This window comes from Stomoxys calcitrans, chromosome 1, assembly GCF_963082655.1.
Source record: "Stomoxys calcitrans chromosome 1, idStoCalc2.1, whole genome shotgun sequence".
NCBI lineage: Eukaryota > Metazoa > Arthropoda > Insecta > Diptera > Muscidae > Stomoxys > Stomoxys calcitrans.
In genome coordinates this window covers 287,879-396,093 of record NC_081552.1, presented here as the reverse complement: position 1 = coordinate 396,093, position 108,215 = coordinate 287,879, and the positions used below count along the sequence as shown (strand labels likewise).

At 38.2% G+C, this 108,215-nt stretch overlaps 1 protein-coding gene across 4 annotated transcripts; it reads left to right on the top strand.

Moving 5' to 3' along the window:
• Positions 1 to 27,680: 27,680 nt before the first annotated feature.
• Positions 27,681 to 106,204, top strand: LOC106096205 (transcription factor Sox-1). 4 transcript variants are annotated; one of them, XM_059361333.1, is made up of 7 exons: positions 27,681 to 27,734; positions 55,450 to 56,237; positions 56,333 to 56,496; positions 101,261 to 101,327; positions 101,391 to 101,518; positions 102,275 to 102,369; positions 104,954 to 106,204. In XM_059361333.1, exons 2-7 carry the CDS (start codon positions 55,534 to 55,536, stop codon positions 105,587 to 105,589), a joined length of 1,794 nt encoding a protein of 597 aa, XP_059217316.1. In that variant the 5' UTR covers positions 27,681 to 27,734; positions 55,450 to 55,533; the 3' UTR covers positions 105,590 to 106,204. The 4 variants fall into 4 exon arrangements, with proteins under 4 accessions (XP_059217316.1, XP_013119300.1, XP_059217317.1 ...); XM_013263846.2 differs by lacking the exon at positions 27,681 to 27,734 and adding an exon at positions 31,667 to 32,351; XM_059361334.1 differs by lacking the exon at positions 27,681 to 27,734 and adding an exon at positions 34,970 to 34,987.
• Positions 106,205 to 108,215: the final 2,011 nt, after the last annotated feature.

The following is a 108,215-nucleotide window of genomic DNA, read 5'->3' as shown; positions in this document are numbered from 1 at the left end:
TCACACATATACCGACTATAGCAATATGTAGCTCAAATGTGGTTTTTGGAAGTAGAGTATGAATCTCATATCCACTTCGGGCTATAGGGATTGACTACTACAATCCGCCGCCAAAATCAAGAGAATAAAGTAGATCTAACATCCAAACTTTAATGGTCGGACCCTCCCCTTACCATATTTTCAAAAACGGCAGATTTGGGAGATGGATGGGGCGATTTACGAGAAATTTAGTTTGTTTATAATAACTCAAAAACAGAAATTTGATATACCTATTTAAGGTGGGCGGCTGGTCCACCTCCAAAGCCCGTCAAATGGAAATTTAAACCAATAATGACAATATTAGACTCAAATGAAAGGTATTTGAGACTAGAGACTGTTTTTGGATGTCCACCTCACCCCCAAAAACACCCCCATTCCCGACATATTTACCCACCATAGCAATATAAGGCTCAACTGAAATGTATTCGAAAGAAGAGCACCAATATGATATCCACATTGGGGCGCAGCGGAGCGAGCTCTGTCCAGCTAGTAATCTCATAAAAGCTAAAAATATCACGGATGTTGACACACTTTAGCCGCTCTTGATATAAAGGGTGATTTTTTTGAGGTTAGGATTTTCATGCATTAGTATTTGACAGATCATGTGGGATTTCAGACATGGTGTCAAAGAGAAAGATGCTCAGTATGCTTTGACATTTCATCATGAATAGACTTACTAACGAGCAACGCTTGCAAATCATTGAATTTTATTACCAAAATCAGTGTTCGGTTCGAAATGTGTTCAAATTTTGACAAATTTTGTTCAGCGATGAGGCTCATTTCTGGTTGAATGGCTACGTAAATAAGCAAAATTGCCGCATTTGGAGTGAAGAGCAACCAGAAGCCGTTCAAGAACTGTCCATGCATCCCGAAAAATGCACTGTTTGGTGTGGTTTGTACGCTGGTGGAATCATTGGACCGTATTTTTTCAAAGATGCTGTTGGACGCAACGTTACGGTGAATGAACACATTTCGAACCGAACACTGATTTTGGTAATAAAATTCAATGATTTGATTATATGGGAGATATATATTTATCTGAACCGATTATGATAAAATTAACAAAAAACAAGTAAGAAGGCGTTAAGTTCGGCCGGGCCGAACTTTGGATACCCACCACCTCGGGTATATATGTGAACCACATTTCGTCAAAATCCAGTGAAAAATGCATACCTTATGCCACATAGCAGCTCTATAGATATCATCCGATTTAGACCAAATGCTTATAAGTACATATCATTGTTCAACCGAGAGATCGGTCTATATGGCAGCTATATCCAAATCTGGACCGATCTGAGCGAAATTGAAGACAAATATCGAAGGGCCCAACACAAGTCATTGTCCCAAATTTCGGCGACATCGGACAATAAATGCCGTTTTTATGGGCCCAAAACCTTAAATCGAGAGATCGGTCTATATGGCAGCTATATCCAAATCTGAACCGATCAGGGCCAAATAGAAGAAAGATGTCGAAGGGCTTAAGGCAAATCACTGTCTCAAATTTCAGCAAAATCGGATAATAAATGTGGCTTTTATGGGCCTAAGACCATAAATCGGAGGATCGGTCTATATGACAGCTATATCCAAATTTGGACCGATCTGGACCAAATTGGCTAAGGATGTCGAAGGGCTCAACGCAACTCACTGTCCCAAATTTCAGCAAAATCGGATAATAAATGTGGCTTTTATGGGCCTAAGACCATAAATCGGAGGATCGGTCTATATGGGAGCTATATCAAGATATAGTCCGATATAGCCCATCTTCGAACTTAACCTGCTTATGGACAAAAAAGAATCTGTGCAAAATTTCAGCTCAATATCTCAATTTTTAAAGACTGTAGCGTGATTTCAACAGACAGACGGACGGACATGTCTAGATCGTCTTAGATTTTTACGCTGATCAAGAATATATATACTTTATAGGGTCGGAAATGGATATTTTGATGTGTTGCAAACGGAATGACAAAATGAATATACCCCCATCCTTCGGTGGTGGGTATAAAAAAAATGCTAGTGGGAGCTATATCCAGAACTGAATCGAGTTTAATAGGCTTCGTCTCTCGGCCAAAACAAATGCCTGTGCCTGTGTACACGCATTAACATGGAACGGAAGACGGTCGGTTTCACAGACGGGCAAACAGACGGATAGGCAAACAGACGGACATAGCTATCAAATCAAATCAGAAAGTAGTTCTGAGTCTATCCCTATACTTGTGAATGGGTTTATCTCCCTTCCTTCTGGGTGTTACAAACAAATGGACTAAGTTACAATATATAATAGTGATAAAGTCATCGGTTAATATGATTTTCTTAAATATTTTGTCGGATGTACTGTTTTATTTAAATAAAATTGTAAAATAATAACAAAATATATATAAAAGAGTCGGGATAAAGTGAACTGATAATTGCAAGGTTTACTTTACACAGGATGGGGAAATTAGGATTTTTACATCGATTTTTGTACAACATTTATTTGTGTTATGTGTTTGTTTGTTCATATAGTTTTCTCAAAAGTAATATGCCGAAATGTGAGTAAAATTTAGATTTTTTCTTAATCGTTTCTCTTTTTAGGATTACTCTACCCCGACTGCACTGTACCCTGAAAATAATTTTACCATTGTGGGCGTTGTGGGTTCAATTCCCACCTGAAGATTTGGTCTGTCGTTACCACTACTGGTGTTCATCGCAATGGAATATAAATTGTCTGAATGAGTTTGACTATTTTCTGCCCAATGCATTTCAGAGGCCAGTTTAAGAGAAACGAAACGTATCACTTAAAGATTTTTGCTATACTTTGCAGCCACTTTTCCCTTACAATGCAAGACAAACTTTTTTTATTGTTCCACTACCAATCTTAAATGATTCGACATCGAAGACCTTTAGTGCGATTTCACGAAATACGGAACGCCGCTCTTCGTACATGGGTTGACACTTAAACCGCAACAGTTTTGATTTCGTTGAGAAGCGTGAAACAGGATGCCATTAAAGGGTTGTACGTGCCGACGTGAGAACATTAGAATGAACGTTTCAATTCTTTTAATGTTCAGCATTTAACCCCTTCCCTCCCCACCCCTTTGGCAATTGACATTTGTTTCAAATTGACGTCACACAATTGATTTTTATCGCTATGCCCCCTTTCCACCCCACTGGCCACAGGGGCGTTTGCAAAAAATAAAAAACTTATTTCTACTTGCGTATCGCCCCTTTTCTCGTGCATGCAGAAGAAAGGAAGAAGGCGTGCTTCGACAAACATTTTTTTTTTAATTATTTTAAAATGCTTATAATTGAAAACTACAGCAGCCTAATGACAAGGCATACAAAAGCCTCACAGGGGGGTGAGTGTTTTTTTTCTTACTTCTTCGCCAAATGGGATCCACCTCATCCGCCGACCTTTATGCACAAAACTATGCCATTGCGGTGCGACAATTGTCTGAGACCATTAACAATTAATTGTTGCAAATTCCAATTTCGATTTCATTACCACATTCGAATGCGGTGCCCAAGGGGTTATATGCAGCTGCTGTGAATCCTGGCTAAACAGGATCTATGTAATAAAGTCACATATCTGGGTAGTCTCCCTGAATTCACACACATATGTCTCGTTGTGAAACATTTGCATTTTTTATGCGATACTCCACGAAGGCGTGACACAATTAGTAATCAATGCAGGATGCCTTGCATTTGTATTGCATTGAAACAGAGACAGGCATGTACATAGATAGGAATTGATGTTTGTACTCGTAGCATGAACATTACTAAGGAGTAGGTGTAGCGAATCTGATAATTCTTCACTTCACCGGTGTTCAATGCTGCAAAACGCAATTGTAACAGGAAATGCAAATCATTGTCTTGGAGTTACTCGACTGAAAAAAAAGGTGGTCATTCGTTTTAATGGACAAGGACCACCAACCAGATGGTGGTCCTCCCACCTTGGTGGGGTCAGAGTCTTGGAGAATGCCAATTGGGGGCAGTAGCGTGTATTGTGAGAACACACTACGCGTGACGAATGGTGATTTATCGACCAGCACTTATACAGTGAAACACAGGTCAATTTCTATCGATGATTTGATCAATAACTCAACCATTCAAGTTCGCCAAAGTTGTCAATGAAGGTGGCAGAGGAAGCTGCAGAAGAACAATTTGAATACCTATATTGTGAATTTTTTTTGCAGCTGCTGCCGATTAAAAACATAAAATATTTTCAAATATGATACTGTTAGTTTTATCAGCAGTTATAGCCTCAGCACGGAACTCCTGACTTCATTTCCTTTTTCGAGGTTACTTTCTCTTTCGAGACGAGCTCAATGATCGGAGATGCAAATGGAAAACGAAAGCCAAAGATAGCAAAACACCCAACCACTATGGTCTTTGTTTAGAAGAGTTTTCCACCATATTAGGTGTGATGGCTTCAAGGGCCGTGCGCTGGTGATACCACAGGAACAGAAGAAGGAAGATGCCTTCTAGTTCTTACCGTTGAACCATTCGGTAAATCATACAGGTTCTCAAAGAAATGAGAACCTAAAATGAAACTCATTCTGACTGCTAGTGCGGGACACACACACAGAAGGTGTTCTATAGTCTCCTCTTCTTCGATGTCCTCACAGCTTCTACAAAAGTCGTTGCTGGCAACCTTCAGTCCGTCAGCATATTTTCCCAATACACAGTGACCTGTCATGATGGACACAATGAGACGTCTGTTCTAGCCATTGACAGCAAGCGGCAGACCTTTTCAAGTCTAGATTAGGTCACATAGTTTGGAATGCACACAGCCCCCTCTTTTTGACCATCTATCATTCGTTGTCCTTCGGGCCTGGTCCTGAAAACTCAGCTTACATGTCGGCATACCCACAGATTCCAGAACCCCTGAAATGTGTAAGGTAGTTCCTGGTCTCACAAGCTCGTCCTCTTCACAATTCCCTGGGTTATCTCTGTGGCCCGGCACCCAGAACAGGTGAATTTTGAACTATGTATATAGCCATCTCGCTGAGAGATCTCCGACAGTCGCGGTCGGTTTTTGTATTAAAAAATACGTTCTACAGGAAATTAAAGGCTGTCTGGCTGTTTGAGAAGATATTTTTGCCAATCGTCGTATTGACATTATATCTTAGCCATTCCATTGCAAGGATCTCCTTTTCGATATGACCAGTTATAGATCTTTAGAGTATATAGTATATGTATATGTAACTTCTGTTACCAGGGATATCTGTAACTTCTGTTACCAGGGATATCGTAGTTCCAATCGGTTCCAAAAAGCGGCTCAGGTAGGGTGTAGTCCACACTGCCTGGAACATCAGATATTGTATCAAGGATAGCACAGTGTCCGTAGCCATCACATGACCAATAAGAAAGCTCACTTAACTTCACGGCAGTGGTCGCTGCAATTTGTCTATCCACAATGTCCAGATGCATAAGATGTAGCATTAAATTCAGTGCATCAGATTCTGTAGTCCTCAGTGCGGCAGTGATGCACAAACAAGACATCCTTTGGATCCGGTAAAGTATTGAGCAGTAGGTGGACTTTTGAAGCGTCGTCCACCAGACCACAGCACCATATAGCATTATAGGTTTGGCAACTGCAATATATTCCCAAAGCATGACACGCTGTCTAAACCCCCATCATTTGCCAATGGCTTTCTTGCAGGTGTATAGGGTTGCCTTTCTTGCCCTTGCCAAAATGTTGGATTTGAAGTTCAATTTCCTGTCCAGCAAAACACTCAGGAATTTTGCGCTTTCTGTAAATGGAACATTCTCTCCTTCCAAGGAGTGGAAACTGTTCCACTGTAGACAACTTGTACCTCCCGCTCAAAAGAACTATTTTTGTCTTGCAAGGATTAATACCTAGAAAACTTTCGGTAGCCCACTTCGCTGTTGCACGCAGCGCGTCCTGTAGTATATCTCTTAGAGTGCTGGGAAACGTTGCCCTAACCTCAATCGCCACGTCATCAGCACTTTTATACCTTTCTCTTCCAGAGGCAATAATATATTGTTAATGGCTATATTCCAGAGATCTTTGTTTTAAAGTATGTTTCTATTAACCTCTCAAGAGTCTTCAACATAAAGGATGACAGACTAATAGAACGAAATTCTTTAAATGGTGAGGTTTTCCTGCTTTCGGATTGACAATTACCTTCGTGTCCCTCCATTCCAAAGATATATATGATATTCTGATACAAGCAGAGTATATCTGCCTAAGTAATTCTACCGGTGATACATCACCATGGCCTTGCGACTTAAAGGAGTCGAAACTTTTTATCGCTCAAAGGATTTTCGTCTCAGACACAATTTCCCCTAATAGCCTCTAACGAATGCATACCAGTGACAACATCTTCTGGCGCCACGTTGTCCGCTGTAGAATTTCCCGTAACAACGAGTAGTTCTAGTGTTTCATCACTAGACGTTGTCCATACATTCTCTGACTTCTGAACATACCCCACTGCAATAGGTCTCGAGGAAAGAATCTTTCTTGGTCTAGAGGCCTTAGATGTTCTACCCAGGATTTGTTCTGAGCCTTTCTAAGCTCGCCCTTGTATTGTCTTAGCTCAGCCTTACAGGTGTCCCAATCGTGTGGTGCTCTTGTGACTTTTGCTCGGTTGAAAAGTTTTCTGCAGTCCTTCCTTAGACCAACCAGCTCTGGGATCCACCATGGCGGTCTCTGTTTGACCACAATGTCTATATCCACCGTGGGGAGGATAGACGTGCAGAACCACACGTGCTACTACTAGTTTCGTAAGAAGGCCATACGAAACTATGATTTGATATTTTAAATGTCAAAGCTCGACGAAATTTGGACATGAATTTGGGTATTAAACAAATAGTTAAAGTGGCCAATAGTTTATCTAAAGTAGCATATCTCAGCATTTCAAAATAATGTACGAAAAACAATCTTCTAGTCGCCCCATACATATTGCCAAGCTTTACCTGCATTCCAAATTTCCAAGGTCTAGCTCAATCCGAAAAGAAAGTGCCATTTTGTACTTCTAGTACCTAAAAAGAAGTTTCGAAATAATGTTCTAGTTGTACAGTATATACTGTCAAGGCATAAATGTATCCCAATTTCAATAGCTTAAGCTCAATCCGTAAAGAATGTACTATTTTATACGTTTTAGTAACTAAATGCACGAATTTAAAAAAAAACTTTCCTTTTGACCGATATATACTTTCAATGTGAACTTGCATCCAAATTTCAGGGTTCTAGCAAAATCCTTGAAGAAGGTAAAATTTTGTTCGTTTTAGTACCAATATCAAAAAACTCTCCTTGTCATCCAATATATGCTGTGAAGGTGTAACTGTAACCCAATTTTGAGAGCTGCATCTCAATCTGTAAAAATATTACTATTTTGTACGTTTTCGTAACTAAATATACGAATTTCAAAAATAAATCTTTTAGTCGCCCGATATATACTATTAAGGAGTAACTTCAATCGAATTTTTAGAAGTGTTCCGCAATCTGTAAAGAAAGTAACAATTTTTATGTTGTAAAACATAAATGTACGTAATTAAAAAAAAAATCATCTAGTCGCCAGATATATACTATTAAGCAGTAACTGTATCCCAATTGTGAGAGCTGAAGCTCAATCTATAAAGAAGTCGCAAGTCGCCCGGCATATACTTTCAAGATGTTCCTGTATTCAAAATATCAAAGCTTTAGCTCAATCCGTAAAGAAAGTACCATTTTGTACGTTTTAGTACCTAATGTATGAAAATCTTCCAGTCACCAGATGCATACTGTCAAGCAGTAACTGAAGCTTTATTTGTAAATAAAGTTCCATTTTGTACGTTTTAGTACCTAATTGAACGAATTTCAACAAATTCGTCAAGTCGCCTGACATATGCTCTCAAGGTGTACCTTGAGACCTCTACCTCAATCCGCAAAGAAAATACAATTTTGTACGTTTGAGAACGAATTTCAAAAAATCCTTCTTGTCGTCCGATATAGTATACTGTCAATGTGTAACTGAATCCCAATCCGCAAAGAAAATACAATTTTGTACGTTTGAGAACGAATTTCAAAAAATCCTTCTTGTCGTCCGATATAGTATACTGTCAATGTGTAACTGAATCCCAATTTTATGAGCTGTACCTCAATCTGTAAAGAATATACCTTTTTGGTACTTTTTAGTACCTAAATGCCAAAAAACCAAAAACTCATTTACTCTTCCAATTTAGGATGCTTTAATGTTCCTTAGTACACATACAAAGACAAGTAGTACCGATTGCGGTACTAAACGAACTATTTCTTCGATTAACGGTTCCCACACTCAGAGAAATTTGTTGGTAAAACCAGCAAAAATGTACAGCAGAAAGTCTGCAAACAGCAAACATTTTTCAATGGATATGGAATCAATTGCTGAATTGAGGTCGGTCACAGTATAACATTACTTTTGTAATTGTTAACGTAAATAATCGAAAGAAAATTATTTTCAATGTTTTTTTTTTTTTGCTTCATTAGGGGGTGGAATAATCAATAACGGTTTGGTACTAAAACCAATAACGGTCTGGTGCTAAAACCAATAACAGATTGGTATTAACGTCAACACCAGTTCGGTAATAAGGCTAGTACCAAACGGTACTATTCATTTGATGTTGCATCCAAAACATCCGGTATTATTTTTGTTTCAAACGGTGTTGCTTTACTATCAATACCATAAGATACTGAATTGAGCACGTTTGGTATCAACTTTTCTTTGGGTATGGTCTTTGTGTTGTTGTTGTTTTTTGAGAAGGCCCTACTGCTTTCAGAAGGAAACTACACCCAGAGTAATTTGTCTGCTGATATCGGTAAACAAATTTCATTAAGTAAATATTTTAAACTTTCACATGAATCCATAAAAAATGTTTGTACTTCCAAACCGCTATTAAGGCATTTGCTATATGTTAATAAAAAATTCAATTTGGGCCGTTATTTAAAGGCATAAACATAGTACAGTAGGACCTCGATTACCCGGGAATCGATTATTCGATTATCCGGGGAAGAAAATATATATCACGATTATCCATGATTGCCTCCGTTATCCGGAAGTATTAGATTGCGTTTGAAAAATCAAAAAAAAAAAAAAGAAAAGAAAACAGCACGAAACTGGTCTATTTTGGAGCTGTTTGCCTGAAAGCTGTTTGGCATGTCATGATGAAGCAGTCATGGATGGGCATGAAGTGTCAATGGAGATACTTACTGCGTTATTGTGTGTTAACGATGATGTTACGAACGATTTACCATTGAAAATGTAGAAAGAGGGGTGCTAATAATGTTTCTAAATTATTACAATTTTCCCGTCATATAAGGTCACGTTTTGGGGTGCAGACAAAAGTGTAACTCCATTACCTGGGAAAATCGATTATCCGTAATCGACAGCCGTAATCCATCAGTAGGAAATATTTATTTGAAATTTGGAGCGGGTAGCTTAATTCGTTCCGATGATCACTAATATATGTATTTATATTAAAATAGGTCTTGACAAATTTTTCCACAAAATGACGAAATAAGTATATCGTCTTTATACCCACCACGATAGGATAGGGGGAATACTCATTTAGTCACTCCGTTTGCAACACATCGAAATGTCAATTTCCGATCATACAAAGTGTATATATTTGGGTTCGTCGTAAAATTCTAACACGATTTAATGATATCCGTGTGTTTGTACGTCCGTCTGTTGTAATCACTCTACAGCCTTCAAAAATTGAGATATTGAGCTGAAATTTGGCACAGATACGTCTTTTTGATGCACGCCGGTTAATATCTTGAACGGGCCAAATAGGACCCTATTTCCACATAGCTGCTATATAGATCGATCTGCCGATAAAGGTTCTAATGCCCATAAATGCTTTATTTCTCATCCGATTTCGCTGAAATTTGAAACAGTGAGTAGTTTTAGGCCTCCCGACATCTGACTTAAATATGGTTCAGATCAGTCTTGGCCCTATAAAAAGCGCATTTATTATCCGAATTTGTTAAAATTTGGCGCCATGACTTACGTCAGACTTTTCGACATCCGTGTCCTATATGGTTCAAATCGATTTGTATTTGGATATAGCTCCCGAAAAGACCAATACTTTGTTCAGCAAAATTGAACAGAGACTTATATTTATTAGACCACTCGAATTTGGGTGCATAAGTTGCTCAATTTTCACTGGATTGTTACGAAAGGGGGTTTACATATATACCCGAGGTAGTGGGTATCCAAAGTCCGGCTCGGTTGAACTTAATGCCTTTTTACATGTTCTATACTAACTTTGTTGTTGTATAAAGGGTGGATTATGGATTGGAACCCAACTTCAGTTGAGTTGCCAACGGCCAAAATTGTAATATAGAAATTTCCATTTGTGTTTTAAATTCCACATGATTTTGCAACTTATTTAGGAGCTGGATGCTCAAAATACTGATATTGAATGAAACTGAGAAAAATTTCAAAACTTTTACCAATTTGTATTTTATGGTTTTATCTTATTGAAACGCAACTATAATTGCCCGACCATCCATAATAGACCCCTACTATTGTCAAGAAAAAGAGGAGCTAGATTTGTGAGTGTAGCTAAATTTTGAATTTAACTAGACGAGACACATACCACGCACTAAAACCTTCATAACGCTACAGTCTTTAAAAATAGAGACATTAAGCTGAAACTTTGCACAGATCCTTTTTTTGTCCATAAGCAGGTTAAGTTCGAAGATGGGCTATATCGGACTATATCTTGACATAGCCCCCATATAGACCGATCCGCCGATTTAGGGTCTCAGGCCCATAAAAGCCACATTTATTATCCGATTTTGCTGAAATTTGGGACTGTGAGTTGTGTTAGGCCCTTCGACATCCTTCGTAAATTTGGCCCAGATTTTGTTGAAATTTGGGTCAGTGAGTTGTATTAGGCCCTCCGACATCCTTCGTAAATTTGGCTCAGATCTGCCCAGATTTGGATATAGCTGCTATATAGACCGATCTTCCGATTTAGAGTCTTAGGCCCATAAAAGCCACATTTATTGTCCGATTTCGCTGAAATTTGGGACAGTGAGTTTTGTTAGGTCCTTCGACATTCTTCGTCAATGTGGTCCAGATCGGTACAGATTTGGTTATAGCTGCCATATATACCTATTTCTCGATTTAAGATTTTGGGCCCATAAAAGGCGCATTTATTGTCCAATGTCGCAGAAATTTTGTATAGTGAGTTAAGTTAAGCCCCTTGACATAATTTGCAATATGGCACAGATCGGTCCAAATTTGGATATAGCTGCCATATATACCGATCTCTCGACTTTAGATTTTGGGTTCATAAAGACGCATTTATTCTCCGATGTCGCTGAAATTTAAGACAGTGAGTTAAGTTAGGCTCTTCGACGTCCTTCTACAATATGGCCTAGATTGGTAGATTGGTCCAGATTTGAATATAGATGCCATATAGACCGATCTCTCGATTTAAAGATTTGGGCCCATAAAGGGCGCATTTATTGTCCGATTTCACTGAAATTTGACACAGTGACTTATGTTAGGCTTTTCGACATCCGCGTCGTATATGGTTCAGATCGGTTTATTTTTAGAAATCGGAACATTTTCCGATATAACTGCTTTGGGGCATAAGGTATGTATTTTCACCGGATTTTGACGAAAGGTGGTTTACATATGTACCCGAGGTGGTGGGTATCCAAAGTTCACCCCGGCCGAACTTAACGCCTTTTTACTAGTTTGAAGCCAACATTTCAATAAAATTTTGCATTTTTCGACACTACATTTTGCATAAACATTTTTAAAGCATTTTTATTATGCTTAGCAGTCTCAACCAACATTTTCCTAAAACTTATTCTGCAGACAAATTTCAATGCAAAATTTTTAAGGAAAACGTTTAACCCATTACGCCTGGCCCTCGATTCCTCTATTTGATTTTGATGAATATATTTTTATATATTCATAATTTAAAAATTTTTTTTTTTTGACAAAACCATTTTTTTTTAATTTTTTGAGTTTTAAAATTTTTGGATAAAATCCTTATGTTTCATAACCCCCTACATCAAAAGAAAAACCGTTATGACCATTTAGCGAGACAGCAGGATTTAATTATTATGACATAAAATAGCACATGCTGTCAAAGAACTAGGATTAATGACAAAGACAACCACACTTCCAACGATTAGGATCGGCCTATAAATAGTGTGTTGGCAATCAGTACAAAATTCAGCTCTGACTTTATTGCCAAATTTCACCGTCGATGGGACAGTTCCTGCACCCAATAGCGACCACAAATTTCAAAAAATAACACAAAAGTTTTAGCAATTTTCAATTTTGAGAAAATGTGGGATGGCCACCCTACAAAATAAAATCCTGGTTACGTCCCTGATGTGACCTATATCCCAATCTGAATCGATTTCGATCAAAATCCGCACGTTTTGTTGAAGTCATAAAAGACAGCGTAGTGCAAAATGTTGACAACATTGGTCGATATGCATAATTGGAAAGGCTCCTGAAGCGAAAATTGAACGATATATACAATATATATGGAAGCTATATCTGAATTTAAACAGATTTCTTTCAAATCCTCCAGTAATGTCGAGACTAACTGCCTAGTGTCAAGTATGATGATGAACATATATGGGAGATTTATCGAAATCTTCACAGATTTTTCCCCATTTCAATAGGCTTTGTATCTAGGCCACAAAAAAGTCTGTGCCAAATTTGAAGACAATCTATGGAAAATTGCGACCCGATGGACAGACACATCTAAAATATTTGCATCACATCCTGTTTGAATACACCGAAGAAAAGCTTCCACATGAACTTGCAAAACTTACTCTTCGGCGTCAACTTTTTTGGGCCAAGAAAATAAATAAACTTATGTTGGAAAACAATGTGGAGCATCTCGACTGCAACTCAAGTCATACTTGGATTCAAGGTAGTGAGCGCTTACTAAAAAACCTTCTGTCAAAACACATTGGTGGCTATATGGCGAAAGAAAATGAAACGAGAAGGTTCCATGGAAACTTGATCCCTCTGTTAAACTTGAACAACTGTTATACCCAAGACGAAATAACGTGGATCTTCAACGCCAGAAGCAACATGATTAAGCTGAATGAATGCCGTTTCCCTCAGAACTCAAATCCTCGATGCTCAATCTTCTATTACATAAAAATTAAATTGTTGCGCTTTGTTTGTTTGTCTGTTCCGTTTAGACTCAAAAACGGCTGACGCGATTTTCATAAAATTTTCATTATTTTATTATTTTAGAACCTTCCCCACCCTCACAACACCCCAGCAGGACATATTTACCGATTGGGACAACATGGATATAAAATGAAAGGTATATCAAAGTAGAGTACAAAGTTGGCATAAAATTGGTGTCTGCGGCAACCCCCTCATCCCCCAAAACCTCTCAACAGGACATATTTACCGATTGGGACAATATGGATATCAAATGAAAGGTGTTTGGCAGTTGAGTGCACACACATCTGTTATAAGAATTTGGTCTAGGGTGTCTGCGGGGCCTCCCCACCTCAAAAACCCCCAAAATGGACATGAATGCTCAACGTCATAAAATGAGTATCAAATAAAAGGTCTTTGGGAGTTGACTACGAATCTGGTATACACATTTGGGACAGAGTCTGAGACCGGCCCACCCACTAAATACCCTTCAATAGGATGTGTCATTCGATCGGGATAATATGAGAATTAAAAAAGCTCTATGACATTACAATTCGAATCTAATGTTATAAGGATTCAAATATCTGGGTCACGTGCTACCGTTCAGCAGGACAAGTTGATCGTGACAATAAAGGACTCAAATAAATTGTCTTTGGGTGTAAGCGTCGTGGAGACCGACCCTGCCCCCCAATAAAAACAACACCAAACTGTCATGTGGGACGACCGAGAATATATTGTACTGAAATGAAAGGCGTGTCATTCTACAAAAAAAAAAAAAGAATTAAAAATAACATCTAAAGGCCGGTCAGTACGGAATGGGACAGTAATAAAAGGTTTTTGGTAGCAGAGTACACCCTCTACCCTCAAATTGGGATAGATGCAGGAGGACCTGCGGAACTTTAACAATGTGGTATTCCAAGTGGTAGCTTTGAAATATGACTTTTGAATATAGATAATTAATACAAAAATATTAACTAGTGTGGATCTGAAAGACTATCTTCACCACCTTCGCCACCTTCAAAATGCTTGACACTATGGGGCCCAAACAAAATCGTGCTCTAGCACGATGCTGATATAATTTCAGGGTCAGCACCCTAAACTACGCCTTTAAAACTGGCCATGTTTGCCTACTATGATTCCCATCGTAGGCAAATAATAGATATTTGATAATAGAAAGCGAATTAGATATCCAATTTTGAAGCCAAGTGAGACGACCTCCAAACTCCTCCTGAACCAATGGCAATTGGGGGCCAAATAAAAAAAATTTGAGAGTGAACCACGATGCTGATATTTTTCAGAGCTGAGTGGGTGGCCGCAGCACCCTACATACCCCTCAAACTGGATATATTTGTGGATTATGGCACAAAGGGGCTCAAATGTGGTTTTTGGGAGTAGATTATGAATCTGATATCCACTTTCGGGGCAAACCAAAACCAAGAGAATGAAGTAGATCTAACATCCAATCTATAATGGGACGCCAGATCTCGTGGACGGGTGGAGCGATTTAAGCGAAATTGAGTTTGTTTATAATAACTCGAAATAAGAAATGTGGTATCCTTACTTAAGATGTGATATCTAGGAGGGGCCGCCAAATTGCAATATAAACCAATAATGACAATATGGGGCTCAGATGAAAGTTATTTCAGACTACCACGAATCTGATATATGGGGGTCCACCTCACCCCCAAAAATACCTGCATACCGGACATATTTACTGACCACAGCAATATAAGGCTCAAATGAAAGTAATTGGGAGTAGAGCATCAATATGAGACTCACATCGGGGCGAAATATGTGATAGGCCGTACCAACAACCCGAAACAGAACTTATTTCCTGACCGTGACAGTATAAGGTCCAGATAAAATAAGAGAGTGAAAGAAGGCGCAACGGAGCAGGCCCAGTCCAGCTAGTGTGCAATAAAAACGAAAATGGAAATTTGAAATACTTTTTATGTCAATGCCCTGCCCTGCTTTGAGGCAATTTCAAATTCAATACTTCCATATGATTACGCTTGATGAAAATGACCTATTGTATTTTGCATTTTAAATGGTCTCATAAATGATTGGCAATACTAGCTAAGTTTATTAACATTTGAGTGCAATTCAGAGAACATTTGCCGCACGAGTTCAGCTTCTAAACGTTAAAATCTGTGACAGAAATATAATATTTGAACAGTAACGGCAATAGGCCAATGTCGTAGGAAATACCATTATGCTATTCTTATTTTATATTGAAACTTAATTTACATATCTTGCAACGAAGATAAACGGACAGAGAGGCGGACATAGCTAAATCGAATCAGACAGTGATTCTGAGTCGATCGGCATACATATCAATGGGTCTAGCTCTCCTCCCTTCTTGGTGTTACAAGCAAATGCACTAAGATCTAATACCCTGTACCACTTTTACTTTGAGGGTGTGCAGCGTAGCGTGTGTTGCATCCATTGGCATTTTTGGAACCAAAAACTCTGCTACCAGACTTATAAGGCAATATTTACTGTGTGTTTGCTGCGATTTAAGCTGTTAACAAGTCTTGATTGCGATTTCCTACTTTTTAATTGATTTCCAAGAATTTGAATCAAAATTGGAGAGGTGGAAGGATAGTGCAATTCCGAAGCGTGTGTGCAGTACAAAATAGGATGATTGTTTCATCTCGAGGTTTACGCCGTTCCAGTGATTTGCAAGTAAGCATGTTGAGTCCCATACGTGTGGGGTGTGCGTCTGTGTGAGAGCGAATGCGAGTGTTTGTAATAATATGTGCATTATTCACTTCACTTGTTATCGCATTAGCTATGGTGTCCATTTAAGAAATGCATTTCTGCTGCTTCACATCGGCTTTTGTGCTCTATGTCGATTTATTGTTTTGTTAATGGCGGCGAGTATCTCCATTCATGCTTCTCTCGTATCCTCCTGCAATTCACACTGAGCCTTTGTTTCACTTATTATACATCCGAGTCCTCTCACACACACACACACACACACACAACTCTCCTTGAGATGCATTCAGTGGTGCTCGTTCACTGCAGCTCCTTTGTCTTTGTCCCATTCAGTTCAGTTCAAGTCATTGTCTCGGAGCCCATTGTGCAGTGCTACGTGGAAAACAAAGGCCTGTATACGACTAAATGTGAAATGCATCCATTCACATGTACACATTTTTGGACAAGCAAGGTGTTACACATCCTGTACAATGAACACATTCGCCTGTTTGCCTACCTAAGCTCACCCTCGCACCATACACACATACACATACGCACATGCACAGCAAGACAAAGTCCTTGGTGCTGGACTGGCTGACAGTGTAGTGCTGCACTTAAGAACTCTAAACGGGGATTTTCGAATTATGACTTTGACACCTTTGTGCGATCTATGGTAGCATGATCGGTGTTTCCAAGGTGTCTGCTGGTGCCTATGAACGCCCATTGATGTGGAATAGTCCAAACATGAAAACACTCACATGCACAGATAGGCAGTTTCCCACAAAGGAAAACGTCTTCCATTGAGAAATGCGCTCTAACAACGAGCGCATATTAATTCTCGGTAGTCGAGTTTTGAATAGCACAGCATTACTCTAGGGCGGCGATCAATGAGTCGGAGAAATTGTTGTTGAATGAATGGATACGATACGTGGCTGTACGAAGACGAAGACTAGAAGAAAGTATGTAATCTGGCCGACTTGAATGGAATAAGACAAAAGTCAATTATCTTTGGTATGCTCTCCTCGTCGACCGTTAGCCAGTTGACATTTTCCCATCCATGTCCTTTTTTTCGGTAGAATCCGAATCATCAAATAGGACAATTCAGTGACACTCATTCAGGGCTGGGCTGGGCTGAGGCTGAGGCTGCGGCCGAATGTTCACCCCTTGAGCGACTGAGAAGCATCGTCGCCAAGCCAACTCTGGGCTGCATTATAATCTGCGATGCGCCGCTTTGCTATGGCATTCTGGCAACTCAAAAGTGTTTTTCATCCTACTTCAGGTGAGCTGAGCTAGCTGTTCATTTGCATACACTGAGGTAGTGTCACACGTGTTGTTGCTAAGTGTTGCTTCTTTCCTTTGTCATGTTGTCATATTCGTCATATTGTTTGTTACCAATTTATGATTGAACAATAACATACATCAAAATTTGGGTGAAGGGACGACTGCCAATGTGAATACTCCCCCATTATATATGAATACGAACGCATTGCTAACAGTTACACATTTACAGTCACATTAGGGTCTTTCCACGCATTGACATTGAAGATTGAATGAATGAGGAATAATGAAAACCCCATATCATGTTTTGTGTGAAACTGCGATTAAAAGGCAATCAAAGACTAGTTAGTCATGCAGAAAGTTAACTCATGGTTGGGCTTAAACTTATACCTAGGATTTAAGAAAAACGCCCATTATAAACGCATTAAGTTCGGCCATGCGAAAGTTTTGACACCCACCAATCCAGCTATGGGCTGGTCTGCATCGTTTTTGATTCAGACGCCGAGAACTCTTATACAAGACATGGTTTAAATGTCTGCGAAATTGGATAATAAATATGACTTCTATGGGCTTAAGACCCTAAATCGACAGATCAGTCTATATAGCAGCTATATCTAAATATAGTCCGATCTGGACCATATTCAAGTCGGATGCGTTCTGCACTCCGCATTTGGAACACATCGAAATATGCATTTTCGGCCCTATACAGTGCACATATTCTTGATCGTTGTAAAATTCTAAGACGATTAAACGATATCCGTGTGTCTGTCCGTCTATTGTAATCACTCTAAACCCTTTAAAAATTGAGATATTGAGCTGAAATTGTGCACAGATACGTCTTTTTGATGCACGCAGGTTACGTTCTTGAAAGGGCCAAATTTGATCATATTTGGACATAGCTGCTATATACACCGATCTGCCGATAAAGGGTCCAATGTCCATAAATGCTTGATTTTTTATCCGACATCTGACCCAAATATGGTTCAGATCGGACTGTATTTAGATATAGCTATCATGTAGACCGATATGCCGAATAATTTTCCCGATTTCGTTGAAATTTGAAGTAGTGAGTTGTCTTAGGCCTCCCTATATCCGACCGAAATATGAGTCAGATTAGACTATATTGATATAGCTGTCATATAGACCGATCGTCCAATTTACGGTCGTAATCCCATAAAAAGCAGATTTATTGTCTGAAAATGTTACTGGTATATGAGTACTCGGGACCTGAATAAAATTTGATCGAGACTGGCACCCATTAAGATATAACTACGAATATAGTAGTGGAGTTATAATAAAATAGGGTGATTATTATATCCTTGTTTAATTTGGTCCCAATCGGTCCAGATTTGATTATAGGTGCCATATAGAACGATCTCTCGATTTAAAGACTTGGCCCTACAATAGCGCATTTATTTAAAGGCTTGGCCCTACTATAGCGCATTTATTATCCGATTTCGTTGAAATTTGACGCAGTGACTTATGTTAGGCTTGTTGACATCCGTGTCCTATATGGTTTAGATCGGCAAACATTGTAAGGCTGCTTCAGCAGCATTAAAGGTCCTCCTGATGGCAGGGGGATATAACGTGGTTCCTGTCCAGGAACCATGGGTGTGTGGAGGAATGGTTCTTGAACTAAGAATTCCGGGATTTAAACTACTCAAGTGTACGGGAATGGGAGCCTGTATTCTTGCAAAGAGTAGTCTAGAATAGTCTTCTACCGTCGCTAAGCACTGAAGATTCTGTAGTAGCCAGCCATGAAACAAATAAGTCTCATTACTGGCTGGCTTCCCTATAACTGACACTCGATTAAGAGATGCTGCCTTCACACCTAAAGTTGCCGCTTCTGCAGGGAAGAAGAGTCTCATTGTAGGAAATGAAGGTAATGAATATCACCAGATATGGGGAAGTTCGGATGTCAACGAAAGGGGTGAGCTGCTTATCGAATATATGATAAGTTGCAATCTGGCGATTTCCTTTATTACCAGGAACAGGCAGGAGGTACTAGATATTACCTTCGTATCGAAAGTGGAAGAATATGCGACTGGGATGTGTTGAATGACCGCAGCATCTCTGATCATCGTTATATTAGTTTCAGACTTGGAAAAAATACTGCAGAAATAATCCCTCGGCTTAACAGAAGAAAGGCGGATTGGGATAAATTTCGGCACAAATTCTGCACGCATAACCCTTTTGGACCAGAAAAGGAAGTGATATAGACATAATGGTCAAGCGGATATAGGGTATAAACGTAGTGGTCAAGCGGATCACGAAGGCCATGAATGACTCGATTGTGTCAGCTTGTCCTAGTGCCAAGCCAAGGGGCAAACAGCGACCACCATGGTGGACCCCAGAGCTGGTTGGTCTAAGGAATGACTGCAGAAAACTCTTCAACAGGGCGAAAACCACAAGAAAATATAAGGTCGAGCTGAGTAAGGCTCAGAACTAATCCTGGGTGGAATTCTGCAGCTCCGTGGAGGATACATCTGATGCCTCTAGGCTAAGGAAGATCCTGTCCTCGAGACCGTATACGATGGGGTATATTCAGAAGTCAGAGAATGTATGGGCAATGTCTAGTGAGAAACACTCGAAACTACTCGTTGATACACATTTCCCGGGAAATTCTTCAACGAACAACGTGTCGTCGGAGGTTATTAGGGATATTGTAACTGAGCCGAAAATCGTTTGGACGATAAGAAGTTTCAGTCGCCAAGCCCTGATGATGTATCACCGGTTGAACTACAAGCTGTATCCGACAGACTGTATTAGGGAGATATACTCTGCTTTTATGTGCATGTGGGATAGAGGGACACAAGCTGTATACGACAGAATGTCTTAGGGAGATATACTCTGCTTCTATGTGCATGTGGGATGGAGGGACACGGTTATTTTCCTTCCGAAAACCAGAAAACCTTACCACACGAAGGCGAAGGTTTTTCAATAATGTAAAACCGACGTCAATCATGAAGGAGTTGCAGTTTTTAGGCATCAACTATACCGTAAGAAAGTTTATTAATAACTTACTTACCAAAAGATGCATTACGCCAGGCTTGGGATCTGTGGAGCTAAAAAGATGGGTCAGCAGAAGAACACCTCACACTGCCTCCTCTACTTTGGAATATAGCCATATTATTGTCTCTGGAAGAGAAAGGTGTCAAAGTGGTCGCGTATGCTGATGACGTGGCAATTGCGGTTAGAGGAAAGATTCCCAGCACTTTAAGAGATACACTTCAGGAAGATCTAGAATTATCTCCAACATTTTTCGATTTGGGAATATCGTGTAATCTGTGATTTTAGATCGCTTTAAGTTTTTGGTTTAATTTGAAAGGTATTAGAAACGTTGTTACATAGTCTACAAAGATAGGAAGGGGTACATGGCTTGACATCAGCTTTCAAATCCCGTACAAAATTTCAACCCATTTGCCAAGGAGAGGAGAAGTAGCTCTATGTTGTATTGAACCATTCAATGCGAACATTGTTTTTAACAACATATTTTTGTCATATTTGTTTTTCATTATTCATTTTGAAGATGTAATCCCACCAAGAAATAATATCAAATTGCCTTCAATAGGCAAGCGAGTATTGAGGAACAAAAAGTAATTGTTACGACCTTAAGAATCTCTCACAAATGGTCAATAGCTTCATTGTTGGCCTGGCATTTCGGTTTGTATGCAAGATTATTGTCTGCTTTTGTCAACTGGGCATTATATGGTCTGATATGCAATCACTTTTGAGTCGTACTTGCGCACCGAGTCCTTCGGCCGAAATAGATAAACGACCGTAAGTGTCCCATATCAATTTGCGTTTCCCCTGTGTTGTCTGCGTATGTAATCGCCTTTTGCAAATCTGCCTCTCAAAGCATTGCCGAATTGCTTGTCCCTGACAAGGATTCCGCCATATGCCCACAAAGGCGGCCATAGAATAGGAGAGCATGACTGAATGGGTGTGTGCATATGTTATTATTATGATTGTTTGCTACATTTGCATTGTTCGCAAATGCTTGAGGACGACCGACCGATGCGATTTCTAAGGATTCAGGATTCAAGTGACATTCCATTGGATCTGTCAATGGAAAAGGACTCACACACATTCTAAAGTATCGTTTTTCATTTCAAAAATAGCATTCAGATAGAAAAGGGAAGAACGGCATGCAACAAAGATTTGTGAATTGTTTTGATTTTCTTCGAAATCTCTTACCTATGAATACCTCCAAGCATCCATCCATCCATCAAATCAACGTTTTTCGTCCTTGCACTTCTTATCGGTCTATCGAATCGAATATTTGCTCATATGAATATGAACTTGTGCTAAAGGTCCTCTACAACAACCTATGTAATGACGCTCTAATGTTCTGATGTGGCCGCCGTGACTACGATCAAAACAAAATGAAACAGCGAACTGCAAAGAGAAGAGGTTTTGAAATTAATCGCGCATTCATTCGATTTTCTTGTTCAAATTTGCAAATTGCCTTTTCATATTCGATCATTACGCGACACTTTCTACGTCGAATTGATGCGGCAATCCCTGATGTCACGTTAAAATCTAAAAAGGACAATTTCCTTTTGTCTTGGGGATTACTTTCGTCAATTCTTTCTTTCAAAATTCAGTTCGTGGCATGTAAGTCGTCAATGCCTTTTTGGAGTTGCGCGATGAGTTTACATCAGCAAAAGATATTTTCCTCCAATGCTTATGGACGAAAGTATGTTTGTGCGTTTGTATGTATGCTCGCTCCTACATCGATTTTTCCAGTATACCATGACAATGAAAGCGACCAGGGATTTAGAGAAGACGTTGATTATTCAAATGAGCCATCGTTTTTATCCTAGCAATGAATAGAGCGAACGGAGGTAGATGCTTTGCTCGCCCAACCCCTGCCGAAGTCATAATCAAACGTTTTGATTGATTTGGGAAAAACTTTTGCTTTTTTTGTGGCTCTTTCACGACAATGGCACTGGACGCTTTTTCAAAGGACTTTTCAATTAAAACTTAAAAATATGTATATCAATTCAAAACCCATGCATACGCAGTATGAACACAAAGGAACAAAACCATAATACCAAAGGGGGGAGGGGAGTCCGCAGTGGGGGAGTAAAACATTGTCTTTTTGCTACCATAAATCCATATCTATGTGATTTGATAAAGCCATGGAGAAAAAATCGACCATGTCGTGGGCATAGGTGAGTGATGTAACAGACAGACGGTGTCAGGTCATGCAATGTGGAAATGTGCTTTAATCGAGTGAGTGCGCTTTTCATGTCATCCGAAGAGCTTTCATTCGAACATAATATCTCAACGACTTTGTTCTATCAGTGTCACCAAGTTAGAATCCTATTCGGTTCATCTCAAAAATTAAAAACACACAAACATGTTTGCTGTAGCAGCAGAAATTCTGCTGAAAGTGGGACAACAATAATTTTTGCTAAAACAGCAAACATTTTCTGCTGTTTTCAGTGCGTAAAAACTGGCTTTGAACTAAAAATGTATGAAAACAAATTTCACACTACATCCAATCTTTAATATTTAAAGTTTTATTTCCCTTTTCCAGCAGATTTATTGTTGTTTTCTATAAACATTGTTTTGTTTGCCTATTATTAATGACGTTACTAGCACATACAAATGTTTGCTGTTCTTATTAGCAAATTTCTGTCTGTGCAATATCGAAAATACTAAATAATGTCACTTTTCCTAATGAATTTCCTAGAAAAGTTGTTTAAATACCCATTTCAATAATCAAAAGAGTCCTGTTTTGATTTTTATACCAAAAGAACTATATTTTTAAGGGTTTTTTATGCCTTTACACTAATACAAAAGCCATCGCCCTTGGACATGATTGAGTATTTGGGTATTTAAGGCAAAGAATGAGTTTTTTAAGAGTTTTTTAGTTCGCCTTTTTTCAAGGCCCCTAGACCTTAAATTAGAAGATGGGTATATAAGACAGCTATGTCCAAATGTAGGCCGATCTGGACCATTTATAACACGGATATTGAAGAGCTTAACACAACTCACTGTGCAAAATTTCAGTGAAATCGGATAATAAATGCACTTTATATGGGTTCAATCGGGAGATGGATGTATATGGCAGCTATATCCAAATATAGACGGATCTAGGTCATATCGAACAGAATCAGAAATAATCTGTCCAGTCAAAGTTTCAGCTCAATATCTTTATATTATTTTTAAAGACTGTAGCGGACGGCTAGATCGTCTTAGATTTTTACGACGACCAAGAATATACATATACATATTTTATATACATACCCAGCAAAAACTAGCATTATCAAATAACCAGAAAGGTAAGCTCATTCAAAAACTAATAACTACTTTTTAGGCATTGTTTCTAATTACTTTTACATGGCGATGTCCTAGGAAGAAAGTCCTTACGCACAAGCATACCAATAGTTCAAAAATGGGTACTTATGCCTAAGCATACAAGTTGTCAAAAAATAATGACATATTATCTTTCGTTAAACGTTGCTAAAAAGTATCTACTTAGACTCAAAAATATTCGCGTCTTTCCCACCACCCCGTTTTTAATGCACAGTTTCTTTGAAGAAGACAAATTAAACATGAATAAAAAAATTATAAATGAAATTAAAACTTTACCTTCATCGCAGCCGAGAGTTGAACCAAGAACCTTCCCTTTTTAAAGCAGCCGCTCTACGTATTCATTAGACACTATTCTCTCCTTTTAATATTAGTTAACAAAACAAACTTTAATTCTATTTCATCAAAGATGGCCATGCTTTTGTGTTTGTTTGACATATTCAATTTTTAGACACAATATTCTATTTCTTTAAAATTACGCCCACAGCATGCGGTGCTGTTAAGTGGTGTCGCTTTGCGGCAAGCAATTCGGACCCGCCAATAAAATGGAGATCATTTGCCCGCATTTTTATCTGGTATTGATAAAAATGCGTTATAATAATGATTTTTTCTATTATTACAAATAAGCGGTCATTCTTGTAATTCATCGAATGTTGTATGTCATGACATTTGTACTACCGGCAACCCAGATGGCATTCGTGTTGATAACTCGTTACATTTTAGCAGCTAGTAAACCTAAGTATAATGAGTTATCAATTATTTTACATGCCTAAAATAATGACATGTACTTACCAAGTTTTTGCCGGGTATACATGAATATAAGCTCTTCCTGTGGTGTGGTGGGTATAAAAAAGAATTTGGGAGATATCTTTGTCCCATCAAAGCTACAGGCTTATTTACGGGTTTTCTGGAACCACTCTGCATTGGTCCCTTTTATGACATTTCTTAAATTTACCGAAATTTTCTTCTTTGCACTTTTTTTTCTAAAATTGAACCAACTAATCTATGTACATTGATTCCGAAATTTTGGATCTATCGACTTAAACATGGATTTCATTCGATGTGTGGCCTGTTAAGGTGCAACTTGCAATGGTACTGACACTAACCTATGCCGAATGACGTAAGTTTTCGTTTTTCTGTTTTCTTCAAATATATTGGATTTTTTGCTGTGGCCATTTTTGTAAAAAATATTTTTAACGAGATGCGTAAAAACGTATATAAAGAAGCGAACTGTGCCCAAAAAACATTGAAAAGCAAGTAAAAGCGTGCTAGGTTCGATCGGGCCGTATCTCATATACCATCCACCATGCATCGCATATGTCAAGTTCTTTGAATGACATTTTTAAATAGAAAAACACCACCTCCAAAATTTCAGGCAAATCGAGTAATAATTGCGCCCTCCAGAGGCTCAAAAAGTCAAACGGGGAGAATCAGTTTATATATCAGGTTATACATACATATATCGATTGAGATCATACTTGAAACAGTTGTTGGAAGTCATACCAATACGACATACATATGCAAAATTTCAACCATATTAGATAAGAATTGCGCCCTTTAGAAGCCCAAGAAGTCAAATCGGGAGATCTGTTTATAAGGCGGCTATATCAGGATATGAAGTGATTTAGACAATACAGTTGTTGGAAGTCAATACAATACACTTCACGCAAAATTTCGATATTGGTACAGGGAGCCTCTTTTCGTCTTGGCGTCAATTTTACCAATTTTCGACAAATTTCGGGAGTGATTAAATGTGGAGTTATCCAATCTGTGAATCGGCAACTAACTGAACTCATATTATACACGTGCAGTTGCGTATCATTTCACAGCTGAAAAGTTGTGTCGAGATTCTTCAAAAACTGCTATTGAAATACCGAAAACAAATCAATTACGCCTCAGCTATTCTTTTTCGCGGTCTTCCACCAATTATCACTGTTATATTAGCATACATTAACGGTTTATCTGTATTATGTGGTCGGTAAACATTAGTCAGTTTTAATTCAAAAATGTGCATAATGTAGAGTGAAAAATGGATGATGTACCTATTACGGTTATTGTTGCTGAATAGTATGTGTGTGCTTTAAATGGGCAAATGGAGATCAGTTTGTACAAAGTAATAGGTTAATAGAAAGGAATTTTAATGATCTTCAAGACTTTGTATTAATTTTAAGATATTTTAGAAAATAATTCACATAATGTATGTGTTCCCAAAGAAATGTTTAGTAGTAACTTATTTGGTCTTGAGTATTTAAAATATGAAAAGGTTTGTACCTTTCTATTGCCATAATATTTAAATAGACTTTAAAGAAACAGTTAAACGCAAATTCATAAAAAAATAAAATGAAAAATTTTACATTAAACAATTAAACTGTTTATGTGAACCAATATGTTACAAATCAAGTTAAGTTCGTTTCGAAATATTTCAAAAAAAAAAAAAATAAATAAATAAACATTGACCTATTACGCCAATTATTATTCTGCTTCAGCTCCAAAATAATTTTATTTCAGTTTTAAAGTAAACGGACATAAACATTTTGCCAAATACAAAATTGTTTATTTTACATTAAACAATTAAACTGTTTATGTGAACCAATATGTTACAAATCAAGTTAGGTTCGTTTCGAAATATTTCAAAAAAAAAAATAATAAATAAATAAACATTGACCTATTACGCCAATTATGATTCTGCTTCAGCTCCAAAATAATTTTATTTCAGTTTTAAAGTGAACGGACATAAACATTTTCAATGTAAGAACAAGTGAATAGTTGAAACAATTTCAAGCACTTTTTCAATTCGAATTAATAAGAGCAAGCGGGATATGTATACAATTTTGCGATAAATTCCGTAAGTGCTAATTTTTCCGATTCAAATAATGATTTATTCTTTTTATCCAAAGACAGAATAAGAAGAAATTAAATGTAATGATTATCACTATTTCTCAGTTCATTGACATGGTCCGGTAAGCATTAAGATTTACAACATTTGCAGCAATTTCATTTGTTTTATAGCTGCGTTTTCGGAAATTTGTAAAATAGAACTGGGAAATGATTTTTAGGTATTGATGCTTTCCCAATAGATTTTCTACTAGCAATAAAAGTCAAAAGTACACCTCTTTTATCGGTTAATATGTATTAACTGAGGCAAATTATAATAATCAAGTTTTACATCTTGAAAATAGTATGGACCTAGAAACTCTAAATCAAATTGATACTGTGAGAAGCAGCAGATCTATGAAACCACTTAGTAGGGCGGTAATGGTTATAATCCCTTACGACTTACAATGTACAAATTGTAACATTTGTCTAAATCCAATGAGGATGCTCCATGGCAATATACAAATAAAGTGATAGCTGAAAATAAGAAATTTTATATATTTTTTAAGCACACCTATTGTAATATGCTTGTTAAGATTTATTTGCATTAAAAATTTAAAAAAGTTCATGCCAACGATTGCTTTTAAAAGAGTTAAAATTTTGTTAAGAGATTGTTGGTCACGACTTATTTCTTGTGATTTTGTAAAAATTGGCCCAAATAGAAAATCAAAATTTTGCACAATATTTGCTTATTTTCATTTTCTTATAGTAAAAATTTCCAACATTTTATTCCATATTTAATAATATTAATTAATTCCATATGAGTTAATATTGTCATATACGACTGTTAACCATATGTACAGATTGAAGAAAAATTAATTTGGCCAGGTAATTGTTAAACTATCCTGAAGTTCATATGATTTCACTATTTTCAACAAGAACATAAACTAAAATCGAATTAAAATGTCTTCAGCGCTATACGAAATTCATTTTTATTGAAATTTAGCTCATGTTAACTGAACCATGAGGTCACTATTTTTGAGTGCATAGAACATAAAACCGCCCTCGCTGCACATTGCACCTTAAGAAGGCACACACCGAATTTCAAGGACGTAAATATATTAACCCAAGAATCTAATTACAAAAGACGCTATACTCTACATATGCTGCATATAATTGACAACCCGGCGGACAAACGCATGAATTTTAAGACTGATACCGACCACTGCACTCAAATGTACAGAAATTTGGTACAAAGACATAAACACAAAAGAGAAAGCTTTTAGTCGAACTTGTACGCTGCAGGAAAGAAGTCAAATAGCTTTTTTTTAAATGTAATTATTCTGTCTATATAAAAATATTTTTGGTTATAATTGTTAAACGCCCTATCGTCACAATCTTGTGAAAATTTTATAACTTATGCACCCAAACTCGGCACGGACATTGAGTTGTCTAATAAATGTAAGTCACTGTTCAATTTTATAGAATAAAATATTGGTCTTTTTGGGAGCTATATCCAAATACAAACCGATCTGAACACGGATGTCGAAAAGCCTAACATAAGACACTATGTCATGGGCTTCAGATTCTTTATAGGCAGATCGATCTATATGGCAGCCATATCTAAATATAGTCCGATCTGAACCACATTAAGGTCGGATATGGGGAGGCCTAAAACAACTCACTGTTTAAAATTTTGGCGAAATCGGGCAGATCGGTCTATATGGCAGCTATATCTAAATATAGTCCGATCTGAACCACATTTGCTTCCGATGTCGGAAGGCCTTAAACTACTCACTGAATCAAATTTCAGCAAAATCGTATAAAAAATAAAGCATTTATGAGCATTGGACCTTTTATCGGTAGATCGGCAGCTTTATCCATATTTGGTCCGAATTGGCCCGTTCAAGAACGTAACCAGCGTGCATCAAAAAGACGTATCTGTGCGAAATTTCAGCCAATATCTCAGTTATTGAATGCTGTAGAGTGATTACAACAGACGGACGGACCGACACACAGACATCGTTAAATCGTCTTAGAATTTTACGACGATCCGAAATCTATATGCTTTGTAGGGTCGGAAATTGATATTTCGATGTGTTGCAAACGAAAGGACTAAATGAATATGCCCCTACCTTATGGTGGTGGATAAAAACACATGTTTTTTTTTTAAGTTAGTCGATGACCAGGAGCCAAACAAATCAGAAAATATTTATTCCTTGAAGTAAATATTTTATTTTTATTTATTTATGTTTTTATACCCACCACTATTGGATATTGGAAAACGGTTTATGAGACCGATGTAAAACGATCTCTCGATTTGACTTCTTGAGCTTCCAAAAGCCTACATTGTTGTCAGGTTTGACTTTGCTACGAAATATTCTTTATGCCCTGATATAGCCTCCATATAAACTGATGACTCGATTTGGTTTCTTAAGTCCCTGGAAGCCAAATTTAACATTAACATTTTTTACCACTTAAAGTAGTGGTCTGGCCAGACCCACGTATTGGGTTGCCCAAAAAGTAATTGTCGGTAATATAGTAGTAATATAGTCGGCGTTTTCAACGGCTTGTGACTCTGTAATTGCATTCTTTCTTCTGTCAGTTATCAGCTGTTACTTTTAGCTTGCTTTAGAAAAAAAGTGCGCGAAATTTTATTTACATTTGTTTGTTGAGAGTCAATTTTAATATGGGTACCACATGTATTGAAAGAAATTCATTTAACAAACCGAATCAACGCTTGTGATATGCACCTTAAACGCAATGAATTCGATCCGTTTTTAAAACGAATCATAACTGGAGATGAAAAATGGATTGTTTACAACAACGTTAGACGAAAACGATCATGGTCCAAGCATGGTGAACCAGCTCAAACCACTCCAAAGGCTGACATCCACCAAAAGAAGGTTATGCTGTCTGTTTGGTGGGATTGGAAGGGTGTGGTATATTTTGAGCTGCTTCCAAGGAACCAAACGATTAATTCGGATGTTTACTGTCAACAATTGGACAAATTGAATACAGCCATCAAGGAGAAGCGACCAGAATTGGTCAATCGTAAAGGTGTCATATTCCACCAGGACAACGCTAGACCGCACACATCTTTGGTCACTCGCCAAAAACTGAGTCAGCTTGGCTGGGAACTTTTGATGCATCCACCATATAGCCATGACCTTGCACCATCAGACTACCATTTATTTCGATCTTTGCAGAACTCCTTAAATGGTAAAACTTTCGGCAATGATGAGGCTATAAAATCGCACTTGGTTCAGTTTTTTGCAGATAAAGGCCAGAAGTTCTATGAGCGTGGAATACTAAATTTGCCAGGAAGATGGCAAAAGGTTATCGAACAAAATGACAATTATATATTTGATTAAAGTTCATTCTAAGTTTTATTAAAATTGCATTTACAATACTTTCTTTTAAAAAATCCGCAATTACTTTTTGGGCAACCCAATAGAAGAAAATGTTCGCCCATCCTAGGGTTAAACTTTGATCGGACTGCACCAATTGATATGAGAGAAATATCTCCTGTTCGTTAATTGAATGCTCATGGGAAATTTAGTAATAGAAGTCCTTGACTGTGAATTTGTACATACATGCATACATATACACAGCCATTAACCTGTTTTAAGTTTTTTTTTTCTGTACCAGTATGCAATTGGACCTGTGAGCATTGCTGTGCAGCTCCGTTAAATATCGTGGCTTTTATTTAGACTGGATTTTCTGATGGCTTGTTTGTAGAAAAAAGTGTTGTAATGCAAATCAGAGGTATTTGGCTATTGTTAAGACCTTTATTTCGTGTGAAAATATAGGAGATTGTTTTTCTGGTAGACGTCAACGAAATCCGAGGTTAGGTGGGTAGCCAAGGATGAGGCGTCAATGGAGCGCATTGTACCTTAGTGGCGTGTGCTCCATCTGTGATCCAATGAATGGATGGTTGGATTTGAAACAAGCGCGAGGAGTGTCTTTCAAGTTGAACGCCTTTCAAGTTCGATTGTGGCCCCTTGGGCTCCAACAATAGATAGGTTGCCGACGCACACATACATGTATGCTTACCCTTGTATGTACCTGTGTATCCCTATAATCTTTTAATCCACCTGTCCCATTCACAACCAAATATGCTCATTTTAGAGATATGCATGTAGAGGGTGCCTCCATTTGAGTCAACCATTACATAATTGGATTGCGTGTGTGTGTGTGTGTCTATGGGAGGGGGAAGAGGGGGAGTTTACATACATATGCATAAATAAAGTATTGCTGTTCCTGATAGCGGTTAGCTTAAAAATCGATATTGCAAAATCCTGTGGGTTTACACACAACGCATACACAGGCACACTCGCATACATATACAAATTAAAATGGATGTAATTGACCTGTGGCAGACTCATTCCGAAAGCAGCTCACCACTGCTCTTGGCAAACGGCTGTGAGACTTTATACGGAAAATTCTCATTGTGTTGGAGCATTAGCCGAGTTCAAATTGACAAATAGGCAACATGCGCTGTGTCGTCTTGACGAAGAGTCTGTCTGGTTGCCGCGCACACTGAGATGTCTCCCTCTTGCTGTGTCGAGCCTTTGTCGCTTTTAAACTGAGTTAGATTTTCCTGTCCCAGTGTACATATGCTCTCTGCGAAGGTATTGGTGTTGGCCTTTTGGTACAGGGGGTCGAGCGCTGAGAAGTGCAACGGCCGTATCATGTCTTTCGAATCGCAAAGCAACGCCCACCACATTTGACAGCCAGCCAATCGTGAGCAAGTGACTATATTTGTTTCGCTTGCACACGCTGTGTTCGAGGCAACGAACAGCGGCTGGGAGCACAGCCAACCTGCTGCTTGTCTCCCACCATGTAGGATGTGCACGGACAGGGGCAAGGGCTAGTCAGAAAATGCTAGACAAAGCAGAAATGTGAGCTCTGGCTGCAATGCACTACATGCACCGACTTGCTGTGTGAGGTTTTGGTGCACATGCTCATGCATTGCGGCAGCGTTGAAGCCTCGCGGCGAGCATTCCATCCATATCTGCGTGCTACTCTGCAATCTGCAGCCATGTCTTGTTTAAGTTCTCGATTTTCATGCTCACCATTAGGTTTGTTCTGGGCTACTGGTTCTTCCACAGAGATCATCGTCTCCTCTTGGAAAGTCTCATTGGCACTCCACTGCCGTTACTGCTTCTTGTGGAGCTCCATGGTTATGCTGTCGTGTTGGTGCCCGCTGTATGCTGGGGCCCGTCCACGCCAATTTGCCCACAAACCTAAGCCAACAGCCAAAGCTACGAACACGAATGCCAAACGAAATACATACACATGTGCTGCCCCCTCCACACAGAGGCAAACACACAGATACAGACTTTCGTATGCAGAGTTGTTTACAGTTTTAGTCAAGTTTGCATATTTTCTTAGTATCGTCTGAAATCGCGCGCGTTTAGACGCACTATTCACTTTGATCGCTTAATTCGAGACTGTGAAGCATAAAAAAACTTGCCCCCCGCTTGGTGTTTACCTCAGCAAACGATACACAACTCCCCAATGTCCGACGACCAGCAAATCTAATTGCATACAATTGTGAATGAAAAAATTCGGTATCGGACCAAGGCTGGCTGTGAAAGGCCAATCAATAGATCTGAATAATCACTCCTCGACAAGTAACGCGCTATCCATCCCCCCCTGGTTTCGTTCGACCTGAGTTCCGGTATAATAACTAACCGTGGCAAACGACAACCACTTAAGACTCGACAAACCGAGCCACCGACGGCATGAAATTAAGCACAAATTCAAGTGATTCCAAATCTAATCTCACACACAGCAACGATCTATGCAAAAAATACAAATCAAAAATATTTGCCCATGTCTGAATGGCATTTTTGGATACACACATACATACATATGTTGCATACATAAATACATGAATGTGTGCGTGCACAAAAGTGATATCGAATGCAAGTTTAACTTAAATCTTTCATAGATGCAATATTCGGGATAATACCAAAACGTCCTTTACATCATCGCAGAAAAACATTGATTAGCAGCTCGTCACGTAGTGGTTTCATTACCCCTCCCCCCGGCAATGTCACTCAATCCAATGTGAGTATAAATGAGCTTTGAATGTGACACTGTCACAAGCTCGATAACAGTGGCATACAATTTTGCGGATTTCAAATGGTTTTTGTTTTCAATTTTCCTAGGTCCAAAAAAACAAAGAACATCTCACCTCATTGAATCTTCTGCTCTTATTGATATCTAAGTATGAGAATTATCCTAGAGTACCATATTAGAAAGTGAGTTGGTAGCGAATTTGGTCTACCAGTGCGGGGGGTTTGGGGTCCGATTTCTAGCGTCTTTGGTACAATAACCAGACCCAAAGGATCTCTTTGATTCACACAGCAATCGCTGAGGCACCATTTATGCAATCATTTTTTTTTCGTCTTTTGAGTTCAACCAACACGCAGGGGATGTCCCTTATGTATGAAGTGCATTGCGTTATCAAGTGGAACGCTAGGTATTGGAGGGCGGAAAATGGGAGAAGTGTTTCAAATATCTAAATGCCACAGTCAGGTGGAAATACATTGGCAGGATGTCGATCCCACATTTGAACAGTTCGGACAAAAAAAGAATTCTCTCTATAGTGCATGGTACGGCCAGCTGACCAATCAATAACAAACTGGTGTGAGTTCCTAGAAAGTCTAGTATTTCTGACGAACATCCTTACATAAGAAATAAGAAGGCTTATATCTGTGGAGCACACACCATGAAAGAATCTATTGAACAGCTTCACACAACCCACATTAGGACGGTGCTCAAGGGTAACAATAGCGTTGGATACGCTACCGTCGCCAATCAACACCAGCGCCCTTCTCTGAATGCGGGCCAGAAATTCCAAGGATGATTTGAAGCTCCAGTCCTTACATGTGAGTTATATTCCATATTCGGTTTTTGCAACGCTTAAGAAAGCCCAAACACTTGGAAGCTTCTTTTGACACTTCAAATACATGGATTGACCAATGGACATCACATTGCCCCAAACATCAGGATAATCTGACTGTTCATCATCTATACCGTCGATAGATATTGACGATCGCATTGTGCCAGCGAATCTTGTGTGTGACAAAAAATAACACTGCGTCTTTCTACTCTGTCCGTTCGACCCCACTTGAAAATGGCCAGCAAGTCCTGGCAGAATGTCACATCCATAATACGCCTTCTGTCGTAGACGGAGAAAAGTCAAAGCCTTGTGGTACACCTGTGGTCAATGTACAACAACTTGTATAGAGCGGTCCTCAAGAAAGAAAAGTCATTACCGACTCCAAAAGCGTTTAGTTTTGATTTAAGTGTGCCGTGCCAAACACTATCAAATGCTTTGGAGATATTCAGTGCCACGACCTTGCTTTCACCGAACTGGTGGATAGAGCGACTCCACCGTTTTGACAACAAACCCCATTAGGTCACCCGAGGAGCAATTTTTGCGGAAACCTACTACTGCCTATCGCTGAGAAGGCCATTAGACTAAAGATACTTCAAAACATGGTTTCCATAACTTTGGAAATCGGTGAGGAAATCCCAATTGGTCGGTAATTCGCAGGATTATTCGCCTGGCCCTTCTTGGGTATCGACTGAACGTTCGCAAGCTTCCAACAAGCTGGAAAGACCCTCGCACGGTATGCAAGGTTGAAAGCGACTCTACCGCTTCGACAACAAACCTCATCAGGTCACCCGTGGAGCAATTTTTGCGGAAACCATACTGCCTATCACTGAGAAGGCCATTAGACTAAAGATACTTTAAAAAAAGATGGTGGTTAACCATGCTTTTCATTACCTTGGAAAGCGGTGAGCAAATCTCAATTGGTCGGTAATTCGCAGGATTGTTCGCCTGGCCCTTCTTGGTTATCGGCTAAACGTTCGCCAGCTTCCAATAAGCTGGGAAGACCCCCGCACGGTATGCAAGATTGAAAAGATTGCGTTATGGACGAGCAAACGTCGAAGAACACGGGCCGGGGGATTTATTCACGTCGAGATTCGCAATGTCTCTTTTGACCCCTCGCATTCGAAAATATATTTGAGGCATCGATCTCGCTACATTCTCGGTAGTTGGGGGTGGTTAAGAACTATCCGGTCGGGAAGAATTTCTCGCGAACATTTCAGCCATCAGGTTAGCCCTATCAACCGGGTCAGTGAACATTTGGTCATCTTTAACAAGAGTTGGAATAGCCTACGAGTTGCCTTTAACTCTTTTGACAAATGACCAGAAGCTCTTGCTTCCCCTTGGAGAAGCAATGACTTTGGTACGTACACGTTGTTTGTATGGAAACTTTTGCACGACTGATACACGAAGTTCTTGCCTTTTTGCGCAGCCGCTCAGTATTGGGATTTGTGTTTAAACGCCAATTCCTGAAAGCCTCCTCTTTCGATCTGACAGCATCCTGCTTGTCTGGTTAAACCAACTTTTGTCATTAGTCTTTACCGAAATCGTTTTATATGCGCCTTCAAGCGGCTCATACCATATAAAATTACCTTCTCTATCATTTCAGCTGCCGCATTCATATACTCGTCACGGAAACACAGTTTCCAATTGAAATGCTGGAAAAAATCATTGAGGTCTGCCCAACGAGTTTTTTCGTATTTTAAAATTGAACGCTTAGGGACTGGGGAGGAAGCGGTACGAAGAGCAGAATACAAAACAGTTTCTGACACGATGCAGTGATCGGTGATTGGACATACGAAACGTGAGTCGTTTCATTCACTAGTTGCGTCAAGTTATTTTGTGCGGCAAGTGTATTGGCCCTTCGACATTGAAATTCCCAGCTACAACAACTTCGCTGGTTGGAGAACCCTCCAAAATGCTCGAAATTGAATCGGAAAGTGCGTCAAAGAGTTTCCATAGAAGTCAAATAGAAATCGAAATGTAGTAGATGTGTACTGATCCTGAATTTGAGCCAAAGGAAGTTAAATTCTGGATCCTGAGTGTCCAGTTGTTGATGTCTTTGGAACACTATAAACCACAATGCCTTTGTGGGAAATTAATTATATACCCTTCGCCATGGACCGCATTTGGCAACTTGTCAAGAAGTCAAGTTCCAAGGTCGGTTTCCGTGGCAGCAACATATATCAAAACATAGACCGATATGGCCCATTTACAGACGGATATGGCTATTAATGAATGTCAAAATATCCTTTAGGGTTAGAAATTGACTTTGGGAAAAGGACGACATTGTACCTTGCTTCCTTGGATCACACTACCTTCCTTGGATCAACCTTTAATAATTATATTATAAAAGTAAAGATGACGGTACTCGTAAAACCGCGTTAAGTTCAGCCGAGCCAGATTTTATATCCTCCATCATGGATCGCATTTGGCAAGTTCTTTGAATGAATTTTTCAAAAATATAGGACATACACATACTCGTACAACTAGTCATCGACCGTGCGTGCCATGACTCCTGGAAATCATAAAAAATGCAACGTTTTAAATTTCAGCCAAAGGGTGATAATTGCACCTTCAAGCGGCTCAAGAAGTTAAATCTGAAGATAAGTTAGAGCGTATTAAACCATACTAGGGACAGTTGTTGGAGGTCAAAACAAAACACCTAATTCTGCCAAATCGGGTAAGAAGAGGCTCTAAAGGCTCAAGAAGTAAAGATCCGAGTTCGTTTTGTATGGCAGCTATATCAAGAAGACCACCGTAGCGAAGAACCTATGCCGCTGAACGCCTGGGTTCGAATCCTGGCGAGAGAATCAGAAAAACTATTTCCCCTCCTAATGTTGGCGACATTTGTGAGATACTTTGCCATGTTAAAAACTTCTCCCCAAACAGGTGTCGCCCTGCGGCACATTGTTCGTTAAGCCTAAACATGAATCGGGCAGCACTCATTGATATGTGCGAAGATTGCCCAGTTCCTTAATGGAATGTTCATGGGCAAATTTGCATAGCAAAACATGGACCACTTTGGCCCACTTAAAATCCCAATCGACCTATACTAATAGCAAATATTTATGCAAAATTTCATGCGCCTAGCTTTACTCCTTCAAAAGTTAGAGTGCTTTCGACCGACAGACAGACGGACATGGCTGGATCGACTCAAAATGTCATGACGATCAAAAATATACGAGTATATATTTTATGGGGACTTATACGAATATTTCGAGGAGTTACAAACGTAGTGATTGAATTAATATGCCCTAACCTATGGTGGAGGGTTTAAAAATGAGATTTTTCCCAAAAGACAAAATTGATGGTCATTTGTGTAGTCGTGGTCAGAGTGCAAAATTCGAAGTAAAGTCGTTCGAAATTTTGAAATTGCCAAAATCTTTCGTGTGTGAGTGATTACGCCTTCTTTGCAAGATGTGTCTCACAAAGGAATGCAATTTTCTTTTCTTGGCTGAAGAATCTGCAATATTATTGCATTCTTATATCAGCATGTAGATTGAGAATCTAGGCATAAATGCCGATGCAAATCACAAAATTGAATGCCGGCTTCAGCCAGAAGAAAAAAAAATAAGTCGAATGTTTTCAAGGCTATACAAAATATCTCGCATGCGAAAATACCTATGTGGAGGGTATAAAAATGGGATTTTTCGCAAAAGGCGAAATTGATTCGCAATTTTTAAATTGCCAAAATCTTTCGTGTGTGAGTGATTGCAAAGAAAAAAATCGTTGAACCGACGATGCGATGCAACGTTAAGTATCGTAAAACTATACCCTTCAGCAATTCCTTTCTAAATTTCGTAAAGATTTATCTATCAATGCGAACTTAATTGCAACAATATACGGACAGACAGAAGATATTTTCTCCTTCGTGGCATTGACAACAAATACACAAATACAGCTATAATACCATTTTAAGACACTGGTGATGTAAGGTGTGGAAAGGTATGCCGATAGAGAACTAGTTCAGCACTAATTACCGTTCGTATTCTGGTAAGATAAAACCTCCCAAAATTAAACACAACTTCCTGCAAAATATGGTTCTCTATTTTGCATATTAGACATATTTGTCTAATATGCCTTTGTCTAATGTACATGTGTACGGGAGAATTTATACGTGTGTAGTTTCCTCAAAATTTAAAAGTGTTTTGTATTTCATGTACCAGCATTAGCATGTATACATGCTTTTATGTCCCTAGGTGGATATATAAACCACCTTGTTTACGTTTCCATAACAATGTTGTCACACACAATTGGGGTGGAGGGAGTTTACTTGCAGAAACCCCCAATACATACAGGTGTTGCAGCTGTCAAAGGGGGAAGGTTTCTATGGTGCGCAAGCATTTCGAATCCAACGAACCAACTTTGACAGCAAAACAGGGGATGAAATGACAGAGAGTTTCCTGAAGTTCATTCGATGTGCATTTTGCCACATTTGTGTACCCTTCACCTTTGAGTGGGTCTAACTATTCAAGAGCCATTATTGTTATAATGACAGTTGCATTTCCCAGTGCTCTTTTTGACATATTCCACAATGTTTCCGAACCGCCTAGTTAGGAACTATAACAAAGTTCTTCTTTGACCCATGAACAAAAATCTGTTTTCTTATCACTAACACATCCGGAGAACATCTGAAACATTTTGTTCAAAAAAGGACGCAATTTTAAATGCAATGAAAAACATTTTTTATCCACCTCTTCAGGAGGGGGTACAATCGCAACGTCTATTGGCGTAGACCTCATTAGTTTTATATTTTGGATCCTCGTGTAATTGTTTTTCTATTTACCGCTGTTAGCGCTAAATCGCCGTGGGTTCAATACCTGTCAGATGCCTTGGTCTATAAAGGACTGCCACTATTGCCTATTCTAATCAAGCGATGCCTGTCCGTCTGACCGAACTCCCTAATGAATAAATCTGCTTTTTTATACCTTTTCCCATAGGATGGGAGCGTACTTACTTCGTCAATCCGTTTGCTACTCACCGAAACTCGATTTAGCAATGTCTGTCCGTCTGTCTGTCTGTCTGTAGAAAGCACGATATCTTCGAAGGAGTAAAGCTTCGCTACGTAATTACAATTGCAATTTTGCCCATGAACATTCCATTAAGAAACAGGAGCAAACTTCTCACATATCAATTTGTGCTGTCCGATTCAAATTTAAGTCGCAGTGCTACACCTTTTTTGGGGAGAAGTTTTCACATGGCTGCCATAACAAATGGTACGTACCTCACAAATGTCGCAAGTATTAGGAGTGGATAAGCACCACTGGCGGACATGCTAACCATAAAGCTATGCCATGCTACGTAAGCGGGCCAAATATAGCTTCCATATAAATCGATCTCCTGATTTAATATCTCGAGTCTCTTGAGAGCGTAATTACACGCAGTATTTTGGTGTGACTTCTAACAGTTATCATAAGGACGTTCCATAACTTTGAATTGCTCCTATATAAACTTAAATCCCATTTGCAAGTCATGCAAAAAACTCATCAAAGCGATCACCCACCACCCACCCCCACCCCATCCGAAATTTACGGGCTTTTACTTGATTTAAATGAAAACAAATAAGGAAAAACATAAGTCTGGCTGAGCCGACTACATAAAACCCTACGCCACCGAATCCGCCTAACACTTCTTTTAAGCAAATGCGTGTACAATTTCGCAAAGAAATTGTGGCTAGTATAGCCATAAAGATCCAATCCTGGACCGATTTTGATGCATTTTATACGCAAATGAAGACGTCAAATCTAACAGGCCATGTAAAATTTTGTATAAATCGGACCAAAACTATGACTTCTGCTGCCACAATTGGGGCACATCGAATGAAAGGTATATATGGGAGCCATATCTAATTCCGAACCGATTTTTTCCAAAATTAATAACATTCGTCCTTGTGTCAGAAAAACGGCAGGAGCCAAATTTGAAGGTAATTGTACAACACATGCGACCTGAATCTTGATTTCAAAAGTGCGTGGACAGACAGACGGACATAGGTGAATCGAATCAGAAAGCCGATGGGTTTACATGGCAATAGGTCTAGCTCCTCTCCTTGGTGTATACGAATTTTGAAAGGGTTATTTATTGTGTGGTGTGTGTGCGATTGGAGGGGGCGAGGTGTATTTATTGAAATTGTATTCAAATGGTTTCGCATACAAAGATACCTCATTCCTGGCACGAATTTCATATTCGTACAATTGTCGAAGGGCGATACGTTTGGCGAAATGTCTGCGCTAACGAGTGTGGAAACACACGAATTATCCCACAAAAACATTAGGAGGCATTTGACACAAAAGAGCGCGAAAATGAAATCATATGGCGATTTAATTTAAGCAAGACACGGCCAACGATTAACCAAACAGAGCCAAGTGGATGGGAGATGGGGCACCACCGTCATCTTTCACAGTGACACCGAGTGTTTGGCAACTTCGATGGCAGACACAGACGCAGCGTCGTGGATTTCAGATCATTTCCCAATGCAGCCCGGCTGTCTGTGTGACTCTGACGTTGAGTGTGCCTTTGGGCTGCTGACTGCAACACGAATATGCGGCTCAGCATGTGGCTAAGCCGATCATAATTCTTGTTTGTCAGTCCCAAACTGAGCTAGAGACCAGCAGCTTTTGTTGCCTTTGTGTCCAGATCTTTTCATTCAAACCAAACACATTTATACAGAAAATATTTGTTCATGTGTCAAGTGACTTGAGGCAATTTGCTCCTACTGTGGCCACAAGAATGTGCTTCTTTTCCAGCCTCATTGTCAGACCTGCTTAAAGATTAGCCTTTCAAGCTTTTTGTTCCTACATTTGAGCTGCGAGCGCTGCATTTGCATCTGAATGTAATTTAGCTGTGAAGTTATAAATTTTCACGATGATATCTATTAACGCACAGCTTTAACTGCCCCAGCGTCGCATCCTTCTCGTTCGATGTTGTATTACCAATACTCGGGCTGTTCCACATCTTGCAGCCCACGTTCGACCGGCAATGTGTGTAGATGTGTGCTGGATACGGTGTGCATTGCTGATACACATACACACATGTAGGTCGGAATGTGTGTGAAAGTGGCTCGTAAAACTTGCATTCACGACGCGATGAGCACCACATTGCTAGACAGCATGGAACCGACCATGGACGGCATGGTAGGCCAATGCGTCCATTAAAGTTCCCACAATAGGGTTTTTTTTGGAGCATTGTGAGCATAACTTCCTGCTGGTTGTTGGTTCCCTTGGCTGGACAACTTTGCAAAAAATACCACCATTTTTCTCAGTGTATCGTTAAACCATTGAAAGAGTGGCCAATATGCCCGATGCCCGACATAATTCTCCACGACAAGCCACGACAATATGAAGTGTGTGTGTGTGCCAACGCGCAGACAAGGGTGCAAGAACAATTTGTAAACCCATTTGATAACAGCAGGGCGCACTACTGTAGGCTCTGGCAGCCGCATCGCTCCTCCACGATTACTGATGTGACAGTTCTGCATAAAAAACAATGCACTTCGTACATACATAGATCTACAATGTAGCATACATCGATCGGTTCGCACACGTTCCTGTGGCCATCGTGTACACATGCGCAGTGCGGTCAGTCGGCGAGGGCATGGGGAACATGTGGCACTTAATAAGGATTAAAGCCACCTCGCATATGATGTGATAGCAGTGAGAGCTTTTATCGCCCCACTGCAGTTGCTGCTGTTGATTCTCTTGCTGTGGTTTCCTCCTTGGCTTCGTAAACAATTTAAAATGATAATTCTAAAGTTTAGATTTTGCAATGACTCCGTCTTCGCAGCGGCGCAAATCGATGGCATTGTTGCCAGCGCTGTTATCGACACTGCTGGCGACAGATTCAGTCAGTTGGGTGTGAGAAAGCCATAAAATCGCACACGTAATTTACTCTGCTGCAGTGAGAGCGAACCCCCCTCTTTTCCGAGGACACTTTGCATGCTCCACATTTTTTTTTTTTTTGTCATTCGAAATACATTTCTCATCAATATTCATTTGTTTTCTTTCTCAAGAGCTTTTTGAGTTGTCACTTGAATGCCAGAACCATTCGACCAACCTCTTCCAGAGCATCATCGGACTGCCCAAGTGTTTGCGTTCCAATCCTTTGCCGTCGTAATGGCCAAATAGTTAACCCGCAAATGTAAACTGTGTCTTAAACACTTGCCTCATTTAATCCCTCGCCCTCAAGTGTATTTAACAAGTTAGCAACGTCAACGACGTTGGGATTTAAAGGATCCCACAATGGAGTTAACTAAACGCTGCTTGTTCAACATTTGATCAAGGACCAGTGAAGTGCCTCAGCCCCCCTACTCCAGCACCCAACTCCCTTTTCCTTTGGGCAGGCCATAGACATGGGTCATCCCTTAAGGAGTGAGAGAACGAACCATGAATGGCAAATAAAGCATTGTAGACAAAGGAAGCGGACAAAGCAAACATATGTCGGCGACATGTGTACACAAGGATGTTCATTGTGTCTACACACAAATATGTGTCCAGTCATTCAATTCATTGGCATCGACATCGGCATCAGCATCGGCATCGGCGTCGGCGTCGTCACAACTACAGGGTTAGATGTGGCCAACTTACAAATGGACCAGTTCTTCCTCACCAGTCCTCCCAATGTCTTCAATTTCTGGCCTTTGTTGAGTGCTTGTGGCGGTGCGAGTGGACATTTGAATGTACCCACAAAGGCCTAGTTAAGTTAAGCCCAAATAAAAATACTATGCCCAAATTATGCCGCCACTGGGGTGCTATGAAGTCCACACTTTTGGGACGCGTTTGGCGTCATCAAACATGGCAGCATTTGAATATATAAGACGATCCCCATAATTCCGTGTTGGCTATGGCAACACGCCGCTTCTAATTACTTAATTGATTTTTATGTCTCTGCGGACGAATGGCTACTACAACAAGGGATTCGTGTACATTTTGGGAGTTACTAGTCCTTAAAGGGTTGCTTTTTGTTCGAATTCCAGTATGTCCAACCAAACTCGTTGCAAGCGAATAGTAGGAGCCTTAATAAAGCTTTCACAAAATTATCGCTCTGAAGATGTAAAATGAGCCAGCGATTCCTTGTCCATTCGTATACTTAGTTTTGATTTAAACAGTCCATGTGATTGCGTTCCATGAGCTCACACAATGCTCATTATTGCCGAACACCAGTGCTCTAATGCGGGATCTTACAAAGTAATCAAGTTATTGGGTAATACCTAGAAGGAAGAAAGAAATACTCAAGGACAAGTAAACCGGTCGATCGGCATGGCCACAATGCAGATTTAACACAATTTTCTTGTTATTTGAGAAATGTCGATTTAACCTTTGCATAGAACTAATTGTTCCATTAACGAACCAATTAGGAGGTCTTCAAAGGAGTTTAATCGAATACATTGTTTAGGACTGGAGTTGTCTACTCCTTATGTTCAATTTTCGAATTCAACTATTCGAATTTTATGATGCCATAGCCTTAATAATCGGAATCAAATAAAAGTTGTTTTGATAGCTATGAACATTTGTAGAAGCCGGAGCTTTCTATATCCCTTCGTCTGATTCGAACCATATTTGCATATTTTACTGGGCTCAGATTTCCATTTACCCCCTACCACAATGAACAAAGATTTACAATACGATATAGGTGTTGTTAAATATTATGTTTATCCAAAAAATTTGGATTTCCACATCCTAAAAAAGCCATATCGGATAAAATATTATATGGGAGTTATATCTAAACATGTGCCAATTTTGATGAAATTTTGCACACATACTGGGACGTCAAAAAGAATATCTCACGTCCAATATTGTAGAGATGTGACCAAAATTGTGGATTGTACTGCCTGCAAAGTCTCTATCAGATGAAAGATATATATGGAAGATTTAGTGCACCTCGTTCTACATTTTGTTAAGATCGGACTAAAATTGTGACTTCTACTTCTACTTGGGAGCTATATCTAAAACTGTGGCTACTACGGCCTTAAAAGTCCTAATCAGAAGAAAGATATATATGGGAGGTATATCTAACTCTGAACCGATTTTTATGAAATTTTGCACACATATGAAGATGTCAAATGAAGCACCTAATGCTAAATTTTGTAAAGATTGGGCCAAAAAAATCTATAGCCTTAAAAGTCCATAACGGAGGAAACATATATACGGGAGCTATATCTGATTCAAAATTAATAGCGTTCTTCCTTGGGCCAAACAAGAGATTTGTGCAAAATTCCATGACAATCGGTCAATAAATGCAAACTGTAACTTGATCATAAGAATACATGGACAGATCGGTATACTTAACAATGGATCCAGCTCTTTTTCTTCACAGCGTTGCAAACAAATGCACAAAGTTATAATACCCTGTACCACAGTGGTGGTGTAGGGTATAAAAACGACCTTGAGCTTGAATTAAAATAAATATTTAAATACATTAAAAGAGGTCGCATACAAATACACTGCGGGGTATTCCTTAAATATGTTCATATTTGAGAGCTCTCTTTGCATGGATCACCCTAAAAGTGTCCCGTTATTGTAAACCGACATTTCATTAAATTTGGGAGACCAGCGTGGTGTAGTGGTTAGCATATCCGCCTATGAAGCCGAAGTTCAAGCTTAGTGATAGGGCGCCTCTTTTTTATAGCCGAGTCCGAACGGCGTGCTGCAGTGCGACTCCTCTTCGGTGAGAAGTTTTTTCTTTCACAAATGTCGCCAGCATTAGGCGGATTACAACCAATAACAGCACTTTTCTCAGATGTCCTTTAATTTGTCCACTTCAATTGCCAATATCAAGCAAAAGTTTTGCCATACATTGGACAAGAAACGCTTTATATCTGCTGTGTCACATTTGAAACTGATGGAAATGACAAAAAATAAGTCTGGGACATTTTTGCTGCGATCTTATTCGATTTTGTACCTTGCCAAAAAGATATGGGCAAAAGAGTGGCAGGTAAGAAATAAGCTTTTCATTAAGGAACAGGGATGCTTCCGCCATATCAATGAGTGCAGCCCGATTTAAGTTTTAAAGGGGCTTCCTTTTTTTACCTGCGCTACCACTTCGTACAGAAGTTTTAACATGGCAGGAAAGTTCAGAAATGTGGCCAGTATTAGTAAGGGGATAACCGCCGCTGAAAATATTTCTACATTTGCAAAGAAAGTGGAAGCTGTCTTCCGAGGCCACCGCACAATGGTGGAACTTGTTTGGGAAGAGGTGACAAATATGGTAAACATTGATAATTCGGTCTGAAATTTTTAGTATGAGTTTGTGCCAGGGACAAAATTTAAAATATACAAAATGGTCTTGATCCTCAAAATTGTGTAAATGTTCGCAGTTCTACATTTCGTTTCCATCTTAAATTACTAACTATATGTGATTCCACACATTTATCTGCAAACTTTTGCAGTTGAAATCTATTAAGTTATGTTCTTCATATCCTTGCAGATATTTTGATGTAAAGTTTGTCAGTAAACACGCAAGTACAAGATACTAAAACTCTTAATGAATATTGCAAAATTTTGAAATTTATACCGGGGTTGGTTACCAAAATATTTCATTAGCGGAAACTTTGCGGAAATATTTTTAGTTTTAATCTGTAGATCTCAGTTCCTGGCAAACTATGCACCAAAATGTCGGGGTGTATAGTTTGTCAGGAAGCTCGGGGGGACAAGGTACTTAAATTCTACATACATTTTAGAAATTCTAAATTTGTGTCAACTAAGTGTAAACGATGCCACACACTCATCTGCAAACTTTTGCAGATTACATCTATTTAGGTGTTTTAGATTACGCGTGCTGTGTGGCATGTGGTACCGTCTTGTTAAAGTCACATGTCATGCAAGTCAAGCTCTTGCATTTTGGGCAAAAAAAGTTGTATATCATCTCACGGTAGCGTGAGATTCGCATATCTTTGAAGAAGTTTTGTCCAATGATGCCATCAGCCCATAAACCGCACCAAACTGTGACTTTTCTGGATATATTGGTAGCTTTTGCAATGGTTCTGGCTGATCTTCAATCCAAAATCGACAATTTTTAACAGAGAACGCACTTTGGTAACGCAAGTGCAAATTTGCGTTACCATGAAGATTCAATTAAGAAACTGGGGAAAACTTCTCACAAATCAATGAGTGCTGTCCACTTAAATGTTATGCTCAATGATAGGGGACCTCCGAGTCCGAATGGCGTGCCGCACCTCTTTGGGAAGAATTTTAATCCATGCCAAATGTCTCCAGCATTAAGATGGGATCACCACTGTTGAACCAGGATTCGAACCCAAGCATTCAGCGTCATAGGCGGACATGCTAACCACTGCGCTACGGTGGCCCCCGTTAAACCAGTGTTGCCAAAAAGATAATAGTTAAAAAATCACCCTTTAGAATTACCCAAAACCATGGAAGTTGACTTAGTGCAAATGATGCCACACATTCATCTGCAAGTTCTACAGCTGAAATGTTTTTAGTTACAATCTGTAGATCTCAGCCGACATTTCGGTGTATAGTTTGTCAGGGGCCGCGGGGTAAAGGTACTAAACTAACTTAATGTGACCTATACTATCGATTCATAAGATTTTTTAAGCTTCAATTAAAACTTCTACAAGCCATTAAAATCGCCTTAAAAAATATTTTAGAAAGGCTCCCTCTTCGTCCGCTTGTAGAGCTTTTATAACATACCCTCCACTATAGGATGGGGGTATACTTGATCGTCGTGACATTTTCAGTCGAACTAGCAATGTCCATCCGTCTGTCCGTCCGTCTGTAGCACGTCGAAAGCACGTTAAATTAGAAGGAGTAAAGCTAGCCGTTTGAAATTTCGTACAAATACTTCTTATTAGTGTGGTCGTTTGGGATTGTAAATGGGTCAAATCGGTCCATGTTTTGATATAGCTGCCATATAAACCGATCTTGGGTCCTGACGTCTTGAGCCTCTAGAGGGCACAATTCTCGTCCGAATTGACTGAAAATTTGCACGTAGTGTTGGAACAGTTGTTGGAAGTGATATCACTTCCAACAACTGTGTGAAGTATGGTTCAAATCGGTTCATAACCTGATACAGCTGCCATATAAACCGATCTTGGGTCCTGACTTCTTGAGCTTTGAAAAGGCACAATTCTTATCCGGTCCAAATCGGTTCATAACCTGGTATTGGTGCCATATAATCCAATCTTGGATCTTAACTTATTGAGCCGCTAGAGGGCGCAATTCTCATCTGATTTGGCAGAAATGTTGTACAACGGTTTCTCCCATGGCCTTCAACATACGTGTGCAAAATGATCTGAATCGATCTATTGCGCCCGAAGATGCTCCAGAAGTCAATTCAAACCAAACATGGCACAGATCATAACAAAGTAGCAGATGCAAATTTATGGGCAAATTGGTTGCAAATGGCGTTGTTATTGCGGCTACAACATTTGACGAGTTGAGTTTTATTTGGACAACATTTATACCAGTTATGATCCAAATCGGCCAGTAATCTTATATAGTTCCATTAAAAACCAATCTTCAGATATTTCTTTTGAAGCACCTGACTAGGGAATTTCCATCCAACTATACTTTAAAAATGTCTTTCCCAGAACATAACAAATGCGTGCCATGGTGGAGGGTATATAAGATTCGGTTAAGCCGAATCCCATTGTAGTCCTAACAACATTTGAAACCAAATAAAACGTTTTAAATTTTTTGAAGTTTTTGTTGAAACTTGATATTCACAAAAATATTCAAGAATATATGTATCAAACTTTAAGAAATATTCTTAAGTCAGATTTTTTAAGGCCATTGTAGAGCAGTGGTTAGCATGTTCGCAAATTTTCAGTGGTAGTTACCCCCTCCTAATGCTGGTGACATTTGTATCGCAGAAGGCTCCTTATCATTGAGCTTAAACTTGATTCGGACAGCACTCAGTTATATGTGAGAAGTTTGCCTTTGTTGCTCAATTGGAATATTCATGGACAAATTTTGCAGATTTTTTTTTTAAAAATTTATTCGATGCTTTTTGTAAATAAAAATCTAGCTGAACTTGGCTAATACCGCCGCATCTATTTTCGTATTTATGGACCTATATATATGTAGGTCCTTCCTGTTAAGAACCTTTTTTTGTTTGAAATTTACTCATATGAACTTTTGGTTAAGTGCCCATAGCTCTCACCCATGTTGACATTCTATTTGCAATTTCCAAATTTTTAACTTACTATCCGCTCTTGAACTTGGAAGGGGTCCTTAGACCCCAATTTTGGAAATCAGATGAGTGCTCTTATAGCTGATATGCGTGCGAGCATGGTATACCAGTGCAGGAGTCGCAGTCATATTTTCTAACAATTCGTCTTAGTCGCTTAACCCTAGAAGAAAGTCTGCACACTCAACATTGTTTTCATAAAAATTTCAGCAAAATCATGTTTTAATCGAATAAATGATCAACTTTTGATTCCCATCGATGATATTAAATACCCCACACTACCACTTTTAAGCATATAAATAAGGTATATATTAGACCGGTCGGATTTTGATGTTGGACACGTATCGAGTAATCTAGTGGAAAAGATCAAACTAAAATTGTAGCTACTACAGCCGTACACACAGAAAAATATACACCAAAATTTGATCTATTAAACAGGGTATTGACTCATAAAAAACTTTTCAAACACGGTGTTAATTGCTTTAATTATTTTTGACATTGAAATCCAATTTTTTTGTATCATGACAAGGGATTGGTAAAGAGGGCATACGTTGAACATATATTTAATTGTGCGAATTAAATTGTTATTTAATAGTACAAATTGTGAGTATCTGTTATGTGGATCTAGATTTCGTGGTTGTGCGCAAAATGCAAATATTGGTATTATTACGATTCACTTTAATAGGTATATAACGTATTTTGTTCATCATGCTTTTTACAGATGGTATCCACGACGACGAAGAGAGACTCATAAGGGAAATGCAATGTTCTTTCTTTTAGAAGGCGTACATGTTTTCTCCGCAATTTAGTCCAATAAAATAAAAAGTTGTTTTGTTAATTCTTCCTGTCGTGTTTTATTAATGTAAAAAACGTAAATTATTTCCTTTTATTAAATTGGTAAAAATTGTAACGACAAGTAACCTCTGGGTGGTGGAGTTCAGCTCACCAGAGGCAATCGGACTATAACTTGATATATTCTTTGTTTACCTAAAAAGAGATACTGCGTAAGGAACTCGACAGATGCGATCCATGGTGGAGGGTATATAAGATTCGGCCCGGCCGAACTTAGCACGCTGTTACTTGTTTTGCTCGATTATAATCATAAATTTCATCATTTTTATAGATCATCTTTAACATCACATACTGTTACAATGTACTGTTATATAACACTAAAAACTGTTCAAACAATAAAATTTAATGTCCCTTTGAACTATTTAATTAATTTTTGCAACGAAATCTCGATATTACTTTTTTGATTCTTATCAATGGGCGCCACCACAGTGCACCGACACCTAATGGCAATACGAGGCATACACAGATAAAAATAATTTTGAAAACCAACAACTTTAGTCGAAAAAACCACGTCAACATGTTTCAATTTCCTGCTGTGTACTGTGTGCAAGCCAACATATGACAATAATCAAAATATTATTCATACCTGTGCTGTAGCATTGTGGTAGTGATTTTTTTTACTTTGTACGGCTGTTGCTGCTTTGCTTTTTGTCGTTCGTTTACCGCCTGCTCTAGGATTTTTCTTCGTCAGAGTCTCTACTATTATTCTAAAAACAATTTTATCAATTATGTCGCCGCGGAGGTTTGAACTATTGTTTGGTAGTCTTGTACGCATCCTCTGGCCTAACGACATCACTTTGTTGACTTAATGATAAGGGACCTCCTTTTTATAGCCGAGTCCGAACGGCCTGCCGAGGAGCGACACCACTTTGTGGAGAAGTTTTCGCATGGCAAAGTATCTCACAAATGTCGCCGAAGGTTATGCCCATAACCACCCCTGAAAAAATTTTTGAACGTTCCTTCCAGGATTCGTCATAGGCGGTCATTGTAACCTCTGCGCAGTACTACACAAGTGTCTCAATAAAATTCAATTATAAAAAATTTAAAAACCACTCTAAATTTTTTCAAAACGAAATACATATTTTTGAGCCGAATTCTCTAAAATAAATTTAAAGAAAAAATAAAAAAAATGTTTGGATTTGAACCCGGGTTTGCAAAATTTCAACTATTTTGTCTGTCAAATTTCTACAAATCTACTTCAACGATTAATGCCTTAAATTCAATGCTAAAATTCGTTGAGAGTTAACGGTTTCACATAGGAATTTGGAAGTTGGTTCTGTCTTAGAGTTATTTTTTCTGTGTATGTTTACTATGGGTATTTTGCCCTGTTATAATTCCGATAACCACACTCAGATCTGGCTTCAACATTGACAATAGAATGGACGCGGAATCTTTGTTTGTTCACATCCTGCTTTTGGAGTAACCATATATCCTTATAACGGTCCTGCATTTCCAGAAAAATCTTCGGTGTACACCTAATATTGACACAAGAGCAGGGTTTACATCAGATCTCGCAAGCATACCCCCCTTATCGTTTCCAGCATAAAGCCAGATTGTGATACCCCTGAAGACAATATTAAACCTCTCGCAAAAAAAAAATCTGGGTTTTTACTCTGCAACTCACATTGAGATGGAGCTAGAGGCACGTAGGTACAACTGGGAAGTATATGATGGGTGATTAAAGGAACTGTTCTAAATTCGTACATTTTGGTAACAAAATTAGTACCATTTGGCATTCAGGTACAACTGGGAACAATATTATGGGTCGCTATGGTCTTCTTACAATTCGAACAATTTGCTACCGTTTGGTACTTTCTGTGCAGACGGAGCTAGAGATCTGATATTTGAAATATATGATGGGCTACTAAATGATTTTTTCACAATTCGAACATTTTGGTACAAAAATTGGTACTATTTGGTACTTTCTTATAAATGGAGCTGGAGGTCCGTGCAACTAAGAAATAAATGATGGATGACTAAATTATCTATTTAAAATTCGTACATTTTGGTGTCATTTTGTATTTTCAGTTCAGATAGGGCTGGAGGTCTGAAATGTGGCATGTAGTGACTGAATGATCCATTAAAATTTAGTACATTTTGCTACCAAAAAGTGCAAAATATTGGGTTGCCCTGGTTATCTACATTTTGGTTATCGAAATTTTTTGTGACTAGAAGATTATTCAAAATCGTACATAAAGGTACTCAAACGTAAAAATTTTACATTCTAACTTTTGAAAACGATGTATACTTTTTTTTGGTATACGCAGAAAAATTTGATATCGTATGATATCAATGGTGTTGACAGTGAAGCAATACCATGAATTAATACGAAAACAATACCGTATGGTATGTATACCGCTTTACATCAATTATACCGCACGGTATGGTTTTGGTATTATTTCACTGTCAACAGCGTAGGTATCATTTTTTCGTTCGATGTAATTGCATTAGTCGGACGGAGTCCTAAGTCGAATTATAACATTCAAAAGCGAATTCAGTTTGGCCAGGCCAATCCTAAACCATTGATCGAGTGTGTTGAATTTCCGACATTTTTTGTAAGCAGAATTCAAAATACAATATTTAGTGTAATGTTCATGAACAGATTTTGACAAAAATCAGTAAAGTTTCCGAACGACATTTTTTTTGTAGGGAGAATTCAAAATACAATATTTAATGAATATTTAATTTAACGAGTTCAAATCCAGGATATGGACCAAATTTGGACCTACATGCAAATGGGTAATTAAACAGCCTGTACCAAAGTTCGTGCAAATCTACAGAAAATATATTCGCGCGAACTACATTTAAATATGAACAGATTTTGACCAAATTCAGTAAACATAACGGTAAACATATACGAACAAATCGTGAAAACTTTTGAAACGATCGGTTGAAAAATTCACTTTCAATGGTCCTACAAGTGAAAATCGGGCAATGCATATATGTGTATGAGTGCTATATCAAAATCGGAATTGGTTCCTCTAAATTTCAAAAGGCTTCGTCTCTACACTGATAGAAAAAACGGCGTTGCCAAATCATTCACTAATGTTGTCATTATCATACACACACGTTGCTTGAAATATTGTTTACAAGCGTGGATGATTTTGTGAATATGCGTTGTTGCTTCATGCACCGACCGTTGTGATCATCATCCCTACAAAATTTGTATACAATAGAAACCAACCTTAAGTTCAAATGACTGCATTGACAAAGTACGTAGGCGGCTGTGGTGCAATGTTGTAAGGCGTTTGTAAACATCCAATCTAATGGATGGAACACAAGTTCGATACTCAGCAGCACACAAATATTTCCTAGCAAAAACTAGGAAAGTACATGTCATTATTTCTGGCATGTAAAATAATGGATAACTCATTATCCTCAGATTTACTAGCTGCTAAAATATAATGAGTTATCAACAGGAATACCATCTGTGTTACCAGTAGTACAAATGTCATTACATACAACATTCGATGAAGTTCAAGAATAGGCACTTATTTGTAATAGAAAAAAATCATTATTATAACCTTAGTATTGATAAAAATGCCGTTAAGCTCAATAATATGGAACCTCCATTTTATTAGCGAGTTCGAATGGCTTACCGCAAAGCCACACCACTGAGTAGCACTCCCGGCACGGGATAGCTGTGAGCACCACACAGCATGGAACAGTGAGGTCCGTCAGTGTGGTGTTCATTGCTGTCACGAGAAGCTTAGCTGCGAGCTACCGGGCGCGTCCACAGGTTGCGGATAGTGGAATGCTCCATACGGAGTAGCTGCAACGGCAGTCGCGGACAATCAGCGGTTTCGTGCGGAGAGTCTCAGTGAGAGGCCGGGCGGCACCGGCTCTTGCACCAATAATGAGTGCCTATGATGTTCGATATGACAAGGGGAGTTATTGGCGCCTTTAAATAACCCATGGCCATATTGTTCCCGCTGCGAGCTTGCTCAACTATAGAAGCTTGGCGAGGATCGCCACCTCCCCGTGAAAATGTGGCTACAACGACAACGACGACGACTTAGTAGCACTAGGAGGGACAAATTGTGGCGTTATTATTAAAAAAAAAAAAGATTTTAAGATTCGAACTTGGGACCTTTGTATTGTAAATATTCTGCTGTACGCTCTGTGCTACAAAACTACTAAAATCACTCCCATGTGTTAGAATATTGTGTCTTTAAATAGAATATGTCAAACATAAACCCAAAAGCATTACCGTCTTTGATGAAATAGAATTAAAGTTTGCTTTTGTGTTGTAAGCTAATATTGCAAGGAGAAAATAGTATATTATTCACACAATAGTAAAGTTGCGTCTGGTTTGAAAACTCAAGGTTCTTGGTTCAAACACTAGGCTGCGATGAAGGTAAAGTTTTAATTTAATTTATAATTAAAATTTTTCATATAAAATTTGTCTTCTTCAAAGAAACTGAGCATTGAGAACGTGGTGGTGGGGAAAGGCGAAAACATGTTTGAGCCTAAGTAGTTATTTTTTAGCAACGTTCAACTAAGATAATAAGTCATTATTTTTTGACAACTTGTATGCTTAGGCATAAGTACTTATTTTTGAACTATTGGTATGCTTGTGCGGAAGGACTTTCCTCCATGTAAAAGTATTTAGAAACGATGCTTAAAAATGAGCAGTTATTAGTTTATGAATGAGCTTACCTTTCTGGTTATTTGGTATTGAGAGTTTTTGCTAGGTTTTTGTAAACTTTTAAATAACTGTGCACTAGACGTTGTCAGAATGTGAACGGGTGTGGATGTGTCATTCCCAAATACTGTTGTTGGTTTATGAACATTTGTTGTTGATCTGTTAACATCTGTGTGATGACGCACTTTTGTGAACGAATGTGGTCACTTTGTCTAAGCCGTGCTTGATTTGTTCTATGGGTGTAAGCCCTAAAAATCCTCTGAGCCAAAGTGCAAAAAATCCGATAAAAAAACTATCTTTACTCTGTACATAAATCAACATGTCCAGACAGACAGAAATAGCTACATCGAATTAGCAAATGACTCCGTGTCGATCGGTTTGCTTCACAATGGGTTTACCTTTTCTCCTTTTGTATTTTAGAGACAAATTCTTAAGTTATGATACCCTGTACCACAGTTCTGGTGTAGATTATACAAATTCATAACGAAACACCATATGAAAAAATGCTCGCACGCTTATGGAGTCATGCTTACGGAGTCAAAAGGCGAGGCCAAATCGTAGAAGAATTGCTCCGTCTAGGGGTGGAGAAGTGAAATTCGGAGATCTTTTTATATGGAAGCTATGTCCAACAATTAGGTTAGGTTAGGTTGAAAAGAGGGTGTAGATATTAATCCGCCCCATGCCACTATGGACATGCATCTAAGCCAGTAATCGGCTTGTTGCCTGGCATACATATTGAAGGTCATAGCATAAGTCATCGTGCGAAATTTCAGCCAAATCGGATAAGAATTGCGACCTCCAGAGGCTCAAATAGTAAATCGGGAGGTCGGTTTTATGAGAGCTATATCAGGTTATAGGTCGGATCTGACATTACTTAAGATAACTGTTGGAGGTCACATGAGAAAACATCGTACACAACTTCAGCCAAATCGGAATATAGTTGCACTATCTAGAGGCTCAAGAAGTATAATCGGAAGATCGGTTCATATGCCAGTTATATTCAAACATGGGTCCATTTGAGTCCCAACCGACCTACATAAATTAAGAAGTATTTGTGCAGAATTTCAGAAGGGGTAAGGCTAGACTTACCCCTTCCAATGTTAGAGTGCTTTCGACAGACGGACAGGAATGGCTAGTTCGCTTAGAATGTCATGACAATCAAGAATGTATGTACTTTATGGGGTCTTGGATGAATATTTCGAGGTGTTACAAATCGTAATCGAAAAAATAAGTACACCCCCATCCTGTGAAGGAGGGCCTACGTGTAGAAGAAGTATCCATACATCAGATCGACTTAAAATATGATGAAGATCCAGAATATATACATAACAAATATATAGAGTCGATCAATACTTCGAGCTGCTACAACGAAATTACTTGATTAGTATACCCCTTGCTATGGTGACGGGCACCTTAAACTTGAGACGATAAATCGGGATATATGGGGCCATATAAAGATATAGAAGCATATATAAGAGATTTATTTTGCTACACGTTCCAAATGAAATGACAAAATTATTTCCACTTGTCCTATGACTCTGGGTGTAAAAAGACAATTGAGAAATAAATATTGAATGTAAATGTAAAGGACCGGGAGCGGGAGCGTAGTGAAAAACAAGTTCCCGGAGCGGAGCGGAAAAAGGATAATCGTACCCACTTCGGATGCCTGATTTAAGTTCTCAACAGAGGTAAAGTGGCCAAATGCGGCACATTGGACCGTGTTTTCCGTAGTCTTAAAGTCCAACGAATTGTTTCCTGGTTAGGGTGAATTTCTGTTTGCGTACAACATACAAGTTTAAATTACATAGTCCGCTCGCCAGCAATGAGCACAGCACCCAGTCTGTCTGCGTATAGTTGTGGCAATAAAATTCACTTTTACGACGGCTTAAGCAAATTGCTTTACGACGACAACACCAATGCAAACAATGTGGCTGGCTGGGGTGAGATATTCGCTAGTGCACGAACATCAACTTGCACTGGATCAATCATGGATAATAATTCGCCGTCCAGTCCGGCATATGGATAAGGGCCGATTTGTTTGGGCCATCAATGCGATGGCATCTTCTTTTGAATGGACAATTAATCATAATTAATATGAAGGCTATTGTTATTGGTTGCGAAGATAAAAGATTGATTTGTGCGCCCGTGTGCTGGGGAAGGATTTTGGGGGGGTGGGGTTTGATTCTCATGGGTTATCAACATATTTTGAAAGGTTTGACAGACACCACACTGACTTCGGAATGGGATTTGATAAATCAACGCTAGTTTGGACTGTTAAGAAACGCTCGCTTCCCTAATGTGTGCTACACGCAACGCCTCCGATTAGGCGACAAAAGACACCTGAACCGAACGAAGGCTTAGCGATTGGTGCGAGCAGAAAAGGTGTCGCTTTGTTATGTAAATGAGGCTTGGTGATAAATCAAAGCTGGTTCGTTCATAGATGCACAGACGTACAAGCGTTCAGTGTAAAGAAGAACAAAGTTTTGTTTTGAATGAGAGAATACTAGGAAGACAAATTGACTTCAATTAGGCTGAGCAGGGCGAGTGTGCGCACTGACTCCCAACTCGAAATGACGTACAGACGGACATAACTGATGTTGACTAATTCGCTTGTTTCTTTTTAGTGTTGGCGTGAAGAGAATTCGAGAATTGGGCTGTCCAGCAAGACGCTTTTTGTTTGAGGACGTTCATTTGCTTCTGCGCACAGAATGATGGAACATATTCCATCAATATCACTACCTGGGATATCAATAGCACATCCACTTTCTATTTCGTCGGGACAAACGCTTGGCAATCATTTCGGCAGCAACTCAGTAGTCAGCTCTTCTACAGGGAGCCACATAGAGCAGTTGGCAGCGGCGGTGCATCATCACCACCACAACAATCAAGCAGGACTCCAGCAGGGGAACACAAACAACGGCATATCCCTGAATTCGCTTTGTGGCTTGCAGAGTCAACACTCCAGCTCACCGTCCACATCGTTGTCTGGTCCCAGCAACACTGTGGCTAGCAGCCCTTCACTATCACAAAACAATCAACAGATCTCCCCCGCTCATAATTACATCCTGCATCACGCACACCACTCATCCCATTTGCAAAGTGCTGGATCCCTGCATCACAACAATCCGGCCTCAGTACACAGTCATTCATTGGCAGTGTCCAGCAGAAGCTTGCCCCTCCGACCGGCCGATCATATAACAGCGCACCTGCAGAATAACATTACACACAGCCACATTCCCGGAGAGTCGTCGTCGGGCGCGTCATCAGTAACATCGTCAGCGATTTCTTCGGCTAACTCCTCGGCCATGGCTGCCGCAGCTGCGGCCCACCTACACCACAGCACACAGTCGTCCCAAATGAGCAACCTGCACCAAAACATGGGTACACTCATGAACAGTGGTGGAAGTGCCAGGTAAATAGTCCATCCCTATTAATTTCAAGTGTTTTACGGACAGTAATAACCACCTCTGTCACCCCTGGCTGCCCCTTCAATTGTTCTACTTTCAGCGATGTCTTTTTCAGCCTGATGATCCAGAATACAACGAAGCGACAAAACGAAGAACACATCAAACGACCAATGAACGCGTTCATGGTGTGGTCGCGCTTACAACGCAGAAAAATAGCACAGGATAATCCAAAAATGCATAATTCGGAAATATCGAAGCGCCTAGGTAAGTCTCACTCATTTCGAATGCCCAACTATTGCTGGGAATGTATAAAACCGCGTTATCGTAAACCGCAGTGGTATCGCCGTGGCACTTAGCTTCTTGTTTGAGGTTTATCATAATCAAGGCACGCTCACTTCCGACTTCTTCGCTCGAGTTTTAATCCAACCACGGTGCGGTAGTATCGACACTGAGTGAGTGTGCCTTTCAAATCCGCATACATCGGGTGACTGGTAAGAACCGTGATTGTTTTCCATTTTTCGACATACATAGATTACTTGGCATGATCGCATGCTGTCATTGGTGAACGCTTGAGTGTCAAAGATGACGAAAACTGTCAAACAACGACATCAACACAATCGCCAGAGACAACGTTTGGGCTAATCCACCAAAGCTTCGAAAACCTTACCAAAACGAAGGGTTGTAGGCCGGCTGGCTGGCACACTGGAATCTGAAATTCACGCCTCGGCTCACGCAATCTGTTTCAAATCATCATCATCGTGCATTGCGGGCAGACTAGTGCTGAACAAAAGAGCCCGAGTTCCTAACCAGTTGCACTGATAAGTAGTTTGCTAAACTTAATCCCTGATTTATCGAAATGAGAAAATAGATGCCGCGTGTCTCCCGGCGAATCTCTTTGTCCCACCGCAATTTTGTCAATCACGACTCTTTAAAATTTAATTCAATTTCATTTCCATCCGCATAACAATAGTTTCCTCTCAAACAACTCGAATCCGCATTGTTGGTGCGTCATGTGACACGTGTCCTTCGTACTGTATTAACTATGTTATTATTTGCTTTTGGCGTCGACACTTCCTACACACCCAACCCACAGTCACATACCCGTCCCTTCTTCCGCACCCACCCCCCATCGTACCGCCGACTCTGCATGTTCGTGTCTCAATGTAACTTTTCCTTTTAGCATAACAAAAGATAACGATTCCTAGCATCTTAACAATTTTCTTCAACAAAGCGCAAACGCACCAACACACACACGCGCCATCCCATATTCATTCGGAAGAGGCCTACGTAAATGTTGAAATGTATATGTGTGCGTGTGTGTGTCTGTTTCTGTACAAAGGACTCTTGAATGCTGACATGTATGTGAATATTAGAGTGCCGTGAAAGACAATTAGCAATATTCTTATTCGACATGAGTGTAAGAAAAAAGAAAAAAAACAAGTAAAAGCGTGCTAAGTTCGGCCGGGCCGAATCTTATATACCCTCCACCATGGGTCGCATTTATCGAGTTCTTTTCCCGGCATCTCTTCTTAGGCAAAACATGTAAAAGCGTGCTAAGTTCGGCCGGGCCGAATCTTATATACCCTCCACAATGGATCGCATTTGTCGAATTCTTTTCTTAAGCAAAAAAGGATATAAGGAAATATTTGCTCTGCTATCAGAGCGATATCAAGATATGGTCTGGTTTGGACCACAATTAAATTATGTGTTGGAGACCTGTGTAAAATGTCAGCCAATTCAAATAAGAATTGCACCCTTTGGGGGCTCAAGAAGTAAAATAGAGAGATCGATTTATATGGGAGCTGTATCGGGCTATAGACCGATTCAGACCATAATAAACACGTTTGTTGATGGTCATGAGAGAATCCGTCGTACAAAATTTCAGGCAAATCGGATAATAATTGCGACCTCTAGAGGCTCAAGAAGTCAAGATCCCAGATCGGTTTATATGACAGCTATATCCGGTTATGAACCGATTTGAACCTTATTTGACACAGTTGTTGAAAGTAAGAATAAAAATCGGATAAGAATTGCGCACTCTAGAGGTTCAAGAAGTCGAGACCCAACATCGGTTTATATGGCAGCTATATCAGGTTATGAACCGATTTGAACCATACTTGACACAGTTGTTGGATATCATAACAAAATACGTCGTGCAAAATTTCATTCCAAACGGATAAGAATTGCGCACTCTAGAGGCTCAAGAAGTCAAGACCCATGATCGGTTTATATGGCAACTATATCAGGTTATGAACCGATATGGCCCATTTACAATACCAACCGACCTACACTAATAAGAAGTATTTGTGCAAAATTTTAAGCGGCTAGCTTGTTGAAAGTAAGAATAAAATACGTCATGCAAAATTTCAGCCAAACCGGATAAGAATTGCGCACTCTAGAGGCTCAAGAAGTCGAGACCCAACATCGGTTTATATGGCAGCTATATCAGGTTATGAACCGATTTGAACCATACTTGACACAGTTGTTGGATATCATAACAAATCACGTCGTGCAAAATTTCAGCCAAACCGGATAAGAATTGCGCACTCTAGAGGCTCAAGAAGTCAAGACCCAAGATCGGTTTATATGGCAGCTATATCAGGTTATGAACCGATATGGCCCATTTACAATACCAACCGACCTACACTAATAAGAAGTATTTGTGCAAAATTTCAAGCGGCTAGCTTTACTCCTTCGGAAGTTAGCGTGCTTTCGACAGACAGACGGACGGACGGACATGGCTAGATCGACATAAAATGTCGCGACGATCAAGAATATATATACTTTATGGGGTCGCAGACGAATATTTCGAGTAGTTACAAACAGAATGACGAAATTACTATACCCCCCATCCTATGGTGGAGGGTATAAAAAAACGAAGAAAATTCAATCACAGCCTATGTTGTCCAATATTTAGAAAAAATGGCAAGTAATAAGACATTTTCTACGCGATTGACTTAAGAAAAGACTCGTAAAGCTGTAATGAATATAAATTACACTCAACGAAATTTTTTGTTCAAAACAACAAAAACAACAGTTCTTATTTGATGAATAGGGGAAAACAGGCATTGCTGCTGTTTCAGCAAAACATAGTGCTGCGGATTTAGCAAACGGTCTTTTCCACTAATACAAAAAATGCTAAAATATTGGGAAAAAAATGCTGATGTCAAAAAATATGCCATTTATTTTAATTTTTCCTATTTATTTCGGCTTGAGGACATACACATAAAAAACAGATGTTGTTGTTTTCTTTTTTGAGATGATTACCATTTATTAGTGCCAATATTTAGAAAAATCACATATCCTCTTCATCTAGGCATAGAAACTGTGAATTGAAAGAAATATATTGACTGCTCCATCCAATGGCTCTTTTAGAACTATGCTATTATTTATGTCTGCATTTTAGGGTCGGTCATGTGTTTTGATTACTTTGGGCATTTTTTTCCTAAAGGGGTCAAATGAATGACCATGGCACATTATGTCGGAAAGAAGCTTTTAATGAGTGGAATATTACTGAAAGGAAATTACCGAATCAACAGATCCTTGTACACATAGACATTGTGGCCATTGGTGTAGGTTAGCGAAAACTCTCTCGTCAATTTTACTGCCCTGCTAATGCCCACACTGTCATAGTTATTGACTAATTTCTACCTATATCGATATTTTATGAAAAACGAATATGAAATGTAAACAGCCATTGTGACACATACTCGTATCTCCATTTGCCCACTGCTCATTCAAGAGCTTCCTTTAATCTAGTTGTAGCAACACTTCTTTTGGCTTACCTACATATGGATATCCCTTCTTACTCTCTAATTTGGCGAACAAATCCATTTGCTTGCCTTTTAACACCACAACAACAACAATCCATCTGTCGTGTGCAGTTATTTTAAACATGTAAATGCCGAAAAAATGGGGGGGGGGGGGGGGGGGGGTAGCATTGTGGTAGCATTAACATAAACTAGACAATAACCTCAACACCAACGTTGGTTGCGGTTGATAAATAAATTGGTTGAGGCAACAAATATGTTTACTGTGCGCATAATAAGCATTGAGAATTTAAGTAATAAAAGTAATATAATGAAAGTTCACATTTAATTCTGTTTAGGAATTTTAAAAATGAATGGTTTGATAAGGAGTTTTTGGGTGTATTGTCTAGTTTATCACATTGGCTCTATGTTGACATAAAAAAGTTACGGTAATGGCATTCTCCGGCTGTGAAGCTGCAATAAAAAAAATTGCATCGCTTGATCATGGGGTTGTGATCGGAATGTTTAGAATTGTTGGTGTAGGCACTGTTGTGATGTAGTTAGGTGAGGCCATGGTTGAATTTACATTGTAGTTACTTGGCTGATCAATGTTTTGTATAGGAATAGTCAACATGATGTTCGAGCTCACAATGTTAATATTATTGAAGTTTGCCCATCCACCAGTATGCATCGCAGAGTTTTTGGCCACCTGTCCCAGTTCCATCGATTTCTATAACAACACAGATAAAAATAATTTTGAAAAACAACAACTTTGGTCGAAAAAACAACTACGTAAGTTGTTAATTTTCCTGCAACAATTTATTTTGAATCTCAACGACCCAAAGTACAAATTTGTTGTTGAAAGGCACTCTTTGCAAGCCTCTTTGCATAACAACAACTACAAAATATCCATAAGCAAAGCAAAAAATCATCTGACCAGCAGGCGGATGCATGTGCTATGTTCGGTGGTGGTGGTTTTGTTTTCTTTGTTCGGGCTCGCGTAGCTTTGTCTTGTTCGTTTTACTGCTGCTCTGGGGTTTTTCTCTGTCACTCTCTACTATTACTCTGAAAAACAAATTTTAATAATTTTGGTATTGAACTCATGATGTCATGTTTGGTAGTATTTAGAATCGTATTTAATTGCGAAAACGCATCTATGATACAATTACCACATTAACCAAGCTCGACAACCCTGCTTATTAGCTGCACTTTTTCCAATGCATTTATTTTTGTGTAATCAGGGCTTCGCAGTCGAAATCGAAAAAATTTGCTCAACTCAGACGCAGTTCATTGCAAATAATGTGTAGCCGTTTTTGAGTATAGCTCCAATTGAAGTATGCTATGTTGTGATTTTAACACTCCGAACTTGCAAATATTAGAAATTCCTAAAATTGGGCATTTAATTCAAAATTATGACTTCCAATATGTAAAATAAATAATAACTACCGAATTCCGGTGCAGTTCAAGGTTATGAAGACTTTCAGGAGGCATACAAGCAGTATATAAATCCATTTAAGGCAATACCTGGCATACCTAAATCTGTGTTGTCAGAGGTGCAAAATACTTCTATGCAGCAAATTTCGTGAAAATCGCTTCATAGACTTGCGTGTATGGATCCATAAGTGAAATTTGTGTGGTAAATATGTATATATGACGGCTATATCCAAATCGGAACCGATTTCTCCAAAATTCAGCACGCTTAGTGGTAGATGCTATAGAAAATAATCTGCAAAACTTCGAGAATTCTTGTTATTAAAGTGAAAATCGGACGTGCATATATTTATATGAGAGTTATATCTAAATCTGAACCGACTTCTGTGTCAGAAATATGGCTGCAACTGTTTCAAATCAAGGTTGTAGGTTTTATCGAATTTTGGCCCCTTTTTACCATTTCCGCCCATAGTGTGGTGGTGGGATTTCAAAGTTTGGCCCGGCGGAATGTAATGCGTTTTTATAATTGTCAAACAGCATGGTTTCTCAAAGTCTCTGTGCTTTGGTTGAGCTTGTAACTACAGTGTGAGTGTGTTCGACTGAGGGACTCTAATACACGCCCATACAACGCAGGACTAAAACTGCCAGTTTAGCTACTGCAGATACAAATGACTGTTTCAACAAAGATATGTGAATTTTGAATGAATCCTCACTGGCACACACCAATTTGCATGGTTATTCTGTCCTTAAATATGCGACAAAATCTTTGAGAACTTACCTGCACTAATTTGCATTTGCCAGTGGAATTAAAATAATTTCATAAAAACAATTGAAAATACCCCAAATTCTTTTCGAATTTGTTAATGTCTTCCCACATGGACTGTGCATTCTCTATTTAATTTACATTTGAATATTCTCGCCATAAATGCTGCTGCTTTAACCGTCACACAGTGGGCCAAATGGCAAAAAAATTGGAAATAAGTCTACAACTTTTTATCTGTTGATTTTAGCCATACAAAATGTTCTAGACATTTGTAGAGGAGGACATAGGCTTTCAGAAAAGTGCTGTTGTTGGTCCATATCTTTAATACAGGGTGAGCTACAGGGTGTGAAAGTTGACCACTTTTGACTTCTCCAAGCTTCTGGGGGCCATAACTTTTGATCTACTCAACCGATTTACATGATTTAGGACTCTAGAGAAAGAGCTTGACAAGATCTAAAAAACTTATGCAAAAAGTACCATGCCATCGTGTACTGTTAAGGAGTTATGAATTGTTTAATTTTAAAATATGAAAATTTGGCCTTGGTTTTTTTCAGTGTTTTTTAAATAACTCCGTCAATTTTAAAGCTATAAACTTCATACTTCACACAAATTATGCCAGCATATGTGTGCATAAAATACAAAAGGAATCACGTGAATATCTTTGGCGGTTTAAAAATGGCATCGTTTTCAATATGAAAAATATTTTTTTTGTCAAAAAATTGCAAAATTTTTCAAAAAAGATACTCCCATTTCCTTTAAGTTTTCGCAAACTTTGGCCGTCAAAGCATTATCATTTCTTTCCATTTTCACAAAGTCGAGGTATTAAGAAAAGTTTTAAGTGCTAATTTGGCTAATTTCGATATCAAACAACACCGTTATCTTAAGACCAAAATGGCCAATTTTTTTACTAAACTTCAAAAGTTTCTCACTGGAAAAAAAGTTCCACGGGGATTTTTTCGCTTTTTTTGAACTTAAATGAAAGCTTAAAATGTTCCCAACATTTTAAGGTATGTCTCGCCATATCCTAGCCATAAATGAGATCGTAGCGATCAAAATACTGAAAAAAGTCAATTTTCAAGTAGTGCTATATTCATTGCTAAAAAACAAGTATTACGTCACATTTTATTGCAAAGATGTTAAATAAACTTTTATTTGGTAACACTTCTTCTACAAAACACAAAAAGAATCATGGAAATATCTCTATTCTATTCCATTTTATGGAACCGGCAATAAAAAAGTCAATTTTTCAAAAAAGTCGAATTTCCCAAATTTTGTTTTTGTTGTCCTAATTGCACATGACACACTATAGCCATATTTACGCAACATACCTTATCGTAAAGGAAATTTTCATACCTTTCCAACAATGTATAAAACATTTCTCAACTCGGATTCTATCTACTCTAAAATTCATTTACACTTCATTAAACTCTATATAAAAATGTCTATTTGTGAAATGGAACCTTATATGGGGCCTACACTAAAACATTGATAGATTTGCCCAGGGTTTACAATACAAATGTGTTAGAATAAAAAAAGGTCTCCTGCCAAAGTTTAAAAAAATTGGAATAAAAATATGTGTTTTAGAGCGAAAACACTTCGCATCGGCGTGCGTTTATATGTATATTAGCTACTCCCAAAATAAAAAAGCATTTTAGTTTTGTATTATTTGATTTTATTCTCTACCAAATAATCTAAGGTATCAAAATTTAAAAGCTCTTTAATTTGAATGGCATCGGGATCGTCCTTATCTATATCGTCACATATTTTTGGTAGCCATTTAGTTCTGATGCTGTATAGTACCGGATCAGACGATAACAATAAATATTGAAGTAAATCATAATTTTGGTTAAATTTGGTGCTCTTTCGGGTATTGAAAAGCCGGAACTGTTTAACATCTCTATTACGGGATTCCTGAGCTTCTTCTGTAAGTTCTCCTAACGGAAGTATGTTGTATTCCACAATTTCCTTGCCATGATGTAAGACTTTATGTACTGTCGGTGTTAAAGCTTTCCACGAATATAAATCAGATAAAATGTTTTTTGTGTCATTACTATAAGCTTCAAATTTGGTTGAATTTATCATCTTTTTGCTATTGATTACAGCCAAAATCACTTTGAATCGTCTTAGCAAGTGTTCATCAAGACCGGTTATTTTAGATGTCGATACGGGGTCCTCAAAAAACCGCCTTGCCGAGTTGCCATCATTTGTGCTTCCGTATCCGTAAAGAGGTTTATCTATTATAAGTCCCTTTTGTTTAAACTCCAACTGGATTCGATTCTTCTCTTCCTGCCTCATTTTGTGAAGATCTTGGTTGTTTCTAGCAGAGACATCGCGGTTTCCAGGGCTAGTCCGATATTTAAGGTCATACGATAAATGCAAACAATACTCCATGAATCGAATTCTACAGTGCAGGGGCGAAATACCGAAATTGAGCGCATTTTCGTTTACTAAATTTTCATCAGACTTGTCCTCGAATTGCCCATTCTTCTTGCCACAAATATTGCATCTCCAATTGGACATAACGCCAGTTAATGCGTTTGCCACCTTTCCATCGATCATAGTGAGTTGTAGTTGAAACGAAACTTTTATATTTCTTCCCAATTGGTTTATAACAATCATGGGTAATGCAGCAATTTCTTCCTTTATTTCGTTCACCAAAGATCGTGTTGTGTTCCGGTCTTCCTTTGTATACTCAAACCGAATTGGGCGACATAAATATTTTGACCCAGGTGTTCTATTTATCCATATATCTTGAAATGCATTTTCTTTCGATGATGAAGATTGGTCCTTGTACAATCTCATTCTCAATGGTACTAATGATGCCATGAAAATTGATGCGAAGTTGGTATCTATTTCTGTTTGTTGCTTATATTCGGAAAATCCAGATGATCCATCACAACCCCATTTGCTGATCAAAACCACTTCGGAATTATTACATGTGTTCAACTGTTCTTCAGTAAAATTAGAAATAATTCTAACAGCTGTATTTTCAACAAGATCAGCAAGTTTCACTCTTGCTTTTAATTCGTCCACGTATATATTTGATGGCACCATTTTCGTCCTGGTGTTGTACAATTTATGTTTTGAGGGTAAACAACCCCATCCTTTTTCACGAAGAGCCTTCCTCATTGTTGAGTATTTGTTTCTTGAGAGGCCTAGGTTCAAAATCAGGGCCAGTGCATCTTCCTCCGTGAATTCTGTAGTCGATTTTGGAGTTGGAATACTTTCTACCATTCTCTTTACCCTTTTCGGAGATGCTAATGGTAAAACATCGACAATTCGTCCAACATTTTTTGGTTGTGTTTTTAACAATGCTGTTTTGAACGTATCTTTTATTAAATTTGGCGGATGTGCCGCCAATAGTTCCTCTTGTTTTTTCTTTTTGGTTTTCTCCGTAACTTCGTCGTATGCTTTGCTAGGCCGGCCGGGAATCAGCGGTTTAATTTCAATAAGTAGATCCGATTTCAGCCACTTCTCATACATTTTGAAAAACTTGATTTTTGCGAATGAACATTCTGGCAACCTTCTCTCAAATGATTTGTAGAATTTTTCAAGTTTGTCTAAAGCGTCTTTATTTAGCCTTATTCCATATATGTGGTCCAAAGTGTAAACAAGTTCCTTAAATGACTCCGTGTATGATTTGGAATCATTTTTGATGTCCCATACAATTTTCGAAAGAGTGGAATACTTCAGTATGACTTCCATAACTTATAAATGTCCTTTACGCCTCTACAAAATATAATGAAGAAAATTTGGATTTTGTTCAAATATTTATGCAATATATTCACAATTAATGACCCATTTCAGGTATCAGACGCAATCGTAAAAAGGGGTCCAAAGTGCCTCTTTTTACTTACTCTTCTATAATTATTTACCTGGACTCGAATTTGGTTAAAAAAAATGACAATGAATTTTTTATGGGTAGGTTTTTTCACATTCATTGATACGGTGGATTTCCTGGGAATTCGACATAGCGAAACAGGTAACATTTGTCTGCATCAAATCTTAACACAAATATATATATATATGCAGGTATATTTCTAGGTTACTTTTTATTCAAAAATCATCAGCTTACATTAAAAATAGATGTAGGTACTATATAAACGCACGCCGATGCGAAGTGTTTTCGCTCTAAAACACATATTTTTATTCCAATTTTTTTAAACTTTGGCAGGAGACCTTTTTTTATTCTAACACATTTGTATTGTAAACCCTGGGCAAATCTATCAATGTTTTAGTGTAGGCCCCATATAAGGTTCCATTTCACAAATAGACATTTTTATATAGAGTTTAATGAAGTGTAAATGAATTTTAGAGTAGATAGAATCCGAGTTGAGAAATGTTTTATACATTGTTGGAAAGGTATGAAAATTTCCTTTACGATAAGGTATGTTGCGTAAATATGGCTATAGTGTGTCATGTGCAATTAGGACAACAAAAACAAAATTTGGGAAATTCGACTTTTTTGAAAAATTGACTTTTTTATTGCCGGTTCCATAAAATGGAATAGAATAGAGATATTTCCATGATTCTTTTTGTGTTTTGTAGAAGAAGTGTTACCAAATAAAAGTTTATTTAACATCTTTGCAATAAAATGTGACGTAATACTTGTTTTTTAGCAATGAATATAGCACTACTTGAAAATTGACTTTTTTCAGTATTTTGATCGCTACGATCTCATTTATGGCTAGGATATGGCGAGACATACCTTAAAATGTTGGGAACATTTTAAGCTTTCATTTAAGTTCAAAAAAAGCGAAAAAATCCCCGTGGAACTTTTTTTCCAGTGAGAAACTTTTGAAGTTTAGTAAAAAAATTGGCCATTTTGGTCTTAAGATAACGGTGTTGTTTGATATCGAAATTAGCCAAATTAGCACTTAAAACTTTTCTTAATACCTCGACTTTGTGAAAATGGAAAGAAATGATAATGCTTTGACGGCCAAAGTTTGCGAAAACTTAAAGGAAATGGGAGTATCTTTTTTGAAAAATTTTGCAATTTTTTGACAAAAAAAATATTTTTCATATTGAAAACGATGCCATTTTTAAACCGCCAAAGATATTCACGTGATTCCTTTTGTATTTTATGCACACATATGCTGGCATAATTTGTGTGAAGTATGAAGTTTATAGCTTTAAAATTGACGGAGTTATTTAAAAAACACTGAAAAAAACCAAGGCCAAATTTTCATATTTTAAAATTAAACAATTCATAACTCCTTAACAGTACACGATGGCATGGTACTTTTTGCATAAGTTTTTTAGATCTTGTCAAGCTCTTTCTCTAGAGTCCTAAATCATGTAAATCGGTTGAGTAGATCAAAAGTTATGGCCCCCAGAAGCTTGGAGAAGTCAAAAGTGGTCAACTTTCACACCCTGTAGCTCACCCTGTATTAAAGATATGGACCAACAACAGCACTTTTCTGAAAGCCTATGTCCTCCTCTACAAATGTCTAGAACATTTTGTATGGCTAAAATCAACAGATAAAAAGTTGTAGACTTATTTCCAATTTTTTTGCCATTTGGCCCACTGTGCGTCATTAAATTGAGATGGATTTGTTATTTAGCAGCTGTACGTGGTGGAGGTGGTGTTCTTACCCTCGAATTGACTTTCAAATAGATTTCATTATCTTACAAATGCATTAAAAGAATAACACAACCGCCAGTTAAAAGTTTGCTCTTCGTGTTGAAACTAAAATTTTGTTATTGTATTTTATACCAATACATGGGCTAACTGAAAAGTTCTATGCACGCTTAACTATTCAAAGCAACGGTGCACCGGGTAGATATCATTACACTTACACAATAAGTGTCGGTTTTATTTCATTGTTAATTGATTAGTTGATCTAATGTCGCTAAATGTGCTTAAGTATTGGATCCTATTGCTTCCAGTTAAAAAAAAAATACGTTGTCTAATACAAGCAAGACATGGAAGTTCGTAAGAGTGGCCAATCTCAACGATTAAATATTTTGTGTGTTCTTTTGTAACGTTTTTATGCACCACTACTGTGAATTCGTTTGAAACACCCAGAAGGAAGAAAGGTAGACCCAGTGATAAGTGTACGGATCGACTCAGAATCATATTCTGATTTGATTTAGCTGTGTCCGTCTGTCAGTCCATGTAAATTTGTGTACAAAGTACAGATCGCAATTTTCAGCACAAAAAATTGTTTTGCCCTACATAGATTACTTGAAAATCTTGATTTGATTAAGAAATTTTTATATCTAATTTAAAATTCAAGGATACCTTCATCATAAATTCCCGTTTTTTATGGTGAAGGAATCCTTGACTATTTGGCCAACATTTTCACAGCGTCCTAGAACCACCATAAATGACCTATTACGGATGCTGACTGAGGAGGGATTTGTACCCGTCTGCTACGCAGACGTTGTTATAATACTTCTAAGGGGTAAGGATCCGAACGAGTGTGAGGCAGCCACTGCGGCTATAAGACTTAAGGCGATGGGAGAATGGATTGAGGATGGGAGCAGGTCATACCATCGCGGTATAATCGAGGCGACGATAGGAAACCTGGAAGAAAGGGAAGAGGTTTCCGTCGGATACCTGAGATGAACCTTGAATTCGAGTGAGAGGCCCTGCTGCCACCGGCACAGTCTTGGATTGACGGAACCCTAGTATTGGCCTCTCCGACCCCAAGACCCCCCAAAACGGGCATACATGTCCAACGTCACAAAATGGGTATACAATGAAAGTTCTTTGAGAGTTGATTTCGAATCTGATACACACATTTGGGACCGACTCTGGTACCGGCCGACCCACTAAATACCCTTCAATAAGACGAGTAGTTCGATCGGGATTATATGGGAATTTAACGAAAGGTCTATGACATTAGAGTTTGAATCTTATATTGATAAAAGGATTCAAGAATCTAGGTAACGTCCTGCCGTTTAGCCGGACATGTAGATCTCGGCATTAAAGGATAAAAAAATTGTCTTTAGGGTCAAATAAAACACCTTACACAAAATTTCATAAAGATCAAACCAAAATTGTGGCTTCTATAGCCTTAAAAAGCCATATTGGATGAAAGATGTATATGGGAGCTATATCGAAATGTGAACCGATTTTAATGAAATCTTGAACACGTATTTGGATGTCAAATAAAACATCTTATACAAAATTTTTTAAAGATCGGACAAAAATTGTGGCTTAAAAGGCCATATCGAATGAAAGATATTTATGGGAGCTATATCGAAATCTGGACCGATTTTGTTCCTATTCAAACAAATAAATGCACAAAGTTATAAGACCCTGTACCACAGTGGTGGTGTAGGGTATAATAATAAATGAAGTCCGACGTGGATAGAATAGAACAGCAATAAAAGATCTTTGCTAGGAGAGCAAACTAAACTAAACTTTAAACAAATGTGATATCCCAAGTGGTAGCTTTGAAATATGATTTTGAATGTAGATAACCAACAAAAAAATAATTACAATGGATCTGAACGAGACCCGTAGCCCTGAATATCTTGATTGCCACCTTCAAAATGCTTGACATTATAGGGCTCAAACAAATTCTTGCCAGAGCACGATGCTGATATCACTGCAGGGTCCGCTCCCTAAACTCCCCTCAAACCGGGGATATGAATGATCTGATAATATTTTAATGTTCATTAAAAAATTACATTCAGTATAACGCGATGACTTTTCAGAGTTGGTAAATTCATTAGATTCAATTGTATTGGAATGAATAAGAAAAACTGGGTTCCATACTACGGAACCGTACTCTAAGATACAATGCACAAAAGAAATATACAACTTCTTAGTAACTATTGCATCTGAGAATTCTTTACTCCAGCGTTTATTAAGCCTAGGCTTTTATATGCCTTGTTAGTAATTACAGAAATATGCTCGCTGAAGTCTAGTCGGTGATCCAAAAGGATCCCAAGATCGTTTATAAATGAGACAGATTCAATTAAGCGGTCATTAAAATAATAACTTGATTGTATACTACCTGGTCTAAAAAAGGTCATAAGTTTACATTTTTTAATGTTTAGTTCCAGTAGATTATTTTTGCACCAGTCAAAAAAACTGTTAAGATCAGATTGCAGTAAACTTCGATACGTCTAGAGATTATACGACAGAAATATTTTGAAATCGTCCGCATACATAAGTACTTTAGAGTGGCGTACAGCATTCAGCAAATCATTAATGAACATAGTAAAGAAAACAGGACCAAGATTGCTCTCTTGTGGAACCCCAGAATTCACATTAATTTTATTAGACACTGCATTACCAAATTTCACCATTTGTGAGCTGCCGATAGGGTACGACTTTATCCAATTTAATAACGAAGGACCGAATCCCATGTAATGCAACTTGGTTAATAACAATCTATGATTTATCTTAACGAATGCCTTACAGAAATCAGTTTAAATACAGTCTGTTTGAAATTTCTTTCTAAATCCATCGTTCGCAGCCATAATGAGCTCTATAATATTCGTTTATGGCAAGCAATGTTTACGAAAACCATGTTCGTATTTTGATAAAATAGACGATATTTGGAATGATACTGAATCGGGAACAAGTTTCTCAAAAAATTTTGGTATAGCATTAATTGTATCCATTATAATTGGAATCGTCAGTTCTCTTACCCGACTTAAATAAAGGAACAATGTAAGACTCCTCCCACATTTCAGGAAAATACCCAGAATATAAAGAGTATGCAAAGAGGGAGTGCAATGTTTCAGTATGCATGCTTGGATTCCATATGGCCCAGGAGCCATACATACTTTTATGTCGTCTTAAGTTTTCCAACACAGTAGAAACATCAAAACTATCGACATCTATGTGAATAGATGAGAATTCAGAAATCGGGTAGGGATATCGAAAAGTATCCTCGTGCGATTTGGTGGAATAAGTAGTTTTAAAAAATGATGCAAAGATATTTGAGATTCCAATGTCACCATCATATACAACTTGTCTAAATTGCAAACTCTTTGGAAAACCAGGTTTTGGGAATAAGAGGTTTTAAAAAATGATGCAAATATATTTGAGATTCCAATATCATCATCTCGTAAAACTTGTCCTAATTGCAAACTCTTTGGGAAACCATTACATCGACGTTTATTGATAATAAAACCATAAAAGGATTTAGGATTCAACATCATATCATTCTTCATCTTTATGTACTTGCCATACAGTTGTTCATTCATAATCGTGTATTTCGACCTTGCTACTGAATAATTCGTATAATCAAAATGTGAACGTCTTCTTACAGACTTATTTTGATATAATTTCCTGCAGAAAGGAACGATAGCGGGATCTGAAGGTTTAAAGTTGGGTGATACTTATCCTCTGGACGGGTAATGGAGTCAAAAGGAAAAAGCAATGCATCACGGGGATGACTTACGAATATGAGGTCAAGGAGTCTTCCTCATAAGTTATAGACTTTATTTATTTGCGACATACCAAATCTAATTGACGGACCAATGCATCTCTCAGCACCTTACGCCTCTTTCCGCCACTGGGTAATTACAAGTTTGCCCATGAACATTCCATTAAGGAATAGGGGCAAACTTCTCATATAGCAATGAGTCCTCTCCAATTCAAGTTTAAGCTCAATGATAAAGAGTCTCCTTTTTATAGCCGAGCCCGAACGGTGTGACGCAGTGCAAAACCTCTTTGGGGGAGAAGTTTCTACATGGGTGCCATACCATTTATTCAAATGGCATAGTACCTCACAAATGTCTCCAATATTAGGAGCGCTTAAAATTTTTTTTGATGTTCTCGCTAGGATTCGAAACCAAGCGTTGAGCATCATAGGCGGACATGCCAACCTCTGCGCTATGGTGATCTCCTCCACTCCAGAACACTGTTTTTGTATGCCTGTTTAACGGAATTTTTTTTGGAGGTCCTTGACCAGCTGTATCTCGAGCAATGGAAAGTGCATGACATCATGTCAACGACAAATTTGGGCTCATATATCATCTAAATTGCTGCAAAATGTTTGATCATCCCAACGCCAAACGTTAGACAAATGTCTAAAAAACTAAGAAAACACTTTATGAGGATTTTATTTATCCAGATATGGGAGTTGTAGACTTTTGGAACCTTTTTATCGTTATTCTTCCTAAAGAACAAAAGAAAAAGTGGAAGCGTAAAGGGGTATTCATAGAAAAATGTCGGAAAAATTTTCAGATTTTTAAAAATTTAAAATTGTTAATAGGTTTATGCTTTGAAGTAAAAAACTCTTAAACTCGCAAACAAGCAGATTTATAGTCGTCGGTTTTGGTAAGCAGTACACAGTGATTGACTTTTGATAACACCGTACAGTAACCAACCTGGGGGTGGGAATTTTTAAGTCTGGATTATGGTAGAGCACCTAAGCAAGGCAAACACCCAAAAGGGTTTAGAAGACGATGGTTGTTCAGTTTTTAGGGTATATCCGAGATATATCAGAGATGGGTGGACCGGTTAATCTGAATTTTTGTTTGGACCTTAAAAGTAACCCAAAACACAGTATAGACATTTCAATTTGGGATCAAGAGCAAATTTGCCTATGAATATTCCACTAAGGAATAGTGGAATGGCTCGGTGAATCAAACGTTCAAAATTCGGTCAGAACTATGTACGAAAGTCGGCAAATTTTTCCGAAGTCTGTCCGAATTCTTTACGAAAAATGTATGGTGTGGTTGACACAATATCGGTGGAATATCTGATGTTTCTGCCGAAGTTTCATAATTCTTACAGAATTCTGAACCAAAATTATTCAGAAGGGAAATAAGAGTTGTCGTTAAGATTCTTGACCAAATTCTGAGTCTTAATGAATACGGATATATTTTCCGACTTGTCTTATCGATTTCTGACCGAATTCTGGAATACAATTTTGTAGAATTCGGATATACTATACTTATATATACTTTGCGAGTTGTCTTATCGAATTCCAAACGAGTTCTTAAAGAATTTGAATGTGTTTTCCGACGGTTCAAATTACAAAGTTGCTCTTAAACATTCAATTAAGGATCTCCTTCTTATAGCCGATCCGAACGGCGCACCTATACCTCTTTGGGAAGAAGTTTTTACATTGCATAGTACCTCACAAAAGAAATCCTAGACAGAGTTCCGAATTCCATTAGAAATGTCGGAACAACAATTCCTAACGGTTCAAACAAATAAATAAGTGAAAAAAAAAAACACAAAAACATCAGACACGGAGTTAAGACAACGTTCAGAACTCCTTCCGAAATATCGAAAGACATTTAAAAAGAAACCTATACGACAGGACGTTCAGACATCGTTGAGAATTCTTTCGGAACTGTCGAAACAACAATTCCCACCGTCAAACAGTGCAGAAATAGATCACAATTCGTTCCGAACTAACGGAAGAAAATTCAAAAGAAACCCATACGAAAAGAAATGTCGGTACAAAAATTCCCTCTGAATGTCGGAACGAACTCGGTAAGATCTTGTCGGAAGACTTCAGAATTTGTTCAGATTAATCTGGCATCAGACATTTGGTTGGCTGGGTAGGTAGAATCGACAACAGTGTTTGTGTAACCAGTTGATGTGCAGGTGCAATATGTGTTTGTATGAGTTTCACCCTTTATCGTTAAAGGATTTACCATCAGGATGGAGACAATGGCAATGACAACGAAAACGATGGCAACCCGGCCAGAGAGGCTATGGTAATAACAACAATTATAATTAATCACGAATGAATTGTTGTGCAGTTGAGCACGAACGTTAAGTATGTAAATACGTAGGTTTGTATTGCGTTCGGGAGAGTAACGCATAAAGCGCTTGAAATCACAGTGCTTCTTCTGAGATGTTGGTTGGGCCAACATACCCCATCGCCACCTCACAACTGCACAGCATCGCATCAACGGCATGCAATGGGAGAATACAACAAACCTCCTGTCATTGTACACAAGGTTGTTGTTGTTGTTATTTTGTGTCCTGTGTTCCGTGTTCTTTTTATTGTATGGTCGATAATGGCAGCGACAGTAGCAACAACAGCGACATCGACAATGGTGAATCGAAACAAGCAAAACAAAACAGAACAAAACAAAAAGAGTTGTCCTGGATGAAAGAATGACTTCGCAAAAGAAAGTCAACGACAAGCCAGCAAATTAATTAAAAATGGAAAACAAAGGCCAACTTAAAAGGTTTTACATTCGTCTCAGGCAAACAAAATGCGAACAATGGCCACCTTAAAACGTCAGACGGCGAATGCCGAGTGCCGAGTGTTCCCCAACCTCATCTGCCGACCGGGCCAGTGGCAACTCTCCAGATGAATGGCGAAGACTTTCAAAACGGCAACCAAAAATGCTTGACACAAATTAAATGTGGCCCTAATGGTGCACGAGACGCATGGATATGGATGTGTGTATGTGTGTGTGTGTGTGTTACACTCTCTATTTTGCGGTTGATAGACCACTTCAGATAAATATGATTTAATTTCCTAATCAAAAATTTGAACAAAGCGCAAGCATCAGCTTCGCCCATTCATGGGCTTTGAGATGTGCGGTGACGGTGGCGGTGGCGGTGTTACTCGTCATTTGTTACAACAACATAACGAGAATGAAGGAGTTCCAGGAAGCATACTGCCTTACGCGCCCACCACTCATCCAAACGGAATAGCATCGTCGACAATGCCTGTTTTCGAAACATTTCCAATTCACAAAAAGCTTCCACATCCACCTAACATTCAACATTGAAGAGTAACAATTGGATTTTAGAGTTTGTTATTTTTCTCGTTTCCGGTCGCTGCAAAGAAGTAAGGGTGTCTGTCAAGTACCCATCGTTCACCGTACTTATTAGGATGTCCTTCGCAGGCAACAATGCCAGGATGGAATCCCGTTCAGAAACAGCATCAGCTTCAGTACTCGTTAAAAATTGTGATTTTCGACGAGGACGAGGCTTCCAACAATGACGTGATTGGAAAATGCCCATTTCTCCTTTGGATGCTAAAGAACAACAACAACAATATGTTTTGATTATTTGTGGCAGACATTCCATATTCCGTTCCAACAAGAAAAACAAATGCCGAGGAAAAAAGGCCTTCTGTTTATTTGTGAGTCTGTTTGTCTGTCTCTCTGTAGCTGGGTCTGTGCACTTATATTTGTGCATTTGTAAACCACAAAATATACTTTTTATACACACACACATAAAAAGTAGCAATAGCAGTAACAATAACAATAACATCAGTGCTAACAAAGCCAATAGCAAATATGCTACAACAACAAACTATTATTCTCTATCATAATTGCAAAGAGGTATCGATTGTCCTCTCAAGTGAAAGCAATGGGGATGGCACTTTCAGCACAACATTTCACGTCGAAAGTGCCATTGGCAGAGAAAAAAACTTTTAAATTGGAGTAAACATTCAGCGGCGGTTAAGTTGAATATTTTTTATCAATGTGTTTCTCGGGCGCAATTTCTTTTACGAGTATCATAATTAAATTTGAAACACTTGAAATTGTTGCTATTTCAAATCAAAAGTTAACCGAACTACCAATCCATACGTGGACTTTCGATTGTTTTTATCGAAGACTTTTAAAATGGTGAACAATTTGTTCAAATTAAATTTTCGCATTGTTGGCATAATATATGACTTGCCGTCTTGCTGGCATATATTGTATTTCTTATAGTCATGACGTTTTAGGCCGATCTGTGCCGGTTGTGATTGTAGCAGTGTGAAATAGATCCATATTCATACATACATAAGTAGCCCCCTTATCGAAAGCAACGTCAGCTAGTTTTCGAGTTTTAAATTTTATTTTTGACGAGCTTTAGAACCTTCAAACCAGGAACTCTAGTTTAGGAGTTCTGGCATATTTCGTTGGAAATTATAGCGAATTAACCTTTTTCACACATTTTATTCGAGGCGTCGCACTGCGGCACGACGTTCGGACTCGGCTATAGAATAGAGATCCCTTATCATTGAGCTTAAATTTGAATCGGACAGCACTCAATGGTATGTGAGAAGCTTTTCCCTGGTCCTTAATGGAATGTTCATGAGCAAATTTGCATTTGCAAGCTTTTTGCGTGAGGGGCCGTGTTAAAAATTTCGCTAATACACTGATAGAAAAAGACATGGCAAAATCATGCACCAATGTTGTCATTATCATACACAGACGTTGTTGGAAATATTGTTAACAAGCGTGTATGTATAGTTGAACAAATCCTACCGACGAGTTTTAGTGGTTTCAAACGAAATCGCGATCTAGGAAACCAGTCAAATGCTATTACAACGCAAAAAACATATTTTCTGTCTAACTTTAAAAAACAAGAGTTTTTTGTGTTCTATATGTAATAGAAACAGATTGATTACCCTATGGTCTGCAGCCGGACAATATCCGATTGTATTATCATTATCATTGTGGAAATAGTATAGAATGTAGACGCACAACGTCCGTATTTGGTGGTGAAAATAGAGAACAGCACGTGGTGCGGAGGATACTATGTCCACAAATGATACGAAAAGGCTGGGTTCCAATCTTGAAAAGGACCACAAAATTAACGTAAACCTGATCTTTGATCTACTTTAAGCTTCCCGACATCTGACTTAAATATGGTTCAGATCGGACTACATTTGGATAAAGCTGCCATATAGACCGATCTACCGATAAAGGGTCTGAAGCCCATAAAAGCTTTATTTGTTATCCAATTTCGCTGACATTTGAAACGGTGAGTAGTTTAGGTCTCCCAACATCCGGTCTCAATATGGTTCAGATTGGACAATATTTAGATATAGCTGCCATATAGACCGATCTCCCGGTTAAAGGTCTGAAGCCCATAAAAGCTTTATTTCTAACCTAAATATGGTTCAGATTATATTAAGAAATAGCTGTCATATAAACCGATCTGCCGATAAGGGGTCTTAAGCCCATAAAAGCTTTATTTTTTAACCTATTTCGCTGAAATTTGAAACAGTGAGTTGTTTTGAACCTCTCGACATCCGACTCAAATGTGGTTCAGATCGAACTATATTTAGATACAGCTGCCATATAGACCGATCTGCCGTTTGAGGGTCTGGAACCCATAAAAGCTGCATTTATTATTCAATTTCGCTGAAATTTTAATCAGTGAGTTGTTTTAAGCCACGCGCTATCTGACCCAAATATGGTCTAAGATCGGACTGTATTTAGATATAGCTGTCATATAGACCGATATGCCGATTAAGGGTCTGAAGATTTCGTTGAAATTTGAAATAGTGAGTTCTTTTTGGCCTCCCAAATAAGAGTCAGACCAGACTATATACAATAGATATGGCTGTCATATAGACCGATCTTCCAATTTAGGGTCGTAATTCCATAAAAAGCTGATTTATTGTCTGAAAATGTTACTTGTATATGAGTATTCGGAACCTGAATAAAATATGATCAAGACCAGCCCCTATTAAAATATAACTACGGATAAAGTAGTGGAGTTATAATAAAATATGGTGATTATCATATCCTTGTTTAATTTGGTCCAGATCGGTCCAGATTTGGTTATAGGTGTCATATAGAACGATCTCTCGATTTAAAATCTTCGTCCTATAAAAAGCGCATTTATAATCCGATTTCGTTGAAATTTGACGCAGTGATTTATGTTAGGATTTTCGACATCCATAGTCCTATATGGTTAGATGACGAGTAATCCAATTTTCACAGGATTGTGACGAAAGGGGGTTTACATATATACCCGAGTTAGTGGGTATCCCCGGCTGAACTTAATGCCTTTTTACCTGTTTTTTTTTTTTTTAATTTTTGACGTCAAATAGAACACATTTTGTAAAGATCAGACCAACATGTTGGCTTTTACAGCCTTAATAGGCCATAACGGATAAAAGATATATATGGGTGCTATATCTTAGTCAGATCTGATTTTGATGAAACTTTGCATCTGTATAAAGACGTCAAACATTTCTTACTACATTTGGTAAAAATCAGTCCAAAAGTGTGGATACTTTACTCTACTTTAACATTACTTTAATTGGCTATAACAGAACGATTGTCCCATTAACTGAACTCAGAATAGCCTTCCAAGCGCCTCGATCTTCTGCGCTCCTTCTATAATCCATGATAACAAGTTTCGAGGTGTCTGCCGCCACTTGATCTTTTCATCGGACTTTTGGTCGCAAAACTGGTCCATATATTTTACGAAGGATCTTTCTCTCAAACACTCCAAGCACTACCTCGTCTGCTTTCACAAGTACCCATGCCTCAGAATAATATAACAACACGGGTACTATCGATGTATAGTTTAATGTAATTTTCGTCTATCGAGTGGTGGGCTTGTTTCTAAGCTGCCTACTTAACCCAAAGTAGCATCTGACAGTATTATTCTTGGCTTTATTTCAAAACTGGTGTCATTCGTTTCGGATACGGCGGTGTCGAAGTATATAAAGTTACTGACTATCTGAAAGTTGTGGTTTCCAACTTTTCCATTTTCTTAATCTGATCGGTTGTATAGGGCGTTTTGGGAGTTACCATCCATTTCTTTTATCTCCATTTACTGCCAGACCCATTTTCTCTGGCTCTCTTTCGATACTAAAGACTTAAAAGATATATATGGGAGCTCTATATAAATCTGAACCGATTTTGATGAAAATTTGCACACGTATTTGGGACTTTGTAAAGAGCGCATCAAAATCGTGGCTTCTGCAGCTTTAAAAGGGCATTTCGGAGCAAAGATATGTATGGGGGCGGTATATCAATCTGGACCGATCCGAAAATCGATAGCGTTCGTCCTTGGACCAAGAAAGAGACTAGTGCAACATTTTATGGCAATCGAACAACAAATTCGACTTTGATTACAAAAACACATTGACTGACAGACGGACGGACATAGCTTTACTTTTACTTTTTAAAAATAACTTCACGCAAATGTTGCAAAAGTGACTCCGGTTCAAAAGGTCTGCTCGTAAGGTCCAATTTTGCACCTCATTTTCGAGCATTTCACCCTGTATTCCACAAATAAAACTTGTTATGTTACAATCTAAAGCTTCAATCGCGTTTGGCTTGGCCCCATAGACCAACAACTTCACATAACGCCATAATAAATAATCAAGAGGCGTCAAACCACATGATCTTGGCGGCAAATTCACAGTGCCATTTCGAGAAATAAATTTGCTCACCAAATTCATCCTTCAGAACGTCCAATGTTTCACAAGCTATGTGGCATTACATATATGAACCAAGTCTAACTCAGCCAATTGGAGTTGATTCGATTTTGTTTTCTATGTTCTAGGTCGATTATGACGATCATAAAAATCTAACAATCGATGGACATTTTTCACAAACCACGTTGCTCGTTTCTGAGTTTCTCCGTGATGAAATGCCAGAGTTACTGAACAGTTTTCATTTTCACAGATGAAATTTGAACACAATTATCAATCAGTGCTGCTTAACTCATAAAAAAAATCTCCTTGGCATCATATATTTCTCGCCAAGGTCTTTTGCAGTTTCACGCCATCGGAGTCCTGAAAAACTCCTACGAATAGACTGGTGCTTGCAATAAATACCGGCAGGCTGTCAGCTTATAACTGTTTTTTTTTTTTTTATTGCAGCCTGCTCAAAAATTATAAAAAATTAACTACAAATGAGTTTGGTTTTGTTCCTTTTTGCAAACTACTTTCAATGGCGATCGCTAAAGGTTTGGAAAATCTTATATTTTTTCTCCGCATCCGAAATAGAAATCCAAATTTCCATAGCTACCACGTAAAGCGTCATAAAAACGCAAACGTAAATGCTCGCAGCTACTCTCACCCAATTTCGGCACTCGGTCAGGGGATAGCCATTTTAAATAAATGCCTAGCCAAGAGCCATTGCCGCATTATTACAATGCCAAAGTTTTACACTTGAAACGTCGTGTTTGCAACATTAACAAAAAACATTTGCAACAAAAGACTCGCAAAGGGCTCATTATTTTATTCAGTCGAATATTTAAACAAATAAAAAACTCACACATATACACACCTACTCACCCACATGCTGCCTGGCAACCACAATGAAAGTCCCAATCAACAAAACCTCAAATGGATGGATGGGAGACAAGCACGGTGCGCCACAAAAAATGGCGGTGGGAATTTCCTTTTGCGAGGCAAATAAAAAACCATCCGACATTCAGCATCAACAACTTCTGCCAAAGCTGAAAGAATGTGAAGAGTCCTTCAAAATTTTAAATCGAGTTCTGTTCAGAGCTCCTGCCACTCGACACTCAGCGTTAATGTTGCAACTGTCATTAATTATAGTCTAGCTGGGTTAAACTTTGTTTAATTTTTATTTGTATTTTTTTTTATTTGCCTTCATTAAGTTTGAAATTTGTGATTAATTAAATACGATAAGCACAAGCCGACAGTTAATTCAGGTTTATTAACAAGCCTCCAGCCACCAGATTCCTGCCCGAGTAAAAAGTATTACAGTTGGGTGATTTTAGAAGAGGCAATTTACAAATGGTTGCCTAGTTTTCGTTAAAATGTAACGGTTGTCGTTCTATTTTTGGAAAATGTGATTTATTGAGAGGAAAGTGCTGCAAAAAAACCATGTTGCACAGTTAGTTATGCGATTTGTTTTATATCACCACACTAACACAGGACATTATAATTTTAACAACGCTGAGAAGGGCTCGACCCATGGGAAATGTTAGTAGAAGACGCTATTAACTATGATCTGTTCGTCCGCCTGTTGAAAGCACGCAACCTTTCGAACGAGTAGCTAGCCACTCGAAATTTAAAACTCGATCTCGCGAATGGATTTCTCGAGCCCCTAGATACCGCAATTCTTATTTGATTTGGCTGGATTTTTGCACAATGACTTCTGTCATGAGTTGAAACATTTGTGCTAAGAACCTCGAGAGTGCAAATATTAGGCGTTTTAACATATTTTCCATTACGGCCTTGAACATCTACGTGGTGTAAAATGGTCCGGATCGGACCATGAGTAAATGTAGCTACTCTTAAGACCTATCTTCCGCCAAAGGCTTAAGCTCTTAAAAGGTTTTTCTGCGATTTCGTTGAAATGTTGATGTGTTATGAAAAGGGTTCTCCAACAAAAGGTGCTACTTTGAATCGCCCGATATGGTCCTGTAAGCATGGTAGCCATGCCTACAGGACCATATCGGGCATGGTGGCCATTTGGGTGATGTCCTTTTTCATTAACGGTATACCTTCCTCTTTATTATGATCGATCATTTATCTCAAAAATTGCAATTTTCTTTGGATAATAAAATAGCACCCCAAACTAAAACCTCGACATCTGCGATGTGGAGCATTTTGGACTAGCTTCCGATATAAATATCTCCCAGTTTTGGGCTTTGATGAAAATTCTTACAGTAATTAACATGAGAATCCTCGACATACATGCCTAGATTGGATCATATTGGACCACATTTTCATATCGCCATTGTATAGATCGATCTCTCGATTTCGCTGAATTGTGTACAACCCGCTGGTTGCATTAGACCCTTAACATTAATTATGATTATGGTTCAAATCGGACCGTATTAGGATCTTGGGTCATAGACACGGGATAAGATGGTATTTGGTGATAGTCGTACGATAAGGTACAAAGAATTACCAAATAGTACGAAAATTGTGAATATTTGGCTTGGGGCGGAATTGGAATTATTTGCGCCCAAGTTAAGGAGCGTCTCGAAAAAAATAAGGTTTGGTAAAGAAATGTTCACAATATGGTACTTCTTTCTTTACGGATTGAGCTAGAGCCTGACATTTTGGAATACAGGTACACCTCAACCGAATATATTGTGCGACTAGACAGATCCTAGTATGCTAGTATGATCCTTAAATTTTTTACTTAATTTTTTACCTTAAAATTTTTACTTTTTACTTGTTCCCAAATTCGAGCGCGAATTTGTTGGTTTTGTTCATGTACGTACTTAGTTAAATTATTAAGGTATTGTTCTCCAAATCACTTGAAATGTTGAGAGTGGCAAATTGTTGTTGTAATCTCAGTCTGATAAATATTTACAAGGGGTGCAGACAAAAGCATGCTAAGATCGATAAAATTACTAGGTTTTGCTCAATGTTTTCTTCGATTGCCATAGCATTGTATCTCCTTCTTGACACCTTGGTTTGATGTCGATTCCACTATTGTGGAAAGAAAGCGTAATATTGTATGTTATCACATGCTCATAGGTTAAAGTTCTATCAGACGACATGTATTTGACATATGACATGTCATATTTAGCATATCGGTGGCTAAATATAAAAATGACACAACTCGGATTTTCGCAACTTTACAGGAGAAAGAAAGATCTTCGAAATCGTTATAATTTCGTTATCTGCAATTGTACGAGTATCCGCCTGAATAGTATCGATCTGACATTTGTCTTGCAGAATATACAAAAGATGGAGTTAAGCCTTTCTTACTTTATATTAAGCCATCGATATGTAAAAATTGTGCACATCATCTGGCGCATATTTTTCATTTACTAGGAAAATCGGAAGTTGGAATACATATATTTAGTTGTTTTGAATTAAGCGAGCACTTGTTTCATCGGACGTACATACATGTAGACACATGTGGACAAAAAAAGTTGCACAGATATGACAAATAAATGCTGAAATTCTATTCATACTGACATACATACGAAAAATTATATGGTTACAGAACGTGACAAGTCATATGAGAAATATACAGTTGTGTTAAAAATATAGGTGTGAGCCCAACTAAAAAGCAAACATTGATTTGTACGAAAATGTTTTATTTTATTAAGATGTTTGGACGTAAGATTGATATTAAGCACTTCCCTGAATTTAGCAACAATAAATATTTCAACGAATCAATTTTTTCCCGAAAATTTGCTGTTCAAAATAATAGGAGCATTTATATATACATAACTCACAAATGTTAAAGCAAATGACACGTGAAGTGAAAATTAATTAATAAGAACTTTAATTATTTCTGTTTCTAGAGTAATCACCTATTTTGTGATTACTTAAATATGTCCTGCAATTTCTTTACAGGGAATTTTGGGTATCTCTTTAAACAGATTTTGTTTCAGACGTTTTAATGTCGTTACATAACTCTTCCTCATTCGATTCGAATCGCTTTTACATAATTTCCAATGTCTACCCATATATATTCTATGGGATTGAGGTCAGGAGACTGAGCACGACTCACGACTTTGCCTAAACCTCATTGATCTTAAACTACTCCTTTGCCTATTTACTAGTATGTTTCCGGTGTTGGCATACCAATTTCAGAAAGATATCCTATTCTGCATAAGGTAACATTATATGTTTCAAAATTCCAACATAGACGTGCATATTTATGACCTACACCATTGTGTGGGGAAAAACCACCATGCTTGACTATCTTTCTCGTATAATGTGCTTTATATAATGTGTTGGGAAGTCATCCGACAAACTGTCTAGACCCAGTTCCGCCAAACGATACTATTATACATTCCTCGGTCAACAATAGCTGTGTTTTATTTAGTATTTTAGTACTAGTGTAAATAAGTTTGTATGAAAATGACATTTATCCAGGACAACAAAGTTCTGGATAAATTACCAGTTCAGGCTTATGTAGAACATCTGTTGTCAGGATTACCATGATATGTTTTTATATCCTTCACCACCACTGTGGTACTGGATATTTTAACATAGTGCATTTGTTTGTAACACCTAGAAGGAAGAAATATACCTATTGATAAGTATACCAATCGACTCAGAATCACTTTGTGATTCGATTTAGCTATGTCCGTCTGTCCATGTTAATATGTGTTCAAAGAACAGGTCAGAATTTTCGTGCGATCGTCTTCAAATTTCATTTCGTATTCAGCCTATCGGTTCAGATTTGGATATAGCTCCCATATATACTTTCGTCCGATTTGGACTAATATTGCAATAATGTGGTCACTTATTCATCGACTCTATCGAAATTTTGCAGAAAGGATTTTCTCTTGACTCTCGATATGACTGATGAATTTCGTAGAAATCGGTTCAGCTTTAGATATTTCTCCCATATATATCATCGTCCGATTTGGACTAATATTGCAATAAAGAGCTCATTTGTTAACCAATTCTCTAAAAATTAGGCAGAAAGGATTATCTAATGACTCTTGACATTACTGGAGAATTTCATAGAAATCGGTTCAGATTTAGATATAGCTGACATATTTGTTTATCGCCCGATTTTCACTTCTAGAGTCACTGCATGCGCATTTATTGAACAATCTTGCCAAAATTTTGCACAAAGCCCTCCTCGATGACTACCACATTATCTTAGAAGTTTGGTCTAAATCGGTTCAGATTTAGATTTGGCTCCCATCAGGGACGTAGCCAGGGGGCGGGCCCTCGGGCCTGAGCCCACACCCCCAAAATGATTTTGTCTATAGAAAAAAAATTATATTAAATTTATTCTAAACACAGAATTTTAGAAAAACTTTTTAAAATGACAAAAGAGAGAAAATTTTGATCAGACTAGGGCCACCTCAAACATATTTTTCTTAAGTTCAAAATTTTAATAAAATTTTTTCAAATCCAATATTAATGAAATGTTTTCTAAACAAATTTTTTCTAAAGACAAAACAGCCCGGGCCCTAAAATTTCATTTAAATTTTACCTAAAGGCTACGTTTTTCTAAAAATTACATTTTAATTTTTTTTCTAAAGACTATATTTCAGTGATAAATTTTCTAAAAACAAACTTTTGACCTGCCTACCTTGAAATTATTTTATAAAATAAATATTTCAATAAAATTTATTGCGCCTGATCAATGCATTTTGCGACAAAATTTTATTTTTTTTTTGTTTATTATGCTATTCTGTCCCAAATAGAATCAAAAACAAAATGAAAAATTACAAAATAAAATACAAAATCAAAGTTTTTCTACGTAAGGATAAAGCTTGAAAGACGTTTTTTTTCTAAATGCAAAATTTCAATAAAATATGCCTAAAGGCAGAATGTTGCTCAGGGCCTGGCAGCCTCGAAATTATTTTTCTAAAAGAAAGATTTCCACAAATTTCAATAACATCTTCTCAAACCAAAACATTTTCCTAAAATTTTTTCAATAAATATTTCTAAAGACAACATTGTCCAAATTAGATGAAATTTCATATACTCATATTTTGTAGCATTTATGTTGACGTAGTTATTTTTTAATTTTTTTAAGAAAATTTAAAAAAAAAATTGTAAACATTTTTGAAAAAATATAAAATCTTTTTTTTTTGTTCCTAAGCCACTATGCTTTTAGTATTTTATAACCATTTAGCGAAGAAAGGTGAATTAAACAACATTGAGATAAAATAGCACCTGCTGACTTATCACCATAAATTTATTTTTTGTTTTTATATAGAAACCATTAAATGCAACAAGACTCTACAATGGATTCGATAAGCAAACACCTTATATCGCGGGATAAATTTTTTTAAACTAGTTTTTAAAATTGAATTTATGTCAGTACCAATTTCATAAGGATACCTCTATCCTAGCTCGAGCTGGCATTATTCAATGACAGATCAATTCTTGGGTATTTTTCTACCTTTTCGTCCTTGGAATTTCACAGCACATTATTTAGTGCAATTGATACGGAGCTCATGGTGAGTTAGGATCGAAATCTATCAGTCAATAGGTAGCAGAATTGATTCTAGTAAAAATTTATTAGTTCTGTTGGTTTTGACCGCAATTTTAAAAATTACATTTTGAAATATTGATTTTCTTAAAAAAAATCTTTTTTCAATGAAAGGAACATAGTACTCACCTTAAGTAAGGAAATGAGTTAAAATAATATTAGTCGGCAGACTTTTATCTATGAGAACGAAGTTTATATTATACTTACGGTTGTCGCTAGATCATACGACATGAATTATTTATTTATTTCATCTTTAGAGTAAAAATTAGTTGGCAAAGAAAGAAAAAAGTTTGCAACTGCTACCACCTTTTCTTATTTTATCTCCAATAAACTAGGAAAAATTTAGGAATTATTTATAAAAATATGGTGCTAATCATAGCCAAATACGGCAATAGTTGGATGCAATTTTTCTTTTAAAATCGGATTTTCGATCGATTTTCATAAAGTTCGGTGGAGAACAAGGCGGTCTCACGCGAACAGTTGAAAACAGCCGGCTAGTTCGATGGTATTAAAATGTCAGTTCTGTGTTTACATTCTCAGCAAACTTCCACATTTTTAAGTACGTTCTCTTTGTTTCATAAAGCTCGGAGGAGAACGAGGTGGCTTAATGAAAGTGGTCTCACGCGAACGGTTGAAAACAGCCGGCCAGGTTGGTGGTACTAAAATGTCAGTTCTGTGTTTACATTCTCAGCAAACTACCCCATTTTTTTGCACGTCCTCTTTGTTTGAGTTGCTATGTCTCTCATTTGACTGGCACGAGTACGCAAACGAGGGCAAGTGTCTTTGGTTGTGTTGAGAACAATTCCAATTTTTAAATGATATCTTGATAACAAATCAGCGATGACAACTTAAAAAATTACATAGAAATAGAACATTTTTTGAAATTTTCGATTTTGAAAAATGTGGGATTAGCCCCCCTCAAAAGAAAATCCTGGCTAAGTTCCTGGCTCCCATATAGACACATATCCAATAAAGTCTGCATTCACCTGACAAACTTTTATGATTGGTTAAAGAACACAAAATAAAATTATAATCAAATCAACTCTTTCACATAAATTTTTTCTTCATATTCCTAACATAAAAAAACAAAATCAAAATTCTAAGTTTGGTTAAGCACTTTCACTCTAGAGCTATTTAAATATGATAACAATTAAATATAAGCACCACAAAGTCTGCGTTCAGTAATTAAAAATAAACAAAAGAGTAACTTAATCACAAAATAAAAACATATTAACACATTCCTAATATTTGGTAGAATAGCCACGTTGTTTTAAAAATGCACTTAGTCTCTTTGGCATGTAGTCTACAAACTTCTCTGTTTCCTCAGATGTTATTTTTGCCCATTCTGCCTGCATGACACTTCGTAACATCTCCTTGTTAATTATAATGTGCTGGCGAATTTTGTTCTCCAATAGATCCCAAAGATGCTCAATGGGGTTGAGATCTGGTGATTGGGGTGGTGTTTTAAGCTGCTTTGGAGTGTTATTTAGAAGCCAAAGCCTAACAACCTCCGATTTATGCTTTGGATCGTTATCTTGTTGGAACTAAAATGTCGATGCTAACCCTAGTTTAGCAGCACTTCGTTTCAAATTTGTTTTCAAAATATTGAGATAACCCCATTTATCCGTTTTGGACTCAATAAATTCTAACCATAACTCCACCACCACCGTGCTTCACCGATCCAACTAAATTTTGTTTTTCCAGCTCAGTCCAGGACTTGCGCCACTCTATACAACAAAACTCAACTTTATTTAATTTTTTATGTTGTTTTTTAATCATTAAAAAAAGAAATTGTCACATGAACGCAGACTTTATGGACTATGTGTATGTTCGGCAGATTTTGCGTGATTTCCAATAATGTTGTCATTTGTCAAATGTAGTTCATACAGTTTGTTTCGAAAAATGTTCAAGCTATTCAAACCCTGGTTTGAGCATATTGCTCGAAATAGGATAGGATTGTTTAATAACCCATCTAAAAACATCCGGCGAGGTTCATCAAAAATGGTTCAGAATGCGTACTTATAGGATAAGTATAGGGTATTATACAGTCGGCACTTTTTTGCCTTTCCACTTTCAGAAATAACTCCATTGTGAATTTGTTTTATTGGAAATGTTCTTTGTGAATAATACTTCTAATATTACGCTCTATGACCAAATATCTATACTATGATGAAGAAATCGGATACAAAGCCTTGGTTTAATTCCACTATTAGGAATTTTATTCGTAACAGGAACCTAGCCTACTCCAGGTGGAGACGTTTTAAAACGCCTGAACTTCATGAGGAATCCCGCTCCGCAAGAAATAAAGTTAATGCACTCATTAGAGATCCAAAATTACGATATTATTCATCCAAATATTATTCGGCGTTAGACACGAAAGGCAAGTGGAGGGTTATAAACGATATCGGTATTGAAAAATCCAAGGCAATTTCTAATTTCCAAGAATTGAATGAAAAATTTGTTGTATTCCGACCTTAGATATAGACTCGACTTGTTACCAAGACACTAATAGGCTTCCGGAAAGCACAAATGTTGATTGCAGTTTTTAGTTTAGATGTGTATCGCACGACAAAGTTGTACATAGTCTTAGATCAGTCAAGTCAAATGCTATTGGTATTGATAACATTGATCCAAGAACATTAGAATATTAGTTCCTAACCTTCTGCCTTATTTTACTCATCTCTTTAAATCAATTCTAATCTCCAGTGCATATTCATTCATTCCGTTTGCAACACATCGACATATCCATTTCCGACCCTATAAAGTATTTATATTCCTGATCAGCGTAAAAATCTAAGACGATCTAGACATGTCCGTCCGTATGTCTTTAAATCAATTCTAATCTCCAGTGCATATTCATTCATTCCGTTTGCAACACATCGAAATATCCATTTCCGACCCTATAAAGTATTTATATTCCTGATCAGCGTAAAAATCTAAGACGATCTAGACATGTCCGTCCGTATGTCCGTCTGTCTGTTGAAATTACGCTACATTCTTTAAAAATAGAGATATTGAGCTGAAACTTTGCCCAGATCGGTCCAGATTTGGATATAGCTGCCATATAGACCGATCCTCCGATTTAGGGTCTTGGGCCCATAAAAGCCACATTTATTTAAAAATCTAAGACGATCTAGACATGTCCGTCTGTCTGTTGAAATTACGCTACAGTCTTTAAAAATAGAGATATTGAGCTGAAACTTTGCCCAGATCGGTCCAGATTTGGAAATAGCTGCCATATAGACCGATCTCTCGGTTTTAGGTTTTGGTGTCATAAAAAGCGCATTTATTGTCCAATGTCGCCGAAATTTGGGACAGTGAGTTGTGTTTGGCCCTTCGACAACCTTCTTCAATTTCACTCAGATTGGTCCAGATTTGGATATAGCAGCCATATAGACCGATGTCTCAATTTAATGTTTTGGGCCCATAAAAAGCGCATTTATTGTCCGATGTTGCCGAAAATTGGGACAGAGAGTTAAGTTAAGCCCTCCACATATTTCTGCAATTTGGTCTTGATCGATCAAGATTTGCATATAGCTTCCATATAGATCGATATCTCGATTTAAAGTCTTGGCCTCAAAAAGGGCGCATTTATAATCCGATGTAACTGAAATTAGACAAAGTGACTTATGTTAGGCTTGACATAAATAATGCAATTTTCACCGGATTTTGATGAAAGGTGGTTTACATATATACCCAAGGTGGTGGGTATCCAAAGTTCGGCACTGCCGAACTTAACGCCTTTTTACTTGTTTAAACTATTCTAAAGTTCTTTTTTAACTATTTCACAAAAATTCTAAAGTCTTTTTTAATTATTTTGATATTCGTTTATTCCTTTAAAAATTGTTTTATTATTTCTTAAGAAGGATATATGACTGTTCTTATAAGCCTGCACTATAACTATAAGATTTAATCTTGTTGTGTAGGTATTCATTAAATAAATGAAATAAATTGTAAAATAACAATTATAAAATTGCGTGCGCCAATCCTAAAACGTTTTATTTGACTGCTATGCCCGCACATGTTTTGCAAATTTTATTTGTAAATTTTACAGATATTTGCACTTTTTTCCTCGTATTGTTGTGACAGGTTGGCAAATGGCGATACAACCTCATGTCAAACCAATAGACTTGCTCTGAAAACTTTTTTTGCGTTTTATCTTTGCCCTTTACGACTTATCTATCCAGTGCTAAAATAAAACACAGCAAATATGTTCCTCCATATTTCCATTAGCCAATCGATATGTCCTTTAGCAGAATTACCTAAATGTTTCTTGAACGATTTGCTAGTAAGATACTTTCCCGCAATGGTTTGCGAATAGTGGGACTCACTACAGTCAGATTTAGCTCTTTTTGAATCATTTTTAAAGACGCAGTTGGGTGTGATTTGCTATATCACACAAAACCACGATCATCATGATGTTTAACGTTTGAACCCGAGGGTTTCCGACCTTTTTTAATGTGATGAGGATTTGCAATGATTAGTTCGAAGCATCCTACTACTTCCTTAAATCCTCTATAAATTTCTCATAGTTTTTGGGTTTGTTTTCGTAGTTTTGAGGTAATGCCAGCCTTTCCTTGGAACAGTGCTTTCTTTGTCCTACTATTACAGATATTACAGTTAAAAACCAGTAAGGAAAGGCAAAATCGGACGGTGCCGACTTTATGATACCCTACACCTACCCTATAAATGCAAAAGGTGGGCTATGTATAATTCTGACCCAATGGACCTCGGCGGATGTATTCAGATAGGTTATTAGATTATATAATAACTACGGTTGACAAATGAAAACAAATTACCCAAAATCTGACGAACATATACATGGGAGCTGTATCTAAATCTGAACCGATTTCGATCAAACATTATGAATATTGTGGAAGTCGTCGAGGAAAGCGTTGTACAAAATTTTGGGAAGATTGGTCAGTAAGTGCGCTTGCAGTGGGTCTGAACCAATTTCTATGAAATTCACCAGTTTATCGAGAGTTATAAGAAAATCCTTCCTGTCACATTTCGACAGGAAGGATGAACCGATTTCTATGAAATTCACCAATAATATTGGGTTGCCCAAAAAGTAATTGTCGGTAATATAGTAGTAATATAGTCGGCGTTGACAAATTTTTTCAACGGCTTGTGACTCTGTAATTGCATTCTTTCTTCTGTCAGTTATCAGCTGTTACTTTTAGCTTGCTTTAGAAAAAAAGTGCGCGAAATTTTGTTTACATTTGTTTGTTTGGCGTCAATTTTAATATGGGTACCACATGTATTGAAAGAAATTCATTTAACAAACCGAATCAACGCTTGTGATATGCACCTTAAACGCAATGAATTCGATGCGTTTTTAAAACGAATCATAACTGGAGATGAAAAATGGATTGTTTACAACAACGTTAGTCGAAAACGATCATGGTCCAAGCATGGTGAACAAGCTCAAACCACTTCAAAGGCTGATATCCACTGTTTGGTGGGATTGGAAGGGTGTGGTATATTTTGAGCTGCTTCCAAGGAACCAAACGATTAATTCCGATGTTTACTATCAACAATTGGACAAATTGAATACAGCCATCAAGGAAAAGCGACCAGAATTGGTCAATCGTAAAGGTGTCATATTCCACCAGGACAACGCTAGACCGCACACATCTTTGGTCACTCGCCAAAAAATGAGTGAGCTTGGCTGGGAACTTTTGATGCATCCACCATATAGCCCTGACCTTGCACCATCAGACTACCATTTACTTCGATCTTTGCAGAACTCCTTAAATGGTAAAACTTTCGGCAATGATGAGGCTATAAAATCGCACTTGGTTCAGTTTTTTGCAGATAAAGGCCAGAAGTTCTATGAGCGTGGAATACTAAATTTGCCAGGAAGATGGCAAAAGTTTATCGAACAAAATGGCAATTATATATTTGATTAAAGTTCATTCTAAGTTTTATTAAAAATGCATTTACAATACTTTCTTTAAAAAAATCCGCAATTACTTTTTGGGCAACCCAATATTAAGAGTCATAAGGAGTCTTTCTTGCTAAATTTCGAGAGAATCGGTTATTGCTGTATCCAAATATGAACCGATTTTTATGAAATTCACCAGTGGTATTGAGAATCAAGAGAAAATTGTTCCTACCGAATTTCAAGAAAATCGGTCAACAAATGACCATTTAATGCTATATTACTGCAAATCGGATGAACATATATATGGGAGCTATATTCAAATCTGAACCGATTTCTATGAAATTAACCGGTAATGTCGAGATAAGAAAACCCTTCTGCCAAATTTCGAAAGAATCGGTTAACAGATGACCATTTTATTGCAGTATTACTCCAAATCGGACGAATATATATATGGCAGCTTTATCCAAATCTGAACCAATTTTTTCCAATTCCAAAAGGCTTCGTCTCTAGGCCGAAAAGCATGCCCATACCAAATTTGTAGTTTGTACACAAGTTAACATGGACAGACGGAGAGACAGACGGACATAGCTAATCGAATCAGAAAGTGATTCTGAGTCGATCGGTGTACTTATTAATGGGTCTATCTCTCTTCCTCTTGGGTGTTACAAACAAATGCACTCGTTATAATACCCTGTACCACAGTAGTGGTGTAGGATACAATTAATGAATTAAAATGTATTATTATTGTATAATATGATTTGGTCGAAATGACTACATATGTTTGATTGAAAATGCAAAAAGTGTAACACTCTGAGAAGGTTAGGGGCGACATTTGTGAAATGTTGTCCCGTATAAATGCAACATTAGTGTAGCATTCTTTTCAAAATCGAAATCACCATTAATATGGATATTTGTAAGCCAACAAATTTGACTTTTCAAAATGTGAGGAAGTAGCACTTCTATTATTTTGAACACAGCTGTACATCGTCTGATAGCACCTTCATAAATGAGCATTATCCTGAAATAGGGCCCTGCTTGCGAATAGCAATACAAAAACTATGCCCAAAATTGTGAAACAGCAATTCATTGGTTTTGCATCACCATAATACAAAATACGATTCCACTTCAAAAGATCGGCTACTCACTATCCCTTTGCTACTCACAATGAGTCTATTAGCATGCGGTAAATATAGCTGCAGAAGGATCCAGACGCCTTAAAAAAAACATAACAATTTTAAAACGTGCCTCGAGTTGTCGACAACGTTCTGTTGTGTTCCCGTTATCTCAATTTGCTGTTGTATGATGTAAATATGCTTTAATTTTGATAAACCATTTCGTATCAGGCCAAAGTAAACTGTCTGTCCGCATATTTTTGCTTAGGTGGCAGCTCCTACGCCCCCATTGGCAATCTCATGTGAGAGAAAGAGAACTTTAGGCTGAAGACTCCATCACTCAGATATGAATATTAGAAAGTGGGTGGTATTCGACCAATGCCTTGGGGCATCGGTATGGGCTTTGTTATACTCACGGGATATTTGAACGAGATATGAGTCTACAACAAAGTTTCACAATGGAAGGCGTCCATACAATGGACTGAAAACAAACAGAGCTGAATGGCAATGAAACAGGGAACAATTGATTAGAATTCAATTGAAAGTTGAGTTTTAGTTCATACCCATCGAAGGCTTGTGTTTGCTGCGATTGTTTGGGTTTCTTCCTTTCATTATTTTGATTTTTCGATTATTGTTTTTTTTAGCAGTGGCGGTGAGTGACAAGGTGGCTGACTGGTTGGGTGGGGTCCGCCTTCCATTGTTCGACGACTCTGTATTGTTTGTTTGCAATACGTGGGGTTGTATAGAAACTTATTATCCCATCGTGCAATTGACAGGTGTATCTGTCAGAGTGGAAGCGGGTTATTCAGTCCTTTGTTGCGCCATTGCATTTGCGTAATAGCGTTCGAGTTCGTATGTCTGTCTGTCTGCATTTTCATTTTGAACCTCATCGTCGTCATCGCCGAGATGAAACCTTATTGTTGTGCGATGAAATCCGTATTTTATCCGATCAATCAAATACTGTGACTCCAAAGGGAATATACGATACCGAATACAAAAGGCTTTGGAGGGGTCAACTTGCTCCTGCTACACTCGAACATGTGTAGAAATGAGCATATGGGCAAATAGATGTTGGCGTGGGCGGTCAGTGTTAAGGATTCGCCAAGACCATCTTTAAATCGAATGTACCTCAATAGGAACAATGCCTTTTGCCTAACTGACAGCCCCTGGATGTACGTACATTCACTCTCATTAGTCCCATCCCATCTTATTCTGGCAACATGGATGTAACTATACAAGTCCGTTCTATTTACATTGATTTTATTAAGGCCACAAGAAGAGTAGCTAGTACAGTTGTAGTGTGTAATCGCCTCAAACATTTATGACATCCATTGTTCGGCCTTTTGTTCGAGTGTCGCGTTCACTTGGGCAGTCAATAACTTCTTGGGGCTCCATGACGTATGAAGACATTTTTGTGTATTGCAGATAAATGGAGCAATTACTTAAGGAACTCGAAGAGTAGGCAATTGCTCTTTTCATAACTTAGAGCAAATAGGCATCTTCCGTTTACATAGCTGACACATCCCTTTGGTAAAATATTAGCAATGTCCAACCACAACCACTCCAAAACAAATAAAAAAAAAACACTTCTGTGTCATACACAGAAGGCCATTGTACCAATTATCGTGATAAGAAAATAAATCAACCACTCATAGGTAATGTGTAGTCGCTTCATAACGTTTATCAAGTTTCAGCTAGAAATATTTGCACTTTCGGCTTGGTTTTAATGTTTTCGCAGTGCTTCAGATATTGCTAGCAAGAAAATATATTTCTAACAGACCAATGGATGTCTGTTTTCAAGTTTGTAATCTACTTTCATATTCACTAGCACTATGAACTCCAAGAAATCAAAATATATTTCCAATTTACCCTTACGAAATCAACAATATATTGGGTTTCCCCAAAAGTAATTGTTGGTAATATAGTTGTAATATAGTCGGCGTTGACAATTTTTTTCAACGGCTTGTGACTCTGTAATTGCATTCTTTCTTCTGTCAGTTATCAGCTGTTACTTTTAGCTTGCTTTAGAAAAAAAGTGCGCGAAATTTTGTTTACATTTGTTTGTTTGGCGTCAATTTTAATATGGGCACCACATGTATTGAAAGAAATTCATTTAACAAACCGAATCAACGCTTGTGATATGCACCTTAAACGCAATGAATTCGATCCGTTTTTAAAACGAATCATAACTGGAGATGAAAAATGGATTGTTTACAACAACGTTAGTCGAAAACGATCATGGTCCAAGCATGGTGAACCAGCTCAAACCACTTCAAAGGCTGATATCCACCAAAAGAAGGTTATGCTGTCTGTTTGGTGGGATTGGAAGGGTGTGGTATATTTTGAGCTGCTTCCAAGGAACCAAACGATTAATTCGGATGTTTACTGTCAACAATTGGACAAATTGAATACAGCCATCAAGGAGAAGCGACCAGAATTGGTCAATCGTAAAGGTGTCATATTCCACCAGGACAACGCTAGACCGCACACATCTTTGGTCACTCGCCAAAAACTGAGTGAGCTTGGCTGGGAACTTTTGATGCATCCACCATATAGCCATGACCTTGCACCATCAGACTACCATTTATTTCGATCTTTGCAGAACTCCTTAAATGGTGAAACTTTCGGCAATGATGAGGCTATAAAATCGCACTTGGTTCAGTTTTTTGCAGATAAAGGCCAGAAGTTCTATGAGCGTGGAATACTAAATTTGCCAGGAAGATGGCAAAAGGTTATCGAACAAAATGGCAATTATATATTTGATTAAAGTTCATTCTAAGTTTTATTAAAAATGCATTTACAATACTTTCTTTTAAAAAATCCGCAATTACTTTTTAGGAAACCCAATAGCTTAAAGTAATAAAATATAAACATAATTTTATTTGCAAAACGCATCTATGGTATATAGGTTTTTTTTTATTTCCTACAAGGATAACGGAAAAAATAAAACGTTCAAATTCATTAATTCTGCCAAATGTCAGAAATCTTTTTTTTTTCTTGTTCACCAAGAAAGTTGTAAAGAGTGATTTTTTAGCTATTATCTTTTTGGCAACACTGGTGTAAACAGCTCACGCATGTTTCGTGTTTTGTTTCACTGTCAAACATCTTCAGTTCGGTCTATAATTTAACCATGAATCGTCTTACAAGCTCTTTTTTGGCTCAATGTGTGCGCAAATAAGCAGAATTGTCAATTTTGTAGTGAAGATCAGTAAGAAGCATTGCAAGAGCTACCAATGCATCCAGAAAACGTCAAAGTTTGGTGTGGTCAATGGGCTGGTGGCATCATTGATCATCTTTACGGACAGTATAATTACCATAAGGGCAATAACAACCAGGACGGTAAGGTCACGAACAGCCTTGCAATGTAAGAAGGAGATTAACGCCTGAGAAGACGAGCCTATTACTGAAAGGAAGTAAGAAGGAGGTCAGTATAGCTATTGGTATCATGACGGGACACATACAGTGCCACATATAATTATTGGCACAACCATCAATTTTTAACTTGATCGCTATTTTTCAGCCCCGTCTCCCAGGCTATTCAAAAAAAAAATATTTTTATAAAAGAACCCATGTTGTTTCTTAAATAATGCAGAAATTTTTATTCCAAAATTTTTCTTTTTAACTTTTTTATATTTTATTTGAAAAAAATAACTCGATTTCATCGCACAAAAGTATTGGCACACTTACATGTTCTGCTATATTTTTTCCTAAATTTTGGCAGTTGGCAACTCTTTTTGCAAAAATATTGGTTCCTAAAATTGTCTACCGTGTTGTTTTGTTCTTTGCAATTGGTTCCTAAAATTATCTTCCGTGTTGTTTTACCGTTAATTTAAGTTTAAATGCTGAAAATACAAAAAAAGGCCCCAAAACAAAAAGAAACGTCTGTATCTGAGCGAAAATTTATAATGCACCTTCACAGCCAAGGAAAATAGTTTGCTGAGATCTGCCAAATGATGGACAGAAGCCGTTTCACAATTCGAAGCATCGACAACAGGTTTAAAGGGGAATCAAATTTACAAAACGCAAAACGCTCCGGGCGTCCCCAAATTTTAAGTGACCGGGAGCGTCAAAAGATGGTGCGATAAATTCAAAAGGACCCCAAAAAAACATCAACACAATTAACAGCTGAAGTTCAAGAGGAGACTGGAAAGAAAATGCATCCCATGACTATCAGAAGAGTGCTCCATAGGCCGATTACAGTGCCCGAGTTGCTAGACGGGCTCGATATAAAAAAAAAAAAACAAAATCTTGCACCTACAGTCAAACACGGTGGAGGAGGAGTTATGGTATGGGGTTGCATGTCGTCTGCGGGGGTCGGTGAGCTGGTCTTCATAGATGGCATTATGGACAAAACAGTATATTTAAATAATTTAAAGTAACATGTAAAAAAAAGCGAGGACAAACTGAATCAACGGAGGTTATTTACATTTCAACAGGACAATGACCCCCAAACATTTTGCTCATGATGTGCGTATGTGGCTAATAATGAATGTCACACATGTCCTGCCACATTCTCCGCAAATTCCAGACCACAACCCCATTGAGCATTTGTGGGAGGAACTGGATAGACGTGTAAACAGCCGACCCATTTCCAATAAGTCCGAATTTCAGCTGGCACTTATGGAAGAACGGCAAAACATAGGAAAGAAAACTACTAAAAAATTAGTGAATTCCATGCCAAACCGTTTGGACGCAGTGATCAAGCAGGAGGGCTTGTCAACAAAGTATTAATTAGACTAAAATTTGTAGATATTTAAGATATAAATATAAGTGTGCCAATACTTTTGTGCGATGAAATCGCGTTATTTTTTGTTAAATAAAATATAAAAAAATTTTAGCATTAGTTAAGTAACAACATGGGTTCTTTCGGAAAAATATTTTTTGGAGTAGACTGGGAGACGGGGCTGAAAAATAGCGGTCAAGTTAAAAATTGATGGTTGTGCCAATGCTTATGGCACAACCATTTAGGACTACGAGCTCACTTATGTAAAATCGGTGCGGCAAGTGATAGCATGTGTAGGGCATGCGGGCAAGATGATTAGACGTTGGAGCATTTCCTTTGTGATTGCCCGGCTTTCTCGTCATACAGATACCAACATAGGGGGTGGCATGGAAAACAATTAAGGATTTTGTAAGTAGCACCGAATTCCTAACATAGATTTTCTTTTTCTAGGTTACTTTTTTTGTATTTAGAACCCACAACAAGCCGATTACTGGCTTAGGTGTATGTCCATAGTGGCATGAGGCGGATAAATATCTGCACCCTCTTTTCAACCTTCTTCATTCTCAAGTTTTTTGCCGGTTAGGCCGAGTATCACTAAATTCCACTATTATTTTTTTTTGTTTCTCTTTCAAGACGAGCTCAATGATCAGAGATTTTCTTTGCAAATGGAAAAGGAAAGTCAGAGATCCCAACACACATCAACCACTATGAGACGCGTTTCGTCTTTGATTAGAAGACTTTTCAACCATATTATGTGTGATGGCTTCAAAGGCCGTACGTTGGTATGTTGCATTTGTATCGTATTTATTGCGAGAACGCCTCTATGATACAAACACCACATTAACCACGCTCGACAATACTGTCTATTAGCTGTTCTTTTCCCAATGCATGTGTTTTCGTGTAGTGACAATTGTCTGCGACAATTGCACTTCTTCGATGCTGCACATGATTCTGTGCATTTGTTGGAAGTTGTTTTGATGGCTTCGAACGTATTAAGGGTCTCAAGAAGTCAAATCGAGGTATCGATTTATATGGTGCCTATGTCTATTTGCGGACCTAACTGGCTGACTTTCGGTGTGAGTGTTGGATTGCAAACTATACTGAGTATAAGTCAAGTGGTAGTTGTCAAAACGATCAATTCCACAAAAGTGTGGCCAGAATAAAAACCACAGGTGCAAATAGCTCCCTTTATTTGCGACTGAATACGGTAATCTAGGCAAACTATCCCTACCAAAAGCGGCACTAAATACGAACCATAGATTGATATATGTAGCCCCGATATATAAATGAATAGTCCAATTGAAAATTCGGTATGAATTTTTGCCATTATGTATACGCAACAAGTACGGTACAGAAAGGCCTAGAAGATCCATATTTCGATTTGATTTGTGAGCTCCTAGGAGATCAAATTTTAACCGAATTACCGCAAATTTGGTGTGCATAGAAATTTTTTATCAATTAATAGGCTTGTTTTTTTTACCCAAATAACCTGATTTTCTCGCTTTTTTTGTTTACTTGATATTAGATTTTTTCGGATGAATGTTAGTGCTGTCTATAAGTGAGCGAATCAGATAGCTTATTAAATTAAACCGACCAAATATTCACAATAAAATTGTATTAACATTTGATCATAGATTCTTGATCCATTCATTGGATTAAGCAAACATCGAAGACGAAACAAGGCTCGTGAAAGCATAATCCAAATCCAAATATAAACCGATCGGAACCATATGTCAAGGGTTCGTATGTCAAGAAGCCCAACGGACTTCTTATAAATCCAACAAAGTCAAAGTGCCTTGTAATTGGTAGGAATCGGGTGACAATGCCGCCCAATCTTGATGTGGCAATTGCTGGAGCCCTAATTGAGATTGTTTCATCTGCAAGAAATCTGGGGTTGGAGTTTGATGACAGACTTTCATGGAAGAATCATGTCAGTACGACAGTGGCCAGGATCTACGGCGTTTTACGAAACGTTTATATGAGTCGACAGTATACCCCTTTGCCAATAAGAATGCTTTTGGCTAGGATATTTATTTTGCCGAAATTATTATATATTATATATTATATTATATTATATATTATATTTTACGGTTGTGAAGTAACTCATAGGAATAAATTGTAAGTGGCATTTAACGATGTCGTTAGATACAATTTTGGTTGCGTAGAAGAGACCGGGTATCTGACTTTGCCAGACAAGTATATGGTGTCTCATTTAACTCGTTCTTTAAGATAGCTCGTTGCAAATGATCCACAAGATAATTTCTACCAATGAACTGTCATATTTGGCTGCTGTATTGCGTTTGCCAACTCTACAAGAGGTAAACAAGTAATATAAATACGTCATCAATATCGTGTATCTGAACAACAGTTCTTTGTTAATGCTATACGTCTCTGGAATAATCTTCCCAATAGTATTTAAATTATAAGTAATGAACGACAGTTCAAATATTCGATTTATAATCATTTTAATTAATTATTGGTTTTGTTTTTTTTATAACTATTTATTAATTTATTTTATCAGTAACTTTGATTAAATTGTTAAATGTTCCTTAAAGTTTCTTTTTCTCCTTTTTTGAAATTTTTCAACCCATTATTTTTCCTTAATTATTGTATTCGTAACTTTGCTTAAATTGTTGAATATATTTTATCAATTATTTTTCTATATAAAATGAACTTATTGTATTTATCAATTTACCAATCCATGCTTTATGTAAGACATTGTCTTTTGTGTGGGTTTTATCATAATAAAATACAAATACAAATAGCTCACTGTATCAAATTTCAGCGAAATCGGATACTAAATGCGCCTTTTATTGACCAAAGACCTTAAATCGGTAGATCGGTCTATATGGCAGTTATATCCAATTATAACCCGATCTGAACCACATGAGGCACGGTTGTCGAAAAGCCTAACATAAGCGAATGTGCCAAATTTCAGCGAAAACGAATAATAAACGTTGGTTTTATGGGCCCTAAGACTAAAATCGAGAGATTGGTATAAATGGCAGCTATATCGAAATGCATACCGATCGGAACCATATAGGGCTCGTATGTCAAGAAGCCTAACATAGCTCACTGTGTCAAATTTCATCAAAATCGGGTAATAAATGCCCTTTTATGGACCTAAGATCTTAAATCGGGAGATCGGTCTATATGACAGCTATATCTAATTATAGCCACATCTAAACCAAATGGGGCACGGATGTTGAAAAGCCTAACATAAGCGACTGTTCAAAATATCAGCGAAATGCGACATTTATGGGCCCAAAACCTTTAATCAATAGAACGGTCTAAATGGCCGCTATATCCGCCCATTTGGGCCACACTCACCACGAATGTTGAAAGCCGCTAATCGGATAATAATTGCGGCTTCTAGAGACCCACAAAGGCAAGTGGAAGTTCCATTTTATGTGGGAGCTATATTCAAATAGAAGTAAGTGTGCAAATTCGTTCGACCTCTATCGTAATTTCCACAGACGGATGGACAGGCATGGCTAGATATGAGCGCGTACATAACACAACAAACCATACGAAAATCGAGGGGTTAAGTTGCCCCGGGCTACTTTTATTCATTTTTCAAATGGTTTGTTGCGTTATGTTGGCTAAATTAGGTTATAGACCGATTTGGACCATACCATTCGAAAATCGATAAACGTACCTCGCGGTAGAAATTTTGTAGTTCGTAACATGCAAAAACTAATCCATGTTCAACTTAAAAAATAAATTGCCAATACTTTGCCGACAATTTGTTAATTTCTTTTTAATTTTTAATTAATTTAATTTAACATTTATTAATTATTTCATATTTTTTTCACGTTGCAGGTGCTGAGTGGAAGCTTCTTACGGAAGACGAAAAACGTCCATTTATCGATGAGGCCAAACGGCTGCGGTATGACACGTCGGACATGAAAAAGAATTTAAATAACTAATGACAACCTATTTCGAATTTCAGAGCTATGCACATGAAGGAGCATCCGGATTATAAATACCGACCCAGAAGGAAACCAAAGGCTCTTCGAAGGGATGGATACCCATATCCAATGCCATACCCTTCGGTACCAGTGGAGGCGCTTCGAGCGGGTAAGCTAAAATCAGTTCCTTTAGCCCTAAGGGACACTGACGCCAAACAAAGTGATGTCACCGAATTGGCCAGACACGCTGCAGCTTCTGTCTGATAAGCGTATAGAGCACCATTCCAAAAGAAAATTGGACACTATGATTGAAAAATAGTTTATTGTCACGAAATAAAATGGGGCGGGGGGGGGGACAAACACTTGTATGTATGGTTGATTGTAAAAAGTCAAACTCAGCACTTTTGCAACATCGGCAACAACTTTCTTGTGAAGCGCTCCGAGTGGGGTTGTTTAATTAGCATTTCTATGTTCACCCATGATGGTAGTGAGGGTTGTGATGGAACATTGAAAAAATTCTGACTTGTCTTGCCATTGTTGGAGATTTTCTCAATATGTCCACTTGCTTGTGCGAGGAGTCAACAGCTCAACAACAAGACATGTATGTGTTTGAATATGAAATGGCGGGTTGGTAATAATTGATGGCTGGTTGGGATTTGGACAAAAGTGTATCTAAACAAAGGTTTTAGACAGATCAGAGATGCCTTCACATCGAAAGAGCTGAATCACAATCACAATTAGATGAGGTCAGCGTTTTGCCAGCCAAAATGCTTACGAGTGTCTGCTTACGCTTACGCCAGTCCATTGTCCATGTAATTGTTGTCTGAAGAACCAATTTGCTGACACAATAATTCGTTTGCGGTCCACTCCCCCAGATCTGTGCGATATCATCTATTGAACCAACTCCTTCTTTCTCTTCTTGCAGGTATTACCCCGAGTTACTTTGCGCCGGGACCAGCAGCCGCAGCAGCTTATCACTTGGGCAGTCATCTGACGCAAACGAATCCGCCAACATCCCAGGTGAGTGAGAGTAGAAATAGTTAAAAGGGTTACGTACCAATTAACTCAAGTACCCTCCAGAATAGGAAGGCACTCGCTGAATGGTTGGTGGTGGAGTGGGCATGTTCGCTTATCAAAGAGGAAACGTGTAATTGCTTGCTTCTTAGTACTCTCGAGCATTGTGTGAATGATGACAGCGAGCAGAACGGTAGCAAAGCAAAGGAATGCAACAACTGCCACAACACTACGCATCACGCAATACTTGCCCACTGATCGCCACAACTCATTGTCGATGTGGTTTTTCGGCTTCCTCCACTCTCTGACAAACATACGTACGAGCGTTGCTGAGCGCTGAGCTCGACGCACCTGCAAATTATTCCGCTGCTTGTTTAATAACATAATTTCCCACTCCTCTTGTAAACACCCACTTTAAGTGCTGGCGGTGGCAGTCGTCGCTGTGGCCTAAACACGTTTTAAGTCACGGCTTCTTATCCTTCGAGTGCTGGCCGATCGACTGCTTTTCCGCGAGTCATCCTTGCTTCGCGGCTGCTAACAAGAGTGTTTAGCTACTCATTGAGCTGTGTAACACCTTGTAATTTTCCAATTATAACCATTTAAACAGCTCTCACGTATGGATGGATATGTGGATGTGTGTGTGTGTGTGTACAAACAGGAGGAGCAAACATGTGTACAAACAAACAAGCAAATGAGAGATATTCAAGTGTGCTTGCATTCATTGCAGGCTGTAGATGCATGCATTTACATTAAATGACTGCCATCCACTGACTGTCATATATGTGACAGAAGCACTCAAGCTTGAAGGCCCTACATCCCTTTAATCAATGTGAAGGAGTCGTTGCCGCTCTTTGTCACAATGCTTAGGCGACAGTTTGGTATCCATGCACCAGCTGCCTTTCAAAGAGAACGAAGCGAGCATTCATGACCAAGCCGTGAAAAATTAACTGAGATGGAGCACTCAAAAAGCCCAAGTCGAAAGGCACTCCTTACGGAATGGCATGAAAGCATCTCACGCCGCATACATGGAGGAGTAATTAAAGCTCCTAGGCACTACACAAACTCCCTTTCAAACAACACCACCTATGTGGTTAGACTACGAAATATTTTCAGCTGGTTGGCGCAACTGCCTCGAAACATTATTTAGAGCATCATATTGCAATAGTAATCAGAAAAGGCACCAGAGTTTGTAAACTGCTCCGTCCTTCGATGGCACGGTGGCACACACCTTTCGCGATTTAATGGTGCCTTCGGGCAATCCTCCCACTAACTCACTGCTTCACCTGCACCTCCAAGTAATAGCCTTGTTAGCATAGTGCAACCCATTCATTAGCAAGCTATTAAAACCCATGACTGTTGCTCGGCTCTGTCGGCCAAGTGGTATTCAGGACCACAGCAACATCTTCATAAGGGGGAGGATACGCGAAGTTGATGAACGTCGCCACTATTAAGGGCGATGAGTATGTGTGGAAAGCTGTAATTTGGTCTTCTAGGCGTGTGAATCGACTTGCAAATAAGACACCAGAAATGTCGCTACCTATATGCTAGGGCGGCAATCCCCCTCTCCGGCTTGATGATGCCTCGTTAAATATGCACCAATCCAGGGCCACGTCGATTATTATTCGTTTATCATAACAATTAATTGATTACTACAATCACAATATTTGTTGTAACAATTCCCAATTCCCAATCTGTTTCGAATTGTAAATGCGGATAAAAACAACAGTGAAATGGAGGATTAAGTGTGAGTCAAACATTCATTCCTCGTTAGCATGCCTCGTTCGCGGCACATTGAGCGAGTTGGGCGGATGTTGTGTCGATGCGAGTGCAAACACAGATGAAACCGGAGAAGATGATGATGTGTTAACAATGTAATTATAGCCTCAACACCCCTTGTCCTGGCGAGAGTAGCGCAACTGCATTCTGGGTATACTCTTGTATCCATTCATTCCCTGCTTGTGCCGCTCAATTCAATGGGAACGTTTGCGGAGAAGCCACCCTCTACCCAAAGCAGCCGGGCTGGCTGCAAGGATGATGACGATGATGACTGTGTTGTTGTAGCAGACGCTAAATAATAGGGGGAACAAACGCTTTAAATAAATGCGATTACAGTGCAATAAAATTGTATTCGTATTCGTATTTGTTTGTGTTTGTGTTTGTATTTGTATTTGTTTTCATTGTCGTGCTGTTTGTGTTAGAAAACCTGCTACGATTCGATTGTTTGCTTTCCCACTTGAGTTTTTAATTGCGGCCAAAGGATTCAATCCTGGCAATGTTTAATGTTTACTGATTGTGTGTAACGGAGCAGGGCGGGGTGGGGCGGGTAATTGCGAGTGCGAATGCTAAGAGGCTAAGGGTGACTGCCAGGCAGAAGAAACAGTTTCCAAATCCCATTAAGTAGAGTGTCATCAGGCACAATTAGAAAACGTGTTTGTCCAACCGCCAATGCCATCGTCCTTCATTGTTAATTTGAAAACCCCCAAAAGTGTAAAACGATACTTTTGTCCGTCTGTATGCCGTCCGCATGCAAATTGTTTGTATTGTCATTGTCAATGTCATTGATTTTTAATTCAGTTTCATTCACTTTCAGAGCTCCATATCGGCCCAAATGGAGGTGCCGAAATTCGCCTTGGATCGCAACTCATATCTTACTTCAGCAGCTTCGGCCGGGTCGCTGTACGAATCATCGAAGGCAGCACAAGCTAGCGCCGCATACAGCGCATATCTGGACCCGAGTGTCCTTACAAAGGCTTACTTCGACTCCAAGATGTATCAGGATCGGGCGGCCAACTATGCCTTTGACATATCGAAAATATATGGGGCACAGCAGCACAATCCAACAGCTGTAGCTGCTGCGGCCGCCCATCAACACCACCACCAGCAGCAGCAGCATCTTTTAAACGGCTTGGGCATACCCAGTCCCCACAACAACAATGCCTCATCAAACAGCAACACGAATATAGACGATCGGGACAACTCTCCTCCGCACTTGGAGACCGGCGGCAATAGTAGCGGTGGTCCAATTGGAGGGATAGCTGATTCCAAGTCGCACCTCCATTCTCCCAACGACAGCCAATTAGAATACTCACAATACGCCCAATACAATCAGGGTGCGGGCAACTTTAACAACAACGCACTCTCTGCAACAGCGCCTCCCGCGAACAGCTCATCGGTGTCATCGGCAAGTAGCGGTGATTTTCGCCGGCCGCTTACAGTTATATTTTGACCACCATCTGAAGAATGTGAGGAGCTCAATCTGTCCATAACACATTAAATGCCGCTGCAAACACTTCGAGAACACTCACAACAACAACAACAACAACAAGCTAGTACAAAGCCCCAAAACAAACGTTTGCGGTAAATAAATTCTTCGTTTTATCCCATTTACCCACATGTGGAAGATCTAACACCTACCATCGCTCTATCTCTGTACATCGAGAGAAAAGAACATTGAAAAGCTACAACGACCGCTGGAAGCCAACACGGATGCCGGTGCAAACAAAAATTAATTACACCCCACACACGAGTCGTATAGAAATTTCTGTATTATTTGAAATTTGTGACTTAACTCATTTTACAAGGCATACGAACATTTTTACACGCACACACACATACGCCAGCACACAGTGTACTAATTAAATATAGCGTAGACTCCTAGACAATTTATAGCATTATTAACTTATTTGTATGTAGGTGTATATAGGCATACAAAACGACACTGGAACCGATATTTTCATTGTTACCACCTCCTCCTCCTCCTCCCCCTCTACTTTTCCTCCTCACCCAAAAAAAACAAAACACAAAAGTGTATAAAATAAAGTAAACCGATTTTCATTTCATACTTTTCAAAATTTCAAATACAATTCGGCTCAAATTCAACTCGGTACAGTTATGTTGCAGGCTGCAGCAATTTGAAATTTCTTCGAAACTACGGAAACACGAGGTGTATTTTAGGCACATAGTCTACTATAGTTGTCTCACAAATTCGAACTCTCACAACTTTGAATAGTTTAGAGATTAAAACAGCAACAAACAAACAGGACGATGGCATCGGTTACCGATGAATTCTATTCGAAACTTCGCTTTTGCTCGTGATGGAAAACGAAGAAATAGTTTGTTGATTTATTTATTTTATAAAACAATATAATAACTATAAAATATGCACATATTCGGTCCATTCATTTCCACCAAAAGGCACTTTGCACAAATAGCCTGCCACTCAGAGATGGTCTGTTGGAAACTCCGACGTATATGACATACATATCCTAGCCATCAAAGACTGGTTTTTGACAGAATGAAAAATAATTAGGAAATCTTACAACCAGTTTCAACTTTTGTGAATTTTTGAATATGGCAACACTGGTGCATAGGTTAGAACGTGCTCCTATAACAGGAAACGTCTAACTTCCAATCCTGGCGCGAACACCAACAAGCTTTTTTTATTGTTATTCTCCCTCAACAATACATACTGGCGGCATTTGTGAATATCTCAACGTGGTCAAACTGCTCCGGAAGGCAGAGCGCTGACTATAAATACATTTAAAATAAAACCTTTTTTATCAAATTAAAAATTTTGAAAAATTTATACGGGCGCTATAGCAACAACACCGTTGGCTTCTTTCACTTCACTTTAAACAATATGCATATTGTTTAACCCACTAATGCATAAAGCTCCCTAGCAAAGTTTTTTTTTAATTTTTATTTTTTTTAGAATATCTTAATTTTTAAAAAATACCGAAGCCTATTGAAATCGGAAAATATTCGTCCCATTGGCAGCAATAATGCATTAAACCGATTCTCTCGACAATTTTTTTATTACTTAAAATTACTGGAGAATTTCAGAGAAATCGGTTCAGATTTAGACTTTCGCATTTATTATAGAGTAATAAATGCAAGCGCATTTATTAAGCAATCTTCCCAAAATTCTATACAACGCTTTCCTTCGCGGCTTCCACAATATATATAAAGTGTGCTCGAAATCGGTTCAAATTTAGATATAGCTCCCATATATAGGTTAATCCGATTTTGTGAAATGTTGCAATAAAGTGTTCATATGCTAACTATTGAGCAGCAGGTGGACTTTTGAAGCGCCGTCCACCAGACCACAGCACCATATAGCATTATAGGTCTGACAACTGCAGTATATACCCAATGCATGATTTAAAGTTCAATTTCCTGTCCAGCAAAACACCGAGGTATTTTGCGTTCTCTGTAAACGAAACATTCTCTCCTCCCAATGAGACAGGTGACACTGTTGCACGTACAGCCTAGACTGTTGGGAAACTTCCCCTTAACGCAATCGCAATGTCAACAGCATTCGCGACCACTTTTACGCCTTTTTCTTCCAGAGACAATAATATATTGTTAATGGCTTTATTCCAAAGTAGAGGACACAAGTAATAGCATAACTAGTGCTCTAATAGCAACAAAATTAACTACTAATATTCAGCAGACAGTGTTTGCTATTTTCAGGAATCTTTTTTCTATGAGTGTTTCTGTGAATGCAGTTCGTTGCATTCACGGTAACTGCTTTCTCAAAAAAAATAAGGACCAATTATTGTCATTAGCACGAAGGCCCGCTGCTCCCTAAACCAGAGTATGATGGCAACTGACTGGAGAGAAAAACATACTTGAGAACTTCCCCCTCCAGATTTGTTCCCTCTCGACTCCCTCTCCGCTCAACTCACCGCTCGGGAGTTTTTCCAAATAATTAAGTTTTTCTGGCGCACCCTGTACAATAGTTGTTGTTGTTGTAGCAGTGTGTTGTACACTGAGACGGCAGCCCTTGCCGATGAAGGCTTTCATCGGGTCAATCCGGTACATACAATGAATGGTCTTTTTCAAATACACAT

Coding starts and splice junctions, on each gene's coding strand:
- LOC106096205 (XM_059361333.1), top strand. CDS start 55,534: ATGATGGAACATATTCCATCAATATCACTACCTGGGATATCAATAGCA. Junction 56,238..56,332: donor AACAGTGGTGGAAGTGCCAG/GTAAATAGTCCA, acceptor TTCTACTTTCAG/CGATGTCTTTTTCAGCCTGA. Junction 56,497..101,260: donor GGAAATATCGAAGCGCCTAG/GTAAGTCTCACT, acceptor TTCACGTTGCAG/GTGCTGAGTGGAAGCTTCTT.